General features: G+C 37.0%; 13 protein-coding genes and 1 long non-coding RNA gene across 28 annotated transcripts; 9 read left to right on the top strand and 5 right to left on the bottom strand.

Annotated features, from left to right (window-relative positions):
- Positions 1–2236: 2236 nt before the first annotated feature.
- Positions 2237–12068, top strand: LOC121799850 (signal peptidase complex catalytic subunit SEC11A-like). Of its 3 annotated transcripts, XR_006050376.1 has the most exons (9): positions 2237–2442; positions 3125–3237; positions 3714–3785; positions 4215–4250; positions 4788–4833; positions 5114–5201; positions 7595–7652; positions 7805–7956; positions 11454–11862. XR_006050376.1 is itself a non-coding variant. In XM_042199358.1 (8 exons), the coding sequence occupies exons 1-8, from the start codon at positions 2364–2366 to the stop codon at positions 7853–7855; spliced, it is 543 nt and encodes a 180-aa protein (XP_042055292.1). In that variant the 5' UTR covers positions 2237–2363; the 3' UTR covers positions 7856–8024. The 3 variants fall into 3 exon arrangements, 1 of the variants encoding a protein (XP_042055292.1); XM_042199358.1 differs by lacking the exon at positions 11454–11862 and having other exon boundaries at positions 7805–8024; XR_006050375.1 differs by lacking the exons at positions 2237–2442; positions 3125–3237; positions 3714–3785; ... (2 more) ...; positions 5114–5201; positions 7595–7652 and having other exon boundaries at positions 7851–11324; positions 11454–12068.
- LOC121801108 (receptor-like protein EIX1) lies at positions 9910–15472 on the top strand. Its single transcript, XM_042200567.1, has 2 exons — positions 9910–10401; positions 12404–15472. Exons 1-2 carry the CDS (start codon positions 9910–9912, stop codon positions 15470–15472), a joined length of 3561 nt encoding a protein of 1186 aa, XP_042056501.1.
- Positions 15473–16493: 1021 nt separating this feature from the next.
- On the bottom strand, positions 16494–19762 carry LOC121799849 (chaperone protein dnaJ 49-like). Of its 7 annotated transcripts, none has more exons than XR_006050370.1 (3): positions 17115–19762; positions 16842–16965; positions 16494–16737 (listed from the first exon to the last, which is right to left on the bottom strand). XR_006050370.1 is itself a non-coding variant. In XM_042199356.1 (2 exons), exon 1 carries the CDS (start codon positions 19585–19587, stop codon positions 18490–18492), a length of 1098 nt encoding a protein of 365 aa, XP_042055290.1. In that variant the 5' UTR covers positions 19588–19762; the 3' UTR covers positions 16494–16737; positions 18451–18489. The 7 variants fall into 7 exon arrangements, 2 of the variants coding, with proteins under 2 accessions (XP_042055290.1, XP_042055291.1); XR_006050373.1 differs by having other exon boundaries at positions 18451–19762; XR_006050374.1 differs by having other exon boundaries at positions 16842–16895; positions 18451–19762.
- A 6326-nt stretch (positions 19763–26088) lies between these two features.
- On the top strand, positions 26089–27460 carry LOC121801107 (exopolygalacturonase-like). Its single transcript, XM_042200566.1, has 3 exons — positions 26089–26238; positions 26346–26627; positions 26726–27460. The coding sequence occupies exons 1-3, from the start codon at positions 26089–26091 to the stop codon at positions 27458–27460; spliced, it is 1167 nt and encodes a 388-aa protein (XP_042056500.1).
- A 2192-nt stretch (positions 27461–29652) lies between these two features.
- Positions 29653–31721, top strand: LOC121801106 (probable LRR receptor-like serine/threonine-protein kinase At3g47570). Its single transcript, XM_042200565.1, has 2 exons — positions 29653–31282; positions 31381–31721. Exons 1-2 carry the CDS (start codon positions 29653–29655, stop codon positions 31719–31721), a joined length of 1971 nt encoding a protein of 656 aa, XP_042056499.1.
- A 2645-nt stretch (positions 31722–34366) lies between these two features.
- Positions 34367–36674, bottom strand: LOC121799847 (adenosylhomocysteinase-like). Its single transcript, XM_042199354.1, has 2 exons — positions 35905–36674; positions 34367–35413 (listed from the first exon to the last, which is right to left on the bottom strand). Exons 1-2 carry the CDS (start codon positions 36613–36615, stop codon positions 34667–34669), a joined length of 1458 nt encoding a protein of 485 aa, XP_042055288.1. The 5' UTR covers positions 36616–36674; the 3' UTR covers positions 34367–34666.
- An 8636-nt stretch (positions 36675–45310) lies between these two features.
- LOC121799846 (serine hydroxymethyltransferase 4-like) lies at positions 45311–48292 on the top strand. The gene is made up of 4 exons (XM_042199353.1): positions 45311–46054; positions 46694–47084; positions 47176–47277; positions 47767–48292. The coding sequence occupies exons 1-4, from the start codon at positions 45377–45379 to the stop codon at positions 48009–48011; spliced, it is 1416 nt and encodes a 471-aa protein (XP_042055287.1). The 5' UTR covers positions 45311–45376; the 3' UTR covers positions 48012–48292.
- A 361-nt stretch (positions 48293–48653) lies between these two features.
- Positions 48654–71788, bottom strand: LOC121799844 (DNA repair protein RAD50-like). 5 transcript variants are annotated; one of them, XM_042199347.1, is made up of 27 exons: positions 71508–71788; positions 70942–71028; positions 70702–70869; positions 67973–68148; positions 64393–64507; positions 62391–62619; positions 62099–62280; positions 61836–62006; positions 61002–61106; positions 60818–60925; positions 60525–60736; positions 60344–60436; positions 59471–59598; positions 58807–58921; positions 58577–58706; positions 58283–58492; positions 57355–57569; positions 56988–57189; positions 53732–53901; positions 53329–53653; positions 52891–53016; positions 52741–52793; positions 50646–50796; positions 49392–49454; positions 49168–49301; positions 48958–49086; positions 48654–48857 (listed from the first exon to the last, which is right to left on the bottom strand). In XM_042199347.1, exons 1-27 carry the CDS (start codon positions 71628–71630, stop codon positions 48818–48820), a joined length of 3960 nt encoding a protein of 1319 aa, XP_042055281.1. In that variant the 5' UTR covers positions 71631–71788; the 3' UTR covers positions 48654–48817. The 5 variants fall into 5 exon arrangements, with proteins under 5 accessions (XP_042055281.1, XP_042055282.1, XP_042055284.1 ...); XM_042199348.1 differs by having other exon boundaries at positions 62102–62280; XM_042199350.1 differs by lacking the exon at positions 71508–71788 and adding an exon at positions 71419–71443.
- Positions 71789–74035: 2247 nt separating this feature from the next.
- On the bottom strand, positions 74036–76132 carry LOC121798578. Its single transcript, XR_006050073.1, has 2 exons — positions 75535–76132; positions 74036–74473 (listed from the first exon to the last, which is right to left on the bottom strand). It is a non-coding gene; the product is annotated as an uncharacterized LOC121798578 (long non-coding RNA).
- A 2393-nt stretch (positions 76133–78525) lies between these two features.
- On the top strand, positions 78526–85986 carry LOC121798194 (Werner Syndrome-like exonuclease). Of its 2 annotated transcripts, none has more exons than XM_042197073.1 (7): positions 78526–78882; positions 78967–79308; positions 79524–79679; positions 81762–81892; positions 81996–82154; positions 85341–85451; positions 85604–85986. In XM_042197073.1, exons 2-7 carry the CDS (start codon positions 79029–79031, stop codon positions 85661–85663), a joined length of 897 nt encoding a protein of 298 aa, XP_042053007.1. In that variant the 5' UTR covers positions 78526–78882; positions 78967–79028; the 3' UTR covers positions 85664–85986. The 2 variants fall into 2 exon arrangements, with proteins under 2 accessions (XP_042053007.1, XP_042053006.1); XM_042197072.1 differs by having other exon boundaries at positions 78962–79308.
- A 10593-nt stretch (positions 85987–96579) lies between these two features.
- Positions 96580–98658, top strand: LOC121799841 (UDP-glucuronate 4-epimerase 6-like). Its single transcript, XM_042199344.1, has 2 exons — positions 96580–97231; positions 97477–98658. Exons 1-2 carry the CDS (start codon positions 96755–96757, stop codon positions 98368–98370), a joined length of 1371 nt encoding a protein of 456 aa, XP_042055278.1. The 5' UTR covers positions 96580–96754; the 3' UTR covers positions 98371–98658.
- A 5494-nt stretch (positions 98659–104152) lies between these two features.
- Positions 104153–106185, bottom strand: LOC121799842 (glycine-rich RNA-binding protein 4, mitochondrial-like). The gene is made up of 5 exons (XM_042199345.1): positions 106051–106185; positions 105758–105892; positions 105587–105655; positions 104783–104889; positions 104153–104475 (listed from the first exon to the last, which is right to left on the bottom strand). The coding sequence occupies exons 2-5, from the start codon at positions 105879–105881 to the stop codon at positions 104368–104370; spliced, it is 408 nt and encodes a 135-aa protein (XP_042055279.1). The 5' UTR covers positions 105882–105892; positions 106051–106185; the 3' UTR covers positions 104153–104367.
- Positions 106186–114554: 8369 nt separating this feature from the next.
- Positions 114555–116214, top strand: LOC121801105 (cytochrome P450 71A1-like). Its single transcript, XM_042200564.1, has 2 exons — positions 114555–115120; positions 115612–116214. The coding sequence occupies exons 1-2, from the start codon at positions 114593–114595 to the stop codon at positions 116212–116214; spliced, it is 1131 nt and encodes a 376-aa protein (XP_042056498.1). The 5' UTR covers positions 114555–114592.
- A 708-nt stretch (positions 116215–116922) lies between these two features.
- On the top strand, positions 116923–124115 carry LOC121799840 (DEAD-box ATP-dependent RNA helicase 42-like). Of its 2 annotated transcripts, XM_042199342.1 has the most exons (5): positions 116923–117196; positions 117569–117768; positions 118471–118577; positions 121784–122786; positions 123046–124115. In XM_042199342.1, the coding sequence occupies exons 2-5, from the start codon at positions 117720–117722 to the stop codon at positions 123606–123608; spliced, it is 1722 nt and encodes a 573-aa protein (XP_042055276.1). In that variant the 5' UTR covers positions 116923–117196; positions 117569–117719; the 3' UTR covers positions 123609–124115. The 2 variants fall into 2 exon arrangements, with proteins under 2 accessions (XP_042055276.1, XP_042055277.1); XM_042199343.1 differs by having other exon boundaries at positions 116926–117768; positions 117944–118577.
- Positions 124116–130525: the final 6410 nt, after the last annotated feature.

The following is a 130525-nucleotide window of genomic DNA, read 5'->3' as shown; positions in this document are numbered from 1 at the left end:
ATGAACCTTCGAGGCAATTTTTGGGTGCAGACGCTTGATTCGTTAACCCCAAATAATTTGAATATTAAGAATAAAATGATTAATAATATATTATAGCTAATTAAATCGTCAAAGTATTTCTATAATTATTCTCACATTTGACATTACATAGTACTAAATTTTACTTCAGTTTCAAACCGAGAGAGTAGATTTTTTAATAATATCTCTAATTTATTTATTTTCATTTTCCAGAAAGCATCCCAGATTAACCTTTAGGCCATGTTTGATTGGCGGGAAAGTAATGTTGGCAAGGAAAATGATTTCTGAGAATATGAATCCCACAAATATGATTCTCAATAACTTTACTTTCCTGTGTTTGGAAAATATCAAGATTTTTAATTTTATGTATTTGATTTAAACACCAAACTAAAAATATACTTATTTTATTTTATTTATAAAGAAGAAAAATAATAAAATTTTAATAAATTATTAATTACAAATGATAATAATTATATTTATTATTACGATGGATAGTTTAAATACAGATCATCCATAGCAATATATAATAATAAAATTATAATTATAGTTACATAGAGCATTATAATAATAATAATAATAATTATTATTATTATTATTATATCTACGAATATTATAATTAAATAAATTTTATAATTTAAAATTTCACTACGATTTTGATGATTAGTTATTAATTTATAAAATAGTAATTAGTATTAATTATTATAAATTTTATATTATATAATTATATTTTAATTATTTAATAAATTTATTTATATAATTATTATATAATTATTAATTATTATGATAATAAAAATTATACAGTATATGAATATTATAATAACATAGTTACAATTACGATAATTTTAATTATAGTTATTTATTATACTGAAATTAATATGATTTATAATATTAATTATTTTTTAAAATATTGTTAATAATAATAATACTATATAATATATTGCATTAAATATGTAAGAATCCAAAATTGGGAAAATGAATACCTAAGAAAAGTTAGGATTCATAATCCGGGAAAGTTGTACTAACTTTCCTTATTCTCGGGATTCTGATTACTTTCCCAATTTGACCCAAACAAACAGAAGAATTTAAAATTTAAGGAATTAGATTAATTTCCCAGACAGAATCCTGACAACCAAACATGGCCTTAAAGTAAATTTTCCAGAATTCCAGTGATCTTTATATTTTTATTTATACTAATACCCACAAATTATTTGATTAAAAGATAGTAATATTTGTTAGTATCTGTATTTATTGTTAAGGCAAATTCAGGGTTAATTCTTTTTTAGTTCTAGGGTGTTTTTACATTCCATGAGTGTACTGGGCTTTTTTTAAATTCCGTCTTTGGGAGAGACGCATGACTCACATACGTTGCCCGTTAATTAAACGCATGACCGTGATGCGTTTTAGTGTAAGACGCATGACCTTAATGCGTCTTTCAATTTTTTTTTATTTTAATTGAACGAAACACATAACACACATGCGTCTTCCTTAGAATCCTCCAAAAACATTGTCTTCGTCTTCGAAAGGGCTTCGCGTGAGTATCTTGCACGCCCCCATCGGAGTCCGGATGAGAGAGTTATGGCCATTATACGAAAGTCGCGCATTGAAGCGCGGATGTCTCCAAAAGACATGTCATTGTCATTGGTCGATGAATGCCCTTGGTGGGGTTGATCAAATGATGCGAAATTATTCGTAACAAGCATTAAATGAGAAATTATTCGTAACACAAAAAAGACATTCTCATTTAATGCTTGTTACGAATAATTTCGCATCATTTGATTAACACCACCAAGGACATTCATCGACCAATGACGAGGACATGTCTTTTGGAGTCATCTGCGCTTCAATGCGCGACTTTCGTATAATGGCCATAACTCTCTCATCCGGACTCCGATGGGGGCGTGCAAGATACTCACGCGAAGCCCTTTCGAAGACAAAGACAATGTTTTTGGAGGATTCCAGAGAAGACACATGTGTGTCATGCGTTTTACCCTAAGACGCATGTCCGTCATGCATCGTTCAATTAAAATAAAAAAAATTGAAAGAGGCATTAAGGTCATGCGGCTTACACTAAAACCCATCACGGTCATGCGTTTAATTATCGCGTGACGCATGTGAGTCATGTGTCTCTCCCAAAGCCGGAATTTTAAAAAAGCACAGTACACTTATGGAATGTAAAAATACCCTAGAACTAAAAAAAAGAATTAAACCGGCAAATTCATTTCCCCCTTTTGCTGTTACTCCCCTTTGACCTCCATTAGCAATTCTCAGTAAATTGAGCGTTTCGACTCCGAACCTAATACTGCTGTATTGCTAATTTTCTAACGCGCACACACAGAGCTGCGAAGATGGGGTGGATCGGAGAGCAGATCGATTCTATCAAATCCTTGAATTTCAGACAAGTTCTCACTCAAGCCGTCAGCCTTGGTTCGAGCAATAGACTTGCTTTTTTATTTAGTTTTTATGATTGCACAATTGTTTCGTGATTTTCTGAATGATGATAAGAGGTTTTCTTTCCCCTTCTCTCTTCCAATTTTTTGGTTGCTTTCGTTTGTGTGTTTGACTGTTTTTGAATATGTGAATTCATGTGCGACTGTCTGTCCTCTCGTTTTAGTTAACTTTCCCTTTAGATTCGGAGTATATTTCGCTGAGATTTCTGTGTTTTTTGGTTGATTATTCATCGTGCACTTCATTTAATTGAATATTCCTTGTATAAAGTGAATGAAAGCTGAATTATTGTATCAACTAAAGTTGTAGTGTTGACACCTTAAAGTTGGGGGATTTCTTCATTTAAAGTTTGCATTTTATGAAATAGATTTGTAGGGGTGATTATTTATTTATTGCCTCTTTTGTTCTCTGATTCTTCTCCTTGGTTACATGAAGCTTATGTGAGTGTGCTGTCTGTTCATATCGAAAACTAGCTCTGGCCTTGTAATATGGAGTCGAGTACCAACTCTGGACATTATGACATTTAATGATTCGCTCATCTGAAGATTGTTTGATGCATGTTGCTAGGATTTTTGTTAATTACGCCATTATTTTCATTCTCTCTTGTTTTTTAAAGGGCAATTTGTCTGATTTGGTTTTTCATTTTAACGAATTGGTCCAGGTATGATCGTCACATCAGCACTTATTATATGGAAAGGATTAATGTGTGTTACTGGCAGTGAATCACCGGTAGTTGTTGTGCTTTCTGGAAGTATGGAGCCTGGTTTTAAAAGGGTGAGCGCTTTGATTACATTACATCAGATGTTAATAACAACATTAATGATGAATCTGCCATGTTCTTACTTAGTATCGTGGCCATGGGATTTACTTCATGTGCAAAAGTATTATAGCTGGCTAATAAAGGGTGTTTAAAATTTTGTGTATCACTTAAGCCGATTCTTGGCCCTTTATCAACCCCGCCTTGCTGCCACATACCTTTTTCTTCAAAGGGAAGGAGGGACCTTTAGATGATAGAATATTAAGACATTAGAATACTCATAAATAGTAGTGCTGCAACCTTTCCTATTTCTGTTTCATGTATCCTAGTACACAAATTTTTCCATGGTTCGCATGAATCATATCTCGATAGATGTCTGGTTCACAGGGAGCTACTCAAACCTGGTATCTGTGTTGTATTATGTCTAGCCTATTAATATACTTTTCTACTTTCCATTTTCCTTAATTTTAACTCGTTCATTTACTTTTTTCAGGGGGACATATTGTTCTTGCATATGAGCAAGGACCCTATTCGTGCTGGAGAAATTGTTGTCTTTAATGTTGATGTATGTGGTATCGGTATCATATTATTTTAGTATTGTTGCAGTCCTTGCTTATCTTTGGTTCACAGAACTAAATTTTTTTTACCATAACCAGTGCTAAATAAAATCCAACCCCAAAGAGTTTACTTGTCCTCTGAGATATGTGATAATTCAAGATTTCAAATCTGTGGTCTTCTGTGCATTTGTATTGATTCATGGGGAATGCATTACATGATCATTGAGGTCTACAAAAACCCAATGAAGAAAAGACATTTGCAGATGTTAATTTTATTACTTAATAGTACATTTTTAGAATTTTGTGACATGCTCTTACTTCTAAAATGAGAGGCATATCTTGTCTCCAAATTTGGTGTCTGGGTTACAGGCTTTGCATGTAAATTAAATCATTGTAATTTTATCCCAAGCTCATTAACTTCCTTTACTTTCTGACAGGGGCGTGAAATTCCTATTGTCCACCGAGTTATAAAGGTATGATAGGTAATAGTTTTCATCTTAAGTACCCATTTACATAGTAGCTAAGGAACTATATCCCTGTAAGAAAAGAGTAGCTGTAAACGGTGAAAATCGTCAACTCATTGGGTAGCTGAAAACCTTTTCAGGTAGAGTGGGAGAATTAATAGGATGGAAAGTCAGTTTCATGCTACACCATGAATATATTTGAAAGGGAATGAGATTTTTGTGTTACATTACCTCGAACAGCATAGTAGGATTTGTTGTCTTCTGTAGATCTATAGAAATAATCATTGTGATTAAGCTTGGCGGATGCATGTACGTTTTACTGTCCCTATCTAGCTTAAAAACAGTTGCATCTCCGTGTCTAGCTTAAAAAAGAGTTGTATTGGGGAATATCATCCTACACCTTGCTGTAGTATAAGTAGTACATGTGGCAAAAGAACTAAGTCCATACGATGTATGTGCAGTTGTGCTTGCTTTATAAACAAAGCTTTATCTTTATGTGCTCTTGTTCCTTGATACTCTCATATTAACCATTAGTTGCTTATCTAGGTTCATGAACGTGAAGATACTGGAGAAGTTGATGTCCTTACGAAAGGTATGTTGTTTGAAATATTATTATTTGTCATAATAAAAATATTACTTTTGGTTACACCTAGATAAAATATATGCACTGAAAATGTAAGTACTGAAATTTATGAAATGTTAGTGTCTTGAAGTACATTTGATTTTTGAAACATCTGCTAGTTGTTTATGATTGGGATTACGCAGGCGTTATAAATAATTTTATGGCTCTATCTTCTTCTAGCAACAGACAGTCCAAAATTTCTCGAGAAAATGATGTTGGTACTCATGTTAGTCTGCACTTTGTTTACCAGGAGATAACAATTTCGGAGATGACAGACTTCTCTACGCTCAGGGTCAGCTCTGGTTGCAGAGGCACCATATTATGGGAAGAGCTGTTGGGTGAGTTCCTAGTTGAAATGAAATTCCAGAATTATTTATGTAACTTGTGAATTGTGATACGTTCTGGCATGGCTCACGTAATTTGAGTTATTATATGTCTGACTAAGGACAGCATTATTTACCTTGTTCTTCTCTGGAAGCCAAGGATTGAGAATCCAGTGTTGTTAGGGCCCCGGGTCGGTCCGGGGCGATGAGGCTGGACCCCGGGTCATGGGGCGCCGGGGCGAGGAACCCACGAATCGGGGCGCAAAATTATTTATTATTTATATATTAGTAATAATAATGATTAAATATAAGTCACTAATATATAAATATTGATACTTACATAACAGGAAGAAAAAATATTTAAAATTCAATCTGACATTGGGTAGAAAATAATTATCGAAGGAACTATAGTCTATTTACTTGTTTTGATATTTAATTAATGAATTTTATAATTAAGTTATTTTGGGAAAACATGAAAAGTTGGCAATAATAATAAATTAATAGTATAAAAAAGAGGAAAAGTAAAAAGTTGAAATGATTAAAGGCAAAAAGGGGCGGTGGGTGCTTAGGTTTTATCAAAAGGACTCCATATTAAAATACTAATAAAATAAAAACTAAAGGCCAATGTAGGTCCTTAACATATTGCGATTTTTTTATTTTAGTCCAAAACATTATCTTTTGAATTATTCGGTCCCTCACAAATAAAAACGGGTCACATTTGGTCCATTTTGGATGGTTCCGTAAAAATTTGACGAAAACCCTAAACCCAAACCTCCCTCACCACCTCCGCCACGGCATCCACCTTCCATCATCTCTCGGCCTCACCCACCGTCTCATCCCTCAGCCTCACCCCCTCCTTACATCATCTCCCTCACCACCTCCGCCACGGCGTCCACCTTTCTCGCCTCGCTCAACTCAGCAATCAATCCCCCGTAGACGTCTTCCGGTGTTGCCACAACCACGATTGGAGAGGAGGAGGTGGAACTGCGGCAGAGGGAGGCAGTCGTAGCGGAGGGTGCCTGGACGACGGCGAGGGCGAGGGGTAGGTGGTCGATGGAGTGGTCGAGGGTGAGGGAGAGGGAGAGGAGGCGAGACGACGAATTGACCGATTTTCGAACGAGTCAGAAATAGGTAATTGCAGGTGCCGCAATCGAGGGTGTATCCGATCGATTTCATCTCCGGCAAAATTAGCGACGACGACGCCTTCCAGAGTTGCCGTAACCACGATTTGAGAGGAGGTGGTGGAACTGCAGCGGGGGGAGGCAGCCGTAGCGGAGGGTGCCTGGACGACGGCGAGGGCGAGGGAGAGGTGGTCGATGGAGGGGTTGAGGGTGAGGGAGAGGAGGCGAGACGGCGACTTGACGGTGAGCAGCAGCGGCAGAACACCGGGAGTCGGAAGCCGGCATGTTTCCGTCAAATTTTTGAATTTCCGTCCAAATTTGGAATTTCTGTCAAATTTTTGACTGAACCGTCCAAAATGGACTAAATGTGACCCGTTTTTATTTGTAAGGGACCGAATAAGTTCAAAAGATAATGTTTTGAACCAGAATAAAAAAATCGCAATATGTTAAGGACCAAAATGGGCCTTTAGTCTAAAATAAAAAAAAAAGTTTCAGCTTCCTCCCTCTTTACACAAAAACGGATTCACGCCCCCTTCGTCGACCCAGGCGTGCCCTGATCGCGCCCCCACTGCGCCCCACGATCTCGCTCGGCTCACCCATGTTGGGGCGAAGCCGGACTCGACCCTGGCGACCCGCGCCCCGAGCGCGTTTTTAACAACACTGTGAGAATCTGAGAAAATTGTTGGTGAAACCCGATTTAAATCAATATAATCAATTCTGAGGTTCCATAGCTTAAAGTTCTATTATGCTTGCTGTTGGAGCCCTATTTGTCCTTCATTTTAGGTCCGCTAATTCCTTTAACTGGGTGCACGTTGAACTCTTGAGCTTTACAAAAGTATAAATTACTATTCTTAACTTTGTAGTTCTTTCTTTTTGTCCCTCAAGTTCGAGAATTCTAGAGCTTCTCTAGGACTCTGCAGCTAAGTTTCTAAATAAGTTTGTACATTTTGGAGTAACTTCTTAAATGCTCAATTATATTTTGCATTATTCTTAGTAGCATAAACCAGTCTTCGTTCGTGGTCATATTTTACTTCCTCGATATACTCATAAACATTATATTCATCTTCCCCTTCACAATCCCATGGAACACTAGCACTTTACATATATGATATTCAGTCAACACTACGTGTCATACTACTGTTATATTATTTGCTTTGACGCTCTTGAATTACTTGAGTTCTTGTTACTTTCTTAACTAAATTTGCACATTTTGGTCGATTACCAATAACACTGTATGTTCTGAGATCTGATGAGAGCCATCAACACTTTCAATACTGCTTTTTGCAGATTCTTGCCATATGTAGGCTGGGTTACGATAATCATGACTGAGAAGCCGATCATCAAGGTTAGCTTTTTATACAAACCTATAGAACAGCCTTGAGTTCTTGACATACCTAACGAACTCTTTCATGTTTATAGTTTATTTGTTTGGATATTATGTCAAGAGGCCGTTACGTTAGCTAAAGTCAAGTTTGTGTTTGATTTGACTCGGTGCAGTATATATTGATTGGCGCCTTGGGGTTGCTGGTCATTACTTCAAAAGAGTAGAGGGGCGAGGTCTGTGCCAACTTTGACATTGGAGAGATTATGGAAAGGGATAGGAATATTGAAGAGAAATATCAACATAGACTGATCTGTATCTCTTGACTGTAAGTTCAGCTCCAAAGGGAATTAAATTCTTATTAGCTTGATTTGAGCCTTTTAGGTGTTTCCTTGAGCTTTATGGTTTCTTGTTTATGCTGAGCTTTCAACTTGCATGTTTTCTGCTTTCTCGGCCTCGATTGCTTGTTTCATTTGGTAGATGGATATACGAGTTTATTCTAACATGGGTTGAAAATTGTTCATTTGAGACTCTCAGTTAACGAATAACAATTTTGAAATTGAATTAAATACCAAAACACTGATCATTGAAGTAAAAAAAGAAATAAAAAAGAAAATAGTGAAGGAGATCCGGTTGGCAGTCTTTGGACCCTTGAAAAGTAGGATTTTCATGTGTCGTAATTTCGTTGGCTACTAAGCAATGTCGTGAAAATGAAGGAACTCTTGAAGATGACAACCTAATTCGTACGGTCATTTTCTCTATTCACGTGGGAGATAATTTTTTTATAAAAAATAATTATAGTTTTAGAATCATAACATATTCTCATAAAAAAAATTTCCTTACATTTGTACTTTCTTGTCAAAATGGCCTAGTTATTTTTATGAGGGCTAACACTAACTGATTTAGATGAAGCTTTTTAAGAGAATCATATCTGTGGAGATAAAACTGGAAACCGAGTATAATTGAAAAAATAGTTAAAGAATTGTAAATGTATGAGAGTAAAAGATTGGTACTTAGGGAGCATTAAATAGTTATAATTATTTGAGAGACGACCTAGAATTTTCTGAAACGTGAGAAATGCTCTTCAAATCCCACTCCACTTTCATCAAGATCCAGTGAAATGAAATGATGATTACCTCAAAACACAGAGCTTTCTTCTTCTTCTTCTTCTTCTTCCTCAGCACCATCTTCAATTTCAATTCCTTCACATCAACCTATGGCAACACCACTTTCTGCCACAAAATCGAAAAACAAGCCCTCCTAACCTTGAAGCAATCCATAAGCTTAAACAACTTCACCCTCTCCTCATGGAACACCACCAACTCCAACTGCTGCACATGGAACGGCGTCGTTTGCAGCGTTCCAACCGGCCACGTCCACGGCCTCCATCTCAGTTCTCACTCCTTACACGGCAATATCAATCTGTCCACTCTCCTTCGTCTCAAGCACCTCACCTATCTTGATCTGAGCCACAACCAATTCCAAGGAGCAATCCCTCCATCCATTGCGAGGCTAAAGAATCTCGAGTATCTGAATCTCTCCAATGCTGGATTCCACGGAGTGATTCCTCGGTCGATAGGGAATCTCTCGAGCCTACGCACTTTGGTTCTAGAAGGTTCTGGCCAGAAAGTGCATGAGCTTGGATGGCTGTCTTGTTTAGTCCGTTTGAAGCATCTCAACATGAACTTCATCGACCTCAGAAACGAAACCAACTGGTTGGGAATCATCGACGCTCTTCCTCATTTGGCTGAGCTCCATCTTCGTGGCTGCAAGCTTCTCTCACCTCTCTCCACACTTGATCATGTTAATGCCACTTCTCTAACATTTCTTGATCTCTCTAGAAACGAGCTCGCCTCTTTCTCCACTGCAGGGTGGATTTTCAGAAAAGGTAGCCTGAGGTTTCTTGATATGAGTCAAAACTATATCGAAGGCCATGTTCCATATACAAGCAATACAACGAAACTGCAACACATTGATCTCTCTTGGAATAAACTCAGCTCAGTAATCCCGGATTGGATTTACTCACGTCAAGATTTGAAGTTTGTGTATTTGGGCAATAACTTCTTGAATGGTACGATCTCCAAAAGGGTAGCGAATCTAACATCTCTTGACACTTTCAGTTTAAGCTATAACCAAATCTCTGGGGAAATACCGAGTGAGATCACTAGCTTGTGCGCGATACGAATATTGGACTTGTCTGGTAACAATTCTCGAAGGGAATATATCTGATGTATTTGAAAATATATCCCATTGCTTCCTGGAAGCAGTCGTAACATTGCGCATGAGGGAAAATAAACTGTCTGGTCACTTGACGAACCAGTTTGGCAAGTTCAAGAAACTGGGGTTTCTTGATCTCACCATAAACTCAATATCTGGCGTGATCCCAGACAGTTTATGTAAATCGTCGTGCCTAAGGATATTATGGCTTGCATTCAACAAACTGAGTGGAGAATTGCCAATGAGTATAGGGCAGCTTTTTAACTTGGAAAGTCTTACTTTTGGGAGGAATAAGTTGGAAGGGGTTGTGAATGAGACTCACTTTGAAAAACTCACAAAATTGAAGTACTTGTTTGCATCTGGCAATAACTTGAGTTTGAAAGTGAGCCCTAATTGGATTCCACCTTTCCAACTTGTGGAGGAGATTGGCATTGGATCTTGGAATCTTGGGACAGCTGAGATACCTTCATGGATTAATGAATTGCATAAGAATGTTTCAGTTCTTGATTTGTCTGATACTGGGCTATCTGGTGAAGTTCCAACATGGGTTTGGGGTGTAAGTATACTCAACCTCTCCCACAACCAGTTTCATGGAGAAATACCTGACTTTAAACCATGGAAGCATCACCATGCTTTTCCATATCAACGACGTATGTATTTGAGTTCAAATCGATTTAGTGGCTCGTTGCCCCGGGTTTCATATGATATGCTCGAGTTGGATCTTTCCAACAATTCATTTTCAGGAAGTTTATCACACTTTCTATGTGATGCCACATTTGATACTTATGTGAAGATTCTCCATTTGGGAAACAATTTGATAAGTGGGGAAATCCCAAATTGTTGGATGAAATGGTCTTCTTTGTAGGTGCGGGTAGTGTGTTGTTGTCGAACAAATCTTGGAGACAAGGCTATTTTGCATGGGCGGAGAGAGTTTGGCACAAGATTTATGTTTATATAACCATTAATGCATCACAATCTATATTGTGTGTATTATAGTTTAATGTATGTTTAGTGCTATTTGTTTGTTTTACCTCAAAACGCCTCAATGCATCACAATGTGGCGTTTGATGGTTGTATCCCCGGTGGAACAGCTGCCGCTCAAGCCTGCAGTTATGCACTATGATCGTATGGTACTCTTCCTCAACCCGTATCAACTGCAACGCGCTCGTGGCTATTAGGCTGATGGTGCTGCTCGAATTTGTGTGAGTTGGCAAAATAGTTTGCCCCCTTCGCCGTAGTAAAGCTAACATCATGGTAGCATGTTCAGAGTGAGGGAGTATACCGGCTGTGATGAAGCCAAGATGTTCACCAACAACATCATTAAAGCATAATAAGTTCCAAGTATATTTGGTGTTCCAAGTATACTGTTAACGAATAATTATAGAGAGAGATGGCATGAACTCAAATAAGATATAAGCTGGTCTATTTTAAGAGTTAGATTACCATATGGTGAAGGGTATCAAATGGAAAAAGAACAAGGTAGTAATATCTCAGATTAGATTATTACATAATTTCATGCAATATTTCCATTTTTAGAGGACAATTATTCGCGTCTTGTATCTTACATGTCCATACATATTAATAAGCTGCCTCATTCCCTCTTTACAGTCTCTCTACAAAATAATAGAGATGGAGCATACACATGTATTGAAGCCTGACACAGGTTCCGAAAAGAACGCAACAATCTGTTGGTCGGGGTGAAGAAAGTAGTGTTTGGATTGTCGACTGCAACAACAGTTTGATTTGGGTCAAGCCCGCACGGATTTGTTCTTGGGCCACTCCCAAAAGGCCTCAAACTAATTGGAGTTGGACAAGAATTATATACGCCTTCCAACTTCCCTCGCAAATTTTGAAAAACATTTTGATTTTGGTTTAGTGTAAACAGGTTTTAGAATAAAGGGGTGAGGTCTGTGCCAACTTTGACATTGGAGAGATTATGGAAAGGGATAGGAATATTGAAGAGAAATATCAACAACATAGACTGATCTGTATCTCTTGACTGTGTAAGTTCAGCTCCAAAGAGAATTAAAATTCTTATTAGCTTGATTTTGAGGTATTTCCTTGAGCTTTATTTTATGGTTTCTTGTTTATGCTCAGCTTTCAATTTCTGCTTTCTCGGCCTCAATTGCTTGTTTCATTTGGTATGTGGATCGATACGACTTTATTCTAACCTGGGCTGAAAACTGTGCATCTAAATTGAATAGTAAAAATTTTGAAACTGAATTAAATCCCCAAAAATGAAAAAACTGATCGTTGAAGAAAAAAACAAAATAGAAAAGGAGATACGGTAGGCAGTCTTGACACGCCATGAAAAAGTCGGATTTATGTGGCGGAATTTCGTTGAGTCTGCTAGCAAAGTCGTGAAAAGGATTACTTCCTTTTGAAGATGATAACCTAATTTACTTGTAAGATTATTTTCTTCTCGCTACACGTGACAGATAATTTTTTTATAATTAGAATCACTAAGAATAAATTAGTTTGTCAAAATATGACTACTTTTTTCTTAATTTCGTGTTGTTGGCTACATAGATCATTTTCATGCTTATTTTCATATTCAGACATTACTTGATCATGCCACATTCGTCAAAATTCAGTCAAATGAAATGATGATTACCTCTAAACACACAGCTTTCTTCTTCCTCATCACCATCTTCTTCAATTCCAATTCCTTCACATCAACCTATGCCAACAACACCACTTTCTGCCACAAAATCGAAAAACAAGCCCTCCTAACCTTGAAGCAATCCTTAAACTTAAACAACTCCACCCTCTCCTCATGGAACACCACCAACTCCAACTGCTGCACATGGAACGGCGTCGTTTGCAGCGTTCCAACCGGCCATGTCCATCGCCTCCACCTCAGTTCTCACTCTTTACCCGGCAAGATCAATCTCTCCACTCTCCTCGACCTCAAGCACCTCACCTATCTTGATCTGAGCCACAACCAATTCCAAGGATCAATCCCTCCATCCATTGCGAGGCTTAAAAATCTCGAGTATCTGAATCTCTCCAACGCCGGATTCCACGGAGAGATTCCTCGTTCGATAGGGAATCTCTCGAGCCTACGAACTTTGGTTCTAGAAGGCTCTGGTCAGAGAGTGCATGGGCTTGGATGGCTGTCCGGTTTAGTCCTTTTGAAGCATCTGAACATGAACTTCGTCGACCTCGGAAAGGAAACCAACTGGTTGCAAATCATCAACGCTCTTCCTCGTTTGGCTGAGCTCCATCTTCGTGGCTGCAAGCTTCCCTCACCTCTCTCCACACTTGATCATGTTAATGTCACTACTTCTCTAACATTTCTTGATCTCTCTAGGAACGAGCTCGCCTCTTTCTCCGGGTGGATTTTCAGACAAGGTAACCTTAGGTTTCTCAATATGAGTCGAAACTATATCGAAGGCCATGTTCCATCTACAAGCAATACAACGAAACTGCAACACATTGATCTCTCTTGGAATAAACTCAGATCAGGAATCCCAGATTGGATTTACTCATGCCAAGATTTGAAGGTTGTGTATTTGGGCAACAACTTCTTGAATGGTACGATCTCCAAAAGGGTAGCGAATCTAACATCTCTTGACACTTTCAGTTTAAGCTATAACCAAATCTCTGGGGAAGTACCGAGTGAGATCACTAGTTTGTGCACCATACGAATATTGGACTTGTCTGGTAACAATCTCGAAGGGAATATATCTGATTTATTTGCAAATATGTCTCATTGCTTCTTGGAAGCAGTCGTAACATGGCGCATGAGGGAAAATAAACTGTCTGGTCACTTGACGGGCAAGTTTGGCGAGTTCAAGAAACTGACATTTCTTGATCTTACCAAGAACTCGATATCCGGAGTGATCCCACACAGTTTAGGTGAATCATCAAGCCTAAGGAGATTATGGCTTGGATTCAACAAACTGAATGGAGAATTGCCAATGAGTATAGGGCAGCTTTCTAACTTGGAAAGTCTTACTTTTGGGAGGAATATGTTGGAAGGGATTGTGAATGAGACTCACTTTGAAAAACTCACAAAATTGAAGTACTTGTTTGCATCTGGCAATAACTTGAGTTTGAAAGTTAGCCCTAATTGGATTCCACCTTTCCAACTTGTGGAGGAGCTTGGCATTGGATCTTGGAATCTTGGGACAGGTTCTGAGATACCCTCATGGATTCATGGATTGCATAAGAATGTTTCAGTTCTTGATTTGTCTGATATTGGGCTATCTGGTGAAGTTCCAACATGGGTTTGGGGTGTAAGTATACTCAACCTCTCCCACAACCAGTTTCATGGAGAAATACCTGACTTTAAACCATGGAAGCATCACCTTGCTTTTCCATATCATCGACGTATGTATTTGAGTTCAAATCGATTTAGTGACTCGTTGCCCCGGGTTTCATATGATATGCTCGAGTTGGATCTTTCCAACAATTCATTTTCAGGAAGTTTATCACACTTTCTATGTGATGCCACATATGATACTTATGTATTGAAGATTCTCCATTTGGGAAACAATTTGATAAGTGGGGAAATTCCAAATTGTTGGATGAAATGGTCTTCTTTGGAGTATATCAATCTAGGGAATAATTTGATGTTTGGAAGAATCCCGAGCTCTATAGATTTATTGGCTAATTTGGTATCCTTGAATCTAGATGGAAACAAATTTTCAGGACAGATACCTTTGTCAATACAAAACTGCACCAAGCTAGTGAAGTTTGATGTTGGTGGGAATGACCTTGTTGGGAAAATACCAACATGGATTGGGACAAGCTTGTCCAATTTGATGTTTCTTGTATTGAGATCCAACAGATTTAGTGGTGAAATTCCTTCAAGTATATGTCACCTGAACGCACTCCAAGTCTTGGATATCTCAAGTAATGATCTCTCTGGGGTGATACCTTCTTGTATGCATAATCTAACAGCAATGGCTACAAGTAGAAGTTTTGAAGAATATGATGGTGGAGGGATACAATATTCTCAAGTGTTTGATACATTTATGGAGAGTGTCTCAATAGATACAAAGGGATCAGTGCTTCAATATGATACCATTCTTGTATTGGTGACAAGCATTAACCTCTCTTATAACAATCTCTCCGGGGAGATCCCGGGAGGAGTGACGAGCTTGGTCGAGCTCAAATTCTTGAATCTGTCGAGGAATCACTTGACAGGGCCGATCCCCCGTGGAGTTGGAGATATGAAGCAATTGGAGTCTCTTGATCTCTCAAGAAACTCCTTGGTTGGTGAGATTCCAGTTAGCATCACAGTACTCTCCTTTATGAGCTACCTTGACTTGTCTTATAATTTGTTGGAGGGAAGGATTCCAGAAAGTACTCAAATTCTTGGCATGGATGCTTCTAGCTTTGTTGGGAACCGTCTGTGTGGGCCGCCGTTGCCACATAACTGCACCAATTCTCGTGACGAAGAGGAGGAGGATGAGGATGGTGATGAGGGTGAGATAGATTGGTTTTATGTGTTTGTGACGTCGGGATATTTTGTTGGATTTGTAGGTGCGGGTAGTGTATTGGTGTTGAACAAATCTTGGAGACAAGGCTATTTTGCGTGGGCGGAGAGAGCCTGGCACAAGATTTGTGTTTATTCCACCATTAAATGGGTGAGGCTCAAATTAGCATTGGGCGGATGATTAGGGAGTAGTAGTTCAAGTAAGTCAAATCTATATTATGTTATTGTTTAATATCTCTTATTTGTGTATATATATATATACGAGAAATGATATGCTACATACGAGCACTATACATGAGATCTCGTTTAATGCACATTTAACAAGAGTGGTGCTCATGTACTCTTATCAATACTTTATTCTGTACAAATGGCAATCCACACATACCTAAGTTAGAAAGCACTCAAAGTCAGGGACATAGAACCGGATCAACCGTTCCCTAAAAGTGACTTAACGCATCACAATGTTGCGTATGATGGCTGTATCCCCAGTGGAGCAATTGCTGCTCACTCCTGCAGTTCTGCACTAGGATTGTATGGTACTCTTTCTCAACCTGATGCTCAACTGCAATGCGCTCATGGCTATTAGTCGGATGGTGCTGCTTGAATTTATGAGAGTTAGCAAAATAGTTCACCCCCTTTGCCGTAGTAAACCTAACATCATGGTGGTGAGTTCTAGTGAGGGAGTAAACTGGTTCTGATGAAGCCAAGATGTTACCCAACATGATCATTACTGTAATAGAATGGAAGAGTGAGGTATGTCCCAACTTTGTCATTGGAGATGTCATAGAAAGAAATATGATTGTTAAGGAGAAATCAAAAACAATTGAAAGTTGATGTATATTTGGTGTTTCCTTGAGCTTCTTTATATATCTTGTTGTTTATGCAGTTTCTTGTCCTTTAACGGGTATTATTTGATTGTATATCAAATTTTAACCTCATGGTAGCTTTATAGTTCGAACTTAAAATGTTTACACTTATCTCCATTGTGACTCGAACTATTGAGTACTAAGGGAACGAGGAATTAAGTATCCATATTCGTAGTAATTTTATGTTCGGGAAAAATCATCACAGAGTCAAGATTTGAAAGATTTAAAACTCACTATTTTAAAAATTTTAACCCAACTAAGGGAATCACATAACGAGCACGCAAAGAAAGGAATCAGATTGCAAAACCATATTTATATGTAAAAGAATGCACAGGCTGAAAGCAGGAATATAATACTAACAGGTAGCAACTACACAAAAGTTGAATAGACATTTGGTATAATATAGTATGATTAAAATGTCGAATGACAAAAAAATATATGGTGTTGGAGTTGGACCATCCTCCTCTGTTATGTAGAATAAAGGCTTCATATGAATCTCTGTTTGCCACTGCAAACTTCTGATTCTCTGGTTCCACTAATTAATCACGAGTACACGCAAATCATACCGATTCTGGTTAATCTGCAACAACAACAACAACAAAAAAGAATGTGAAATCACATTTTGAAGATGAGCAAAAATGAATTTGGGACAAATTGATTAATGATTTAGGCTATAAGTTATACCATGTGATGGAATTATTCAGAAAGACAACACGAGCACACCATTTCAACTGCATGCTTCATTATATGCACACCATTCAGAATTGATTAATGATTTAGACGACATGAGACTCGAATAAGATATAAGCTGAGGTCAATATTTAAGATTAAGATTAGCCACATGATGAAATATATCCAAAACTAAAAAAGAACAAGGTAGTAAAATCTCAGAGTTAACAACAAATTCATTCAATATTTCCATTTTTAGAGGACAATTATTCATGTCTGGTATCTTACATGTCCATACATATCATTGAGTTGTCTCATTCCCTCTTTCCAATCTCTCTAATAGAGATGGAGCACACACACATTGAAGCCAGACACAAGCTCCCGAAAAGATCGCATCAATCTGTTGGTCGGGGTGAAGAAAGTAATTCCCTGTGCAGAGCAATCTGCCTCTGTTTTCCCCTATGGACAGGACTTTAGTTGACTAGGTACAGACACACTACTCAGATTACAGCACTCAACTAATTCCCTGGCATGTCTTAGCTTTGAGTAGATTTGTAAACTGCATCAGTAAATTAATTAGACAAAATTGTTTGGAAAAAAATATTAGGCAGGTTGCTTAAATTAAAATGGGCATATCTATCAACTAGTCTTGCATATGAATTCATCGAAACTATAATATTGCATTCAAACCCCAAAAAAGGAAAATAGAATATTGCATTCATGAGTATAAATCAGTCCAACAGAGATCACAAAAGAAACTCTATACCGCCATATCGTGATATGTTTAGAAAGAATTTAAAAAAAACGACAAACCAATAGAGTTATACAGCAACTACATTCAACTAACTGAAACAGTTATGCTGATCCTTAGACAACAGAACCTTTGAAACTGCTACTCATTTACTACACAAGTTCCTACTTCCTTAAATGTATTGATAAAATAAGGGCTCAATTTCACACCCAACGTCTACTTCTGGCTAAAGTGAGCATAGGATCATCCAGACCTGATGAGTTCATATTCACCATAATATTTGAGGTTATTCAATTGTTAGGAGAGCAGACATAAGCTCAAATCTGTAATTGAGGACGTTGAAAGTAGTAAGCATTTTCAAACAAACTACTACTTTGAGAAAGATATAATCTTATATATCAGACATAAATATTCAAAACAAATACTCAAGATAGCGCACTCGGGTACTTCCTACACTAGTATGTGTTACACATAAAACAATAACCAATAACTGACTACTATACTAAGCAATTAAATTTGACTAGTACATCTTCTCAAGCTTGACAAAACCATCAGCTTTATTCTCAAGGAAACTGAAATTTGCTCTCATTGTCAACATCCCTAGTCGTTTTAATGGTACATACAAGCAGTTTCCTATATGAATAAACATGCATCTATTCATCCCACTCCCAACGACAAAAGTCACTAATCAAGTTGGTCACTCCCAGACATATTGCAGCCTCACACATCTCAAGATTCCATCACCAGAAACCGTTATCAATAGAAACAAGAAAAAAAAACCATCGGCGACTAATTCAAATAGGATAACATATCCGACCATAGCAGCAAACAAAACATGAAAAGAATATCGGACCAAATCACAAATAAATAAACCTTTAATCATGTCACCATGGCGACATCCGCCTCAATGCTTCACTGAGCCAAAGCCTCAAAGCGCCTCAATGCATCACAATTTGGCGTCTCCCGCCTATATCCCCAATGAAGCTGCTGCCACTCAACCCTGCAGTTATGCACTAAGGAATTATGGTAATCGTCCTCAACACGTTGCTCAATTGCAACGCGTTCGTGACTATTAGCCGGATACTGCTGCTCGAATTTCCCAGAGTTGGCAAAATAGTTCACCCCCTTCGGTGTAGTGAACCTAACATCATGGTAGTTAGTCCGAGAGAGGGAGTAAGCTGGCTCCGAAGAGGGCATGAAGTTCACTAACAAGATGAGTATCACCGGCAGCAACTGCACCACAGTCCTCACCCAATTAGGGCTATGATCAACTCCAACTCCAGCTCCACCAGTTCTCACTCTCACACCTGGTCCGAACGCAAATCCCCCAAAATTCCCAGTCGTTGCAGGATGCATTCCCCCAAAGAAGAAATTCCTAAAAATCTCATCCGCATCAACGTCGGCTTCATAAAATCCGTTAAAACCACGCATTCCATGACCACCGCCTCCGCCTCTCCTCTCGTATACCGGCTCATCCGACCCCACGACGTCGTATTTCTTACGGCTCTCCTCATCGCTCAAGCACTGAAATGCCTTGGAAACCATCTTGAACGCCTCCTCCGCCCCTGGCGCTGTGTTCTTATCAGGATGGACCTTCAAAGAGAGCTTCCTATACGCCTTCCGAACATCCTCACCTGAGCAACTTTTCTCCACTCCTAAAATCTCGTAGTAATCCTTCTTCCTCTTAATATCTCTGACAATTGTCACCTGCTCCTCAGTATATGTCGCCGATGCGGTGGAAGAAGACGACGTCGATCGGGCGGCGGCCGGAGCCCTACGGCGGGGGCCAGTTTTCGATGGATCAGGAGGGCTTTCGTCGGTGGGTGACTTAGGGCTTTTGTCCTCCGGCGGTGAATCGCTGAGATTGGAGAGAAATTCGTCGATTTGGATAGACGGATCAAGCCTACGGGCTTTATTGAGGAATTTTAGGGCGCGATCTCTGTCGCCGGATTGAATTGAGTTCTTGGCGATGTTCAAACACTTCAATGCTTCATCTTTGTTGCCATCCATACTTTTCCTGCAATAAATTCTCTGCGGAGAGCAAAGGTGTATGCCGAGAATCGGAAGGCGAACTTACAGAAGAAATTGATTTGGATTGAATTGGGGGATTTGGGCGATGAACAAAGAGGGGTTTTGCTCTCTGCGAGATTCCGCAATTCAGATACCGATCAAAGTCAAGTGTATTTAGCAGGAAAAAATATTGTATACTAGTAATAAAATTATGTCCGTATTTTTTTGGTTAATTAGCGCGTATATTAAATTTTATTAATGAATACTATCACCTTAAATTCTATATTGTAAAAATAGCAAAATATTCAATTCTATTTTAATATATCAACTTTGAATTATGAGCATTCACAAATCACAATAACGGAGTCCTTCCATAGCCTCCAAAAAATTATTCCTGTCACATTATATGCCTTCCCAAAAGTATTTTACAGCCCTCCCAATAAATTCATTTAATCGTTGGTGCTTTTATATGAAATTAGAACAACTATAACGAAATCAATTGGAGAAAATAACATAGAAAAAAATACTCCTTCCGTCCCATTTAAAAATACACCCTCGGTGGACGACAGATCTGAATATGGATTTTGTCAGCGATTCCATGATGAGAAACACGACCAATCAAGTGGATAATCGAGTGAATGGGGGATTAATGTTGTTTTGTTGAGCGTTTTAGTTGCTTCGTCGTATCAATCGTAATTGTGGATGTGCGAATGTTGATCGTTGTTTTGTTGAACATTTTAGTTGCTTCTCCGTATCAATCGTAATCATAATTGTGGATCAGATATGTGAGTGTTGATTGTTGTTAAACTGTTATTTTTGTCCTCCCGCTTTCTCTCTCTAGTTATCACACTGCTGTGTGTGACTGTATTTAATTTGTGTCCATGAAATCTGTTGAATTCCATGTAAGAGAAAATGGTGAGAGGAGAGTAATGGGGTGTGAGTGGGAGGTGTTCCTACAAATTAAAAGAGCTACTCTCATAGTGTGTTGCATCAACATTGTAGTTGGTTTTCATGTGATTCGCTCTTGCTATGCGCTTGGTGGAGTCATAGTAGGAGAAGGGGGACTCCACATTTACTTTGGCTATATAAGTAACACTGTATTGTGGAGTATAAGTTATCCAGTTTTTTTCAATTCAGGACACACCCAAAACCTACACTATACGATTCATTTATATGTTTGCTATTGGGATTAGTTTGTTAAAAGAAAATTCTGTTGAGAGATGATAATATTAGTGCCATACATTTTATTTGGCCTCTTAACTAGGGCACGTTTGGTAGACTGTTGAGGGCTGTGTCATTCATCACTTGTATTTTATACTCCCTCTGTTTCTTAATAGATGACACACTTGGGAAATGACACGAGATTTTAGGAGATGTTGTTTTATGTGTTGAGTGAAGAGAGAAAATAGTATATTTATATTAATGTGAGAGGGAACTTTTTCTAAAAATGGAAATGTGATATTTTTTGTGGAACAATCTAAAAAGAAAAGTATGACATCTATTATGGGACGGAGAGAGTGATAATTTTTTTGGGACTTAGGTTATCCTGATTTGATTGCTTATTATTTGATTTTACTTTGTTATTGTCCATGTTATTGTTTTTACTGCATATACGTTTTTTTACAATATACATTAATGTCGTTATCTTTTAAGAAATGCGAAATACATATCTGAATATAACAAAGTAGTAACTTCCCACTTAAGATGACATATTTTCCTTTTTAGTTTTTTTTTTCACACACACACATACATCGGAGTTCGTGATACATTTGGCAAGCTAACTAGCCCTTCCCAACCCTCGTGGCTCGTGAACTAGCCTCCCTCCAGCCGGATTCGGTCTCGTGAACTAGCCTTGGTCAGGCTCGTAGACCAGCCACCCTCTGACGGGTTCGGCCCGTAGACCAGCGATGTCCCGGACGGGTCAAGGCTCATCAGCTTGCCAAGCCCCAAGGCAACAAGCCTTGTAAAAGCCCACAAGGGAAATTAATCCCAGGTTGCACCATCCAGGATTCGAACTCAAGACCTCCTGGATGGGCAGTATCCTTGCCTCCCTTCTCAACCAGTTGAGTTCTTTTAGTTTGTCCCAACTAAGATGACACATTTCTTTTTTTCGAAACTTTTTTTTTCCAATTAATACTCTCAACCACCTTTTCTCACTCTTATTAAAATATTCATCTTTGTTTCTCTCTCTATTTTAATACTTACAGACACTCTTTCTTTCTCCAATTAAACACATTAACCAATAACTCCTAAAATCCTGTGCCGGCCAAGAAATGTGTCATCTTAGCCGGGACGGATGGAGTAATAACTAAAAATATTTGAAAGCAACTACTCCCTCTGTCACACAATTAGAGTCTTGTTTTGTCATTTCGTTCAGTCCCACAATAAGAGTCTTATTTCACTTTTACTATAAAATGGTAAGTATGCCCCACATTCTACCAACTTATCCACTCACATTTTTGTTATAAAACTAATATATATAAGTGGAACACATATTCCAATAACATATTCAACCCACTTTTCTTCACATTTTTTAAAACTTGTGTCATAACTAAATAGGACTCCTATTCCGGGACGGAGGGAGTAAAATTTAATAAAACGTTGAGTTTGATAGTACATGAAATGCAAGGATATATTGACAATGAGCTCCACTCTCGGTAATGCTCCGCTCGATGTCGTCGTCGCCGAAGCTCCACTGGTCGCTCCTCTCGACGTTGTCGTCGAGGACGCTCTGCTTGATGCCGCTCCGCTCGACATCGTCGCTGCTGCGGAGGGGGAGGTCGCCGCTGCCGTCGTCCTTGCTGTGGCGTCGCCGGAGGCTCGGTGGGCGACAGATCTGGATATGGATTTCGTCAGCGGTTCCATGATGAGAAACATGACCAAGTGGTACAGACAAGTCGATAATTGAGTCAATGACGAGAAAAAGAAGAAATGTGAAACATCACCAGCAAAAAATCACAACATCAATAAGAAAAAACACTATAGTTGGTAAGGTGTGAATGAGGGGTTAATGTTGTTTTGTTGAACATTTTAGTTGCTTCATCATTATAGATGTCAAGTGGGCTGGCCCAGCCCGGTATGGGTCGGCCTAGGCCCGAGCCAGCAGTGAAATAGCAAGGGCCTGGGATGGGCTTAATAAATTAACCGAGCTCTAATTGGGCCATTTTAGACCCCGGATCGGCCCGGGCCCAGGACCATCTGAAGCCCCACCCAGCTCTTATTAAGTTAGTAATATAGTGTATTTCATGAAAATGATCTATGCTTGATTTTTTCATATCAATTCAAATTATCCGAATTGACCAAGCTTTATGAATTTATATTTTTGGATATAAAATTATGATGACATCATTTGTTTTTGGATATGAAATTATGAAGACATCATTTGTTTTTCATTCATCATAAAAAAAATGTAAATCTAGCCCGACCAAGCCCAGTCCGGGTCACTTGCTAACTAGGCTCGGGTTGGGCCCATTCATGTCAACCAAAACCCAAGCCCGGCCCATCCCATTTCAGACATGGGCCTGGGCTGGCCTGGGCCAAAATGTCACCGGTCCTCACCGGGTCCGGGCTGGGCTAGCCCGACCCAGTTGACACCTCTATTCGCCGTATCAATTGTAATTGTGGATGTGCGAATATTGATTGTTGTTTTGATGAATATTTTAGTTGCTTTTTCGTATCAATCATGATCGTAATTGTGGATCTGATGTGCGAGTGTTGATTGTTGTTAAATGGAAGAAGACGAAGATGATGAACCAGATATAGGGTTTAATGAACAAGAAGATCAATAGCCGGATATAGAGAGATTTTATTTTCCGATTACAGATTATCACTCTTCAAGTTCTAGAGAGCCCAATTTCACTTATGATTGGCAAAATTATCCGAATTAGCCAAGTTTTATGAATTTATATTTTTGGATATGCAATTATGAAGATATCATGTGTTTTTGGATATGAAATTATGAAGACATAATTTGTTTTTCATTCATCATAAAATATGTAAATCTAGCCCGGGCCACTTGCTAACTGGGCTCGGGCTGGGCCCATTCATGTCGCTCGACGACGATGAGCCCGATGCCAGGGATGGTGGAGAGGACGCGACGAGTGCGCCAGGCCGCATGTGCGAACTTGAAGATGGAAGTATTTTTTTAATTGTAGTAGTTTTTTATTATTGGATTATGTTTGAATTTTCTCCATTTTTTTCCAATTTATTAATTTTATATTTGTCATACTTTATTTGATAAAATGAATGAGATGAGAGGGCTAGGCTGGGCTGTTGTTGGGCTAGGGCATTAGTTAATCTCTTGGAAGTGCATGGTGATGTGAAAGGAGTAGTTTTAGATTGTACTATTACTAAGTTATTGTTGGGTTGTTTGTATTGCGTATGCTCTTATTTTATTTGGTGTTACCATTTTACTCATTTCATGACGTGTAATTAGGGGTGGCAAATCGTGCGTGTCGAGTCGTTATCGTGTCGACACGATAACGACACGAACACGAAAACAACAAACACGAACACGACCCGTTAAGTAAACCTCAAACACGAACACGAACACGACACGAAACCCTCAGACACGAACACGACACGAACACGACACGGACCCATTAACGACACGAACCAATTCGGGTCAACACGACACGATAACAACACGTACACGAGATGACACGATAACGACTCGATAACAACACGACCCGATAACGGTTAAATCTATTAAAAATGAAAATAATAAGAATTAATAATATTAAAATATTATTTGTTAACGGATAACACGAACACGACACGAACACGACACATACACGTATTGTTAACGGATAACACGAACCCGACACGAACACGACACGAAATTTTCGTGTCCTTAACGGGTCGACCCGATAAGGACACGAACCCAATAAGCTCTGACCCAAACCCATTATTTTTGTGCCGGTTCGTGTCGTGTTATCGTGTCGTGTCAAAAATTGTCAGCCCTACGTGTAATAGGAAATGCGGCACCAAATGTAATATGTGATTTTAAGGAGTGACCATGGTGCAATAAGATTGCATATTCGGTCAATGATAAAATTTATTAGCATCAATAGATTCCATACATAGAATAATTATATTTTTTATTTTTACTATTTTAATACTATTTCTATCATTTTTCAACTATTTTGATTTTGAGGATAATTTAATTAGACCATCCAATTTTTTTCTCTCCTACTATGATACTTATTTCCTTTTTATTTTCTATTGGAAGACATTCGTTTCCCTTTTCTATCATATACACCATTTTTCTATCACATGACATTTATTTGTTTCTCCCATGCATGTATGTATATATATTTAGGATTCTATCAACTATTGATCATTGGATCTCGACAGAAATCGCAAAATGAGTAAATTATGGATGTCAATACATTTCACAGCAGAAATTAGCAAGAAATTAGCAGTTAGCAAGAGTAAATTATGGATGCATATACATTTCACAAAAGAAATTAGCAGGATGAGTAAATTATGCATTAAAGAGTGCATATTGTTTAAAAAGTTTGTTGGAAATTGAATAGCATGCGACTTAATTTTATAAATGGTGAGAAATGTGTGTTAATTTTAAAAGGAAAGTTTGTGATGCTGTGGTCAATTTTAGTTCCCATCTCCCATTGTGTGTTATATAGGATTTCATTTTCATATTACATCTTATTTTTCAAATTTTGATAAACACTTCTCTCTCTCCTATTATTTGTCATTAATTTCCTGTATTAGAATACTAATTAGGATCATCAAAATCTTAATTAAGATGATTATATATCAATTGAAGTCGTTAAATGCAATCCTCATTAAATGCACCTCTTTCGGTTTCCATGCATACTAATGGCTACCACTATTCTCAATTTCACGTAATAAAGAGTTGTAAAAAAAACTTTTTGAATAATTAAATTATAATAAAAATTAATAAAAAAGAGAAAAAGGGGAAATATATATTAAAGCTACCGAGCAACAAAGTTAAATTGAATTATCGTGAATTATGTGAGAATGAAGAATCGAAATAATAATTTATAGATTATGATTTTGAAGAAATATTAGGATTCTCGTTAATTAGGAGTACTACTATATATGTGAATCTTGATAGATATGTACTATCTTTTTAGATAAAGAAGACTTTGATTTGATTTTCATTAACTGATATATGTATATATTTGCTTAAAATAATACTATTAGGATATGTATTAGTCAAAATATAAATTGTAATTATGTAAAAAATATATAGGAGAAATATAGCATAGAGATTAGAGACATAATGTCTCAAAATCATTACCCTAATAATCTGCTAAATATTTAAAACAAATTGAAAAAATATGGATGGTATGATATCTTTTTTTAATTGATAATATTCCCTAATCTTCCTAGACAAACCACTACTAATCAGCATTTCCATACATAAAAATGGAATTAAATACTTTAGAATATATAAATAGAAGAGGCAGAAATTTAAAGTTCATATCATCAGCAAAACCAAGCACCATTTCACCAATGGCTTCATCACACAGGTTGTTTCAAAGCATTAATGTTATTTTCTTTCTTCTATCCATTTGGAGCACTCCTCATGTCCATTGCCAAAGCAACATATTTTCAATTTCTGATTTTGGTGCCATTTCCGATGCCCAAACAGATAGCAAACAGGTACATATACCACTTATTTTCCTTTTTTTACATAAGTCCCACTTAAAATCGAACATTTTAACTTCAGCACGAGATTTTATACGTTGTCGTTTTGAATTTTGGTGCAGGCTATTTTAAATGCATGGAACCAATCTTGTGCAACTAATGGAGGCACAATTGTTGTTCCAAAAGGAAATTATCTACTAAGTGATGTTGAATTACTAGGGCCATGCATTGGCACCACCAAATTTGTACTAGATGGGACCCTAATTGCCCCCGAAGTTCCTACTCCCAACATCGAATACTGGATCATGTTCCGTGCGCTTGATAGCCTCTCCATATCCGGCACTGGCACCTTAGACGGAAACGGAGCCTCCTATTGGAAAACCAACAATCCCGACATCATAACGGTACATCCCTTACTCCTCTCTAATAATCCCATTAGACCATCGCCAAAAAGTAATTTTTTTTTATTACCAACCATTTACACCAAACTCAAATTTTACAGTCATTGGTGCTGGAGCACGTAAACGACTTGAGCATAAGCGGCATTCATTCGGTCAACAGCAAAAAGTTCCACGTCAGCATCCACAACTGCAACGGCGTAGCCATCACCAACATCCACGCCACCGCCCCGGCCGACAGCCCCAACACCGACGGCATCCACCTGCAAGCCTCCAGCACCATCACAATCTCCGGGTCAAGCTTCGCCACGGGAGACGACTGCATCTCCATAGGAGAAGGAGTGGCCAACGTGAACATCACCGAAGTCAACTGCGGGCCGGGCCACGGCATCAGCATAGGCTCCCTAGGGAAGTATCCTGATGAGAAGGAAGTGAGTTCAATTCGTGTCACCAATTGCAATTTCACAGACACGCAGAACGGGATGAGGATCAAGACGTTCGGCCCTTCGCCGCCAGGCCTTGTTTCGGATGTCAGTTTTGAGGGAATTAGAGTGAATAACGTGGACAATCCGATCATCATTGATCAGCATTACTGCCCTCACTCGGAATGCGATGGCGATTCGAGTGTTTCGATACAAGGTGTGAAGTTTATCGACGTTCGTGGGACGTCGAGTGCACCGACAGGGGTGAAGATTCTATGCAGCAGATTGCAGCCTTGCAAAGACATTGAGTTGATAGGGGTTAGCTTGACCTACGATGGGCAGCCAACTACAGCAATTTGCTCTTCAGTTCATCTCAACTTTCGTGGGACTAACCAAATTCCTTCAACTTGTTCATGAGATTATGTATAACCCCTCATTTACTTCTAGTCTCTAAGGAGTGGTAGTATTGTTTTTTTATTTCTACTATATGTGACATTTAATATTGGTGGATGAACCTATTTAACTAGAACATTTTATAAAACACTTTCTAAAAGGAGAAAAAAAATCAATCCCATCCATCCTACACAAATTAGGATGTATGGTTATTTTTTGAAAGTCAACTTCAAGCTAAGACTTAAGTAAATTATTTTTTTTAAATTATGGAATTGATGGTTACATACTATTTATATTCATAATATATTCCTTACTAATTGAAACAATAATTGATTGACTAATGGTGTGAAAAGATGTACACTTTTATATTGCGACTATAAAAAGATCAAACGACAAGATGGTATGTTTGATCAGTTAAGATTGAGTAGTTTATTGTTATTATTATAAAGATTGAATAGTTTTTTGTTATAAATATAAAGATTGAGTAGTTTATTGTTATTATTGTAACGTCTTTTGTCTTTGACCTTTCCTATTTTGATATGCAACGGTCAAAGTGACGTTTTTGTGCATTATTTGCAAACTAAATATAATCATATTGCTAGTGTAATTGAGTTTATTACTTTATATAGGTCTAAGAGATAGTGACTTTATTACTGGGCATTCACAAAAAGACAAAGTAAATAGTTTTACTTAATCATATTGATAGTACGTAGAACTGAATTTTTGACTTGAACTAAGATATACGCATTTTATCAATAGGCCATACTAATATGATAAATTGAACAGTTTTACTTAATCTTAATCATATGGATTTGGACAAAGAAATGCTCACTTTATCACTACGCCGTTCTAAAAAAGGACAAAATTAAATAATCCTTTCAATTTCATCAACAAAAACATTAGCCACAATTCTTTCCGTTCATCACAAAAAATTGTTATTTTCAATACTAATTTTACATCACAGTCATATTTATCATTTAATTTTCTGTCCCCATATTTAATCATCCAACCAATTATCTGTCAAAGCTCAAATAAATGAAGTGGCAAATTGAGATACAATACATTATCATAAATTCATAATCAAAGTCAACTTGCTGAAATAAATGCAGCATTATGGAGCTATTTCCAAAAGAAACAAAAAAAAAAAAAAAATTTACAACTATAAGTAGGCACACCTACATTGCATCTATCATCCAAAAACCAAATCCAACTATTTAGCATTCATGGCAACACCTTCACTCCCACGTTCAATTCCAATTCTAATCAGTATCTTCTATTCCATAATCCTCATTCAACATACATCATGCCTCAACAACCAAACCGATTTAGATTCTCTACTAGCAATCAAATCCGCAGTCACCAATGACCCACTTGGAGCTCTCGATTCTTGGAACGAAACGACGCCCTTTTGCCTTTGGAACGGCATCCAATGCAGCCACAAGCACCACGATAGAGTCGTTGGAATAAACTTGAAGTCTCAAGGCTTGGTCGGATCCCTCTCCCCTCACATAGGTAATCTCTCATTCCTTAGAACACTTCATCTCCATAACAACACATTTCATGGTCCCATCCCTCAACAAATTGGCCTCTTAACAAGGCTTCAATCCCTCATTCTTGAAAACAATTCCTTTGTAGGTGAAATACCTAAAAACTTATCTCAATGCTCGAATCTTTTTCATCTAAGTTTGGCAGATAATAAGCTCTCTGGAACCATACCGCCCGATCTAGGGTCGCTATCGAAGCTCAAAGCCCTAGTTTTATCTAGAAATAGTCTACAAGGGACAATCCCTCCATCTATAGGAAACCTAACATCATTGAAACAAATTTCTTTATTAAGTTGTAGGTTGAGAGGAGAAATCCCATCATCATTTTCACAACTTCAAAGACTCACATTTGTACAATTAAGTGACAACTCTTTTACCGGATATATTCCATCTCCTCTCTTTAACATCTCATCTATTAAATATTTCTACATTGCATCTAATGAACTTAGTGGAATATTGCCCAATAACTTAGGTGTCACACTTCCTAATTTAGAAGGCCTATATTTGTGGGGTAACAACTTTAGTGGTCCAATCCCAATCTCCATAGCAAATGCCTCACTTCTTGCACACATAGACCTCTCTTTGAACTATTTCGAAGGAAAACTCCCACGAGTTGGTGCCTTAACTCTTCTCCAATCCTTCATCTTTGAGTCCAATCTTCTTGTAGACGACATGAGCTTCATCTCCTCATTGATCAATTCGACTAAGTTGGAAGCCATCGGTGTGTCCTACAACAAGTTGAGCGGCTCCTTGCCCGACTCCATTGCCAATCTCTCTACTCGGCTTAGTTCCTTATTCATTAAAGAAAATAGAATTCAAGGGAGAATTCCTATAGGCATTGACAACCTCATTGACCTAACTAGCTTTGACTTTTCTTACAATGAATTCCATGGTCCGATTCCAACCACTTTTGCAAAGCTCTCATCTTTGATCGAATTTAATGGAGGTGGGAATAGATTGACAAATTCACTTCCAAATTCATTTGGGAACTTCACTTCTTTAAGCACTTTAGACTTGTCTGAAAATAGGTTTTGGGGTAACTTGCCTTCAAGCCTTGGAAATTGCACCAATTTGGGGAACTTGGATCTCTCATCCAACAATTTTAGTGGCTTAGTGCCTCAAGAAATCATGTCCCTTTCATCACTTTCTATAGTGCTCAATCTCTCTCACAACAACTTTGAGGGTTTGATCCCTTCTGAGGTTGGTCAATTGAGGAATCTTGGGACACTAGATTTCTCACACAATAGATTTTCCGGATTAATTCCGGAATCTTTAGGACAATGCACGAGCTTACAGAAACTTCATCTTGAGGAGAATCTACTACAAGGAGGGATTCCTGCAGGAATGAGTGCTTTAAAGGGTTTACAAGATTTGGATCTTTCAAGAAACAATCTTTCTGGGATGATCCCAGGTTTCTTGGGGAATCTTGATCTTGAAAGGTTGAATCTATCATTCAATAATCTGCAAGGAGAGGTCCCAACAATAGGTGTTTTCAAGAACAAATCTTTAATTTCTGTTGATGGGAACAAACTCTGTGGAGGGATTCCTGAGCTGAATCTTCCTCCTTGTTCACACATTAGAAAGAATTCAACTTTTCTTAAGATCTTGATCCCGACTGTGGTTGTTGGGGGCGTAGGCCTGGCGTTGTTGATCATATTCATTGCTTGGAAGCAAAGGAAATCGCGTAGGAATGTGACTTCTGCAACTTTTACTGGCATTGAGATCATGAGGCTTTCCTATAAGGATCTCATGAAAGCAACTGAAGGGTTTTCTGAGGCTAATATGGTTGGATTTGGGAGCTTCGGGTCGGTTTACAAAGGGATTCTTGAGGATGGGGAGACACAAGTTGCAGTGAAAGTGCTAAATCTGTCAGTTAGAGGAGCCTCGAAGAGCTTCTTTACAGAATGCAATTCTTTGAAGAATGTGAGGCATAGGAATGTGTTGAAGATATTAAGTGTGTGTGAGAGCATAGACTTCCAAGGGAATGAATTCAAAGCATTGGTTTATGAGTTTAAGGCCAATGGGAGTCTAGAGAAGTGGTTGCATCAAAGTGGGAATCTTGAGTTGATCCAAAGGCTTAATATTGTGATTGATGTTGCTCAAGCAATTGAGTATCTTCATATTGGTATGGGTTCATGTGTGGTTCATGGAGATTTGAAGCCTAGTAACATACTTTTGGATGAGGATATGGTTGCATATGTTGGTGATTTTGGATTGGCAAAAATTATTTCGGATTTGGTTTCAACGTCGCATGAAAGTAGCTCGGTTGCGATTGCGGGTACCATAGGTTATGTTGCTCCAGGTACGGTTATCTACTTATCTTACATTTTTATGAAACATAATATTTCTACTAAATATGTTGAATTTATGTATGTCTTAATGATTTATATTGGTTTTCAGAGTATGCAACCAACAACTTGATTTCCACTCAAGGAGATATATATAGTTATGGAATTCTAATCTTGGAGATGTTCACAAACAAAAGACCAAGAGATGAGGAGTTTAAGGATGATGCAAATCTTCATAGTTTAGTTAGTGATGTGTTGTCAAATCACACTACTATTGATATTGAGGAAATTATGAGTTGGAGCATTCATCAAATCAACCCTAAAGTGAAAGATTGTTTGATAAGGATATTTAGGATTGGGGTAGCTTGTTCTAAATTTGAGCAAAGAGATAGAATGTTGATTACCGATGTTGTCAACGAATTGTGTAAGATAAGAGATTTCTATCTCTCTTAATTTATTCATGTATAAATTATTTTGACTAAATTATTTACACGTGAAGTCTTTTGATCCCATTTTTGGTTTTCATTCTTTTGGTAAGAAATCACCTCGGCTTTATTTATTCATTTTTATTCTATGTATTGGCTTTTAATCTGCATAAAAGAGTCTTGCTTTTAAAATATAGTTTGACTATTTATATAAATACTCCATATTATATCGATAAAATACACCCGGGGTACAATAAATTAGCTTAGGGAGAGTTTTAGCTTAAACTTCAATTAATACATTGTTCAAGCTTTATAAATTGGTTAGTTGACAATTTAGCCTGTTAGTGATTTCTACACATCATAAAGTCAACTGTCAACTGAACTTTTTTTGTGTGAAATTTCGCCACTATAAATTTAGTGATATAACATAGTACCACATTTTATCAGTTTATAAAATTTTCAATTTTATTTTTAATAGGCAAGAAATATTCTTCTAAAAATATAAAGTATTGACATTTACATGCAAGGATATTTGTGGAGTTCGAATTTGTACTTGGAACGATTTATCAGGTTGATAAATGTAGTACTTAACTTATATTTTGGGTTCGAGCCTAGGATAATGGGCTAGATGTACGATCTATTTAAATTTACAGTTATATAGTAAAAAACTATTCAATCTTTCACAATTTTATTCAGAGATATCAATAAATACCATGAGTTCAAAAAAAATCTCAGTTTATGTCCTTAAAATTTTCAAGTTTTCTAAAGAGATTCAGTATTCCATCAAAGAAAAGAGTTACCTAAGAATACTGGTGAAAGATATAAAATATGATCCCACCAATATAAAATATGATCTATCTCACCGTAGTTGAATCGTATTCTTTTTACGGCAAAAAACAAGACACTTAATTTTTTTTTACTTTAATCTCTCTCTTGATTAAGTTATTTATACTGTTTTTTTGTTCTACTTTATTACTTCATCCGTCCATCATTTAAAGAACCATTTTGTCATTTTGGATTATCCATAATTTAAATTACTACAACCTTTTACTTTTTTTCACTTTTGACATGCTGACCCTGAGAAATTTCAGAATATGGGTCTCAATTCGCTGGCCTTTCGAAATTTGTGATTAAATTCGCTGATCTTTCAGAAAATGGGATCGAGGCGTGCGGATTTTTCGTAATAAGGGTTTTTTAGTTTTTCTCTTTTTTATACTTCTTTTCTTATTATTCCTCTCATAAAATATATTAATGGACCATCCTCTCCTCCCTATCTCTCACAAATTCATTTGATCGGCCAGAATAAGAAATTCTGAGGTAACAACTCAACCTACTTTTCCTAAATAAGTACTAATTTTTAAGCATATTTACCTTAATGAAACGAGTAATGTAAGAATGCGTAATTTGAGTTGATATAGTTTGTGATTGTTTGACGAAATATCTGATTGAATTTAACTGAATTTACATAATGTGAAAGATCAAAATTAAATAGTCGTTCTCATACTGCAACCACAGTAGTAAACTATACTATTACGAGAGGAAAATTATTCAATTATTGATTTTTCCAATTTCTTGCAACTTATTTTAGTATTTGGCTATTTGCATAAACTATTCACTCTGAAAATACAAAAAGAAAGTTAATGGTAGTGTAGTGGAATGAATCACTCTTTATGCAAAAAAATTGAGGAGAAACAGTTAAGGTAATGGTCTAATGGAGTTCACGGGAAGGAGATGAAGAAAGGGAAATAGAGAAGAAGGAGAAGATGGTCCTTTAATATATTTTATGAAATGAATAATAAGAAAAAGAAATATAAAAAAAGAGAAAAACTTAAAAAAACCCTTATTACGAAAAATTTGCGCGCCTCGATCCCATTTTCTAAAAGGTAAGGGAATTTAATCCCAAATTTCGAAAGACCAGCAAATTGAGACTCATATTCCGAAATTTTCTCGTTGACCCTATATTCCACTAACTTTTACACTTACAGTCCATTGTAAAACTTCTAACATTACACTTACTTTCTCTATTTACTTTTCTTCACAAATTCAAATAATTTTATAAAACATGTACCGAATCAAAATGTCATTTTATATGGTTGACGGAGAGAGTATTTCTTAATTTGTTTTACTTTATTATCTCTCTAACTTTTTTTCTCACTAACTAACTAAACACTCTTCCTTAATCTTTGTGTAAAAAAAACGTCTGTTGCATATATGCTCTTAGTTTGGTTATTTTTACTTTTTATTTTTGATAGATATATATTTTCATGTTATGTTCCTTGTTAATCAAGCCAATTTTTATTTTCAAAATTTAGTCATTTCATTTTTTCAGTAAAAAATAATACTATCTTCAATTTTATTCTCCTTTTATCTCTTTTACTTTATTTTTCCTATATTTATTACATTAAAAATCTATTTCTTTGGGAGTAATATAATATAATAATATATTTTTGGGTGTTTCAGAAAGAATTTTGGAGATGCAATTTCATTAGAAAGACACATGACTTTGACAATCTACCAGATAGTTTACAAAAAATGTAGGCAGAAATATCACAATGACAATGCGGGGCCAAAAGCCAAAGCCAAAGCCAAAGCCAAAGCCAATCGATAATACTACTCTCAGCTAAAACTGACAAATCGTTCAATTGTTTGCAAAGCTATACTAAATACACTTGATTTCCGGAAAATAATAGTAGTAAAATTCTTCTAACATATTAGAATGATATATCATTTCATCTCCATATATATTGATATAGATGCCAAATCTGCAGGGCAGCAGCTTCATCTTTTCTTGGAAAAAAAAACTCTCAAAAGAAAAACAGAAAAAATAATAATAATAATAATAATAATCAAACCACCAATGATGACGACAGTTCAACTTCCCAACTTATTTTCTCATCAAATCCAACTCTTAAATAGCTCGATCATGAAGCTGATCAAACCGTGCTGTTTTCCCCCAACTCTCATCATCCTCGCTCAGTACCTGTAGTGAGCCGGCTTGTATGGTCCCTCAACGGGCAGGCTGATGTAGTCAGCCTGGTCCTTGGACAGCTTCGTGAGCTTCGCACCGAGCTTCCCGAGGTGGAGGGCTGCGACCTTCTCATCGAGGTGCTTGGGCAACACGTACACCTTCTTCTCATACTTGCCGCTGCTCTTCTCGTTCCAGAGCTCAAGCTGGGCGATGACCTGGTTGGTGAACGAGCACGACATCACGAAGCTGGGGTGGCCAGTGGCGCAGCCCAAGTTCATTAGACGTCCCTCAGCCAAGACAATGATGCCGGTCTTGGTGTCAGGGAACACCCAGCGGTCAGTCTGGGGCTTGATGGTGATTCTCTTCACACCAGGGAAGGTCTCAAGGCCGTGCATGTCGATCTCATTGTCAAAGTGACCAATGTTGCAGACGATAGCATTGTTCTTCATCTTCCTCATGTGGTCGAGCATGATGATGTCCTTGTTTCCGGTGGTGGTGACAAAGATGTCAGCCTCAGAGACGACGTCCTCGAGGGTAAGGACCTGGAAGCCCTCCATGAGGGCCTGCAGGGCGCAGATGGGGTCGATCTCAGTCACGATCACACGGGCACCCCCCTGCTTCAAGGCAGCAGCACAGCCCTTTCCAACATCTCCATAACCACAGACAACGCCGACCTTTCCGGCAATCATAACGTCTGTGGCCCTCATCAGACCATCGGGCAATGAGTGACGGCATCCGTACAGGTTATCAAACTGTCCAGATCAATAAAATCATCAGTTAATTAGTTAAATATTATCCAAATGTTCCTTAGAAACTTGAAATGAATCATACTAAACCCTACTTATATGCTATTTGATCATAATTGGAGAAATGAATCATACTGGATCCTTATTCTATGCTAATGAATCCTAATTGGTGATATGGATCATACTAAACCCTAACATTTAGGCTTAAATTGACTATGCAGATCTATAGATCTGAAAATAGAGTAACACATTTTCCAATCTTCAATACTTGAAACAGAGCAATAATGGATCTACATTTTAAATTTAACGATTATAATTGAAATGAAGAGTGTAGACGCATTCAAACATAATGAATGAGATCGGCCTGAATTAGGTGACCTACATTAAATTAAATTATAGATCTATATAATTTAGCGTATATAGATCGTGGATCTAATGCGGCAGCAAACTCTAGATCTAGAAAAAGTAGATCTGCCATAAATTATGAGAAACCATACCTTGCTCTTGGTGACGGAGTCATTGACATTAATGGCGGGGAAGAGGAGAGCGCCGTTAGCTTGCATCTGATACAACCTCTTAACTCCGGTGGTAGTCTCCTCAGAAACTCCAACGATTCTATCCTTCATCTTAGTGTACTTCAAGGGATCGCCCTTCAAACCGTCTCTGATGATGGTGAGCACGATCTGGAACTCAGCATTGTCAGTGGAGGACGGATCTGGCACCTTCCCGGTCTTGGCGAACTCCTCCTCGGCTTTGACGCCCTCGTGGATGAGGAGCGTGGTGTCGCCGCCGTCATCGACAATGAGATCGGGTCCGCCGCCGGGACCCCAGTCGAGGGCGCGCTCGGTGCACCACCAGTACTCCTGGAGAGTCTCGCCCTTCCAGGCGAAGACGGCGGCGCTGTCGCGGGCGATGGCAGCGGCGGCGTGGTCCTGGGTGGAGAAGATGTTGCAGGAGCACCATCTGACCTCGGCGCCGAGGGCGGTGAGGGTCTCGATGAGAACGGCGGTCTGGATGGTCATGTGGAGAGATCCGGTGATTTTGGCGCCCTTGAATGGCTGGGAGGGGCCGAATTCGGTGCGGCAGGACATGAGGCCGGGCATCTCAACCTCGGCGAGCTCGATCTCGAGGCGCCCGAAGTCGGCCTGGGACATGTCCTTGACCTTGTACTCGCGGCCGGAGGAGGTCTTCTCGATGAGAAGCGCCATTGAGAGAAAGAGATTAGAGAAATTTCTGTTTCTTCTTAAGAAATGAAGAAGAAGCAGGAATTGCAGTACAGAAGTGAAGGAGTGTGGAGAGGATATAAATAGGTTTAAGAGTAAGAAATGGACGGTTGAGATTTTGAGGGTTTGGTGGATCTGAGATTTGGTTGGTGTGTTTTGGGGTGTGCTTTCTTTTTCTTTTTCTTTTTCTTTATTTACTTTTTTATAAAAAAATATAAGGGGATTGGTGAGATTCGTGAGAAGATCATTACTAAGAAGAATTTTTCATTTTATCTTAAATTTTGTAGTGACTTTTTTATCTTGTCTAGGTAAGAGCATCTACAACCGTGCTCTTGCCAACGGCACGGTTGTGGGCCCGACCCCACTTTTTCTGTCTGCTATCTGGCAATAGCACAATACCCACAGTTGTGCTCTTCCGCAAGGACGAGCACAATTAATTTAAAATTCAATTACACAAAAACATTTCCATAATACTAAAATTAATTAAAAAACCACAATAAATATTACAAATTACAAATAAAATAAAAAAGACATAATTAAAATCCTAAAAATTAAAAAATTACATAATTAAAATCATAAAAATTAAAAATTACATAATTAAAAAACTAAAAAATAAAAATTACATAATTAAACTTCTAAAAATTAAAAATTACATGATTATTGGCTAATATTACCCGAGGAAGACTACGCATCCGGCGGCACCAACCCCAATTGTTTTTTGAGACCCAATATCATGTCCTCGTCCGTTTGAAGTTGCGTGGGGGTCATAGTTGACCTATCGGCCATATTGAGTTGGGCCAAAAGGGCCCACAACGAGTTGTTCGGGGGTAGAGGTGGAACATAGGGTGCGGGTTCGGGGACGGGGGCAGATGGAGTCGCGGCGCGACGGCGTTCGGCCGCCGCCTTCTTCCTTCCTTGCGGTCGGCGTCGGGAACCGCTTGGTCCGGCGTCGGGGCTACCCAAGTTATCTTCGGCAAGTTGGCTAGCCACTTCTTCGCCGGCGTCGGATAGAGATGCCGACCGTGACCGTTTGGAGGAGCCGCTAGAGGAGGATGTTACGCCTCCCAGATACTTCGGGTGCGTCCTCGTTTCCTGCCAAACATTTAGGTACTTGAACGACTTACCGTTCATGGATTGGTAGGTGCTCAGTGCCACAGTGATGATATCGACCTCGCTCCGGCCTCTCGCGGCATTCCGCGACTCCTAGAGGAAATAGCCATTGAACTTGCCAATTTCGTCGTTGGCTCGGCCGATGCAGTTGCGCACCATACTCTCGTTGCGCTCGATCGTTCCCGGCGGCCTGTTTGCATTGTACCGCCAAGAGACGCGCCACTAAAAGTGATCGCCGGATTGGTTCGTGCCAACCACCACATCTTCGGAGATTTCCAAGTACGCCTTGAACAATCTATCCATCTCCGCCGGTGAGTACGGTGTGCGGACACCGGCGCGAGATGGAGGAGTCGGAGTTTGGGAAGGGACGGGAGACCTAGGCTCCGGTGTCCACCCCGTATCGCCCATCGGAGGCACCTTGCTCGTCGACCGGGTATGGCCGGTAGCCACCCGGAACGCCCGAATCTTGGGTGAGAGGAGGGGCCGAATAGTCCGTTTCCGGACTAGGAAACGGTTGTGAACCGAACCATTCGGGGTTCCAACCGTGGGAGCCCGTAGGGTTATCATCTTGACCGGACATAGTGATGTTGTAGGGTATGAGAGAATGAAGATGAAAATGGATATGAGAGATTGAAGATGAAAATGGATATGAGAGAATGAAGATGAGAATTGTGTAGTTTGATGTGAATTTTTGGGAGTGAAATTGAGGGTATTTATAGATGAAAGTGTGTATTTTTAGGGTAAAAAATGAAAAAAAAAAATTAAAAAGTGAAAAAAAACGGATATATTTTTTTTGGGAAGTGAATTTTTTTTATCGGTTTTTTTAATTAAAAACTGATTTTTTAATTAAAAAAAATAAACACAACGGCTATGCCGTTGACGAATCCCAGCGCGCCACGTCAGCTGCTCGCTGGCACGGCGCTGCTCGATGCATCGAGCAGCGCCGTGTCAGCGGCGCGAGCGCAGCGGCGGGTAGTGTCCGTGCCAGCGGCGGACGGCCGTGGCGACGGACGCCACCGTTGTGGATGCTCTAATGTGTGATAATCAGGTTAATTAGGTCATCTGCAACGCTGTCTCTTATTCGTCTCTTAACCGTCCTTTAAATTACTATTCATGGGCTCCACTGTACTTTTTTACTCAATCTCTTAACTAAGGGACGAAACCTGCAACCCTCCATCTCTTATCCGTCAATTAACCGTCTCTTAAATTACTATTCATTCAATTTCATTTTTTATTTTTATTTCCAACCAAATTCAATTAATAAAAACACACTTCATTAAATAAAATAAAATTACAACATAAAATAAAATTACAACTTAAAATTCAAAAAAAAATTTACATAATTTAAAATCCTAAAAAAATAAAAATTACATAATTTAAAATACAATTTTATAGAAAATAAAAAAACTACTCCGTCGGCGAATCATCCCCCGAAGGCGGTGGAAGTGTATTGAAGCCACCTGGTGGCGGAATACCAAGTTGTCTTGCCATAAACTCAATTCCGGCAAAATAGGCTTGGTATTGGGGAAGCGTCATGCGGGAAGTGTCCGCCATTGTGGCGGTCATGTACATGGACATTAGAGAGTTCGAGGATGCCCCCGAGCCCGAGCCTGCCTGGCTTGATTCGGCTCGGCCCCTCCTCCCTCTAGCCGCCTTCGCCGCATTTCTCCCTTGCGGCCGACGGCGCCCATGGGGAGGACCCCCGGCATCGTCTGCCGTGCCCTCAACCTCCTGCGAGGCAAACTCTTGTGCGGCGCTGCCTGAACCGCCCTCACTAGACGAGTATTGGCCACTCGTCGTGTGCTTCGTGCGCTTCGAGGTCGAGCCCGAGCTGGACCGAACACCGCCGGCCTACCTTTCCTCGTCTTTGACGACCTCCCAAACATCGACATGTTTGAATTGTTTGCCAGTGTCGTCGAAGTAGACTCGCAAAGCCGACCTCAGAATGTCGGCTCCCGTGGCTCCACTTTGGTAATGAGCCGCTTCACTCTTGTAGATGGCGCAGACTTTTTTGACCTCTTTGTCGACTCAGTCAAAGTGAGCGCGGAGCATCTTAAATGTGCGGCGGCGGGACCCCTTCGGCTTAATCTCGTGGTAGGCCTCGGTGACCTTTTCCCAGAAGCACTTCCGGGATTATTGATTCCCGACGATGGGATCGTACGAGACGTTGATCCAGGTGTTGTACACCGCCAGCGTTTCTTTGGGGCTGTATGGATGCCGGCCTAGATCCTCCTCCTCCTCGTCCGCCTTCGCATCCGCCCTAGAGCTTCCACCGCCTCGGCATTCTTCCGGAGTGGGTTCAACGGAATAATCCTCCTGAATCTGGGATAATCCCTGCGAATACCTCGGGGCGGAGGGACGAGCATATGCATCCACATCAAAATGGGGTGGTTGGTACCCCCGGCGTCGACGAACCCTGGGTGCCCGGCGTCGACGAACTGGAACCACCACCCAGTACATTCTACATGCCCTCCCAGTCGCCGAACGCGTTGATGTCAAACCCGCCGGAGCTGCCATCGCCAGAGTTTCCGTCGCCGGATATTTTGTGATGAGAGGTTAGATGAGAATTGGAGAGGAAATTGAGATGATTTGGGAAGAATGGATATGTATTTGTGTGTGAAATGAGGATGAATTAGGAGTATTTATAGAGTAAAAAAGAAAAAAAAAAAACTGTAATATTAACGGTAATATTACCGTTTTTTGTTTTTTTAATTTTTTTAATTCGAATTTTTTTAAAAATGATTATTGCGTCAGCGTGACGATGCCCACTCGCGGGCCGGCGAGTGGGAGTCACGCATGGCGCCGGAGCGCCCCACGTCGCGCTGGAGCGTGGCGAGACGTCTCGCCATCCGTCTCGGCGGGCTGGGGATGAGACGGGGCGCTGCAACGCGTCACGCCGCCGTCTCGTCCTGGCGTGACGGATTACGGGCCACCCGCGTGATGCGTTGCGGGTGGCCTTACGCTATATTTCGATTAATCAGGTTAATACACAATTAGGAAAATTTTGTTTTTGGCGTGAAAAAATATAAATGAATAAAGATGACTTGGTCCATCACAGGATGATATGGGCATTGTTAAAAGATCAAAATGGGTAAATTATTAATTTTGTTGCACCGTTTGAATGTTTTAATCAAAAATATTTCACACTACAACCGTACAAACATGTCTCACTCAATTATTTGTGGGTTAAAAATGGTATCTTAGACATTTTACGGCTAGAACTTAAATAACGATAGGATATAATTATATATAGAGTGAGATAATGTTCAACAGATATGATAAAAGGATGACATTTTTTACGATTATGATACGATGTGATATTTTTTGATAAAATGTTGGAAATGATGGTACATAATCAATAGTTTCCCCAATACTTACATTCCTCCCAAGTTAAAAGTTGAGAGCTTATAGCATCGATAACAAAATATGAGGATTAGTTGTTCAGACCTTGCAATAACGGTTAAAATTTTTAATATCTTGTCTCACGTCAGCTTGGTGATGATCCTAACTAATTTATAAAAGTATGGATAACACTCCTTCTTATAAGGCCTTTTAAAGGGGTGAGTGACCCATTTCTAATATGGTATCAAAGCGGACCCAAGTCGATGATGAATTTTATCTCTTTACCTCTTCTCTTGCCTAGCTCATCTGTAAAAGTATGAATGGCCTGAGTGGCTCATTCTAATAACAACTATCTCACAAACTAGCCATCGGATTTGCAAATACACTAGTTTTGTAGCTGCGTATACATTTTATTTATCTTGGTGATCAATGATAGTCGCAAATCGCAAGTCACAACACTAACTTGGAAGGCAAGTATTACTCTATTTGTGCACGATAAAATATCTTTTTTTATTAAAAATATGTGCCTATTGTTAATTGTTTTATTCAGTTTTAGTATTTTTATAAGTGTGGCGTAGAATCTTCCAATAAATTTCTTTCATACTTAATTATAAATAAAATTAATATATATTTCTTTCATTCTTAATCGTGAATTCCTTTCGTTCTTTGTTAATTGAGTCATTTTTTGTATTTAATAAAAAAGCAATTTATTTTTATTTTTTCTTTTACTTTATTCTATGTTTTATTCTCCGTCTACTTAACACAATAAACATGTTCGTGCCGAAAATAAGTGATTCTATTAAGAAGAAGGACGGACTAGTACTTTTGTCCACCAAAGTTAAAACCAAAAACTAGATAGTGGAGTACTACATTAGACAATGATACTATTTCAGATATTACAATTCAAAAACTACATAAAAACATGGTTGTTCTAAATCAATGGGATGATGTATATATTAATCTCAGTTCATGGTACAGAAATATAGTAGAATTAATAAATGTCGGTAATGGCATAGATAGCACTACAAGCTGCTGCTATATCAAATCAAATGTGAGATCCAGATCTAGTTTTTGCTCAACAGATCCAATCCAACTGTCAATGGCCACATTTCATTTATACTACCATTCTACTATAAAAACAAAAGCCACATACATGTACTACTTTTATATAGCTGTCGGTGAATGACTCAGATATTTTAATTGCCTGAGTATCAAATGCATAAACATAACTGTGAGCTTGAGAAAAAAAAAGACTTATTCGGGGGGTCTTCGTTCATAGACTAAAACATCAAACCTTAATAAGGCAACTATTTTCAGTAATCATATAATTAATATACACATATATTTACGTGTGGATATTAAAATGCTAAGTTGGAACGTAGTGCTTTGGTGGGGGGGCATATACGCATAGTCGTAGTGCTAGATCGCCTACTTGTTTGAAGTTGGTGCGTGAAACATTGACAATTTGCTTGATTTCATTTAATTGAATTAGTTGTGGTTGAATGTTTCTTCAAATAAGTTGGTAATAACTTCTTAACGTGCAGTATTCAAATCAAGGATATTTTGGAAATTAATCCAATGAGGGAGATGAGTGGAGTATAATTTTAAAATTTTTGGTGTTTGGTAATGTAAAAGCTCTACTCACCAACTTTCCTCTCATAAAATACTATACTTATTGTAAGGCCATCCGCATCCGTGTCTCAATACCACCTCTTAACCGTTTCATCTCTTCATTATTCATGGGCCCCACTGCACTTTTTAACTCATCTCTTAACTAAGAGACAGCATCTGCATACATCCATCTCTTAACCATCTCATCCTTTAACTATTCATTTAGTTTCATTTTTATTTTTATTTCCAACAAATTCAATTAATAAAAACACACTTCATTAAATAAAAGAAAATTACAATTTAAAATCCTAAAAAATAACAAATAAAACACATAATTAAAATCCTAAGAAAATAAAAAAATCCTAAAAAATAAAAAAAATATGTCTTTTTATTATTATTCAGATTTTTTTAAAAAAATAATTAAAAAAAACCTTAAAATCGACGCCCCCTCTCACAGCCGGCGAGTGGGCGTCACGCCCCAACCGTGTCTCGCCACGTGGCTGACGCGCGTGGTGAGACAGCCTGCATCCCACCCCTTCCCCACGAGCTACGCGACGAGACGGAGATCCTGCAGCGGCGTCTCGCTGCGGGCAGCGAGACGCCGCTGCGGATGCTCTAAAGAGTTGCTTTTGACAACTACTAATTTAATAATACATACTATTGGGAAAATTGACCATATAACCTAAAATAGCTTAGTAGTATTACTTTCTTCAATTGAAAATAGTTTTGATGGTAGAGACATTGAATTTAATGCAAAATTGATAAATTAAAAGAGAGATATAAAGCAAAAATGGTTAAAATATTGTTAGTAGAAATAAAACACATCTTGTTTATTAAAGAGAGAAATTTATTATTAATTGATAGAAATTAATTTTAATGAATGAATTAAAATGAAGAATATAAATATTTTTTATGAACTTAAGTAGTACTACTACTTAATTTACTCGCACTGTCAAGTGTCAACAATATAAGTCGTTAAAGTAGTTCTTCAAAAGAAATTTTGTAATAAATTTAACTTATTCTATAATAATTATTTTATTATTGTTAAAATTATTAAAGTATTATATCAATTAAAATTTTTAAATAATACCTATTCTTTTAAATTAATCCAACATTCATTTTATTTGGAGCTATTTTTCAAAAATAATTTAATATTGACTCCTACTCTACGTCAGAATTGATTTATCCAACAACCATTGGCTTACGCTTACAGTTTAACCACGTGGCTATTCATCCCACCAATATCTCTCTCACCCAACAATAACCGACAATATGGTTTACCAATAATCAACCATGGCCGATGTTGATTGAGAATAATAATATTTGGAAAATTGCATACTCCATAATGAAAAAAATATATAGTAATCACTTTAAACTACTAATTACACTTTACACGTCATTTGAAATATACATTCCGAATTCTATGTTTTATACTCCATTTATTTCATGCAAATAGACTGAATTTTTTTCTTTGTCCATTCTATAGAAATTGTTCTATCTTTATTTATACAAACTTTTCCTCCTCTTTTATTTTATTATTCATGAATTTCACCATACATTATACTATTTTAATTACTTCATTCTCCTTTACTTTATTAATTAAGGATAAAATTCGTATCATCTCAAAATAACTTATTTTTATGGGCAAAGAGAGTACAATAATATACACGTCAGAAAACATTAGTTATTAATTTCGTTAAAAATAATAGTAATGTTCAAGATTGAAAAACGGAGACATCCATTGATGTAATTAGCTCGTGTTGGTGTTTAAATTCAAGTCACCATTTGATTGAACATAATTTCATGATCAAATACTGAATTTTGAAAATATATTTGTTTATTTTGTAATAGTTCAATATTTAATTAAAAATCACAAAGTAGGTGTTTTTTAAAGTCCATAGATCCCCGTCCTTCTTATTAATATTTAATAAGAATCAATACTTATATTGACGATCGGTTCATATTGCTAAAATGTTTTTTTTTCAATAAAGAGGAAATGGCAAAACTAAATCGGGAAATGGTTACATTCTTACTCCAAGTTCAAATAGCCCCTAACCTAGTTTTAGGTATATATATTACGGAGTACTAGCTTACATGCCTAATTTTATTAATTACATATTTTTAATGTATGGATTTTCAATTTTATTGTGATATGTGATCAAAAACCCAACCATGCATAACTCATAGCTTAAACCGACTCATTCAATTCATAAATACCAAATAGTATGATTTGAATTAATTACACAAATGAAACTAACTACAAATTAATAATTAAATTTAACATGATATTTATGGCTTTTATTTTTAAAATAATAGTACTATATACATTACAATCACACTACATTACATTTCAAATAATCTCATAAACTATTGTAATAGTTGAGAAAATGTGATAAATTTATAATCGGGTCGCATTAAAATTTTATACGCTAATTACAAATTATGGTATAGATTAATTACAATATTTTAAAAAACATTTTTACGAATGAAAGGAACATGCTTCAAATTTAATGAATAAAAGATTTTTATTCGTTGTACTGTACCAACTACCAAAGGGCATTACAGTCAAATAAACTGCCACCATATCCTCCATATAAAGAAACCTCAACCTCTGAACTTCTCCACTCTCACACTCTCACAAACTCTCTCTCTCTTTCCCAATTCCATTTCTACCGCCGCCAAAATGGATCCAGTCTCGAAGTGGGGCAACACCCCTCTTTCCGTGGTCGACCCCGACATCCACGACCTCATCGAGAAGGAGAAGCGCCGCCAATGCCGCGGCATCGAGCTCATCGCCTCCGAAAACTTCACCTCCTTCGCCGTCATCGAAGCCCTAGGCAGCGCCCTCACCAACAAATACTCCGAGGGCATGCCCGGCAACCGCTACTACGGCGGCAACGAATTCATCGACCAGATCGAGAACCTCACCCAATCCCGCGCCCTAATCGCCTACCGCCTCGATCCTGCCAAGTGGGGCGTCAATGTCCAGCCCTACAGCGGCTCCCCTGCCAATTTCGCCGCCTACACCGCCGTCCTCAACCCCCACGACCGCATCATGGGCCTCGATCTCCCCTCCGGCGGCCACCTCACCCACGGCTACTACACCTCCGGCGGGAAGAAGATCAGCGCCACCTCGATCTACTTCGAGAGCTTGCCTTACAAGGTGGATCCGAAGACGGGGTACATTGATTACGATCGCCTCGAGGAGAAGGCGCTGGATTTCAGGCCGAGGATGATCATCTGCGGTGGGAGCGCGTATCCTAGGGATTGGGATTATAAGAGGTTTAGGGCAATTGCTGATAAGGTTGGGGCTCTGTTGCTGTGCGATATGGCGCATATTAGTGGACTCGTTGCTGCTCAGGTACTACTCGTTTTATACTCCCTTTTGGATTAATTCGATTTTATTACTCATTTGTTTTGTCGTTTTGCTCTAAGCTGGTGGATTATATTAGTATTATTTTCTTTGGATGGTTGATCTGTTTGTTTTTCACATTGTAGTTTGAGCGTCTCTTTCGGATCTAGAAATTAGAATGTATGCTTATTGATTTTTATTTTTTAATTCACGGCTTTGGAATACATTAATTAAAGTATTTACTTCCAGTGCAGATGAAATCACACATAATGTATGAAATGATTGATTAATTAATTAGGTGTTAAATGGGTTGGAATTGGTTTCGGTTGATTTTTATTTATTTTTCAAGTGGTGATCAACTGCAGTATGTGCATTTTACTTGTTGTGTTCATTAAACTAGAGTATTCTTATGAAGCTGTTTTTCTTTCCAGATTAGATCTGTTTAATGATTTATCTACATTGTGGTGGTTTTCAAATCTTGAATCTCTTTACTGTTGTTACTTAACAGAAGAAAATGTTTTGAAATCCTCATCCTGTAGCTCTCTTATCTCTATATGTAATTATATTTCTGAATGAATTCGCAATGCTGTAAATGTAGCAACTTGGTGCTTCAATCTGGTAATTATAACTTTGGTAATTTTTTTGTAGGAAGCGGCTGATCCCTTCGAGTACTGCGACATAGTAACTACTACCACGCACAAGAGCTTGAGGGGTCCCAGAGCTGGTATGATCTTCTACAGAAAGGGTCCCAAGCCAGCCAAAAAGGGCCAGCCAGAAGATGCTGTATATGACTTCGAGGACAAGATCAACTTTGCAGTGTTTCCCTCTCTTCAGGGAGGACCACACAATCATCAGATTGGTGCTCTTGCTGTGGCCTTGAAACAGGCGGCGACCCCTGCCTTCAAGGCATATGCTAAGCAAGTTAAGGCCAATGCAGTCGCTGTAGGCAACTATCTCATGAGCAAGGGATACAATCTTGTAACTGGTGGAACTGAGAACCACTTGGTCCTATGGGATCTTCGCCCTCTTGGATTGACAGGTAACAGCTATGGTTTTCGTTTTTCTTAAAATGATATTCAATTATTCATAATTTACATTTGTGCACCACTCATCTGCTGGGGTTTCATCAGGTAACAAGGTTGAAAAGCTCTGCGACCTGTGCAACATTACTGTTAACAAGAATGCTGTGTTTGGTGACAGCAGTGCACTTTCCCCTGGAGGGGTTCGCATAGGTGAGCATCGTTATGTCTTCTTGTTGCTAGTGGTTAATCACTGTTTAATTTTAAGCATGTATGAAATTTCAGCATTGTCGCCTTAATCAGAGTGTAAGTAATTCCAAGAACTCGAGTGAGCCTTCTGTGCAATGTTGGAAATTGGACACAAAATTCTTTTTTTTTTTCCAAGTTTCTAACTATCATTTCTACTCAAGCTGTGTTGAATTTTACAGTACTACTTATTTGAAGATGTGATGTGTTACTATTTGATTTTAGAATAACTTTGTTTTTTTGTTTTTGTGAAGCAAGGTAGAGTAATTGGGTTATGGTATGAGTAACTTTGTGTGATGTGTGTTCAATCCATAAAAGTATGTGGTGGTTTAGCCTATATTGGTTTTTTTATCTATCTTAGCTATATTTCAAAATAAACATTACTACGCAGTATGAGTTACTAGATTGACAAACCACCGAGCCTGAGATATTGAAGTGTTGAATGTTGCATTTCAGGTACTCCCGCCATGACCTCTAGAGGTTTGGTTGAGAAAGACTTTGAGCAGATTGCTGAATTCCTGCATAGGGCTGTGACCATCACATTGAATATCCAGAAGGAGCATGGCAAGCTACTGAAGGACTTTAACAAGGGGCTTGTCAACAACAAAGAGATCGAAGAACTCAAGGCTGATGTTGAGAAATTCTCATCCTCATTTGACATGCCAGGGTTCAAGCTGTCTGAGATGAAGTACAAGGACTAAGTCAAAGAACTGATCGCCATAGTCTTCATCATCATCATCATCATCATATCTTCTTATTATCAGTTTCCACAATTGTTTTATAATTAAAATTTTGGCTCGATTCACCTGATAATGATATGCAGTTGGGGGGTAAGGAATAAGTTATGTATCAACTAAGTGTTTCGGTTTTCTACTGCTCTATGCTTTATTGAATTTTCTTGTGTTTGTTGAAAGTTGTAGCTGGTGATGGATGATTTGAATACTAGCAGTAATTTGTTTATAATTATACTAGGTTTTGATTACCGCAAGTTATTGCAAAAATATTAATCTGCATTTTTGCTGCAGTTTGGATTTCTTTATCATTGCATTAGAAAAAGTATCATTAGAAACTTTTCGATCATTCCTTCCGATTTCTAGTCCAACTTCGATCTATTTTTTCGTATATTTATAGGAAAAATGTTTTAATAGTATAGCATACACTATACACTGTACATATATCTGGGATAATCCTGAGAACTCAAAAGTAAACACTTCTGTTTATTTTTTTATTTGTTCTTTGTTTCTGATACAATTCCAATTTAATTACATCTACATCCAAGAAATTGCCAATGATTATTTTATGCCATAATTACAAGATAAGATAATTTGATTGAGAGTACGAAACACAACACAATCTCTTTGGTCTTATTTCAAACAGTTTAAATAAAAAACACAGCATCTAAACATCATAACACTTAAAAAAACACGTCACTATGAGGAAGGTTTCCTAGAAAGCTATACTAAGCAAATTACAGTACAAGTAGAATATAAATTTACTCTGAACTCAATTAATCAAATATTTCTTGGGACTCGATTATACTGTGTTGGCTGCAAAGGAAGAAAACATGGAGACATTAATTAATATGCGCTCAAATTACAAAGCAAAGAAGGTTTAAAGCAAGCAAGAAAAGGCGAGAGATAGGCTTACTAGTCATCCTTAGAGATGCGATAGTACTTTTCAGCATGCTGCCTTTGGCCGATAAGTTGAGCAAACCTCTCATCGTGAGTAATGACGATAAGCTGGAAATTCTCTTGGCCTCTTCTATCCTCCATTATTCTGATTAGATTACAGGAAAACGATGATGCAAATGAGAAATGATTTTGCTGATGATCCTGGTACAATGCAAGTCGCACTTACCTAAGTAAAGCTGCAGCGAGACTCTCAGAGTTTGGACCGTCCAAGTTTGTGGTTGGTTCATCCAGTGCAAGTATTCCGCAATTAAGGCAAAATGTTTCCGCTAATGCCAATCTTATGATAAGTGAAGCAAGTACCTGAGGAGGATGGAATACATTGACCCAGAAAAGGCGTGAGTGAGATGAAATAACTCAAGGTTTGTTCTAGACATGCCAATTACCGTTTACCTTTTGACCGGCACTACATCTTCCTCTCATTTCTAGTTGTGCATCACCAGTTTGCATTAACACCTGCAATTTGACAAGAGTAATAGTTTGTATAGGTACATTCAGAAGAGTTGAGAAAAGGCTCAAATACTTCCATCTCAAGTCCATGAACATATGAAATATTTAAGGTTGGCCACTACTGCCAACATACCATATAGCATAAAAGTAAAACTGAGACACCTTATTCACAAGTATTAAACACCTCACCAGAAACACCTACTTGGATATCTTAAGCGATAGCAACTAGATGTTTGCACAAAACTCAAAACAGTCAACAATTTATCCAGTGAAAAAAAAATTATAGGAAAATTGTGAAAAATAAAACTAACATTCTCTCCTAAAATGTTCTTATCGTTCGGCTACTTCAACTACGTTTCCATTCAACAGCTTCCAATTTATTTGATTATCGTTGTGATTTTCCCTTTTAGGTCTAACATAATCTATGTGACCCATAAGATGTAGCAATGTGATTCCCTAACTCTTAACTGTTCCATCCCAATGTGATTAGGCAACAGAAAATTTTCAACTCGCTCCTGAATAATCAAGTACCACAAGAATTTTCATTTTCTCAGGTAGGCATGAGATTTACGAGACAAGAACTACATCAATTAAGTTGCTTCATAAAATATGTATATCTTTGTTTAGCAATGTGGCTGGATACAAATTTCTCTGACATGGAACAAGATAAATCGCAAATATGCTTCAATAACTTTAAGAGAGGGCCATTTCTTATAATTAAAGGTGGAACATAAGCCTATAACTATCTTCGTGTCTATAGGACCAAGTTTTTCGAATCACAAAATTAGCTACTGAATTTTACTCACGTTTGAGTCAATATTGGGTGTTACAGCTAAATTAAGTTATGAATTTGACATACCAACAAGTTCCAAAATCTAGAGCTGCAATTCAAAGACTACCTTGGCTCAGTTTGGCTTTTTTTAAGCCAAAAAGCTGGGGGTCATGAAAGTCACACGGAGATCCCTAATTACGCAGTATATTACGTTATAGGGCTTAAACTGCTACCGATCCTCCCCCCCCCCTACCAAAAAAATAAAAAATCTCTAGGGACACAATTGTAATCTAATTTGAAAAACAAATCCAGGTAGTGAGGTAGAGAATTTATACCAATATCCCACCAGCTTCATTGACATGTTTTCAAAGTGAAAGGTCCTGTTTAACTTATTTAAGATGAAAAAAAGAAAACAACAAATTTACCCTGTAGCTGTAGGACCGAGTACCAGCACCATCAGAATCTGAATGAATACTAATATAATCAATATCCTGGCCTCTGTAAGTCTGCTGCCATAATTCCCGAATAATCTTATTTATCTCTTCCATTTTCATTGAGTGGAAGCGCATGAGGGCTCTAAAATGTAAGAATCCAAGAAATAATAGTCATTATCATTGTTAGACAGGAATAACATGAAACAGTATAAAATGAAAACAATGATGAGTTTGATTGATGACACACTGGAAAAGTTACCCTGTAGCAAACACCAACTGTTTAGGACTAGACAAACAGACAAAGGTGCTGTGCTACTACATTCAATTCTAAGAGTCTATTTTTCCAAAGTCTCGCGTAAATTCACCCTTTCTAAATAGTAAACACTTCCTTTGTCCCTAGTTAATTGTTTCGTATTCCTTGTAAGGACGTCATGAGTTAAATGACTCAATTTCCTATTTTGGTAAAAATCAACTCTTATTCTCTCTTAATTCATTCATTCTCCTACTTTATTCTCTCTTCTCTCTCCTACATTATTATCTTCTCGTTTAACTTATCAAACACCTTTCTCTTAATTCTTGTGCCAAATGAAACGCCTCACTTAAGTCAACACAGGGAGTACTAAATTAACACTCCCTCCATCCCATTATAAGTGAGGTGTATTCCTTTTTAGGCAGTCCCACTATAAGTAACACATTTCCTTTTATGGTAAAAAAGCAACACTATCTCTCTCTTACTTTATCCTCTCTACTTTCTTCTCACTCCTACTTTATTCTCTCTTTATTTAACCACTAAACACCACTACCTAAAAATCTGTGCCCAAAAGAAATATGTCACATGTAATGGGACGGAGGGAGTACTGAGTACTATTATTATAGTAGTTGACTATTATAATATCAATATATTATTCATCACCTAATAATATATCACCCCACTTACTATTAAAACGACTAAATTATCTCAACAAACTAATACTCCATCCCAATAAATATGAAACATTGGGTTTCCGGCACGGGATTTTATGCAGTGTTGTTTTGTGAGTTAATGAAGAGAGCAAAGTAAGGAGGAAAAAGTAGAGATGGTGTTGTTTCCATTTTAGAAACATATCACTTTTTAATGATACATCCCAAAAAGGAAAACGTTTCATTTTTAATGGGAGAGGGAGTATATAATTAATGCATATTTAAGTATTTAAGTGTTAAAATAAAAACAAAGATTTATTGTAGCATATTAAGCATGTTCTGCTGGACCTCAACAAAGTAGGATAAGACAGCTTGAAAGCTCGACCTACTATCATCTAATTCGTATTTGTTGCCCACATGCTTGTATAGTGGCACTAAAGCATACACAAAGTGTAACAGTGAAGGCACTCCTAGTTCAGGCAGTTCAGCTTGATTATTTAAAACAGCCTTGGAGTGAAAAAGGTATATAGCAAGGATATTGTTCGCCAAATGGGGATAATTAATTTGCCAACCAGTAAACCAGTCAAATTTGAACCAAGAAACAAAGTATATCTGCAACTAACAACTTTCTCCCTCTCAATATGAATAAACAGAAACATTAGTGGCTCAGAAACAAAGGAAGTGCAGCAGGTGGAAGAGGTGTTAACTCAATATGATGTGGTACCCAAGACAATTAAGAGCTTCCACATACTTCAAATAACACGACTGGATTAATTCAACTACAATGACAGAATAACTGTAACAAATTGGTCCAGTACAGTTCATTATTCATTCACCCATTAGAACCTGATCAATATTTACATATTAATGACTTTTTTCTTGTTACATTACAGTTCAATTCCGAGCTCTGAGTATGAAAATACAAAAAATTAAAGTAGTTCAGGTTATAAACCTTTAAACTTATATTGAAATAAGGTACTAGCAAAAAGTGCATAACTGACATCTTTTTATGTGAACGTAATCCCATTATTTTGATCAATAGTAGTAATACAATGATGACACTAATGTGATGCAAGTGAGTATTTCTTTGTATTTAAAAAAATTATGAATTTCTTATATGCACTTAGGTACAATTTTCTTAAGCTGATGCGTGTAAATGGAAATCACAAGATATTAAAGAGCTCACTTGTCAAGGGCTTTATAGTATCTGTCCAGATCCTTATTTGCCATATCAGTTGTCTGACAAGGAAAAATTGACAATTATTACCATCAAGAACATTCTTCATGAGAGATCAGGTAAACAGGGAAATAGATGCAACTTAGAGTTATGAATCACCTTCAGTTGAATTAGTTGATCAAAGTAGCGTTTATCAATGTCTCTGTATTGTGCCTGCTTGAGATCAGCTTTACTCTGATCAATGTTACTCTTGTATACAGAAAAGGTTCCGCGATGACTATTTAACTGCAACCAAATTTCCGACTTAGCAAATGAAACGGTTACCATAACTCAGACCATAGAAAGAGCAGAACAGCAAGTTTACTAATTCAGACACATTTAGGAAAATGACATTGCACAACCAAAAAAACAAGTGAAAGTTCTCTAACAGAACTAGAATGAACCGCTAATCATGTTATACTTTTATATCGACACATTAGCCCTCTGTGTATACACCAACCATACTTCGATTGTTTTCCACAAATCTTGGTTAGCACTTAGCAGTTGGAACAAAAAACTCACGTAGCAATCTTCTACACAAGAAAGTGGAAACCAAACCTCTTTCAGAAGACTATCTCGTTCTTGTGAATTCTTTAGAAGCAGAGATTCAAACTTTGAAACACCACCGATCTTCAATACACTGTCTTCAAGTGATTCAATCTCTCGAGTTAGCTCATCCAGCTGGGCTTTTGCTTCTCTGTAATCTAAATTCTGCTGTATATTGCGTCTTAATTCTGCCTGACTACGAATCAAGTCTTTGCTCTTTTCAAATTCCTCCTCAATCTCATTCATTCTGATTTGACATTTTGTAATATTGGATCTTGCTACTGTTTGCTTTGCTTGTAGTGCTTTCAATTCCTCACCTTTATTCAAGCTCTCATTCCTTAAAAACAACAGTAGTTACAGGATATTTCAATGTCATAGTAATACCAATAACAGATCTTATGCTAAGAAAACATACTTTTTTATTGTAGAAACCATTTCAAGCAGTGAATTAACTTCCAGTTGGGTTTCTGTATGGTTCTTAGCCTGTAAGTCATATTCACAATTTAGATCGGCCTCCAACTTCTTGTGTTCATCCCGTAGTTTTTCTTTCTCCCTTGCCAAGGGAGCAAGATCTTCTTCCAAATGCTGAAATTCATGAGTCAAAGTATGAGACAATAAATGACAAATGGAAAATGCAATCAGTCTCCCATCAAAGTTAGGCCAGATAAAAGAATGCAAATCAAGCACCATTGTATATTTTAATTTAGCCAAACTTGGTTCAGTCTCCCATCAAATCTAGGTCGGATAAAACATAGAAGATTTCCTACTAGCCAAGAAATAACAGTTACTAGCCAACTGAGTAAAATTATGGACAGTTTGTAATACCTGGTCAAAATTGAAAATTGTGCCAAGCATGTATATTATACATATTCATAACCGAACCTACCTTATCACCCAGATCTAAGTGTTCGCTACATTACTTTTCAGTTTAACCTCCATCCCCGCCATGACATCATCACTGCTGGTATATCCACCTTATTCTCCGACTCACTTAGAACGGCTTTTGCTAATTTTAGTGGCACACTCCTCACTAAATAATGTACTCCTGTTAGGTAATTATGAAGAACCTTATGAAAAATCTCCCATCTTTCCTCAGATTCATGTCTTACAGGCTTTATTGGCAAAAATAAAACCCAATAAAAATTATGAAGTATTTTCATAGGAGGTAAAAAATTCCAATTTTTTAAATCATACATTTTCACAGTGAATCCATAAATGATACACAGAGAACTCATGGTTTGTAGTTCCTATTTTAAAAGGGACTGTAGCCAAACTCTTTCCTATATCTGTAAATATAGGGAAGGGTTCAAATTTAAAAAAAAATTCTTAGTCTAACAACTAAGAGCTATTTTCAGCAAGTCGACGATGAAAATCTATAGTGGGTGCAGAATTTTTTAGTTCTAAATTTCTAATCCTGGAGGGGCCAAATTTTTACTATTATTTTCCGGTGGAGTTAGTTTCCAAAACGAATGCAGCACGTGCAATGCAAGTGTATCGTGTAAGTGTTCTCACAATAAAAACACATTGGTCTACCAACAGCTGCACCCATACACACTACGCCTGTTCCAGCGAAGCGCCTGCCAGCCCCATGTTCTCTCCCGCTGCTGGCTTGCGACTCCACAGATACCAGTGAGCAGGTTTGGTGCTGCCAACACTCCCAAGTTTGCGGAACTACCAGCTGCCAAATTGAACTCGGTAATTCAATTACTCCCTGATCCTTGTTCACAACCAGCCCTTAATCTAGCACATAGACAGCATCTGCCATGGTTTGTCCATCTTCCATTGTAAATTATAAATAAGATCAATCTTCACTATTCTAGCCCACAGGGCACCACTATTCAAATTCAGCTTAATCTCCCGAGTTCCCTTCTTAAATATCTCAACACAACTGTTCATCTCTATCTGAAATTTTTCCAAGATTTGACCATGATATGAACCAGCTGGTCAGACCAAATTATTAAAGCCTAAAGGAAACCAAAAAGAGCCCATACTCAATTGCTAAAAGTACTCAAAGAAAGATCAATATTTCTCTCCCAGGCAGTGATGCACCGTTCTTTCTATTAGAAAAAAATCATTCTGGAAGGAACCTCTTATATCCACGTAAGCCCATAGTGCCAATACTAATAAATTCAAGCAACTTCAAAGCTAACTAGAAGAAGGAAAGAGCAACTAAACTAAATCTATGTACTACAACTAGTACACTTGACTCTATCAGTAACAGTGTTGAGGCATAGAAGCTTTGGGCAAGAAAAACTTGAAATTTGTGGCAGTGGTGATGGTACAACTGGAAGTTAAAGGAGGCTGTGATGGTGATGACCTAGTGGACATTGAGATCGGGGAGAGGTGAGTTAGACGCTCGCATGTTAAACTAAGACTGTGACTGCTCTAACTTTGATTGTATTATAAATTAGTTCATGTGATTGGCCAAATTATGGCTAGTTCCACAATTGTAAGTGGAACCTTTTATATTTCAAGCACAAACAAAAATTCAAATTTTGCATCAACTAATGACTAAGGGCATAAATTAAAAGAGAGAGAGAGAGAGACAGAGGCGCAAGAAGTATAATGAAAGAAAGATAGCTATAAGTCTAATAACATGTTTAAGAGAGAATACATGTTTAGTTGCATCCAAACTTGAAAACCAAAAGGATGTTGCTAATGATTACAAATAAATCTTATCTAACCACATGAGTTGTTAATAATCATGCAGATTCAGTATATTAAACAACAACTGCTCTCTCAAAATATGAGTTCCAGTGCTTGAGCTATCACACTATTTCACACATATAGTCATTTGTTGTTTCCAACTCTAATACTCTGAAGTGCCAGATGTAAAAAGGAGCCACCTTAATTATTCAGAAGAAGAAATATATGAATCTTCAGAATCAGTAGCTTCATAACAAGAAATCAGAGAACTCTGAAAGATTCGGCTGAACCATACATGCATGAGTGTGTGTACACATGCAACCAAGCAATTGAGCATATTATTAGGAACATGACCCACTAGCTCAGTGGGTACCAATTACCAACATATATATAGCTCTGTCTGGCTTCTGATATGTGCTATTTCAGGTTACAAAGCCTGGTTTCTGTGATGCTTTGATGTAGTTAAAGCTCATATCCGCAGCAGTAAAATAAATGGTGCTTACTAATTAAAGCATGGTACAATACAAATGTACCCGCATGGGACAATTTACTGAATATTGAATATGCCCCCAAAACATTAAACTAATAACCAGATCCTTTACAGAATTTATAATATAATACTCCCTCCGCTCCCCTAAAAGAAACTCTTTCCTTTTTGGTCCATCCCCTAAAAATAGAAACTTTCTAATAGAGAAAAGTTCTTTCTCTCTAATGAGGTGGGACCCATTTTCTACTAACACACTTTTCTTTCTATCTCTCTCTTACTTTACCAATTCTGCATTAAAACCCATGCTATTTCGAAAGTTTCTATTTTTAGGGGATGGAGGGAGTAATTGATTTTAACTACATGTGCAACAGCCTTTATTTTTCCGAGCAATATTTGGAAACTGAACCTTATTTTCCATAAAATCTAAATCTACTATGAGATATTTTAAACCTTCTGAGTTTCGACAAATTTGAACTTATGGAAGAGATTTTAATCAGCCTAATATTTATATGCCAGTTCGTTTAGAAAAACTTATTACCTTCAAATCAAGATCAACTTGACTTTTATCTTCAAGCAGACGATCTAACTCATCCTCTACTCTTTTAATGTTTGATAATATGTTAGCAACATTAATCTTCTCTTCCCTTACAATGCTCCACCGTGATTGTAGTGATGATATTTCTTTTTCCATGTTCATCTGCTCAGTTCTTAACTTCTCTGTATCATCAATCAAGGTATTCCTGATGGTCAACAGAAGAGCACAATCAGCACATAATGCAGGAAACCTCTACTTCTACAGGATGTGAGGACTTGATTTATTCAAATTCATACGACAATTGCAAGCTCATCGATTAAGATGCAAAAAATAGATAACTCTATAGAAATGAGATAAAGGTATTACCAACCTCTCTTTTTCCAAACTTTTCAGCTCTGATATGATCTCTTCTAGGGATTTGGCATCTTGACCTTGAGCTTGAATATCAAGTTTGCTTTCCAATTCATTTACCTGTTTCTGTAAAGCTTGCATTTCCTGGAACAGCCTGTCAACAGTTCCTACAGGTTGTATCAATGCATCTACAGAATCCTTTTCAGCCTTTATTTGAGCCAGTACACCCAGCACCTGTAGGGCAGAAAGTTTGTTATGCTAATGCAGAAGACAGTATCAATTTTTGGAGAAGAGAACAAAAAAACATAAGCAACTCATGAGAATGCCTTATAAGGTAAGAGATGGGTGATCATAGAGCTGAAAACAACTACAACAGAAGAATTATATAGTACACAATGCATAAGCACAAAAAGATTGCCAATACAACAAGTTTATGGTGCAGAAAGAATATGAACAAAAGTTTGTACATGATCTTTTCACTTACTCTAGTACATCAGCTCTAAACTGAATGAGGTAGATAGGCTTAACTAGGAAAGCAAAGAGGGACATCTGAGTAACAGAAGGTTTTAATTATCTTTTTACAGTTCCTTTTGTTTTAAGAGTCATCGAGTGTAAACGTGTTATCCACTCTGAAATTTCATTGAAGTAGGTTAACCATAAAATTATCAACTTCCAAAGAGATGCTAATGCAATGGTTTTCAGTTTACCAATGCTTTATCCTAAGGAAAATTTCAGTTTCTGGTAAGACACGATACAATAGGCGGGATGCATCACTGCGCACAAGTATAGAGTGTAACACATGTAACTTCCCCGATGACCATCTAGCCCATATTTACAGAAGCTAAAGAGCAAAGAATTTTCAAAGATCTACATAAAATTAAAAGAAAAGCAAGAAATAGCAAAAAAAAGTCCTGTTAAAGCTAAAATATACTGCAGTCGATGATTACATCATCAAGAGCCTGATGCTTTAGATCAAGATCCTCATTTAAGTCATGTAGGTTCTTTTCAGCAAGCGGAATTAACTCCTTGCCAGTTTTGACATATTCATCATAGACCACCCGGAGTTTGTCTAACTGCTGTAAGTGAAAATCAGCATTTGACGACTGCACTTCCAATAATTTCCGCCGTTCGGAAATATCCAGTGCTTTCACTCTTTGCTGTAATGAAGAACAAAGAGTTATAGACATCTCTTTTAACTAAGATAGGTTGGAAACATCAAATGGTTAAACAAATATAGGCACCTTTTTAATAAATGCATCTTCCTCATTGGATGAAAAAGGTCTCTCACAGCAAGGGCAGTAGTGATGAGCACTAGCAATCTTTTCGAATGGATCAAACATTCTCCCCATGCCATCAGCAATATTGTAGTCTCTGCCAGTATATAACACAGCAAAGTTACCATATACACCAAAACCACCATTGATACATGCAACAGTCTGGTAAATGAAGAAAACAAATTATAAGCGCAAACCTGCTCAGTCCATCTCTCCTTTCCTTGGCAGTCTCTAACATTTTAAGATATGAATCGATACCACCAGCCTGCGGATCCAAGGACTGAAGTTTGGATTCAACAAATCTCCGTCTTGCTGCATCAGGTTTAGGAAATCAATAAATCAGTTATTATCAAGTAACACACATGACTTTCTTGCAGAGAATAAGGCCTGGGAATGGACAGACATTTCCACTTCAAAGGAACTCCAAGAAAAGAATAACACGGTAGCTTAAAAAACAAAGGCTTAAGCCAATAGCTGGCTGCTTATACATGAGATTTGAGAAAGGAGTAAATTCATACAAAACCAACTTTTATGATTTCAGCATGACATTAAAAATATCATCATACTGTAGCAAAAACAACACTTTAGAAATATAGCATTCATCCAGGTAGTTTGGTTTATGTTATCATAACTTTTCCAAACAGAGGTTCTGGCTGCAAATTCAGGGTTCATTTTGCGCATATCATCTGCAACGACACAGTTGATAAATATCATCAAGTTCTACATAGGAATGGAAGATTTCAAATACAAACTGATGTTTTGGTAAAATTTTGTGCAATTGAAAGCTTCTGGAATAAAGCTAAACAGCTTGATGAGAAAAAGACCCTTTAAAGTTATTTTACGCTTTTCTAGAAAGCTTACATTCCAGATTATGGTGGAAATTTGACAAGTTACTGTTGAGTTCTTGTATTTTCAACTTCAGCATAGTCACCTCGTTTCTAGCTTCATCAACCTTTTTCTCTAAATCGTCATACTCTTTTTGAAGAGAACTGTACAAGAGAATGACATCAAGCAGATATAGACTGAGATTAGACATAATGATTGTATAAGCAATTCAAAGAGTGAATTACATAGCAAGTCTAAAACATTTCTGGAAATAAATATCAACCCCGATGTTTAATCAATAAAGTTGTTCAGAACTGCGGTTGGAGTTAAGTGGGGATCATGTTATTGTGCTAGAAGCTTTTTGAATCAATTTATTAAAGCAGCAGCAACACACATTTAATTAAGATAAATTAAAATATGTAGTGTACACAGGTACTTTTTATTACTCATTATTAACTCCATATTGATTTGAGACACTGTCCAGATACAAACATCAATGTGTAATTGAGTAATATTACGGAATAAGACGGGAGAAAAGTTGTCATTTTTTCAAAAAAAAAACACAATAAACATTCAGAATGTTTTGAATGTGGTAGTTATAACTTATAAGAAATCTAAGATTGGAAAACTGCAAGCTTCACTAGTATCTCAAATATAGGTTTCAACAAATAACAGAAACAGAGGATGACTAATGTACGAATTCGGTTGCAATCAAAAACTAATGTCTGAGAGCATCCATAACTATTCATCCATAACTAAGAAAGTTGATCTTCATGGACTAATTGTATACTAATATATTTCTCATGCATAACTATTCATCCCAGTTGGAAAACTAATGTCTGAGAGCATCCAAAAGCAAGCCTAAGTAGTCCTCCTAACCAGGAAAAGAGAAATGAAAAGAACAACAACCTCTGGACCTCCACAATCTCATTTTTCAAATCCTTGTCAGGTGGAATCCTTCCCTTCAGCACCCCTGTAACTCTGTCCTTGCACTCATTCATTCTAGATAGCCATAGTATACAGAAGATCAATAAGCTAAAAGTAAAAAAAGCTGGACTGAATTGAGCGAAAACATTAAGAGAACACTCACGTCCTTCTATGTTTCTTTCTAACGTTTTCCAAATCTGCTTTCTTAACAGATAGTACAACTCTGTCATGGGAATCAGATTCCAAGGTATTCCTTTGGTGGTCAAGAGCTTCAATTTCCTGCTCCAACTTGAACCTTTCAAGTTTCATTTTTTTAAAACGCTCAGCAAAATCTTTTGCAGCCAGTTGATTACTTTTCCTTTCCACCTCAATTTGCTGCATGTGAGAAGCAATATTAGTGTTGCACCAAAAGATAAAAGCAAAGCACATTTGTGAATATTTAAGTAGTAAAATTACCATGTTCCTTTCTCTCTCGTCAATCACAGACATATCAACAGCAGCAATCCGACCCTCAAATGAATCACGCACATTCTCCTTCTCTTGAATACTATTCAAAATATTATTCTGTGACAGAAACATATAGCATTACATAGAATAAAATATCAAAGGCAAAGGACAGAAAACAAAATCAAAGACGAACCTTCCTTTCTACTTTAGCCTCCTTCTGAGCCTCAATTCGTTTCCAACGATCATTTGCATGCATGTACTTATCAAACAGTACATCAAGCGCTACTTTGTTTGATTTCTGATAAGAATTACAATCATAGACATCGTCCCGTTATCATCAATGATGAAATTAGAAGCAAAAAGAGAACCTTCAATAATAATCACCTCCCAGAACTAAATATGATATCACTAACTAGACACAAGTAACACTGCTAAGGCACTTATAAATCTTTAACATATTAAATAAGTGTAAAGTATGACAACTGTGTCAAATTACTTTCCCAAATACATAAATGTTTTTTCTTAATATGGACAGGAGGGGTATATTTGAATGATAGAGGAAGCTTTTTGATGGGGTTCTTAAATGCAAAATAGCTCTCTTGTGTTTATCAGCTTAACCATTTAGACCTCTTAGATGAATGATCATTCAGACAGAACCAAAGCAAATAAAAGATATTGCAAATTCATCTATTAGTTGGCTCCTAGATCCAGGTAATTTAATTGTAAGAAAAAAATTATGTCATTCTATACTTCGATTATTCAAAAGTTTAACCCGAAGATGGCACTCAATACCATATCAAACATATTGCATGAGAACTGATGGTGAATAAACCATTTGTATCCATTTGAAATACTGTAATCTAATTCATTTATAGGGAAATGAACTAAATGTTGCCTGCTTAGGCTACAGCCAAGATGTTGCATTTTCATCATCACTATACTCACATGATACTACCAGGTGAAATTGTGTGTAACAGGCAAGCATATAGTGCATAAAAACCAAGCAGAATGAGCAAAAGAAATAGACCTTCTTATCCTGTAAGTCTTTGTGCAGGTCCTTCAACATTGACTGGATTCGATCAGTAAGGCTGGAACAAACATCATCACTTAATGGGCCACTTGGTAGTGAACCTAAATTGTGCTTCCTGATTAGGCTTCGAATGGTGGAGTCTCTTTTATCCTTCTGGGACAATTGAGCCTGACGACAAAATAGAGAGAGTAGATTATCACATAGTGAAAATTTAATGATGGGCAATGTATATCACATTGCAGAAAGAGATACAAAAATACTACTTCTATGAGTGCTTGAAGCTTGGCAATCTCCTTGATATTTTTTGCAATGTCATCCTCAAGATGTCGACTTGTCTCCTTATTATCCATCTTTTCCCTCAATAACTTATTAACTTTGGTTTCCAACACTGCAATCCTTTCGTCGAATTTGGATTTCCATTCATTTAGTTCTTCATCAGTGTCTAAGGAAAAATAGATGTGAAGATGAAAAAACAAAATCACCAACAAAGATTCCACGGAAAAGAGGAAGCAGAAAAATAAACAAACAAGATCATGCAATCATATCAAAGACCTTCATTTTCCTCATCAAGGTCACTATAACGCTTGTGAACATCCTCAAACTTGGATTTTCTTTCCCCTGACTTTGTAGCTATCTGACCTTGTAACTCACGCAGGTCCTTCAACAGCAATTCAGTTTTATTAATCTCCCTGTCGATATTCTGTATTTTGGGGTCAAGCTCCTCGATTTGAGAATTTAATGTTGCTGTCTTCGCTTCATATTGTGCAATGCTCTCCCGTAGCTGGCTAAGACAACACCAGCTAATTAGCTTCATCAGGATATAAAATGCAAGAAGATTAAGAGTATGAATAAAGGTTATTGATAGGGCTTTCATTTCATGAATCGCAAGTGGCAACTCCAGCTTAAGAGCTCAATCACCCATCTTAACTTAATGCTCCCAAACCAATAGCACTGGGCAGTTCAATTATGGAATCAATAATACAATACTTTGCGATCAAAAGTACACTTTTAGGATTCATCTACAGAAACATTGGCCTAGGATGGACCCTTTTCCCTTTATATCATTTCTAAGAGCCAAAATACATTTTATAGAAGTCAGAAACATAGCATCCCTACAGATGGACTATTATTCCATATATGTGCCAAAAGTCACCAGCCTTTTCTCTTTTGGCACAACAATAACATGTCTAGTGTGCCTTAATTGAGGGCTTGCATCAGTTCCCAATTCCCATGTTATTGCATTATGGTACGTGAATAAACCATGACATTTTAATACTGAGTTCAAATTTTCTACATATAGTTGTGTCTAAATGTATCCAGAGTCTGAGTTTCGTTTAAAGCAATTAAAGGCAAATTATAAAATGTCTATTTAGATTAATTCACAATCAACCCCAACCAAGCAGTCACACAGTTAAAGTATTCAAGTTCTTGTCCAAAAATGCTGCTACCAAAGAAGTCTGCTTCTCTAATAATGTATTACATGACCAGCTTCAAATCCAACAAAGTCTGGTTACTCGGACGGTTCACAGTGGTCTTGAAATTCATTAAATGAAAACTTGCTCATTTGGGAATTAATTTACCATTTTACACCTAGAAATATGTTAACATGCAATTATTGTCAATGCAACATGGTTGATGAAAAAAAGGCCATTTGTTTCAAGTAACTAAGAAGATTTATGTGTTTTAGGCGATTAAGAAAATGAGCTTGCTGATTTCTTTTTGTTCCACGGAATGAATATAAATCGTCCTAAGCTAAAAAAAGCACTTGACCATGCAAACCATAATGAATGCAAAAGACAGCATACATCCATGTTAGTAATAATTTAAAGAAAGAACAAGAAAATAGTCTGAAAGCAGGTTAGCAGATTTTCTTACAACTTACATCCTCTTATATAAATGCACATAAACATAGGTTTAATTGTGCATGAATAAAAAGAGAAGGAGACAGCTAGAGGTCAAGGCTTTCAGAGACTGTGTCATTCTTAAACGTAAAATAAAGAATCAATGAAGATTATAGAACGGAGTGTCATTCCTAAACGCAAAATGAAGAATCAATGAAGATTATAGAACGGACATTCTGCATAGAGATTAAACGATTGGATTTTACTATCAGGCATTCTATCCAATAGATACATTGGAAAAAGTTGGGTAATACTAATCTGTATGCAGAACCATGTAAAAGAATCACTGTATGCATCTCTTTTCTACAAAGAGAACTTATTCCCCAGTTGAATTTCAGTTACAGACTAATTAATCTTCAAGTTCATTTTTTATTAGTAAAAAGTGAACATTGACTATTTAAGCCCATCTCTGGAACAACAATGATGATTTGTCATTTGAGCATGCATCATCAAGTATTTTCTTGATGGGATCAAGCCTATTTCCTTCAAAGTTATAGTTAAACATGGAATGGACTAGGCGGAAGAAAGAAAACAAGTAAATGATGCCGTTGCGAGTTTCAGCTGGAATAGATATAAAGTTGTAGCATCTTACATAATGAAGTCAAGATTACAATATTCAATATAGCAACCAATAACCAAAAAAAGATAAGAACCTTAAAAGCAGCATCTTTCAGTGTTTGTAAATGATCCAATTTCAGCTTATATGTCTTTATTTCCTGTGCTTGGTCCTTGTGAAGCTTTTTGATAACCTCCAATGCCTTCGTGTACCTTAAAAGATAATGAAAATGGATCAAATGCTTTCAGTAAAAACTGCAGGAATATATAACCAAAAATGGCCATTGGTAGATAAATATGAAACCTATACTTGCAATACAAAGGGGGCAACAAAGAGGTCTTGCAAAGGAGTACAAGTCAAGAAAACATATCATGAGGGTATTGGATATTAGAATGAATGACAATTAAGCATTTGTTTCTATTTAAATCAGAAACTGATTATGCAAATGTCCAAGTCAAATGTTACTGTAGATATTGGACACGGATGCTTCTCAAGCATTCCTCTTTCCCAAAACTGGTGTCTCATCATGTAGGTATCAGTCTGTAGACCTATATATCTACAGTAACATTTCTTTTATGAAACAGGAAAATCATAGTATTAATCATACAAAAATAGAGGGTTAAAAAGTGACAAGGAACATAAATAACTAGCTAAAGAACTACTTCTGCATAATGATGGTAAAAGAAAATTAGAAAATATTAAAACTGCTTCGAAATCCTTGTGGTTTCACACCCTATTATCTTTGCTAATTTAAACATCTTCACAAACTCATCAAGGGATGCCTCCAACTTTCCAAAAATTCTTTTATGCCTCTTTAACAATAGGATTACAAAAAGTACAGACTATTTTCACACAGAACAAATCAGCGATAGATTGTGAAAAGACATGTAGAAGACCTATTCCACACATTGCAAGATAAGGACATTAAAAAACGTGCGCTCAGCATCCTTGAGTACAAGCCTACATATGATAGACCGGTCTTATGGTCTTCTGTTAGGGGTGTTATCAAACCGAGCCGAGTATTTCCACACTCAAGTTTGATTCGTTTACTATCACCCTGAGGTTCAAGCTTAATTTACGGCATACTTTAACATTGCATACGTCAATATTCACGAGCTTAACCAAGCCCAAGTGAGCTTTCCAGATATACTGATTATTTTAAAAAAATTTGTTTGATTCACATCAACATAATATATTCATTATTTTCAAATAACAAATAGAGTTAGTAAGAGACTAAATACAATTATTATTACTAAGTAGTAAATGTAGTATAGAAATATGAGTTGTATCTAGTTAATAATTTTATATTTTCAAGATATATCACTTGGTAGCTTGCTGACAATTTAACAACCCAATTATTGTCAAGCTCAATCTTCGTTGTTTTAGCTAACAAGTTTTACTAAATGCTTTAAAATAAATTTTTATTGTGCCCTCAAAACATTAATAGCAAACGAGTAGTTTAGTTCATTTACACCCCTAGACATTAGGACATTCTAAGATCACCTAAATATCACGTATTGCTAGCTTAGCTAAAAATAAAACCAAGAAAAAAAAATGAAGTTGTTTACATACAAGATTATTTTAAATAAGTTTGGAAAATGGGGAGGGAATATAATGATCCAAATGGAAGAAACACCAAAAGATAGATTTACTAGATAACACCCCAGTCTGGGACCTCGAGTTGATTCAAATAAATACGAGTAGACTCTAGAAATGAACTTCCATTAACTTCTGAAAGTGGCTCTAGTAGCATGCCATGCACCCCAATTCTTATAAACCATATTTATTATCAAGAACTTCAACCTCATATCATCCTACTGGTTTGGAAATGCCACCAACCTTCATACTGAAGAAGGCTTATTTTAAGAAATGCATCATATCAATGCTCCATCCCCCAACAATCTATTGGAACAATCTACGATTTGCCCTATTCTGCTGTTCTGCAGCTGTAGCACAGTTTCTGACATTATTCTGAATTCCTTCTATGATGTCGAATAGAGATTCTAAATCCAGTTTTGGGACTTTGCCCCAACTGCTCTGCCGACTTTGATGGCTTTGTTCAGTACTGCCTGCCTCTGCCACCAGTCTTGTTATGTTGCCGCGGCTACTAATGCCTCTGCCGACTTTGCTTGGTTTCTACTACAACTTCTGATTAGGTTTTTGGTTTCTTCGAATCGTCTATAATGTCGAATTTTGATTCTAAACCTAATTCAGAGACCACTAACATATTGAATGTTTCCAGCTAGTGTTACTGCTGTTGCCACTTCTACTACTTCTGCAGCCACTTCTACTTCTGCTGCCCCCCCACTACTACTGCTACTAATATTGCTACTCTGGTGCTGCTACTGATAATAACTGCCTACTGTTGTAGATATCTTCACTAAACTGTTACGAGAAACCATTTCTTAGAACTTTGTATCAAGCTAGGCATGGTCGATATATATGCTCCAGCTTGAGGGGGAGTGTTGTAGAATAAGATCCCACATCAGTTATGTATCCTATTCAGGCTTAGTCTCTTGTAAATTTGTACTCCCTCATAGCTTAGTCATTTTCCATTTCGAGAAATTCCTTTATAGTTGACTCATTTCCATATATGGTAATAATTAACTCACTTTTTCTTTCCTAATTCATTCTCTCTTACTTTATTTTCTATACTTTATTCACTTTTCTACTTTATTTTCTCTCTTATTTCATCTACTTTATTATCTACCCACTTAACACACTAAAATTTATTTTTAAACACCATGCCCGAAAGAAGTGCCTTAGCTATGAAGGAATGGAGGAGTAATATATATATAGGAGCTTTGTAAAGTGATTATAATGACTTATGACCTACAACTTTTCTCTAGTATGTCTCTATACTTCTTCACATGTATTATTCTACAAAACCAATACGCTACAAAATTTTGCTTCAGCCAATTCTGTAATCAGAGGGATGATTGGAACAAGGATATCAAGCTTCTTAATAGAACTATTGACTAGAACATAAATTTGACTCCGTACCACGGAAGGGTTTATTTGCACGTTTAAATTATTGTACAAATGTATAGTTCCACCCACACCTTTTAAAATTTAGACTAAAGTCAAAACAATGGTTCCGTACATATACTCAAAAAAACTTTTTTGTCCTACACATTATGTGTAATAGCTTTTGGTCCTACACAATTGTTTGGTTAATATTCAATGGTTCCGTCAAAAATTAACGATCAACCATGTTTTAAAGTCTAAAATTGGTCTCGTATATTTGCAAAACATATTAATTGAACACTAGTAAAGAAATATCAATTTAATCATAAATTGGCTTTTCTACTATATGCAACCATGCCACCAATGTGCAAAATGTTTTACACCTCGGATCATAAATAAAGCTACGGTATTTCAAAATATTCATCATTTCAATTTTTGTTCAAATAATTTTTCATGGATGAAACACTAAGTTCAACATATTATCAGTCAATTTTAGTATTTTTTCAAAATTAGGATCAATGAAGGGGAAAATAACCAGTCTTTCAAGACACCTTCAATTTAAATTAGCAATTTAGCATTATTTGAATAGTTTCTCTTCTTTTCATTTGTGCCCACGATATCCTTATTAGTAGTTATGCATCAGAGTAACAGCAGAATCACCTATATTTATGAAGTGCTTCACTTCATAGTTCATATGTAAGAAGACGTACCGAGTTGCTGAAAATATGTCATCAAACTTCTTCTTCAGTGTTGATGGATCTTGCAATGGCCAGTTTGCCTCATCCTGGTGTACAAATATAACATTCTCAAGAACAGCCTTGGACACACCCATAAGAGCTGGAATCTCTCTGTCCATATCAGCACATCGGTAGCTTAGGCAAACTTTCTGTCACTTGGAAACATTTATATTTATGAGAATGATATCTTCTATATTGTTAGCTAGCAAAGATTTTGTGATAAACAATCGTCATCACTCATCAAACTAAACATGATAAAGAAAATAAGTGCATGTTCAGGAGCACTTTGGTTATAGTTAATCATGTAATCAAATTGTAACATTTCAATATAAATCAACAAGACAAGATATGGTATATACTCATTATGAAAATTAAAAATATAAATTCCATTGCTCACCATTAGAAACTCATTAAAGACAAACCTACAAGCATGCTTCTTGTTATTTTTTCAGGTGTAAATGCTTGCCATATATATAAGGTAACAATATGTTTTTCTGCAACACTTTTAGGCATAGAGATAGTTCTTCACATGATTGTTCCGAGACAGCCCTAAATAAGGAAAGGAAAGGCGAAGAGGAAAACACTAGCCAACCATAACAATCTTCACACCCTCAATGGCTAAGCATATTTTTGCATTCATATGTAGGTGGTGGACTACCTAATGCCAAGAGCAGTTCGGCATTGGAAATAATACCCCATGATACAGAAGCAAATCTTTAAACTCACAAAGATAACCAGAACATGAGAGACTCACTGCTCCAGGTATGCACACAGAATCGGCACATGCACAGATAGTGTTGTGCAAGGAGGAACACTTCACTTTAGCAACATGCAGAGCAAGTTGCATTAGTACATTTACATCCAGAAATGTTACAAGCACGAATCCAATCTTGCATGTTATCGGTTGGACAAGCAATGCCTTGTGAATTGTGGTAAGATCATTTATTCTAAAATTATACTTAGCTCTTGTATCATTGTATGGAAATGAGGTAGGCAGTCTTGTATCAATATCTCAATTCTTAAGTAGGTAAAATTCTCTCGACCTCCTGTTTGCCGACTGCTGATGATAAAAGAATTGTATTCATGACAGTTGGTCTGAATCTATTAAAATTAAAATTAGGTGGTGACTTTCTTTTATTTTTGTTGTCAAATAGCGGTTATGGCAGCTGGTGGTGGCAATGGTGATGCAAGTTTTTGAGAATTCCAGCACCGCTACGCCATGGCATCTCCCTTTTCTGTTGTGGCATTTTATGGCCACCATGGCCATGGTGGTTATGGTGGTCATGTGGTTATGGCAGGTTTTTAGTAATTATTTAAAATGGGTCAAATCCCTTTGACTAATTCCAACCCAAGTAAAGCAGGATTTAGTTTCTCTCCCCCTCGTTCATACCAGCACCAGGCGGCTGCTTCCCCACCCATGCACCCACCCAACCCACCGATGATGCGACCTCCAGCAACACAAACTCCAGATAAGAATCAGCAGTATCAGTTTTCTGTATTTTTTTTTCCTTTTTTTGCAGTTCATTTGGACGGTGTTTGCTGATATAATACCCTTACAAGTATAAAAGTGAATTTTAAGCAAAATACATTTTGACGGAGGGAGGAATGGATTATAGAAATTGAAATGACTGCAGAGAGATAATCCATTAATACGTTATGTCAACCACATTCTTCAAACTTAACTAGCCTATGTGGTTAAATGAGTAATCAAAGATACAAAAATTATTTTTTTTCGTAAATGAACTATGACGGACGGTTAAATGAGTAATCATAGATACGCAATTATTTTAACCAGTGAATAAACTAGAGGTTCCCACAGTTCCGGAACCGCCGGTTACGGTTTTGGAAATTGCCGAACCGGAACCAAACCGCGAGGGTGTTTCGCGGTTACGGTTCCAAAACCGCCGGTTTCGGTTTCTGTTCCGCACCGGCAGTTTTTTACGGTTTTTCAAGGTTCCAAACCACCGGTTTTTTGCAGTTCCGGCTTGGTTTCACAATTTTCCGGCGGTTTTTCGCGGTTCCGGCACGGTTTCGGTTCGAAAATTTTTGAACCTAAACCGAACCACTGTTCAAAAATCGACGATTTTGGTTCGGATAAATTCTCACAGGTTTCGGTTCGGAACCATAACCGGCGGTTACGGTTACGGTTTTAACCGCCGGTTCGGTAAACCTTGGGCAGGTCTAGAATAAACTATGATGCTGCAGATCCCTTAAAATTCTCATGGAAGAAACCCATTCTTGCAAGTTACATTGAATAGTCAAGACACCGAACTCTACTACAGGCCTTTCTTGTCAAAGGACATGCAGTATTGTCTCCATGGTCCCCTCAAATTAAAATTCATACAATAAGATCTCCAGAAGATAGGGGTCACAGTTATCTAAGCCGAGAGGCATGCACGTGAAAGGAACACATCAACAGAGTGAGAGCCAGCAAGTTAAGCCCAGTAGTTAAAGAAAACTCTCTCTACCCTGGAGTCCTAGACTAAGAATCCACTGAAAAATAACATCCAAAGCTACTGATGTAGTGATGTTGACACATATCCCCTACGATTCAGAAAATCTTGTCTGCACATGTGTCATATCTAAACAAGTTGAATTAGTTATGCATGAAACTAAATAAAGGCACTGAAAAGTAAAATATTACCATAGGCAAGGCAATGCCTATGAAATTTCTATAAATTTTATAAACCAAGTGATTTTACCTCTCCAGTCTGAGGATTTATCGTCTGAAGCACAGACTCAATTGCCTTGTACTCCATCTTGGTGGCTTTCTGGGTGAGCTGAAATGACCTTATGCAGACCACATCCTTCCTTGCTGCCGTCTTAAACCTTAGCTTTATCTGGCCCTTCGTCTCTGTCTCCCCTGCCACCTAAAAGTATAGTTCCAGGAATACTTATTCCATTATCTAAATAGGTGAACATGTATGGAGGCGTTAGAGCACCTTTGGGTCATGAACGAAGCTGTGACCTGACCGGGCATTTGGAGGTAGTTCACCCGTACAGGCAACTTTCAGGCACTCAATTATAGTCTACATAAAAAACAAGTTTGTTTCAGTATTTACAGAATAAAATATTCCAGAGTAACATTCTTTGAAGACACCATGTGAAAAGATCTTATATTTGTAACAATACTAACAATTTAAAATTTAAGGACTGAGTAATCCTTTTTCACTGAATAGAATACAGTAAATTGTGCATTCTAAAGCAAAACAGATAATATTGACACTTCACTCTACACAGTTGCCAGATTTTGCAATAACCACGAAATTGCAAATGGGGAATAAGATGATAATCAGAAGTTCAAAATCAGCAGAAATAAGCAACTAATTAGTTCTAGAGTCGAATATGCATGATCAAATTAATCTCACAGACTGCTAAATTGCCCCAATTATGAATACGAAAAGGGGATTACCACATACTTAGCATAATGTACAACTTAAAAATGTGGAGATGATGAAAGGTACAAATTCCAATGCAAAGTGTATAGGTATGGGGCATGAGTTTGTACTGTTTTTCCAGCACCATTGGGACCGACAATGAGAGTGAGGGGCCTGAAGAAGGTGATAACGTTTTTGTTTTCAGGGTCGAAGCTCCGGATGCCCTTTATCAACATTTTGTCAACGGTACTCATCTTTTCCGGCTGCTTTCTCTACAGCGCCCAGTGGCATAGAGAAGGAGAATTATCGCAATCGGTTCTTCATCGGAAAGGAGAGAGGTGTGATTATCGTAGGGTTTAGGAGAGAATTTGACTGGGAAATTAAAAGGGCGGGGAGAAGTGCGTTTGCCACGTTCACCAATAAATTCCAAATTACCTCTTGTTACAATTCGAATTTGGTTTTTATTTTTTAAGAGCATCTCGCGGACGTCCGACCGGAGTGTCCGGTGTACGAAGGGACGTCCGCCATTAAACGTGAGAGGGGTGAATGCGGACGTCCACGGCCTTCCGGCAACGTCAGCGCGGGACGTCTGTCATTGCGGTGCCACGAGGGACGTCTCGCGCGGACGCCCCGATTTTTATTTTTTTCCGTGTCGAAATTTTAATTCCGTAAATTGTTTAATTTGGGGAATTTGTGAATTTTTATTATTGTGGATGTCCGTCGGGATGTCCGACATTGTGCAGTGGAATGTCCTTATGACGCGGCAGTGCAGTGGGACGTTCTTATGACGTGGTAGAAGGTGTTTTTAGGAAGTCCGTCGGGACATCTACACCATTGAGGGTGCTCTAATGCATTTCCAAATAAAATCTCTAGGCAAGGGTTTGCTACGAATTAAGCACCTTGCCCTTTCTCAAACGACTAGTAGTATGAACTAATTAGCTTTAAAAAATCCGGATAAGTGCACAAAAAATTGTCAGTCTCTCTTCTTCCGGTGTGCAACGGCAGGCGCGCCACCTTCCTCCATCCTCCGCCCTCATCTGCTCTCGTCTGAGTGCCCCTCCAGGCTCGTTGACATGCTGATGTCTACTCGACTAATAATTTTTGCAACTCGAGTATTTTCAATAACACAAGAATCATTATTGTTTTGAGCTAATGTAATACTACTAAAATATATATGTGTGTTTACTTTTGTTATATTTAGTTATGACATTGTCTATGTATATTTTGTTTGATATATAAAATTGCAATATGCTTGTAAACGTAGGTGATTCGCAGGCTTCGGACAAGAGTCCTCTGGTCACTTCAATAGAGGGAGTCATCCACAATGATGGCGATGTTTGATGAGGGTATTACCCCTATTGAGTGATCGGCATTCGAAGATTGTGAGATAATTTTATCGTCACGGAAAAACCCATCGAGTAGAGGGAGGCAGTTTGTTATGATTTTTTGCAATAGAAAAGGATAATTAAAAGATAATTTTTTTTATTCTTGGATTTAAAAAGAATAGCTATGTTTTTTATTTGTAATCCTAGGAACCAGATTGATTCGACTCTCTTATGCGATATGAGAAATAATCAACAAAGAAAACCGAGAAATGAGCTTATAGATTTGCTTGACTCTGTCAATTATGGAAATCAAAATAAAAACTTACCATGCAAGAAAATAAATATCCTAACTTACCATTCAAGAAAATAAATACCCTGACTTACCATGCAAGAAAAAACTCAGTTGATCGAGCCCAAAGAAGGAGGATTAAAGATGACAAGAAGAATGAGAACATTGGCAATAATGAAAATAAGTTGAATAGAATCAAAATATCACATAAACTCGAGTGAGAGCGGGGGGAAATACCGAAATACCGGTCTTATCGTACCGAAAAAATACCGAAAATACCGAATTTTTAGTATATCATAATTTTCGGTACGGTATGATACCCTACCGAAAGATTTCAGTAAGGTAACAGTATGAATTTTCATATACCACAACATACCGAAATTTGGTATATACCGTAAAATATGAATATAATTATATATAAAATATAATTTTATATATTTTTTAATTATAAAATCTATTGTGAAATAAAAATATAATTATGAATAAAATATATTTAATATATGTTTTAAATTATAAAATATAAATAACATTCTAAAAACTCAAATTATCTATTTTTATTGATGTTGAAAGTAAGGTATACCGCAAAAGTATGGTATACCGAAAATGAGGTACGGTATGGGTATGGAAATTCATCATACCGAAAATTAGGTATACCGAAGTTCGGTGTACTGAAAATATTGGTAAGGTAAAGGTATGATATTTTCACATACCGATTTTACGGTAAGGTATACGGTACGGTGGTTTCGGTAAAATATACCGTACCTGCCCACCCCCAAGTGAGATGGTATCTCAACAATACATGAACTCAAAAGAAGCGGAAGCGTTATGAGCGAATGACATCATGTATGAAAGACAAGATGCACCCAAACAAACATCTATCAACATACACTCGCCATCTCCGCTCAAACCAGTCAATCGACTCGACAATAAAACCTGCAGCAAAGGCAGTAATTGAGTTTCTGATCTGCCAATTTCAATTCAGAATATTTTGCCTTGGAACAAATTGCGTGCTTTCTGCAGACAAGGGAAGATAAATCTGAGGGTGTAATGTAAGACGATAGGTGCATCGTATTTTTCATAAATTTCATCCACTGTAGAAGAGATGCAAACCATACTCCGGACCTGTAAATCAACAATGACTTTACATAAATTTCTGCAGACACATCACTTCTAATTTCTAAATGGAGCAGTTGTGTCCAAGTATACAAACTTTCACATAATTATGATTTTGCACATAATTTCTAAATTATTAAGCGGCTTCCAAGTATCAACCATATGATACTCAAGATGAAGTCTAACAATCCGTACTAGTTTATATCAAGATCTGAAGTTTTATGAAACAACCAATTCTAACGCGACTAGGAACTTTTTTCAGCTTCCTTCTCCTGATGCCGCCAAGGATTCAGAGCGTCTCTCATGGCTTGAGCTTCAGGCGAACTCTCCCAAGCCCTCTTCTCTGACTCCAAAACTGCTACTTTATCGTCTGCTTAATTTAGGAAAAAACATACAAGAATATGCTAAAAATCAGTAGCAGAAGAGGTTCTACTCACTATAACCAGCAAAGAAAAATGAATTGAATAGACTACAAGCATATTGCAACACTGACTCTGTGAAATAGTGCTCTCACATAAGGTATCAGAATACGAAGTTGACTAAGTGGACACACTACAACTACAATTCTACAAACATGTACAGCTAAAATAACTCAATGGATTTGCATCGGTCAATTAAAAACTCAAACATTATGCTGCGCTGTTCTAAATCTAATAACAAAATTAACTAGCAATTCTTTAATTCATAGCGCTCTGCCAAAAGGGATAGCCATTTCAAAATTTAAGTAACTCACTACCCTAAGGGCTTGTTTTCTATGCACGAAAAGGGTGCGATAGATACTTATGATATGCTAGTGTCTTGTTTGCTTAACTACGATAATTTCACTCTCCTACCATTGTTCATATATGTTCTCATAATGTAACACATCTAAGCAAACATAACAATATTGAAACCTTATATGGTAGAAGACATCATATTCAAATTCAAACATCAAGCTTTATCCCCAACAAAGAAACCCTAAGTGAATTGACAAAACCTTAGATTTAGCATACTCACTAAACTCCCAAACCCAAACGGGCACTAAATTTCAATATCATTTAATCCAGTCTTCAAACTTAAGCACAATACTTCAATAGTGCATCATTGCAGCAATTTCATGTTCAAGATTAAACTCTGGAAGCATAATCAAAGCATGGACATCTTCTTTTTTCACATTCTTTTACAATTAGCCTAATTTCAGAGGTATCCGAACCACCAACAATAGACCAGGGAAAGAAAATCAATAATTCCAACATCTCCCTGACCAAATATACAAAATTAAAACTCATAGCACTCAATTCAGGAATGGCTTCTCACTGATTAACGGTTGATAAACACAAAAAAAAAACAAATCAAACTAAACAAATACATAGATTCACGAACCCTTAATGTGTGTGTTGGTGGGGGTGGGAAAATTAAAGACATTGGAAGGGAGAAGGAGGGATCTCACACAGAAACCAGTTTTGATCATGAAAAGCTCCATTGAACCTCCAACCATCGCTGACCCAACTGCTATCTTCAAGTACCAATCCCAGAACTTCATCGGTGACAAATTTTGAGGGAAGGAGGGAGTAATTGTGTGAATTAACTTTGTAGGAGAGGGAAGGTGTTACAATGTAGCGGCAGAAATCTGATCTGTGCTGGAATTGGAAATTCTGTCGCTTGGAGCTGTTGGGTCGTATGGGCTCAAAAGATTTTAGCTAGATGTAATATAGAGTCAATAACATTAGGCCTAAAGATGATTTACTTGAATTTTTTGTACTCCCTATTTCACATTTAATAATCACTTAATGTAAATTGAAGCTCCTAATCAACCGTAGAAGCATTAGCAGGAGGGAATGAGGGGCTTTAGCCCTCCCCAACAATTTTTTTTAGTATTTTTCTACTTCAATTTTTTTTAATATTATTAAAAACAGTTTTTAGCCCTTCCCAAATAAATATAATTGAAGAATAAATCACTGGAGCTGAATGATATGGAGGGGCTGAATAAATTCTGAGAATAGAAAACTTGCAGAAGATTTGAAAGGAAAAAATGGCTGCCGTATTTAGGAAGAAGAAGAAGATTTGTTTGTATAAAAAATCATTTTTAAAATGTGATATAGAGTATTTTAATGCTATCAGATAAGCAGTTTTGAGCTCCCAAGTAGCATATTTTGTACATAGAAATAAGATTAAAGGTTCTTTTTAGTCTTGAATATATGTAGATTTTATGATTTTTATCCAAAATATTATCTTTTAAATTATTCGATCCCTTAAAAATAAAAACGGGTCACATTTAGTCTGAATTGAACGGAAATGGTTAAATTTAACGGTTAACGAATATTAATTAAATTTTGACCGGATTAAGTTAAGAATTAAGTTAAAAATTACACTGCCGGAGCCGATCCTCTCCCCTCCACCGCCGGAGCCGATCCCCTCTCCGCCGCCACCATACAGTGTCAACCACCAGCTCAATCTCCCTCCTCTTCCCTTCCACCGCGAAGCACGTCCGTAGCGTGTCGCAGATCGACACCGTCAAATGCACCCATCCCTGCGCCGCCTCGATTTTCCTGAAACTGACCTCGGCCCTTCGGAGATGGTGGCGAAGGAGAGGGGACCGACTCCGAAAGTGTAATTTTTAACTTAATTCTTAACTTAATCCAGTCAAAATTTAATTAATATTCATCGACCGTTAAATTTAACCATTTCCATCCAATTCGGACTAAATGTGACCCGTTTTTATTTTTGAGGGACCGAATAATTCAAAAGATAATGTTTTGAACCAAAATCATAAAATCTCCATATATTTAGGACCAAAAAGAACCTTTAATCTATAAATAATGACATTTCCATTTTAAGAAATGTGGAGTATCAATTAAAGTTAGATATCTTCAAAAATGTACTATCACTTAGAGTATAAAAAAAACATTCACCCGTCCTACAAGAATATGCACTATTTCCCTTTTTGTCTGTTCCACAATAATATGCATTTTCTAATTTTAGACATTTTTTTCTTTCTAATGAGGTGTAACTCATTCTCCACTAACAATACGTTACTTACTTTTTCTCTCAATCTCTCTCTTACTTTACCAATTTTACATAAAAGCTCATATCAAACTCAAATTATATATATTCTTTTGGGATGAAATAAGTACTATAGTAAAGCCCCGGCCATTAATAATTTCTGCGTCCACAGTAGAAGTCTAACACTCCGTCAATTGAGCATTAGAAACAAAGAATTTTTTTTGGCTAAACGTTCGATGCCGAGAACAACTAAAAAAAATAGAAAAATTTGGGGCATTATGCAAAAAAATAAATACTCCAACTTACAATGCAAAAATATAAATACCCTAGCTTACGAAAAACATAATCTCGGAAATGATCGAGGGGTTGAGTTTGACATCGAGGCCGCGAGCTTTCCATGCTGGGTTCACTTGTCGACGCGTCGTCATCCTCCAACGCGGGCTCTTCGTCGTCTTCATTCACGCTATCCTCGGCTATAAAGCCTAATGTATTGGAGAAAATATTTTGCACATAAAATGCATTTGTAAAAGTACTATTAACATCGATGCATCGGCATCGAGCAGTGCCTTGCCAGCGGCGGGAGCGCAGCGGCGGATACCGTCTCCGTGCCGCTGGCACGGACGGTGGGTTGCTCACCGCTGTGAGTGCTCACATAAGGAGAAATTTTATAGTATAAGCAAAACACCAGTTGAAAAAAAGGGAAATTAGATTTTGTTATAACTTATACTGATAAAGTAATTGGAATGTATAAATATTGTACAAACTCTAAATTATTTGGCACCGTGTTGACATTATGTTGACATCAAAATTTTGAAATTTTACACTGTATTGACATTGTGCTGAAGTTGTGTTGACACTGTGTTGAAAACATTGGAATTTGTACAATATATGAGTTTGCATTTTATCACCACCCTTATATAATTAAAATTTGGATATTCCCTATCTCAAAAAATAAAATTATTTTTGGAACTGACTTTAATATTTTGATTTAGCTCGATTCTTTCTTTATATTCTGGATATTATTGCTTGCCTCTATATTCGGTAGTAACAAACTAATTATCTTTTTATTTGTTAAAAATTTATATATTTGTATAATTATAAAAATATTAGGAATATTACAATACAAAATATGGCCACATTCTGATCAATATTAAATATTTAAAAATGAAATACTATTAAATTAAGAAGTTTCTTATTTTCTTAATTATCTAAAATAACATTTTCTATAGTACTACAATATCTTTTTATTAAAATAATTATTTTTATTTTTTCTATTTTATTTTATTTCACTGTATAACGTTAGGTTGATTGTCATTTAATATATACAATGAAGCGATGAACATAATTAAAATTTCATAATTCAATAATTTTATTTTTAAGTATTACTATAAGATAAATATAATTTGACATTGTTTCAAAGAGAGATAATTATCCCAAAATATCAATAAATCAGTTTACCGGCGATAGAAAACTTCCCGCCGCCGCTCTTGTCTCAATTTGAAATTATTCTTCTCGGTTTATCGGCGGCAAAATCGCCGATTAAACCCATTATTCCGATATTCAATTCTCACAGCTGAAACTCGACCTCCTTCCTTCCTCGCAACTTCTCTCTCATTTTCTGAATTTATCCCACGGCTTTCGAATCGCCGGTTAACGATTTTTTAATCTCCTCTGAAACTGCATTTTAGGGTTTTATCGGAATTTAAACGACAAGTTATAACTGAAGTGGTTTGCGAAGCAAAACACACAGAAAATGTCAATGCATGGAAGCCTTCGACAATTGAGAAGCCTCCTCTTGTGAGTCCAAAAACTGTTCCTAAATTTATATGCTCGGTCATATTTGGATAATTTTTTCACTATAAATGATTTTGTGTAGTGTAGATAGCAAATACGAATGCAAAGTGCCCGCGCAATTTGCGAAGATTTTCGAAAAGGGGAAGGGGATGGAAATGCCTAATTCAGATTCCGATTGGGATTATCCCCTCACCGATGAAGATCTCCGCGCAATCGACACCGTAATTTCCTCCGTTAAGCGCCACCGGCTCGATGATGATGCCTCCGCCCGCTCTCCGCCCAAGCTACGGCGGCGGTTGCCCAGCTCTCTCTTTGCTTCTCAGCAGCAGCAGCAGCAACAACGGGGTTTGAACATTCCAAATTCCTCCTTTTCTTCTTGCTCTAGCCGCTGTTATGGTAGAACTAGATCCCCGGTTTCACATTTTCAAGGTACTTGCAGTTATACTATGTTTAGCAAATTTATAATTACTTTAATCTCGTATCCTGTTTTATATTGAAGTTCCTACATACATAAAGTCAATTTAGCTGGCATTTCTGCTGGTGTGTGAGACCTGTTATTCCTTTATTTTCCTGTGTAAAAGCAATTATTTATCAGCCCTTTTTTACCTTCAGAAATGATAACCTTGCGCTTTATTTTTGCTCAGAGATAAAATTTGGAGGTCGTATTGTGTATAGCAGAACAAAGAAAGAGGTAGAAAGATCTGCACAGGAGCTTCTAGATTTTGTAGAAGCTAAGAAAAAGGATGGTGGTCAGTGCTACCTTGGTCTGGATCTCGAGTGGAGACCCTCATTCAGAAGAGGTATATCCTACGTAGTAACTACGTGAATTAGACTGAATTGATATGCTATAATTATTCCAATTTTTTTCATAATTATGTGAGGCCAAAGGTGCCAATTTGAATCTGAAAATGAATTCAAGCACATGAGCAACTTGATGCTATCATCATAAGCGATAAGATACAACAAGGTGATACCTAGAAACCTTCTCATCGGAATTGACTATAATTATATTCCATGGAGCACTTGTAGTGGGTTGTGTTAGGGACTTAAGGCTATCAACATTAGGCTACTATAATAAGGGGGGATTAGTCAATGGGCCTGTCTGTCCTGGCTTATCCGAGTAGCCAAAAGAAGTAATTAGTGGCTTCTCGTGAGACCGGGGTATGCATGTATGTCCTTGCTGGTTGCTATATGTCATATGGCGAATGATGAAAATAAATTTTGTAATTTGTGAATATGTGACTGACTTAGTCAAAATGACTTCAAATAACATGAATGTGAAACAAAATGCTTCTTGTGTTGAAGGTTTCAAGACTCAAGAGTGATCCATAATTTTTTTATTGATCTTTATACCTTCAAAATGAATTTGGAGATGGCTCAAGAAGGGTCTCTACTCTCTAGCTGAACCCCACCTTGCTTAATTTGCCTCAATCAACCCAATATGTTTATCCTTTTTCAATTTAAGTACTCCATCCGTTCCGCGGTAGTTGAGTCATTTCCTTTTCTGCACTCGTTTTAGAAAAATGATAATAAATAGTTAAAGTGGGGAAAGAGTAAAACAAGAGAGAGAATAGTTTAGATAAGACTCTTCTCTACATTATTCTCTCTCTTACTTTACTCATTCTTCACTTTAACTACTCCGTCCGTTCCACAGTAATAGAGGCATTTCATTTTGAGCACACGTTTTGAAAAAATGATAATAAATGGTTAAAGTAGAGAAAGAGTAAAGTAAGATAGAGAATAGTGTAGAGAAGAGTATTATCTACCCTATTCTCTATTTTACTTTACTATTTCTCTACTTTACTATTTATTATCATTTTTCTAAAACGAGTGCTCAACGCCTCTATTACTGTGGAACGGAGGGAGTAATACTCTTGCACAATGCCCAAGACAAATGAGTTTCCCTTTATGGAGACTGGAGATATATATACCTGTAATATCAGAGATTGTAATATCAGAGATTAGTCCCACATCAGAAATCCATGGTCTTAAGGCTCCTTTCAATCATTAATTCTAATTTAATAAGCGCTTAATGTTTCATTGTTGGAATCCTATTTTGCACTTCCTACTTTCTGAATTAAAAAATAGCAAGGAGACATACACCAATCGATAAATTTTAAACAATGTACAGGGAAACTAGATGTGGCTGGTGGAGTATCTCAGATGTGTATGATAAGTTAGGATACTTTCCACACCATAAGCTTTGATATCAATGGGACTCAAAATTAAAAATTTCATGTCTTCTATTTTTTCCACAATTGTTTAATTATCACTGATTCTCTTTATTTCTTTTCAATTAAATTGCTACTCCAAAAAATATAAAATAAAAAGTATAGAAGTTCTTTAGATAATGAAATGAAGTGAACATTGACCATTTCTTGTATATGCATGATTTTTTGGTTTTGGCATACCACTTATGTATTTATTCTATTTATTTGTACTGCATAGAAGTGATTAATTTCAATTTTTGTCTGAAAGTTTTGAGTGAACCAAAATATTGTGTATTACTTACTAGCATGCTCTGTCTGCCAATTTTGTCATTGCTTATGTACATTATGCCCATTTACATCCACAAATACATGGCTAGATGCTGAATCTTATCTTAGATTCTGTAGCCACATTAACTTGTTTAGGTTTGGAAACAATCATATTCACGGGAGTAAGCTGGGTTATTAGGAACCAGTATCACAAGAGTAAGCCTCAGGGGTACATTTGAGAAGGGACAAAATTTTGAAGATGTCAGTGCGTTTGTGCTTCTTTAGGAATGGGAACTTTATTTCAAATAAATCGTTTCAATTGGATATGTTGGGTGTGTTTTTTTCAACTAGGAAGTGTGAACACAAATTTTCTAGTTCATAAAATTAAATTGCCATTTTTTGCAGGTGTTTCACCTGGGAAGGTTGCAGTTATGCAGATATGTGGCGATAATAGCTGTTGCCATGTGTTGCACTTAATTCATTCTGGAATTCCTAAAAATTTGCAAAGCCTTCTTGAAGATGACACTTCCTTAAAGGTGCTGATTTGCATATTCAAGTATCAAAAACATTATTTGAAATTTTGGTTACATCTTTTATATTCTTATTAGAGCCTATCATTTCTGCTTCATATGTGCATAGGTGGGTGCTGGCATTGCAAATGATGCAAGAAAGCTTTGGAAAGATTACGATGTATCAATCAACACTTTCCAAGATCTTTCTGATAGAGCCAATCAAAAGCTTGGAGACCGTAAGAAGTGGGGTTTATCATCTTTAACTGAAATGCTGTTATGCAAAAAGGTACTTGAACAATAACTGTGGAAACTTTTCATTTTGGGGAAATTTTGAAAACTTTCAATCTGAGATTATTGTTTTAGTTGTATGTACTACAAGGGTGCAGTCAAGTTGTAGTGTAAAATTAAAGTAAAATAATTAATATAATTGTCTGGGATATATTTAATACACAAATTATTTGTAATTCTTTTTAAATAAATAAACTGTTTGTTAGATTATTTTGGTTGCTGCATAAGAAAAAATATGCCATTTGCTGCATTTTAATTGAAAAAAATTGCTAATGATTTTGTCGGTTAGTCACTTACCACCCATTTGAGAACTTCCAAAGTGGTCGGCTGCTGATGTGTAAATGCATGAAATGATCCTATAATCACACATCCTTGTTTGGCCCTTAGAGCGTCCGTTTAGGCCAAAGCGGAGGTAGCAAGGGCTACATAACACATAACCTCTTGCTGACTTTTTGCATCATTGTTTAAAGGATAGTTGTCATGTAAATCATAAGTTTGCGTTCACTTGTAGTCAATCCCATAACCTTTTGGACCGGAAATTAAAATCGTAACTTTTTAATGTTTAACACTTGTCCCACAGCAATTTTTTGGGTGTCTACGTGTGTCAGTTTAGATGATGTGCCGCTTACGTGTATTTGCTTACATTATGTCGCTGACTATGTGGCACAAATGTGTACAAAACAATGTTGTTTTGGTTTCTGAAATTTTAAGATATTAAAAAGTTCTCCAAACCATGGCTTTGCCCATCTCTCTCTCTCTCTCTCTCTCGGAGGGCATAGCTTGACCTTCATGACGGCCATCACTTCACCCCCCAACTTCCGACGTCATCATGCTGCCTTCAACCACCAACATTCCAACCACATCCCTATACCCTAAAAGGAATATAAAAAGTTCTTATTTTCATATAAAAATCGCAGTTTTGAGGATCACCAACTGATTTTGTTTTGTTCACTGGACGACTAATGTATTGTCCGTTAGGAAATTCCGGCTGACACATCACCCACGGTTTTCACCCAAGATTGAATGGGTGAGACAATTCTGCAATATTGAAAAGTTATGATTTTAATTTTTGGTTTCAAAAGTTACGAGATTGACCAGAGTCAACACAAAGCTATGATATAAATAGCAACTCTCCCTTATTTAAAATAGATAAGCTACATGGTCATATAAACATTATCATGTTTAGAGCATCCGCAACGCGTGCCGTTGCGGTGCCTTATTTCGTTCCGGAGGAACGGAACCGCGGCGGCACGCGTTGCAGCCGCCCGTGTCGTCGCCATTCCGTGCAGGTGCCGTGCCGGGTGCCGTTCCCGCGAGACGCGGCACGACACGTTCCGCCACGCGCCGAGGCGACGTGGTGGCCTCCCATTCGACGCGTGACGCCCACTCGCTGCCCCGTGAGTGGGCGTCGTCACGGTGACGCAATAATTCGATTTTTTTTTTAAAAAAATCGAATTTAATAAAAAAAATATTTTTATTTATAAAAATTGTTTTTTATATTTAAAAACAATTTTTACAAATAAATGAATACTAGAAATTCGTATTAGCCCATATATATTTGATGGGCTTGCGAATTTATGAAACCCATTCTTGGTTGTCTCTCTTTTATAGAGACATCCTTGAATGTTTTATGTTCCACTTTCGATGTGGGAAAAACTCATTCTTGGTTGTCTCTCTTTTATAGAGACATCCTTGAATGTTTCATGTTCCACTTTCGATGTGGGACAAACTCATTCTTGGTTATCTCTATTTTATAGAGACATCCTTGAATGTTTTTTGTTTCACTTTCGATGTGGGAAAAACTCATTCTTGGTTGTCTCTCTTTTATAGAGACATCCTTGAATGTTTCATGTTCCACTTTCGATGTGGGACAAACTCATTCTTGGTTATCTCTATTTTATAGAGACATCCTTGAATGTTTTTTGTTTCACTTTCGATGTGGGACAAACTCATCTTGGTTGTCTCTATTTTATAGAGACATCCTTGAATATTTTATGTTCCACTTTCGATGTGGGACAAACTCATTCTTGATTATCTCTATTTTATAGAGACATCCTTGAATGTTTTATGTTCCACTTTCGATGTGGGAAAAACTCTTTCTTGGTTGTCTCTCTTTTATAGAGACATCCTTGAATGTTTCATGTTCCACTTTCGATGTGGGACAAACTCATTCTTGGTTATCTCTATTTTATAGAGACAACCTTGAATGTTTTATGTTCCACTTTCGATGTGGGACAAACTCATTCTTGGTTGTCTCTATTTTATAGAGACATCCTTGAATGTTTTATGTTCCACTTTCGATGTGGGACAAACTTATTCTTGGTTGTCTCTATAAAATTGTATTTTAAATTATGTCAATTTTTATTTTTTTAGGATTTTAATTATGTCTTTTTCTATTTTTTTGAATTTTAAGTTGTAATGTTATTTTAATTTTATTAAAGTGTGTTTGTTTTAATTGAATTGAGTTGGAAATAAAAATAAAAAATGAAATTGAATGAATAGTAATTTAAGGAACGGTTAAGGAACGGTTAAGGAACGGAGGGTTGCAGGTTCTGTTCCTTAGTTAAGGAATGGAGTAAAAAAGTACAGTGGGGCCCGCAAATAGTAGTTTAAGGAACGGTTTAGGAACGGTATAGGAACAGCGTTGTGGATGGCCTTAAGATTTCTGAACCCCCGACCATGACCTATGAATGACTAGGGTAAGTTCTGTAGGCAAGAACTAGGTATAGAACCCCCCTGATCTTAATCAAGCATCTTAGAAATCAGTATTTGTAAATAATTTTAAGTTTACCTGTGCAAGTGTGGTGCATTCTGTTGCGACTACAGCTGGCATCCTGATTCTGCCACAAATTAAAATGTGCATATAGCTTAGATGCCAATACTGTCATGTCTTGTATGTAGAGCTTGTGCATTTCTAATTAGCTCATGCTTTCACAAATTTTAGCACATGCAGTTCCTTACATATGAATTACTGATTTTAGAGTCATACTGCTTGTATTTTACTTGGATTCTCAGCCTGCTACAAACTATTACGCGGTGTTTGAAGAAAGTTCACCTGCTATGAATTATATACGGTGGTAATAAACAATGATTGCATGCATCGTTCACTTGAAAGCGCTGATTTGTTATCTTTAGAGTAAATTCAACTTCGACCTACTCTAACTAGTGTAATTGATTCTTGTAGCTCCCCAAGCCAAATATACTCAGGCTAGGCAATTGGGAAGTTAATGTTCTATCAAACGAACAATTAAAATATGCTGCCGTTGATGCATACGTCTCTTTTTACCTTAATCAGGTATACTGATATCCTCAATTGTGTACATTGAGCTTTCTTCCCCTTTGTCAGCTTTCCTGTGGCTGTCTTATCATATGTATGAGATTATCTTTTGTACTTTTTATATATTTCTTGAGCTTTTGTCTAGAATTAAGTCTTCCTCCCTGCTCCAGGTTTTGAATGATTATCCAGATCCTGTGATCAATGAAGCAAAGCAAATGGATGCCACATAAATGACACCGTTTTGTCATATATTTATTGCCCTTATATCATCTTCAGCTATATGTGCTACACAACTTGCGTCCACAGTCCGTAAAATATGCACCCCTGCTTCTTGCTGAGGCTCGTTGCTATCCTGGGAATAAGTATGGCTCCACATCCTGCTGGTTCAGTGGAATCCCTGTTTTAGGTTTGGGATAATAGACAATGGTTCTTAATCTTATAAAGAACCAGGCTTCCCGATTTTTAGACTAATTTATGTGATTCTTTCAACATTATTGGGCACCTATTTTAATTTTAGCCTACTTGAGTGGAACTTTCGCTCTATGGTGGAAAATGTTCTGAGATCAGTGCATTACTTGTTGGTGATTTGAGTACTTACTGTATTTGCATTATAGCTGTATATGGCGGCCAGGTTTACATTGCTGATGCAAAGTAAATCGATAGTGAAACAGCGATGAAGCACGGAAGAGTAGCGTTCTTCCGTGTTTCATATATTATGAGTCATGAATCATGAATATACTTTTTGCTGCATGGGACATACTAAGAAATATGAACATATAGTGGATGCTCATGTTCATTATTGATAATACAATGTCCTTACTAGCTAGGCACAAGTTAATGTGTTGGGACAATTGTAATAATTAAACCACTTACATTCTATTGATAATTATAATATATTCCAATGAGATCATTAAAAACTCATACAATTGAAGTTATGTGCGCAAACTTGTTGTAGTTGTGTCTAAGTCATAAAGTCAATTTCCTGCAAGACGAGAAAGGTATACGGATGAAAGTAGGGAATGTGACACACTAGCATCTGGTTCGACTATTGGGCGAAGGATGGGTGCCTTGTACGATTATTCTCGACGTTGTTCTTGTTGCCTATTCACAAAACAACAAACTTGTTGAGAACGTGGGAGTGTAGGACAAATGATTTTGGAGATGGTCGTTGTGTTTGGGAACAAAACACTTCAGCTGCAAGGTTTCGTTTCTGGTATTCTTATTGCTAGAGATGAAATATATCCTTTTGCCTTCCTAAACAACCAAATGAATGTCTTCTTTCTTTGCTTGGTAGTCCATTTAGAGGCTTTGACCAGAATATATATGGATCTCCATGTTCTATATATTTCGTGATTTTTCAGAAGCTTTTTCTACCTTAATATTTGGGCGAATCTGGGTTCTACTAGTATAGTATTTTATAAAAAAATGGATTTTCAAATATATTTCTGTACTGTTACCTAAGTTGGTGGGAGTATACAGCATTAAATTGATATTAAGTATGTATGCCCCTTGAGAAGCACTTAATAATTCAACAATCCATGATTGAATACAATCTTCGATTGCAAGGAATAATCATCTCAAACAAAACAAACTTCATCTAGGTGTTCTGGTATAATTTCACATCTTATAGTAGTACAAATAGGAAAAAATGGCATTTATTAATCAGAAATATGGTAGACATTAAATGAGGGTTCGTTCCCAACTTCATCGATTTGATACATTGTTTGGATGGAAGGGCATGTGTCTATTGGATAATATTGGGAGTGGGGTGCCTCAATTTGAAAGATGATAACCAATTTAACGAACATAATGCCATGTGAGTGGACCCAATTTAAATAAAATGAAAGTCTTTTTCAATCAATGATCTATATGTCTATATTCATTTTTGAGATAAATGGTGTATGTATTTAGGGTGGCCATGCCATGTGGGGGTATGGGATGCCATTCGCAAATGGACACAATTCGATTGGTGGAATTTTATGGGTAAAATTACTAAGATATATTAATATTTGATTTTAAAGTATAATCAGGTAAATAAACCAAATCAAAATATTTCTGATTTTGAGCTAATTGAAAGACTTGAATCAACACTTCTTTGGCCAATTGAAATAGAAAAAAATTGTTGAGTTGCTTTTAGAGGCAGACATTAGAAAGTTATAGCAACTAATAAACTCGTGTCGATTTCATCCTATCAAATCCATAATTATCAATATAAATTTTATGATGTATCTTTGAAGCTATGATAAAAGGCATCATGATTAAATAGTTTATTATAGGATGGAAATCATATATTACTACTATAAGATCTAATTAGCACAGCTTATAATTAATGATACGTACGTATATGACGTGTCAGTCTTATCGTGTCTGTGAATCATTGCAAAGTATGATTAAAGATTAGTGGAGTACTATAATTTTATTTAGATAGCCTATGAATTATAAGCTGTGTGAACTAATTACTAAGAACTATATACATAGAGATTGGATAAATTTTTATTTTAAAATAAAATATATTATAGTCCTAAAGTTATGTTAATTTACAGTGAATTTATTACTTTTATTAACGAATTTGTGTCCACGAATTTGGATCTAACATAGAGTGGAAATTTTATTGTTTTGAATTCATCAATTTTCACAAGACGAAATTTATCATGTTTCACGAATAATTCATCATGTGTTCAAACTTTTGTAGTTCCTATACTTTTGTAATCAATCACGAAAGAGACTCCAACTAATATAAAGGACAGTAGTGTGCATAAGTCCTCCAAAAGTCTAAATAAAATACCCTACGACCTTAATAATATTAGCTTTTAATTCTGTCACGCACAATGGAGGTCCATAAAAATATTTAATCTTATTAAAATAAAAAATGTATAAAGAAATTTGTTTGTTGGACAAGTTTTATGAAATAGAGGTTCATTCTTTTCAATCCTACAATATTCCAGTCCAAGTGATCACAAATAATGCAAAAAAAAACACCTTTTCCATTGATCCATTATCTGTTCGCATTTCAAGATTTTGGAGTAGTATTCAATAATTCCTTTGGAAGGTCTAAAATATAGTTTAGTTTCTTATTTCTAAATGTATGTTAGCATAATTTTTTTTACTATAATAATCATATATAATAATTGTGGATTTATGTTATAAATAAAAATATGATTAAAAGAAGTAAATTACGAAAACTGAGATCATGGTCTACGTTTTTAAGTCATGATGATGATAAAGTTTCTCAAAGTAATCTGTCGGTTTGTTATTAAATTTATTTAAATTCCTGTATTTATTCTAAGTGTAATCCCTCAAATCATATTTAGATGACTAAATTACCCCTACGAGTTTGTAGAAATTACATAACTGGATATGAAAAAGACCTTGATCTGCCGACATTTTTGCCTACCGTGTGTTTCCGACATACAATTGTCAATTTTTCATAATCGAATATATTAATGTAGATTTCTTACTTTACGTTGTCAAAATTTCAAAATCGAGTATACTTTCAACTTCTAGCTTTATTACACTAGTGTGTAATATTAGATCATTCACAATAAACCAATTCATTGTCATTATTTTTTTCATTTAACAATTTTATTGGTATACTTGTACTATTTCAAATTGATTAGTTCGATCGAATTCTGACTCATTGTTGATAGCATATTCTCCATTAAGATTAAGAATATAAGTATATAACTAATTATATTTTGTTAGTATAGTTATTTGAAAAAACTAAAAGATTCAAAAAATAGACCAGCAAGAATTCTTTTTATAAATGATCACCACTAGACTACCAATAATTCTCCACGTAAAAATCTCATTGCATTATTAAGCGTTTTTTTGGGTGTAGATGTATCCCGTTGTTCCAACGTGAATACACCAGCTGTATAAATTTATACAATAATCTAAACTAATAACAAAAAACAAGATCTCCAACAAATAGTATCACAAAAAACTAATTGATTCATGAGTAGTGAATCTAGAGGTGGACAATTAGTTTGTTGATAATTCGTCACACTTATTAAATTATTTCCAAGTGATTAGTCTTTTCATGGGTTAGACTTAAGTAGGGACTTTGTTTATGACTTAAGCAGTTTGTATTAAATACTAGTATTAAAAAACTCTTCTTTTTTTTTTTTGTCTTTTTTTACTTCATATATTTCTTCGAGTCATCGGAATTTCACTCTTGTACGTGTTTGCTTTCAATATTAGTTATATCACCAAAGATATTTATCTACTGAGTTTCAAGTTGATGTTGCATAACAACCCAAACAATGGGGCTTCAAAGAAATTTTGATTTTGATATATAAGAATTTTCGAAATCTAAAATCTAAATTAAACTCGTGAAAATTATACACACTCTGGTACATCCATCATAACTAATCATAGTTATGTCTAATAAATTTATAAACTGAAAGTTTGCGATGAAACACTTAAAATAAGATCTAATTTGCAAGAAAATCCAAAATTTCGGATTTGAATTGCAATTATTCTTACAGGGGTCACCTGTAATTTAATGATAACTATTATTAATTTCAACTAAATCATTTATGGTGATTTCAAAACTAAATTACACAATCAAATCGAGGGACAGCTTTTGGTTCCTACTAACATTTCTAATTATAAAGCAAGTTGCACCTATCAATTCCAAATTAGTCTTTAATGAATTTACTATAAACACCCACAATAAATTTATTGAACTTTTCTTTTTCCTGTTTTTTGTTAAGAAACCACTGCAGAAATATGTGTACATCAAAGCAATTACTTCAATTCATTTTTGTACGTCTCATGTATTTTTGTGGAAATAATTAATTTTCCTCAGCTATAAAAGTAATATCAAAGTACACCTTGAGCTTCTAGTTATGTATGGTTCTTGAAAAAGAAAATGAATAGTTTTACCTTTTAATATGTAAAGTTGTGTATGTCTGTAATTAAAGTATTTCGTAGCTTAGGTGTAGACATAAACATGTCTACTACTATGTTCTTTAATAAGTAAAGTAGAGTTTCTTGGCCAAGGTTGTAAATCATAAAATTATTGATATTTCATAAATAACAGTGCGAAAGCATTATCATGATAATTTGCATAGATCATAGTGGTTGGCAAAGGCTGGGAATCATAAAATTATTGATGTTTTGTGTAAATTATAATTAGTGCTTGGCCTAGGTTGTTAAATCATAAAATTATTGATATTTTGAACATATATAAGGAAAATTGGCTTCTAAAAATCTCGGACATCAAATTTTAAAATTGATTGTTTGCCGACGCCATTGGATTTTATAAATATCACAACTATATTATATTTGCAGATACCATATTATGAAAAGAAGAGCAAAATATAAAATGTAGAAAGTGACGTATAGAAAGCAATTTCTAGGTACATGATATTCCTTATTCCCTGATCATACAACCTATTCCCTCCGCCCTACATTAAGAGTCACTCTGACTTTTCTGACTTTTCTGCACTTATTTTATAAAAATAATATAATAAAAGAAGAGAGAAAAGAGAATAATATAGAGAACTATTTCTCTACTTTAACTATTTATTACCGTTTTTATAAAATGGGTGTAGAAAAGTCAAAGTGACTCCTATTGTGGGACGAAGGGAGTAATTCCCGAAACTCATTTTAAAATTATACTTAATAAACACTTCTCAATTTTGTGTCTTCATTTAAAAAAATATCATAAACTTATACTCGTTGTTATGTTTATACTTCAATTTTACAAAAATATTAACTGATTGATGTTCCACTTTTGACATAATCCGATGACGAAACAATGAGTTAGATTAACCTATACTACATTCTCAGATGAATTGTAGTTTAATTGATATGTTTTTTCTTAAATTAATCCTGATTTATATCCCCAACTATCAATATTAAAAAAAATGTTTCCAACAAATAATGGAGCGTATATAAATCATACTTTTCCCAAATTTACGAGGTTTTTGTTAGAAAAACATGAATATTGGGAACACATTATAAATCAAGTGAACTCATGAGTCGTGACTCATTGTTATGTTATTAGATTATTTAAAACGGGATGCAAATCAATTTTTTCCTAAAATTGAAGGTTTTATAAAAGAATCGATGAAAGTGTTAGCTTGAGACATTTTGTGAATTATGATAAACCCTTAATAGTTCAATTTCAATCATCAATAGTGGAAATTTGTCCCCTGAGATTTAATTTGTGGTGTACTTGCTAGTATGTTTTTTGGGGGATATATATGCATAACTCAAAGTGGTTAGAAAATCATGTGGTGTGTGGCATGAAACCAATAAATAAACGTTACAATGAATTAATGTTGGCATACACATCTTTTTATTTTATTTTTAATGTTGGCATACACATCTGGCCGACAATAATATGGCCAAACACTATACAAATTTCCAACCAAAAACCTTCAAAAACAAGTACACTAAGAAAGGCGAGTTAAATTCAATCATAAGAATAGGCACTCATTTAATTCGCAATGGAATGAATAGAAAAAGTACTACTAATATATGAAATCACATAGTTGAGCACGCTGAAAAACTTAATCTTCCATCAAGAAATTTAATTGACAATACTAATGAGAAAATGTTAATTTAGAGCTAATAATGTTGTCTCCAATTTTCAGTTATTTTTTTTTCAAAAAATGTTCATAGATTACGCTTTTTTTTCCTTTAAGAACCATCAATTTTGCAGAAAAAAATATTTAATTTACATCCCACTTAACATAATTTGGAGTTAGCTTATTAGATACTACTATATGGATTAGGAGAATTTTTTTGAAATTATAATATTTTGTGTCCCCAGACATAAATAAAATTTTGAAAATTAGAGAGTTTTGAATTGTAAACATAATTAAGTTGGAAGACTTTTAAAAAACGCTTAAAGTTGTGATGGACACGAATATATATGAGAGAAATTATATTGACATGTCTAATTGTGACGGGGAAGACTTATTATAATTAATAAGTATATTTTTTTTCTTGTACTTGTTTTAATTTGACTTTGAAGCGATTAAAATTTAGAAAACACAGAGAGAGACGGAATAAACAGGGCTGTCAACGTCTAAAGAGAAATTCAAAATGGTTTAACGTAGGAAATTAATGTGAGTTATGTTGTTTAATTTGAGGGAGCGTCTTTTGATTTAAAATTGCAAATAGCTTCTTGTTCTTGAATTTAGATGGAACTTTTGATATGAGTTGATGAATTTGCTGTTGGAATCGTGCTTGGTCAAATGATTTTGACTAATAATAAATATTACAAGACATTTAATTTTGTGAAATTAAATGCAATAACGTCGATCTACGTTCCAAGTAGATGACCGTAGTATATTCATTTTCTCAAATCCGATTCCCGGTGTGTGAGAAATAATATATTAAAGTTGGTCACAATAAAGCTAGAAATGAGCTATGTGAAAAGACTAAGGGATTAATTAAATAAGTGTTAATTATCCCACATCTGGGATAATAGACTTCTTTGATGAAGTATTTAATCAGATGAATTATTATGTGTAATAATTATCGTGGAATAAGACGGGTGACAGAGCCCACACGCGCGCGCCGCCGCCGCGAGCCGCGCACCGCGCACCGTGACCTGTGCCCCGGGTGCCTTGTGCCTTGGCAATTGGTCTTTGGGTGGTCTTTGGAGCTGGTCGTTGAGAGTGGTTCGAGCCTCGCTTGTTCTTTTTAGACCACCCCAAACTCCACGCTATCCCCGACGGGTCTGGTCCACGTCAAAAGGTCCCCGCTGGACCCCGACGCATGACGGGAGACAAAAGGTCCCCGCTGGACCCCAACTCACAACGGGAGTCAAAAGGTCCTTGCTGGACCCCGACGCATAACGGGAGACAAAAGGTTCCCGATGGACCCCGACGGTCCATGGTGTATCCCGTCGTGTAGCATGTCCAGGTGCGTCGTGTCTCTTCAGCTCCCACTGGCTAGTGCACCAGTCAATAACCCCCGGCGGTTACGGTCAAGCCATCATGACACACATAATGGCTGTTGACTCCATCAATGCCCTGCAGGTGGACTTGGCCTATAAATAGTCATGCATCCATTGCATTCTAGACATAGAATACACAAGCATTCCTGCATACACGCTCTCTCCCTCTCCGCATATCTTCCCGTCGAAGCTCTGCCCCCGCCTTACTCCCGTTCGCCGGAGCTCTGTTGCTAGCGGTGCTGCTACTTCATAGACGAAGCCGTTTTATCTTTGGGGACGACACGCCAAACCGAGAGCACTACCGGAGCGTATCTCGTCTTGCGGAAAGAGGACTCCTCGACTCGGCTTACCGCTTTCCACAGATATTTTCCCGTGTAATTGTTTCAGTTTTTCCGTGTAATTTTTCTTTGTTTATTTTCATTGTAATTTTCGCCCGACAAGACTTGTATCTCATTTCGACAACATTTGCTAGAATTCTATCCCAATGTATGAAGGTTACCTTATTTTTGTCTACAATTATAACCGTAAAATATGTGGATTTGAATGAATATTACTACCTGTATCATTGTGTGATTATGTTTTGGTTCTATATGAATCATAAAGCATCAAATATTATTTAAATGAAAGTATAATTGATTTTATAAAAGAAAATAGTGATGGAAGAAAAAATGAAAAAATTAAAGAGTAGAAAGGTCCAAAATGTCCAAAACTTTAAATATTCACACTAGTGGTGCCTAGAGTTACTTTAATCTTATTGTACCAAAAATAATATAAAACTTTTTCAGGGACTATTGATGTATTTTTTGACAAGATTATGGACTATTAGTGTAGTTCACTTTAAATTTTAAGAGTAGAGTGAGTGCATCCCGATTCAAAATATGTAGCCAAATCAATAAATTGATACAGCATATGAACATGGTTCACATAATTTTCTAGAATGTGAAAAAGCAACTTTATAATAATTTAGTACTCCTACTATATAAACCACTTTAATTTATGGTCCAAATAATATGATTCTTTAGGAAAAATCATGATTTTCAAATACAATATGGTATTTGACAACCTAAAGTTTTATTCATTGCTTCCCGGAAATGTAATGCCTAAATGCAATACTAGTGTCTTATCTCAATATTTTCTTGACACTTCAAAATTAAATTTTTTCTCTGATTCCCACTAAACAAAAAGTTAAAAAAAAAACATATTAAAGCACTCTGACCAATATGAACTGCCTGGTTCTCAAAGATATTAAAATTTTAAAATGAACTAATAATATTACAATAGACAAAACCAACTTTCAGTCTGATCTCAATGAAGATCTACATTAAATTCTGCTACGCGGTTCTATATTGGTCAAATAATATATCTTCATTCTTTATTCCTTAAAATAATACCAGTATGTATTTGGCGCTTCAAACTATGTCGGTGATTTAAATAAAATTCGATACAAAAAATGAAAATGATATTCCTATGAAATTAGGAATATTTCAGTGTTTTGGTTTTGCAAAATAAATAAACAAAGATTTCGATTTTTGATAACCAGGCCATGTGACCCCAGTTAACTCCTGAATGAATTTGGCATTTCTAATAAATTAGTATTAGGGATTAATTACTATACACATGATATGCACTACCTCCAACATCTAGGAATTAGTTGATATATTTCACCATAATTATGGAATTTCCTAATAAAATGGATCAACCTAACATGTAATCTAGGCATCGAATTCAAGTACATTTATTGCATCGAATTATTTTGTTTCATTTTATATAGTAGTAGTATATTTTTTTCTATCTACTTGATCCTATACGAGGTTCCGAGTTTTTGTGATCTAAGTTCTTTAATAATCTCATATATATCAAATTTCAAAATTAGAGCTTTCCAAAATCAAAAGCCCTACTCGATGTTTTTTTGAATGTAGATACATAAAAACCTTTAACTTATTATAATTAATAAATACGTACTTAAGAGTCAAACTAAAAATGGACCCTTCGTGAGTGTGGAAACTTCCTCCACATTTGGATATTTAATTACACAACTGCATCATGGCCTACTTCTATGCATATTGATTATTAAAGATATGGAATAAGCTAGAGTTCATACTTCTTTTTTTAGATGTAAAAACAATTTTAAGATATGTATAAGTGTGAAATGGTTCAAATTATAATCCCCAATTATTGTGAGAACGTAGAGTAGTATCAGTATTTCGAACGCAAAGATGTGAATATATTGTCACCTTACGAAACGGGGTGTATCATCTAATTTCAAATTTAATAAATAGCAAAAATTCATTTTTAGCATATATAGTTCATTAATTTCACGGAAAATGTAGTGTAGAACAAACTCTTAAGCTTATAAGATCAAGCAAACTAACTCTAATAAAATGTTGGAATTGATTCATATATTATGATCAAACCACCAATATAAAAAACCACGAAAATTAAACCCCACGATATGTACACGGTTTGACTCGCATAAATAAAAAAGAAAACATGCACGGAAAATCCAAAGTGAAATTGGCCCAAAATCTTTGAAAAAAATCGTACATTTTCGTAGAAAACAAATGTAACAAACCCATCAGACCCAACTCCAAGTACTAGTATTTTCGTCACATGATTTATTGATATTAAAATGAGCACCGCAATTTTGATAGCTGGCATAAAGTCTTAGTGACATTAAATGCCAAGGGCCATTTTCATAATATATATTGAGATAAGGGGCCATTTCCAGCATTCCCCCCTCCCCCCCCCCCCCCCCCCCCTATCTTCAAATACCTAAAAAGAAAGTGGCATCCAACTAAACTCTACTCTACTTATATATTTCACTTTAGAATTTAGATAACCTAAACTACAGTATACTCTCTTACTAATGGGTAACACAATAGTTGAGGAGATGCCATAATTTGAAGAGATTGTTCATATTTGACAATAACAAATTGATTTTTTGTCCACATCTCTTCTTAATTGAACTACCATGTTTTCTTTTGGTGAAAGTATCCCCCAAATTGTTCATTGTTTAGTAGGAGTAGTACTATAAATCAAAACAAAAAATAATACTCCAACATTTCATTGCAAAATAGTATATATGTATACAGGTGAATTAACTAGTACCCACCCTACTCCTTAGAGGAAAATTGAGGTTGTCATAAATGTTGGAGAAAAATAAAATATCTAAATCGCATTTAAAAAAACATACATAAACCATTTAAACATCATTATAAAATTTGCACTCCCTTCACACCCACCCCTATACTACACTGCTACACACCACCCAATCTAATCTTCTTTATAATCCAAGCCTCCAAACACTTCCCTCCTCAGGGTTCACATAAAAACGAATCCACTCCCACCCCTCAAAAATCCAACAAACAAAACATATTCATATCAACAAAACAAACAAGCAGCAATGCAGTACGGAAGCAGCGGCGGCGGCGGCGGCGACACGAGCAAGACAACGAAGCTAGAGCGGTACAACAGCTACATACGGCGCGTGAACAGCACGAAGCTCCTCCAAGCATCGTCAAAGCTCCTCTTCCGGGTGACTCTACTGGTGGCTCTCCTCCTCATCTTCTTCTTCACCCTCAACTACCCTCCCCTCTCCCCCTCCTCTAACCACGCCGCCCTCCACACCTCCAACAGCCTCCTCTCCTCCGCCTTCTACGGCGCCGGCGCCGCCTGGGAGAAGCAGGTCCGCCGCTCCTCCACCCCCCGCCGCCCCAACGGCTTCTCCGTCCTCGTCACCGGCGCCGCCGGCTTCGTCGGCTCCCACTGCTCCCTCGCCTTGAAGAAGCGCGGCGACGGCGTTCTCGGCCTCGACAACTTCAACTCTTACTACGATCCCTCACTTAAACGTGCCCGCCAACAACTCCTCCAATCCCACCAGGTCAATTTCCAATTATTATACTAATTCTATTTTGCATTTTTATAATATACTATCATCCATATCTAATTGAAGTTTACTAATTTAATTCTTCATCTTGAGGAGTATATAAATAAGTAGTATAATTTATTTAGTAGAGTATTCAATTTTATGTACACTATTTTAATTCCAATTTGATGAAATTGAGACTATTCATTTTGCAATCTTATATAAAAAGTCAGCAAGTTTGAATTTGTTGATATAATCAGGTGTTTATTGTGGAGGGCGACATCAATGACGCCGAGCTTCTCCACAAGCTCTTCGACATCGTCCCGTTCACCCACATCCTCCACCTCGCCGCCCAAGCCGGGGTCCGCTACGCCATGCAAAATCCTCTCTCCTACGTGGCCTCCAATGTCGCCGGATTCGTCTCCCTACTCGAGGTGGCCAAATCCGCCGACCCCCAACCGGCCGTAGTCTGGGCTTCCTCCAGCTCGGTCTACGGCCTCAACACCCAAGTCCCCTTTTCTGAGTCGGACCGGACCGACCGGCCGGCTAGCCTCTACGCGGCCACTAAAAAAGCCGGAGAGGCAATCGCCCACACATACAACCACATCTACGGTCTATCCATCACCGGCCTCCGGTTCTTCACGGTCTACGGACCGTGGGGCCGGCCCGACATGGCGTACTTTTTCTTCACCAAAGATATCCTCCACGGCAAGGACATAAACGTGTATGTCACGCACGAAGGGGACAAGGAGGTCGCGCGTGACTTCACGTACATCGACGACATCGTCCGCGGCTGCGTGGGGGCGCTCGACACGGCAGAGAAGAGCACCGGCAGCGGCGGGAAGAAGCGGGCGGCGGCGCAGCTGAGGGTGTACAATTTGGGGAACACGGCGCCGGTGACGGTGGGGAAATTGGTTGGGATTTTGGAAAGCTACTTAGGCGTCAGGGCTAAGAAGCGCGTGATCAAAATGCCGCGAAACGGCGACGTTCCGTTCACGCATGCTAACGTGAGCCAGGCGTTTAGGGATTTCGGGTACAAGCCGACGACGGATCTCGCCGCCGGTTTAAGGAAATTCGTGAAGTGGTACGTTGGGTATTACGGGATCGAGTCGAGGGTAAAAAAGGAAAATCACGAGCAGTCAGCGGATGATTAAGGAACGTGTTGGTGGGGGCCAGTTCTTTTTTAAATTATACAGTATTTTTATAAAGGCAAATTGTTGTTTGGTTATTGCAATTTATAGTAATAGGAAAATAGATTTTAGATCTGTAAATTTGGGGTTGCAATAAAGGATCCTATGAAATTAGGGTGAAAAGAAAAAAAGGGGTTGGAATCTGTACACTGAAAAAAGAAGTGGTGTAGAACAACCGGCATCAATTGTATTATTATCAACTGTATAATTTTGTTGGAATAGTAAGGAGGGCATCCAGATTCTTCTTTTAAATTATTGTTTTTTGTAGTGCATGTTTGTGTGATTTGGTTTTATTTAATCATGGTGCTGAAAATTGATGAAGATTTTGGATTTTTTGTTTAGTTGCTTGCATATATTATGAAGAAGAAGAAGAAGAAGATGGGGTTGCATGATTGTTGTCTGCAAACAGTTGTTAGCAATTGATGAATGAGGTGGGGCTAGTCTTAATTTGGACGTTTTATAGTGGGTTTAATTTTTTAAGTGCTAATAATATTTTTTGTGATGTTTCTCTTTCAAGATCCAGCTGTTTTAGATGACTACGCACCACTCCATTTCTTTGACTATTTAATAATTTTATATTTATATATATTGATATTGATTCAATGTCGGTATAATAAGCTTAGAATTTAGATGATGCTATAAGATCGAGAGTTCATATTTATTACTTAGTTAGTTGTTGAGTCTAATTAAGTTCGATGATGATTCAATATCTCTTTTTGATTAATTTTATGTTTTATTTTAGCTTTATCTTTTTCAAGTGGGGGGGGAACTTTCTTTTGCCTATAAATAGGTATTTGCTTTGTAGATTTTGAACATGTCTATTTATTACATTTAATTTAATAGGGAGTACTGTACATTATTAGTGCCAAGCTCTCTTTTACTTGGTTGGCATAATATATATAGTCGATTCACTACTAAAAAGTTTTTTGGGTTATAGGCTAATTAAGTAGGATCACTTCACAACTAAGTAGCTTCTTCATAAGTAGTGTATGAATTATTTAATAAAGTCGTAAAATTAGTACGGAGTACATTTTACAAATTTTTTTTATCTCAATAGGTGCTACGTTTTTATCTTTATTATATTAAAATTAATGTTTTATTAAACCACTTTCTATAGTATCCCTACTTCAAAATACTAATGATTTTAATAAATATAGTACTACTCGTTATTAACAATATTAATACTCCGTATTCAACAATTTTGGCTACCCCGCAGGCCGTATCCTACTAGAGTGAGTATTATCCTAAAAATATCATAAAAATACTCTACTAATTAACCGCATTTCAACTTTAGTTAATTATAAAATTAGCTTTTTAAATAGATGAAAAAAGTGTAGTAGAATAATGAAATAGTGGGCATCGATCTTCTAATCTAGAAGCTATAGAAACACCCAAAAAGGAGCAGTTCAAAAATCATGGAATGCTTCGTCTATTAGTAGAAGCAGCTGTGGTCAGTCTTGAGGAAAAAAGCTGACATAATTTATAACAAGTTTATAATTGTGTCTTTACTATTTCAAGAAATGGACCTCATAGACATAGTTTTGAGTTACATCCCTTCTGATTTGTTGCCCCACCAAAGCTGCAAATACAATCAATAATATACTTACCAATCAATTGTCACAAATTTGTTTTCATCCGGTGGAAGCATCTCTATGCATGTGTAGGAAGATCAATCAAAAAAAGAGTTTATAATTAATCAAACTCTGAATTCACGTGGTTTGAGGTTCCATAAGATTAAGATGCATAAATATTTATAACTTTAATACTACGATATAATCTTAGTTGATGCATAAATAGCGAAATTTGTTTAATTTTGAGTCGTTAAAACTACAAGTTAATATTAATTAAATGTAATGGAACCCACGCCATTGAAAAATATATGTAATTGAGTTTGAATTTAATATGTTTACATATGTGATGTTATTTGATTGACCACTGATTAACATTTAATTATAAAATTGTCACAAATATCAATTCGCAATCAATTGCAAATTGAACTTCTATGTAATAAGAGCATCCACAATAGCGCCTAGCGCACCGCTTAGCCGAGCGCCGGCGCTAGGCGATCTATTGCAACCGCCTAGCACTCGGCGGTTCCGTGGCGCTAGGCGGTGCGCTAGGTGATCCGGACGCTGCGATCTATTGCAATCGCCTAGCGGTTTCCGGATTAAAAAACCGCCTAGCGCTCGGCGGTTCCGTGGCGCTAGGCGGTGCGCTGGGCGATCCGCTCGGCGCTATTGCAGCGTCCGGATCGCCTAGCGCACCGCCTAGCGCGATTTTTTTTTCCGAAACACTATATATACGCGCCTTGCACGTCATTTTCATTCGCACCACTTGTTTTAACGAGTACTCTCTCTATCTAAATTTCTGTACAAGATCAACAACGGTAAATGGATCTCAACAACGAGCCTACTTCAGGGAGTAGCGGGTCTCAAGCTCAAACTCCCCCGGTCCCCGTGGGAAGTGGATGGAGTCAGATGCCACCATACTACAACATGTACCATTGGCAGCAGATGATGTCCGGGATGCCAACCGGGGGGAGTCCGCCGGGGGGTTTCAGGCGATGCCGGGGTGGGCACCTAGTGCCCAGATGATGCCGGGGTGGGCACCCGGGATGCAGATGATGCCCGGGGGGTACAGGCGACGCATGGGACTCCGGGGGGGGGGATACCGGCGACAGGGGGATCCTCGGCGACACAGGGGACGTCTATCGCCCCAGTTTCGATTTTTCGACTGGTTCGTCACACATATCGACCCCAACGGAGGCGCAGCCGTTGCCCCAATTTGACACTTTCTCCTTCGATGAATTGGGGTTAGATCTTCTCGGTGTTCCGGATGCTCCCGTTCAAACGGGGGGCGCAGGGCGGGGTCGTGGCGCCCCAAAGAAGAAAAACAAGCGGAAGAGGGTCGGCGAGTCCTCGCAGCCGGGTGAGGACGACAGCTCGGTACGGAGGAGGTGGACGGACGCGGAGAACGTCGCGCTGGCCAAGGCGTGGGTGAGTGTTTGCGACGATCCTCTCGTTTCGAACAACCAGAGGATTGTCAACTTGTGGGGCAAGATAGCAGCAGCCTACCAGAGGTTTTGCCCGGAGGGGAGGCGATGCACCGGGGAGGATTGCCGGAAGGGGTGGGACCGAATCAGGGTTGCGGTCTCCCGATTTTCGGGCTTGTACACCAACGCCCTCCGCATGATGAGCAGTGGCCAAACGAAGGAAGACTGCAGGAGGATAGCGGAGAAAGCCTCCCCCCTGAAGGGGGTGTATAAGGACTTCACCTACTGGAACTGCTATCTTGTGCTGAACGACTCCGAGAAGTTCCGAGTAGGTGTCGACGCTGGCTGGCCGAAGAAGCAACGACTGAACTATACCGGTGATTTCAGCGGCAGCAGCGGTGGTTCCCACGACCTCCCCGAGAAGGCCCAGGAGGTCCCGACCCCTCGTTCGTTCACTCGTCGAACTCGCCCGGTTGGGCACAGGCGGGCTCAACGGGAGGCGAGGGGGGTCGCCGGGGGTTCCTAGGAGGTCCAGTCGGCATCCCCCCTTGGCCAATCCACAGCGGATCTCAAATTCTTCGCGCGTCAACAAACGCACGCTCAGATGGTCAAGACGATGGCCGAATGGCGGGCGGCGGTGGACCCCGTGGAGAAGAGTTTGCTTCAAACATTGCTCCTGAGCATGCAGGAGGATTTAGAGGCGGCACGGAGGGAGACCGGCGGCGACGGCGATGGTGGCGACAGCGACGGAGGCGGCGACGACGGAGACGAGGAGTGAATTGACACTCCTTTTTATTATTGTATTTTTTTTAAATTAATGTATTTTTTTAAAATATTGTACTTTTTTAAATTTTAATATTATTATTAAACTTTTCCCGTATATGTCTCGTAAATTAAATTTCGTATATTGTGTGATTGTTAATTATTTCATTTTGTATATATTTGTTAATAGAAAGTGGATATTATGTGGCTAGGCTATGGCTGGGCTATTGCTGGGCTATTTGCTTGTTTTGATGATGTGGCAGGAGGATTTTTAGTGCTGATGATGTGGCAGTGGCTAGGCTATGGCTGGGCTATTGCTGGGCTATTCCTATTGTGGATGGCCTAATAGTATGAATGTGCGTTAGCATTTAAATAGGTTAACGTAGCAAAGAGATGCACTACAAATTTACAAAATAATCATAATTTATTTCATTATTAAGAAAGCATTCGACAAAAAAATATTGCTCGAAAAAAGGAAAAAGAGAAAACATATCTTTTGTTCTCAACTTCTTATGCAACTAGATTGGCTGTTTCTGTTTTACCTTAAAAATGAAATTATCTACTAGTATAAGTTTGAAATCCGACACTCTTATTAAATATTTTGTGGTGTTTGTAACCTACCTACCCACATTCTTCTCCGACCAAGAAAAATTCATGTCGCCACTGCCACGGCGGGGTGTAGTGTAGGGGTGGTTTGTACCTATGATGTTCTAGAGCTGAAAAACAAAATTGGCTCTGCCAAGTCTAAATTCTCGGCCAACTTCATACGTATAGAGTTAGTTGATTCATAATTTGGCATCATACAAACAAATTCAAATAACATTAGAGATCATCTTCAATTTTTCAATGATAGTCGGTAATTTTTTTTACTCAAACTATTAAGCGAAAAATGAAGATATGTAGATTCCATATACGTAACGTTTATCGTAGGGCTGGCAAATCGTGCGGATTGGGTCGTTATCGGGTCAACCTGATAATGACCCAACCCAATAAGGCCTAACCTGAACCCAACCTGTTAAGGAAACTGTAAATCCGAACACGAACCCGACCTGCTACCTTCAAATCCGAACACGACCCGCACCCGACACGAACCCGTTATCGACACGATATAATATGGGTTGACACGACACGATAACAACCCGAACCTGATATTACACGATTAAAACCTAATATTACACGATTAAACCTTAATTTTTAACCTAATTTACACAATTAAAATTCGTTTTATACTATTTAAACCTAATTTATAAGAAATTAAAACATTAAAGTAATATATATTTTTTAAAATAATAATAAAAATAATAATATTATTTCTTAATGGGTTACCCGTATTCGACCCGCATCCGACCCGAACCCAACCCGAAATTATCGGGTTCTTAATGGGTCAACCCGATAAGGACACGGATCCAATAAGACTTGACCCCAACCCAATAATTTCGTGCGGATTCGTGTCGGATTATCGTGTCGTGTCGAAAATTGCCAGCCCTAGTTTATCGAATTAAGATTTTAAAAACTCATTAATTGGTCCTGACTATAATTTAAGAAAAAATTATAAATAAAATACTATTCACCTGCTATGATTTAGATAGACTATTTTAGGGTGGGTTTAGGCTTAGTGTTTGATAGCCAAGATCTTTAAAAAAACTAGACAAATAGAGAAAAAATCTGGGCAATTCATTTAAAAATACTTAGCAAAATACTAAATTGTTGGTTAAAATGGCTGAATGAGGGGAAAGTGAGAGGATTATGGCAATTGGAACCCCACCAAATGAAATACGAATATCATTTAATTTATCCAACTCAGAACATCATTTGAAAGTTTACTACTAAGTCCAATAGTTTTAAAATATACTACAAGCAAAAAGCCATCAGCCATACTACTCTTCAATATCCAGATCAAATATTTTTGTGAACAAATTACGGTACTTGGTAGTATTAATTTCGATTGAATGAACATTCAGTTATAACAAAATTGAAAGAGAAACATGGAAATTAAAGAGAAATAGAATAGAAAATTGCACACTATAATACTAATACTCAAAGTTCCCAAATAATCATACATATATGATCACATGGATGAATATTCAGATTCTATACTACAATGAAAAAAGTTGCTAAGCAAAGTTTGCAGGCACAATGCAACGACCAGAATCCTTTTTGAACTTTTCATCCCTATAAAGATGATAGAACAAGCTCAGAATTATAAATTAGAATTGATCATTTGATCCGCGATCACCACCATAATTACCACCGAAACCAGTGCGAGGAGCCCTTTCCTGTGCATAACTGACACGGATGTTCCTGCCGTTCAACTCCTACATCATAGGAAGTGGCAACATCAGAAAAAGGAGAAGAGTCTTAACAGCATGAGAGTTTTTTTTAACTAGAAATATATCATGCTTGGATCAGAATACTTGGTCATATGTAAATAGGATTAGCCATGTCAAAATCTATTCGCCAGAAAATTTTGGGCATGTGTAACTTGCACCAAATTAAAAAGGTGGGGTCAAAATTTTGATGTTTAGAACTCTTGTTGGGTTTAAATCTAATACTGTATTATAAATGAGTGTTTAGGATTTAGGCCTAGGGGGAAAATAAACATTCTAAACAACCTAAACTCACCTGTCCATCCATGGCTGAGAGTGCTGAAGTTGCAGATTCATCACATGAGAAATTCACAAAGCCAAATCCACGCGACCTCCCAGTTTCTCTGTCAGTAATAACTCTTGCTGGAAAAAAGAAGATAAAAAATGTGATGATGCAATCATAACAAAAAGTGAAGAGAAGGAAAAGAAAATCCAGAGCCAAGCCGCACCTCAAAAACCAAAGAAAAGTACTCCCTAACAACAATGATATAGTAAGAATACATGAACCAGACCATAAAACCATTGTCATTGCCAATTACTTCAGTGAAACCACCTCAATTCACACAACTCATAACTCAAAGCAATGATTTCATGCAATTATAACTTCACAAAACAAAGGATCCAAATCCCAATTTTTGAAAAGTTCTCACACAAACACTAAGGAAAGCAGATGCTATTTAATTATTTTGTTGGATAAACGAATTTATTAGAGAGATCAAAATAATGATGCAATAAATACTTTGCAAATTGATAACAAAAAAATACTATATCTGCCCAATTCAAGATTCCTAAAGTATCACAATAATCAGAACCTAAAGGATTCTGGCATGACAAATATCTTAAACATTGAAATATCACCAAACAAACAAGCCTTCAAATCAAGAAAAAATTAATCTTTTGAACCCAAAGTTAATGCCGGAACACATGATTTCTATGTCATACATGAACCTTTCTCATCTTCACCCAAAATACATCATATATACACACACATTCAGAGACAACACATGTTTTCAACTCTGGCAACTAAAAAATGACACTGGATCTATTATGCTTCTCTTACCCTCTGTAACATCACCAAAGCTGGTGAAAGCATCTTTCAGAGACCGGTCATCAGTTCCATATGAGAGACCTATATCAGAACATAAAGCATATACCACAAATGAACAAACGAATTAACATCAACAGCCCAATTATTATAAAAGGTAAGATAATTGCTTTAAGAAAATGAAACCTCCAATAAAAAGCTTCGAGGACACGCAACGGATAGCATTAAGCATGGAAGATTGAGCGCTCATTGCGCTGCTCGCAGAAATGCTTTGCTTCAATGTGGCTCCGAATTTGTTGAAGCACGCCATTTTACAAGAATCTGCAAAAAGGAATAAATGAACAAATTCGCCTAATCTGAGCTAAAATCAGCTACAATCACTCTCTAACTCTCTAGATTATGGACAGCATAAGCAATAAAATCACTCACACTCATGAGTCTCACAGTATCTACAAAATGGAAGGAGGGGGAAGAATTACCTGGTTAGGGTTTTAGACAGAGAGGGGCAGAAATGGCGAGTCGGCGCTAGGGTTTAAGGTGGATTCGTAAGCAAGCAAACTGCGAGGCGATATATATACACAGATATTTTTGCGAAAATGGAAAATATTTATTCGACTTTAAAAAAAATATTTATTTGAATTTTTCCAGTGGTTAGCCGGTAGACATTGTCCATTTAATTAATTTAAAATCATATTATTTCTCTAATTGGAGATATTATTTTCTCTATTTTACGCTAATTATTTTTTTCTATTAACTTATCAAATAATATTACATAACATATTGTGAGTTAAAAATTTGGGATGGAAATATACTATTAATTTTTTATAAAATATTGTAGATGTATCCTAAAAAGAAGAATAGCGATCTTTAATTTTTGACATTGTAGATGTTTCAAGCTATTTAATCCTTATTTTCCGATCGTTTGCTTATAATTTTACATAGTTTCTGATAACTCCTTCGTCGGTATTCTTCGCCATCATTCGTCGCATCTCATTTATTCAAATTCATGAGATCAAATTATCATACAACCTCTCATCATCTTCATCATCAATAATTTTCACTTTTGCATTGATTTTCCAAACTACCATATTTTCATTCTTTATTCATAATTTTTAAGTTAGGTCTTTGATATATCTCATAACAATTGTCACTGTTGGCAATTGAAACTAAAAATATAACATATAACTGTCCCACATCGGTGTCAAGATAAAACTGAAACTAGTATATAAGTCTCATGAGCCCCTCCTCCTATCACCAATTGGTTTTAGGATGGAACCCACGGATTTCTATCGTGGTATCAGAGCGGGTCGCCGACTGTGGGTCATATTTAACTGACCCAACAGTATATCTGGGCTGAAACCGAAAAAAATGACTGACCCAAACAGTATAACTGGGCTGAAAATTTGGGCCAAGTGGTCCCAACCGATCGAAAAAAATTGGACCGATTGTCCAATCGATTAGAAAAAAGTCCAACCCCTCCAATGTTCACCTTGAAGGGTTTGAGGGAGGGTGTTGGCAATTGAAACTAAAAATATAACATATAACTGTCCCACATCGGTGTCAAGATAAAACTGAAACTAGTATATAAGTCTCATGGGCCCCTCCTCCTATCACCAATTGGTTTTAGGATGGAACCCACGGATTTCTATCATGCTCTTCAGAGCAGTGTTAGAACTAGGGCTCAGATTGTTACTTCATCATTGCCCATACCAATCCCAGCCAAATCACCAAAAACAAGTGAGCAAACAGATTCATACCTTACCAAAGACATGGCAGACGACGACAAAAAACCAACAACAGAGACAGAGTCATCGAGCAGCAAAATACGAGCAAGTAAGAACGTGACAGTAGCGTTCAAACTTAACGGGGCAAATTACCCGTTATGGTCGCGATTGATGAAAGTCGCGATTGGAAGCAGGGGAGGCTACTCCCATATAACTGGTAAGCCAACTCCACCACTGCCAGGGAGCAAGGAGTACGACGATTGGGAGGAGACAGATTTGATCGTGTTCTCATGGATCGTGGATAATATCGAGAACGATATTATTGCCGACTTCGCCCATCACCAATCAGCTAAGGCGATTTGGGACAGTCTAGCCACAACCTACGAAAGCGAGGCCGACCTCTACCTCGTTTATGACCTGGAAGATCAAGCAAACACAATCAAACAGGGATCAATGGATCTGGAAACCTATTACCGCAAAATCCATGGGATGTGGATCAATATCAATCGGTGTCAAAAGCAACCGGTCGATTGCTGTGAGAAAGGCGTGAACCAGTTCAGGGTTTACACCAACACAAAGAGGCTGCTCAGATTTCTCGCGGGGCTCAACGACGAACATGAGGGAGTCCGGCGGGACATCCTCAAAGAGGTATCACCACCTCCGCTGGAAACCGCCTATGGGTGGGTTAAAAAGGAGGCGGCTCGACGAAGGATGGGGCCACCAGAATCCCCAAACCAGATCACCCATAACCACAGAGGAGGAGAAGCGCAGGGAATCGGACATGGACTGGCTGCTCAAGGACAGCGACCAGGTGGTCACCGGAACGGAAACCCAAGGCAACCCGCCACCGCTCACCGCCCGGGGAACAAACCGGTGGACAAATCAAAGCTGTGGTGTTCCCACTGCGGAATGCAAAAGCACACTCGCGAAACGTGCTTCCAATTGCACGGATACCCCGAATGGTGGGAAGAGAGGCAAACGGCGAAAGCCAAAATGGTGGTCGGGATGTCAGCCGGAGAGGAGACGGCGGCTAAATCGACTGGAAATCGCGATTCAGTCGGACGGGGGAAACAGAGGGACGAACCAGAGGCTCCCAGCAGAGGCGGGAGCGGTTGAGGGGTAATTGGAGCCGGCAATTTCGCCGGCAAAGCACGGAGCAGACAGGGGGACGGCGGAGCTTCTCTCGGAGGTAATGGGTTAGGGTTTATCGGCCCTAACCCTAATTGCACTGAAATGTTACCCCAAATTATGTAACCCCCCCCAAACTTTAGTAAATTACACCCAGTACCCCGTTTTTTGCATAGAGACCCCCCGACATTTATTAAATTTCGAAAAGAACCCCACTAATATGATATGTTACAGCATGACCCCCAGATTATAGATTTTTGCGAAAACCCCCCTGATTATTTTGAAACAGTGCATACTAGTCCTATCCCATTAAAAAATCAGTTTGAGCCTTTGGACCATATTTCCGCTGCATTTACAGTAAAACGGGATACAGGGGGTGAGGAAAAGGGTTGGATATTCGATTGTGGGGCAACCGACACCATGACACCAAATAAGAGTGATTTTGTTAATTTTAGTGATATCACTAAAACCTACATACAGACTGCTAGTGGTGAATTAATTACAGTAGCTGGGGCGGGAACCATTGAAATATCCCCGACCTTGAGATTATCAAATTGTCTCTATGTTCCTACTCTATCTCAAATATTGATGTCTATAAGCCATGTCACTAAAGAATTGAACTGCACGTTACTGATGCATCCCGACTTCTGTATTTTGCAGGATATTCGGACGAGGAAGGTACTTGGGCGTGGCACTGAGAGCCAAGGACTCTACTACGTGGATGAGATAGCTCAACAAGGCAGTGCGATGCTGGCTCACGGGTCCAAGAAAAGGGAGATTTGGCTTTGGCACCAACGACTGGGACACCCTTCCCCTGGTTATTTTAGTTTACTTTTCCCTAAACTTTCTATTCCAAAAGACTTTTCGTGTGAAACTTGTGTTTTGGCCAAGAGCCACAGACAATCATTTAAACCATCGAATACTCGTATGAATTCTATTTTTTCCCTTATTCATGCTGATGTGTGGGGTCCTGCACCTGTTATTGGGGGAAATGAGTGGCGATATTTTGTGATTTTCGTAGATGATTGCACTAGGATGACGTGGATATATTTTCTAAAACACAAATCTGAGGTAGTCGATAAATTCATCCTGTTTTTTAACCTTATCCAAACACAGTTCCAAACCATCATAAAAACTCTTCGATCTGATAATGGGAGGGAATTTGTGAACCAAAGAATGACAGAATTCCTCACTGAAAAAGGCCTTGTCCACCAAACCACCTGTCCCTATACTCCAGAACAAAACGGCGTAGCAGAAAGAAAAAACCGAACCATTCTCGAGATAACCCGAGCCTTGATGTTTGAATCCAAAGTACCCACCCACTTCTGGCCTGAAGCAGTTGCAACCTCTATCTACCTCATGAATCGACTTCCACAAAAATCCTACACAAAAAAACCCCCCTTGATATTCTCTCCAAACTCACCAAAATACCTCCACACCTTAACCTCCAACCAAAAGTTTTTGGATGCACTGTTTACGTCCACATTCCAAAACATGAGAGAACAAAGCTATCACCTTGTGCTACCAAATGTGTGTTTGTGGGGTACGAGGTAAACCAAAAGGGATATAGGTGTTATGACCCGACTACAAAACGCATAGTCACCACAATGAATTGTAACTTCTTGGAAACAGAGTTTTACTACCAAACCCAACTTAGCAGTCAGGGGGAGAGTGAGTCATACAACACAGTAGACTACCTAAGTTGGTTTGTGCCTGATTCAAATCACTCCAACGAGGATCCAACAGAACCAGTTAGCACTGTCACCGAGCAGGTCTCGACCACTGTAGAAGATTCTCAACCGCGTTCCAATATCTCGCCTCGACGGATATCCGAGGAATCTGAGGTAATTTCCGATCCACCTCAAGAAAATAGTACTACTGATCCTGTTGTGACAGAAACTGTTGAGGAAAACACTACTCTAGACGAGGATACAGGTCGATATATCCTTCCACCGCGAAGCAACCGTGGAATTCCGCCAAAGAGGTTTTCACCCGAAAAGACGGGAAGAAGGAGTCAGTACGCGGTAGCTAACTTTGTGAAAGGGAACTTGGCCAAGATGGTCAGGGCATTTGAAGCAGCACTCTATGAGGAAGAGGAGATTCCCTATACAGCCGAGGAAGCATGGAAAGTTAAACACTGGAGAGATGCCATGCTCGTCGAGATGGATGCTCTACTAAAGAACAAGACTTGGCAGATTAGCGAACTACCAAAAGGGGCTACTACAGTGGGATGCAGATGGGTGTTTAAAATTAAAAGAAGACCTGATGGATCCATTGACCGATATAAAGCAAGGCTCGTGGCGAAAGGGTATACACAAACCTATGGCATTGACTATGCTGAGACTTTCTCACCAGTTGCGAAGATCAATACCGTGAGGGTGTTGTTCTCGATAGCTGCTAATCGGGACTGGCCTTTACACCAGTTTGACGTGACGAATGCCTTCCTACATGGAGAATTGACTAAGCCAGTTTACATGGTTCCTCCACCAGGATTTACCGGAGACTTCCGAAGTGGGGAAGTTTGCAAACTCAAGAAGACACTGTATGGCCTCAAACAATCTCCGAGAGCATGGTTCGGAAGATTTACTGAAGTAACGAAGAAGTATGAGTACTGTCAAAGCAACTCAGATCACACCTTGTTCCTTAAGAAGAAGAATGGTAAGATTACATGCCTCATTATTTATGTTGATGACATGATTATCACTGTTGACGATGCAGAAGAAATAGAGCAACTGAGGAAGAATCTATCCAAGGAGTTCGAAATGAAGGATTTTGGTCATCTAAAGTATTTCTTGGGAATAGAAGTACTTAGATCAAAGCAAGGGATCTTTATCAACCAAAGGAAGTATGTGCTGGATATCTGGGCCGAAACTGAAAAAATGACTGACCCAGCAGTATATCTGGGCCGAAACGAAAAAAATGACTGACCCAGCAGTATATCTGGACTTAAAAATTTGGGCCAAGTGGTCCAACCGATCGAAAAAAAATTGGACCGATTGTCCAATCGATTAGAAAAAAAGTCCAACCCCTCCAAGGTTCACCTTGAAGGGTTTGAGGGAGGGTGTTGGCAATTGAAACTAAAAATATAACATATAACTGTCCCACATCGGTGTCAAGATAAAACTGAAACTAGTATATAAGTCTCATGGGCCCCTCCTCCTATCACCAATTGGTTTTAGGATGGAACCCACGGATTTCTATCAGTCAGCAAAGTGAATAGTACTACTATAAAACACCAAATGAATCACCAATTGACTCGCAAATGATCAAGGACAATATCTAGCAAATAGATTATGAAACACCAAATGAATCAATCACCAATTGACACATATATAAAAACATTGCAATAATATCTCGAGGACAACAACATAAATTGCAATGTTTGTTTCGAGCAATCACGCAACACACTTGATCGACAGAAAATACATGTTATAGAACTGATGCCACACTCTCGGCTTGATTGATCATGGCCACATTCACGGTGGGGAAGCAAGGTTCACACCATTGAATTAAAGTTGTCGCATAATATGAAGTTAATTAAATTTATTAATGTGTGTGTTAATTAATCCTATATTAAAAAAGAACATCCATTAATCTTGTACTCCCTACGTCCCTAATAGTTTGCTCCCATTTGACTCGGCACGTGTTTTAAGAAATGTAATAGAAAGTGGATTGAAAAAATTAGCTGCATGTGGATCCTATTTTTATAAATTAATTTTAAAAAAAAGTGAATGAGAATGAGTTAGTGGAATGTTGGATCCACTACAAAAAATGATAAAAGTGAAAGGTAACAAATTTTTACGGAGGGAGTGAGTATTTAAGAGGGTAAACTATCACGTAAAAATTATGTGCACAGGTGATGGGTTGTAAAGACGACAAGCGCGCACCGTCGCTGCTTATCACCAAAGTCGGGCATGCAAGCCGCGAGCTGGTGCCTTGGTCTTAGATCTTGAATCTTGACAATTGTTCTTTGGGTTGTTCTTTTGGCCTGATCGTTGGGCTTGTGGCTTGGTATTATTCGAGTCTAACTTATTTTTTGGATTGCGAAAACGAACCCAATTATAACTAAATTGCTAAAATTTGCATTGGATGCGTTGCCCAACATAACATGAAAAATATGCATGTCCTGACATTTGTAATAGTCAACAGTCATACATCCACATAGGCCCATCCAGGTACGTCCCTCGAATGACCAACAACGTGGACATATGCAAATACATTGTGTCCAGATTCATGCTCTACCATCTTTGAAAGACATGTAATGTGTGTATCCTCAACCGTTATACGCGTGTTGTGATTGCAGACTTGACTTTGTACTAATTTCACAGGATCCTCAATGCAGTAGACTACGTCTATAAATTGAGTAGTCATTCAATGTATTTCCACACTAATTCACGTTATTCACAACTAGGGACGTCAATCGGATCAGTCCAGCGGGTTTCATGCTAATCCTCCTTAGGTAGCAGGTTAATTGGGTGCGGGCTAATCGGGTTATGATTTTATCGAGTTGAAAATTTAGTAGGCTAAATTTAGAGGGTTATTCGTCAACCCATGAGTTGTGGTTGCATTGACATCCCTATTCACAACATAGTACACACTCACTCTATTTGCATTCGTATTATCGAAGTTATGCTTTCGCCTCCTCCAGTTCATCGAAGCTTGTTTAGTCTACGTGTTGCAATGAACAGAAAAAGTCGTTTCATATTTGGAAACGATATGACTGATCCGAGAGCACTACCATATCCATGGATTTTGTGATAGAAATAAATACCGAGACAAAAACCAATTATTTGAGGATAGATGGAAAAATGAAATTTGTTACTGTGGATTCGAATCCGCATTAACGAGTCTTCGGCCAATTCACAGACACAAACAAATGAAATTTTATTATTAAGATGTGCTACACTGCTACTTGATGGCTTTGATATGTTATGGCCACAGTATAACAACTTTCTAAAAATAACTTAGAATAGGCCAAACTAGTTAGATCAATGGTGTAAGAATAAAATTGGCGGTGAAGGTATCCGTTTCCTAAATTTAGCATATTATTAGGATCAAAGTTTTGTCGGTAATATTTACATGCTAAACAGAAAATAATATAGTATTAAAAACGATTCGTTTAATATTGATCCATTTCTTCTTAAAAACTATTCGTTTTTCATTTCAACAATAGTACTCCTTCCCTCCCACTCAAGATGACCCACTTTTCCATTTTGTTTGTTCCAACCACGATGACCTATTATTAAAAACAGAAACATCTTTCTCTCTACTTTATTGTCTCTTTTACTTTACTCTTTCCACTTTACACACAAAATAAAGTTGCATAAATTCTCGTGTCACCTTATCTTCCTTAGGACGGAGAGAGTATTAATTAGTATTAAGATATATTACCAAGTGCGGTTTCCGTGCAACATGTCTAAAAATTTTAAGTTACGTAACTAGGAGGATTGCGAAATAGATACATGTCACCATGTGATTAAGGAGTAGTATAATTAGGTTTTAAATCACTCTTTTTTTTTTCTATAAAAGAATAAATGAGGTTTGATCTCTAAACTTCTCTTTTTTTGTTTTTAGAGGCTTTCTTTGATTTTGCTTGTAAGTGACAAGAATCTTCTGATTCTTTTATCCCATCTAATGAATATGGCCATGAGTTAAATTAATGAATTCAAAACTATTAGATTTTATATATAGAAACTTATAAAATACTTATAAATATAATATAGTACGTGCGATGATCTAATTTTTATACTCCCTCATGATCATTATATGCACCTTATCAAGAGAAACACAAACAAACATTCCATCACCATGTCACTATTTCTATGGATATCTCTTCCCTTAATCTTGCTATACCTTCTCCACAAAACCACCAAACCACCAAAAACCCTCCCACAGGGCACCCCACGCCTCCCGTTGATCTGAAACCTCCACCAGTTCCTCTTTGCCGGAGACCTACCCACATATCTATGGAAACTCTCCAAGAAGCACGGCCCCATTGTTCACCTAAAGCTCGGCTCCATCTCCGCCGTCATCGTCTCTTCACCAAAACTAGCCAAACAAGTGCTGAAAACCCTAGACTCATCGTTCTGCAGCAGGCCCACGTGTCTAGGGCAGCAGAGGCTCTCTTACAACAACATGGACATGGGGTTCTCTCCCTAAGGGGAGGGAGATGAGGAAGATGACATCGATCCATCTCCTCAGCGCGGGCAAGATCCAATCCTTTCGTCCCATTCGGGAGGAGGAAGTCTCTCTTATGATCGCCAAGATCGGGAAGATTTGCGATGATGAGAGGGAAGGTGGTGGTGTTGTCGATTTGAGTGAGATGACTCTCTCTTTAGGAAGCAGTTTGATATGTAGAATTGCTTTTGGAAGAGGGCATGAAGATGAAGAGTCGAAAAAAGAAAGAAGGTTTGGTGAGATTCTGAGGGAGGCTCAAGGTGTGTTGGCGTCTCTATGTGTATCGGATTTCTTTCCTTCGTTGAGTTGGGTGGATAGATTGAATGGATATAGAGATTGGATCGACGCAACTTATGAGAAGTTGGACGTGTTCTACCAAGAGATCATCGAAGATCATCTTGATCCAAAGAGGAAGAATGAGAGTGAGAACGAGAACGAAGAGGATATTGTTGATATATTGATCAGGCTTAAAGAGGATAAATCTCTATCTGTTGATATCAACATCAAAGCTTTGCTAGTGGTATTATATTGATATCAATAGAATTCAATTTCGTATTTTATTTCATGTTTGTTGCTATATGCAGGTACATATAGTAAGGGTGGGTAAGGCCAAAATTTGTTGTCTATTATAGTACTCCATCTATTATGATATATTTATACATTCTTACTCAATTCCATCCCTAACTTTAAAATATAGATTATATATAGATGATAGATCCTATGAGAATAGAAGTATTGTTGATGCATTGTATTCTTACTCAATATAATCTCTATCATTATCAGTCCTATGATTGATGCGTTTCCTTGTTAGATAGATGCAACACTTGGTTATAGGAGTATTACTTTAGAAGTGAAAATTTCATATTTATTCATGTCTTAGCTAATGAATTTTATTTGCTTATGGTATAGTTTCTTACACTTATAAAATCCAAGTTTCACTATATTAGATTGTTGCAATAGTTGGTGTGTTGTTTGATAGTATTTAGTATCTCAATAATTCCTTATTTGTAGAATATATTCACCGGGGCAACCGCGGCCACAGTTTGGGTGATGACGGCGTTGATGAAGGCACCCCAAATCATGAACAAACTACAACAAGAAATCCGAAACCTTGCCGGCAAAAAAGGCCATGTAGACGAAGACGATCTCCCTCAACTTCCATACCTAAAAGCAGTCGTTAACGAGGCATTCCGATTGTATCCTCCGATCCCACTGCTCACGCGACAAGCAATGCAAAGATGCACTCTACAAGGCTATCAAATCGAGCCCAAGACAGTGGTTTATGTCAACGCGTGGGCAGTTGCAAGAGCTCCCGAGTACTGGGAAGATCCAGAAAAGTTCGTGCCCGAGAGGTTCTTGAATATCGACACTGATGTTGCGACAGGACAAGATTTCGGGTTCCTTCCGTTCGGGGCGGGGCGAAGGATGTGCCCTGCGTCGTTAATGGGACTTGTGAATGTGGAGCTTGCAGTTGCTAATTTGGTTTATTGTTTTGATTGGGAAATGCCAAAAGGGATGAAGGTGGAAGATATTGATGTGGAATCTCTTCCTGGGATTACAGTGCATAAGAAGATACCACTTCTTCTAGTACCTAAAAGAAGTGGCCTTGCTTAATTATATTAGTATATTACTATATCATTTGATTTGCTAGTTGATGTGTAGGAAAAGTTTTTAATTAGGGTTGATTTGCTTTGTGATTGAGTTGTTTAATCACTACAAAAAATCATTAAGGCTTTGATTCGTTTTTGGTTTTTCGGTGAGTTGTGCAAACAAATTTCCTGCTAATATGGAAAAAAACATGCATGCCAAAGTCACTTTTTCAATTGTTGGGAAATTGCTAATGCAATGGTGTAGTGTAAAACATGTCCAGAAAAAGAAACTTTAGATTTGGTAAATTTTATACCCTTTGCTTTCAACTAAAACTACTATATCTATTGAGTTTGAGAATTAGAGGATTGAGATTTGTATCCTATTGTAAAGATACAGAGGAAAACTACCTCTATAAAATATTTTTGTCTGTCTGTTTTCATTAGTTTTTAACTACTTTTGGTATTAAGCCACATATTTCAGTAAAAAGTATGTAAAAATAGGATTCACATCCTTAAAATTTGAGTTGAGCCGAATCAAATAATTTGTAAAATTCTCAGAAAATAGGAAAAATGTGGTACTTATAATACGGAAAAGGAGTAGTAAATAAATATGACAATTTGTATGTATGCTTTGTTAAAACCAATGAGTTTTTCCTTCAACGGATAGACTACGACTGCGTTGGTGGGTCTCCTCTCATATAATTTCTCTCTCTAAAATCAGTACTATAAGCAATGAGTAGGCTTTTTGTATTTGTTTTCCTTTTCCTGATTTTTTCTCATTTCGCGTTGTATTCCCCAACACCAAAATAAACCTCTGTCCCTCCCATCTTTTCCTTCCACGCACAGCACACACATTCTCAGCCAGCATCGCTGTTTCCCCATATTTATTCATCCAGGGAAGAGGCAATTTATTGCTCCTTTGATTCATTCATACTGTTTTTTCCGTTAATTTTTCTTTAATAAAACTGGGATCTTGTCCCTATCAACAAATGCTCGTTGCGAGCGAGGTAATAGTATGGATTAAAGTTGAATTAGATGTGATACTTTTGATTTAAACTTGAGAGGTTTTCGATTGAACTGAGTCCTGTTGAAAATTGATTTTATAATTTTACTTCTGGTTCTGGACATTTAAAGGTTTTTTAAAATTGGATGGAGCATTAGAATAATTTCGTGATCCGATTCTTCATTCCAAAGCGAATTCAATCTTTTCTCGCCGCTTTGCTGGAAAGTGCTGAATTTTGGCCCCTTTTTATTCCTTTTCCGCGATGGAACCGAAAATTCACTTTGATTAGTTGAATTGGAATTTTCCTTTTTGCACTTTCGGATTTAGGGTTCTCGGCACTTGCGTGATTGGTTTTGTTTTGTTGGATATTATCTAGGGTTTTCGAATCTGATCTTGGTAAGGAGGCGGATTTGCAGTTGGAATTGTGGTTTTGATCAGCAAATTGGGAACTTTCGGGGATTCAGTTACAAATCCTGAGGTCTTGGGGCACTTGTGAGGCGACATCAACTTAGTCGGTTTCAAAGCTGATGGGAGTTGGCTTTGATCGTAAGGAGCGTAAGAATCCCCGTTTTGAGTGTAAGCATTGTAACTGTGCCAAAGTTTTTTTTCCAAAGAATATGGAAGAGGACTGTTCTTACAAAATATAACTAATAACACACTGGAAAAATCAGAATTTTTGGCGATCTTATGAATTAGTGGTTTTCTTTTATCGAACTAGGGAATGATTTTGGGATTAAATTTTTATGATAAGGTCGAGGAGGCCAAGGTGATGATCATCAAGTGTCATTCGCCTAGTAGACCTGTCCTAAGATCCTCAATCAGGAAGCAATAGTCGTTTCACGAGATGCCCTTTGGATTAACATAGTGTAGTTGCAGAAGCTTTTACTGCAAGAGCTATAGATATCAGCACTTGGTATATCTTGATCAGTTGCCAACTGTACTCAGTTAATACCTAGCCTGCTATTGGAGTTGAGTTTGGAGTTTTTTGTGTTGTACAAAATTTCTTGTGTTTGTATATTGAAGAATTTATTCAGTTGAAGTTGGAGTCCGTCTGTTCGGTTTCTTGGACTTGGTCACTCGGGTGTAAAGCTTGAGCTAGCAAGAGGGTGATTAGGGTATAAGGATCAGTACAAGCAGAAATAGATGGTAGAGTACTGAAGCTGGAAGTCAATGTGGGGTCATGGTGCATGGACGGAGATTTAATCACTGGTCTGTTCCCGCTTTGGAACTCTGCTATTCTAGAAAAGTAATCCAAGAACATTGTTTTCTTGATTGTAGTTATTTCATTTCGACGGGTAAAGTGTGCAATGTCTCGCTGCTTTCCATTTCCACCACCGGGATATGAAAGAAAGCACATCCCCGATGACTTGGACTTATTAAAAGAGGTTTGTTATTTCACCTCTCCCCTCCCCCAATCTGTTTAGTTTTGGAATACTTTTAATCCATGATACTTCACTAGCAGTTATACTGAAGTTGTAGCAGAAGTGAATGTGCATTGATCCATTTCTACTTTGATTAGTGATAAGCAGGCACCATTATACATTGTTTGGATGTAGCAGAAATGAATCATACTACTCTGTTTCTACTTTGATTAGTTTATGTAGGCAGATTGTGCCTGTGGACCTGTATTGCTAGTTTCTTGAGTTGTGATTTGCAAGTTTTAAGTTGCACCTGAAACTTATTGATAAACTATTCAGTAAAGCAGTGCCACTTAAATGTGATATACTAAATTGAACTTTATAGATCTTATACAAGAAGAATTTGTGTGGTGTGAGTTAGTGATGAACTGTCTCTTGTTGGTATGAATTCCTACTCTGCAAGTAATTTTCCCTAATAAAGATGCAAATTATCTGTATGGTCTCAATAAAGACGCCCAACATAGTTGGCAGTTTTATCATCTGTTTCTTTTGAAAAAAATATAACTTGTAGAACTGTTCTAGTTTTGAATAAAACCAAGTTGACATTAAGCTTGGGAGTTGAGAAGGATGTTGGTGACTAAGTAATATTGCGAACAAAAACATTCCTGCAAGTTAAATTATGCATGTAAGAACATTTGACATTAATTGGATTCTTTGCAATGTTTCATTAAATAGTTCGGCATTTCCTTGTGTGCTTTTAACTAACCCAGCTAGCTGGGTTATATATCAGATAAACAAGTTTCTTCAGTTTTCTGATTCTTGATCTGTTATTCAGAATATCTCTGTACTTCCCAATGTGCTTTTTCTGATTCTAAGTTCTGAGGGATCGTGAATTAGTGTTATAATTTTGGTGAATGTGGGTAGTGTCATTATGTTGTTATAGGAAAATGCTAGTCCAGGACAGTGACCTCTCTTAAAAAGTGAGAACCTTTCACCTCTAAGTAGTATGACAGTGTTCTAGATCGTCAGATTACACTGAAGAAAAAAATCATTGTGCAATAATCTATATTTTATTTTGATACTATGAGAAATACCTTTCACTTTAAAGAACCTCGCTAGAGTTCTGATAGACTGTAGAGTGAACAGATAGGGAAAACACGTGCACATGAATAGGATTCATCGGCACAAATTAACTGTTAACTGAATGATGACATAAAACTTTTCTCAGGCTATGCCTGTCCAGTAGGAATTGCCTACTTCACCAAAAAGGAACCATCTGGCCAATGCTCGCCCAGCAGAAATATTCTGCTACTAAACTCAAGTATTTCAGATCATAGCTTGCTTACTTATCTCAAATTAAGCATATGTATGCTCTTTAACTCTCAGCCCATGCTAGATTCTAATAATCCAATGGCGAAATAGACTTAAAATAAACTAACAGTTAAATAGTAATGATAAGCAAAAATAGAATTAATTCCCACAGCTCCAAGATGTATGCGCCTTTAATAACACAAAATTAAAGCTATGATGTGTCAACTTTATCTGGATTTCGTAATTATCACAACATTGCACCCCCAAACTATTTTTGCTGTGATATGTTAATAGAAATGAATGTGGAGGACTGTTAAAGGGAGAAGTGCGTATTAAAATGGAGTAACAATATACTGAAACATGTTCTGAACACAGTGGTTTTTCGAGATTGACAACCATTAGATTTTCATCTCCAACGCCGAGTTAGTGAACCTGAACGTATGCGTACTTATTGAAGTAGTTGTAACTGTAGTATTGTGGTTTGTCTTTCATGCTATGGTGGGTTAAATTTGCTACGGAACTGAGGCAAGTTACTGCATACCTATCTTTTTAATATACAAATAAATGATTAATGTAAAAGTTATTTCACTTATATACCTTTGTTTATTGTTGAACCTTAGTATAAATATATTTGAACTATAAACATGCAAGTAACTCTGCTATTGCAACTCATTTCAATTGTTCATATGTCATAGAGATATCAAAGGGGGATATATTATTTTGTAAATAAAATTTGGTAGAATTAATTGAATCTTTTTTGAGTGCTAAATTTTCGGAGCTAAACCGCTCTCCATGGTTATTTATAGACTTCTTTTGGTTTGAAGGCTGTATTGCTAAAGAGTATAAGGTACAAAACTAAATGAAGCCAACTTAACATTTGCTTGAGTCGTTCTTTAAAGTTTAGAGCATTTTCTTAAACTAGCTGAATGCTATGTGCGACGCATGTATAAGTTATGTGTGTGTGATGTATCATGTATGTATGTCAACTAGTTAGAAGTTTATGAGACATCAAAAAATGTTTACATAGCATGATATGTAAGGTACAAAATGTTCCACAGGAATGACTAGAAATATATTCTTCTCAAGACTCCAGTGTATTCACCATTTAGATAGTCCGATCTTCCTTCTCTATGTTCTCATAGTATGAACCCTTAATTAACTGACGATTCCTAAACGCAACATGGAATATGCTTTGTGTTTCATGTGGCATGGAATATGCTCTGTGTTTCCATCAGTGAGATTGTCTTCATGGATATACAGTTTTGCTCCAAAAAGTTACTTTTAAAACACAAGCTTTTGTTTTCTTTTCTATGTGATTGATTTTCTATGTTTTTTATGACAGTGCTAGTTTGGAAATTTGTCATTTTGTTGTAAACTTGCAATTGGCGTGAAAGAAAATCTAGGGTTTAGTTGGCTGATGAAAGATTGTCTGAGGTTCTATTCCAGCTTGTTGTTTGCTCAAGTGTATGGCTTTTGGTAGTTACAAATGAATGAAGTTAGTTAAAAGCAAATTGTCTTCTTGTGATCTTAATACAAAGAGGACGTGATCTTTATTTGGCCATTTATATGAACAGAAGCTTCCACCTTGTTGTTTGCTCATGTGTATTGACTTTTGCTGGTTACAAATTAGTGAAGCTAGAAAAAAGCAAATTGTCTTCTTGTGATCTTAATGAAAAGAAGACATGGTCTTTATTTGGTCCCTTTTCTGTTCATTTTAAGAGAAATTGTATGTTTTTTAACATGTACTAAACGAATAATTGATTAGCACTACTTGATAGAGTCTCTGTCACTAATTCATATCATCATCTAGTAATGGCAGGTGTACGTTAGACACGTGATTGTGTCATTGTTATTAGCTGTCAAGACTAATTACCGTTTGCATCGTCCTGGTTGGAGTATGTTAATGATTATTATGTTTTCAGGCGAAGCGCAAAGAAAAAAAGCACAAAAAGGAGAAAAAGGATAAGGAAAGAAAGAAAGCTAAAGAGAGAGATGGAAGTGATGAGAAAAAACATAGGGACAAGAAAGACCGAAAAGAAAAACATAAGGAAAAGAAGAAAAAGAAGGAAAAGCAAAGAGACAAAAAGAAGGATAAGGAGGGTTGTGGCAAAGACAAGGACAAAAGCAGCATATCCGAAGAGTCTACAGTTGCAGGGAAACTTGAGGATAGAAGTGGAGGGAAGCTTCAGCCAAAAGTACACAACAAAGATAGAAGTGGTTTTGGGAATGAAGCAAGAGGTTCTAGTCCGTTTCAGGGTCAAAATGGTGGGAAGCCTTCACAAAGCTTTTTGTCTTCCCAGTTCAATGCGGAATCAAAATTCATTCAGGAACTGGACAGGAGGATCAGGGATGATCAAAGGAGTGGTGGGAGCCAGTTACCTGAGAGAGTTGCTGTTCTGGACAATAAAGATCAAGAGGTGGTATTAAGAGGTGCCATCAGAAACTCTTCAGGACTGCTGGTAGCGGAAAAGGGTGATAATAAAAATAAGAGAACTGAGAAACAAAATGACGCTCAAGGGGTGAAAAATGATTTTGGTGGAAGTAAAATGATGCAGAGCCCTATGCCAAATCCCAAAGCTAAAGTTGAAGGGGTTCTGAAAACAGTGGAAGAACAGAATGGGAGGAGGTGGGAAGACAGGGAGAAATTTAAGGAAACAGGTGTTGTTAAGCAGAAAGATAGGATTAAGGAAAGCCCCTTGAAGGAAAATGACAAGGACAAAGAGAAGAAAAAAGAAGAGAATGCAAAGATTAGAAAAGGGGTTAAGAATAGCAGTCAGAACCTGATTAAAAATGATGGGAGTAATGATCCCGGCAGCATTACTGGTAAACATAGCGTGGACCTGTTGAAGGAAACCTACAGTAATGCTGGTAATGAAGGAAATTTCAGGAAAAGAAAAGATGAAAATACAAATGGTTTCCTCCATGGTGAGTTCTCTTGTTCCATTGTAACTGCTGGACAAATACTTCTATATTTCCTCCCAAAAAAGAAAGTGCATGCACTTCGGTTATTGTAAAGATAGCTTTGTAATAATCTTTGTTTGGGCCTGCTTGGTTCCACTTTCTTATAAATGCTTTTCACTAGATCTCTTGAAACATCAGCGTGACTTTCTATGAAGTAGATATGGTGTTTGTATATGTTCAAGTTAAGCTTTTCTGCTGGCTGACAGATGTTGCTTGCTTACAGAGAGTGATATCAGGCCAAATAAAATTCAAAGACTTGCTCCTCACCAGTTGACAGAAAACGGAAGGAAACTCGATCCTTTCCAGACTCCCATGAAACCTTCTCATAATAATCACATTATCCCTAATAATGCTAGAGTGGATAATCTCGAGAGGTTGATGAATGGCTTCACCGGAGCCCATAAACCGTCGCCAGAGAAGCCAAAATCTTCTGCAGTAGTAGCTATGATCAGCAACCAGATTGCTGAAGCTTCAAAGGTACCTGGTCATGATCCCCCTTCTGTGAACAAGGCCCTGAAGGTGCCGAAGATTGATGACCTAATAGCTGAAGCATCAAGAAGGCCTCCCCATCCTGATGCCAAGTACCTGGCCGAGGTACTAACAGTACCCAAGGTGGAGGACTGGTGTGAACCTGACCACCAGGACTGGCTGTTCACCGAGAAAGGTCATGCTGGTATGCGTAAGGTGGAACAAGTCAGTGACAAGGACGACCAGCACGTTTGGTCAGAAGCTGTACATATTGAGTCAGCAGATATTTATGCTCTGCCTTACGTGATCCCTTACTGATTTCTGGTCCAGTTGCTACCTTCTGCTGTCTTATGGCCTGAATGCTGATCACCAACGAGAGCTGGCTTATCTAGTTGGCCGTTTTGCTGTTGCACAGGCCTAAATCTTGCATGTGTCTATACTGATGACCATGAGCTGGCAGTGTGGTGTCTCTGTTAAAGATCGGGTGCAGCTTGGAGGTTAGGGCGGTTGTGAGACTGCCTAACCTAGTCCCTGATCTACCCGTGACACGACCTTGGGATTGATTCGAGGTGCAACTCCAGCGTGCACGAGAGTTGTCACAGAGAGCTCTGCTAATGTATCCCTGGGTTTATTGAGTGTAGCTCTAGAGTCGCATCATAACAATTTTGGGTTGTAACATAGAACTCTAAATTTACATCAAAATGTAAGATAGGGGGAAGGAGAGGGATGGGGTTGGGTTAGTTCCATTCATTTGATTATAACTGAGATGTAATTGTTGTTCATAGTCCCACTCGGCTTCTATATAATATGACTGGTGCTTTTACAGATTTTTTTAATAAGTTATAAACTTATAAAGGGATTTTCTGGCAAATTCATTATAAACGAGTTTAGGGGTTTGTGTGTTTTTATTTTCTAAATGGGAAATTTTGTGGGATCGTTTCATTGTGAAATATTTTCCCTATGTTCCCTAAAAATAGAGATTTTATGAATAATCAAGGTGAGGTTTAATATTTAAATTGATAAAATGAGAGAAAGAGACGGAAAAAAATAGTTGAAATATTATTAACGGATAATAAAATCTACATCATTAACAGTGCAATACTATATTGTAAAAAAAGTTTAAAATTTTAAGTGGACTAATTTAATGAAATTGGTCTATAATATTACAAACTTTGCATTTTGTTTGATATTTTCCCAAACTCACTCAAATAAGATATATTCATCAAAATCTTATTTTACGTAGTCAACTGTGATATGTTTTATAATATTTTAAATTACTTTTTAAGTTCATAACATGTAGGATAAAAAGTCATGTTGAAAACTACGTTGATTTAATTGTGTAAGTATGATAAAAATGTCTCGTACTTTAGTCAAATATAGTAATTGACATGTTGTGTGAAATACCAAACAATGTGCAAAGTTTGTGATATTATATACCAATATCAAAGTTCATGGGAAATACCAAATTTTAGGCAAAGTTTATGGTTTTAGGGACCAATTTCTCAAATGTTTTTACCTCCTCTTTTACTTTATCTTTTATGGGTGCGCTATACTATTTCAATTACTTTTACCAATCAGGCATTAAACCAAACCATACGGTTAAAATATAATTTGGTAATTTTTGTATATGATCAAATCAAATTTTATTATCAAAGTTGATCTAAATCAAACTGTATTAATAGGGCTTCCCAATGTTCGAACAAAATGACCAGACCCAAACCATGGAGACAAAAGATACAAAGCTATAAGTGATTATTTTTTTTAATAATAAATGATAGTAATATAGTACTATTATACTATACAATTAATTATAATCGAACAGAAGGAGTATTTGGTTGGGTTATCGAGAGGGGCCTAGAACTATAGCAATTACTTATTACTAAATGTTATTAATTGCAGCTGAATTGTCCTCTTCGTTGATTAATAGAATAACATTAGTTTTTGGATAACTTAACCTGTCTACAATTGTGACATCTCACGTCCAAGAAAATAAACTCTTCAGTTGGATGTTCTTTTCACTATTTAATGGATTATTAAGTAGGCTGGTGTCACACCAATTAAAGAAATGGTTATTGTAAACCATCAAAAAGTGAATGTGGTTGGCTTGCTAGGAATATTATGACGGAGAAAATAAACAAATTAATCAAAATATTAAAAAATATTGAATGATTGGCTGGTGATTATCGATAAATACAGCCTTAGAATGTGATGTGTATTTATTCATTTTAAATGATATTATATTTTTCACATTCTTTACACTTAATATATAAGATATAAAAGGTGGTAGAAAAATTATCATACCTTCTCTTGTGCATAAAATTATATATTTTCCAAGCAAAATATATAGTTGTTGCCTGAAATTTTATAGGACTTGCTCGAATTATTTATTACGTACAGAAAATATATGGAGGTTATATATTCCTTATACTTATAGCAAATGCACCCCTACTATCTAATTTTGGGAACGATTTTTTATTTTTTAGATCATGAATATTACAATGAATTCGTCATTATCAGTTTGTTGTGTTTTTATGATCTATATTAAATTTTATTTGTATATTTTCGGTTTTTAAATATTCTACTAGTAATGTGATGAATGTGATTTTATTGAAATCAAATACAAAAGGAACTGGGACTCTAGATCTGTATTTGTACCTTTGTTTGAATTTTAATTTTGCAATTAATTTTTTAATCATATAGATACTCATACACTCTCTATTTCATAGTTGTAGAGTCATTTTTTCATTTTAGACATTTCATAGTCATAAAGTCATTTTTTTCATTAAGATGTTCAATAGTAGTGAGTCATTTACTTTCTAAGTAAAAGTAGTACTAACACATTTTCTCTCTCTATCTCTTATTACTTTATTCTCTCTACTTCTTCGTCTCTCCTACTTTATTATTTTTTTATTTAATACATTATACATTTTTTTCTTAATCTCCGTGTTGGAAAGAATGCCTAAACTACTATGCGACGGAGGGAGTATTTTTTATTACTTCCTCCATTCCACAATAAGAGTCACATTTTTTTATTTCAGCCAGTCCCACAATAAGAATTACATTTTTTATTTCAGTCCGTCCCATAATAAGAGTCACATTTCACTTTTACCATAAATGGTAGTAGCTCTCACATTTTATTAACTCACTTCACTCGCATTTTATTATAAAACAATATAAAAAAGTGGGTACTAGCTATTTCAATTCACTAACTATTTGATTCGGTCTGGACTAAAAATTCACTAACTATTTGATTTGATTTGGTAGGAATTCTAATCTTGTACATCTTTTTTTTTTTTCAAAATACACGAAGTTTTTATACATTTAAGCATTAATTTTATAAATTATGAGCGAAATCATACTTGGAAATAGATGGATTTAAAATAAATTAACCTTTAATGAAGAAATTATTTAACTTTGTGAAAAAAAGTAAAGAGAGAAAGTGAGTGGAATGTGAGACCCATTTAAAGTATTAATTTTTTATTAAATTATGAGTGTAAAAAATTGGTGGAATGTGGGGTTCGCATACTAAAAGTGGAATAAAGTAAATAGTTCTATAAATCATAGACAAATTAAAATGGAAAGGGTTGTTTGAATGGTGGACGGAGAGAGTATAAAGAATTTTAAAATTGATCGCTTTACCTAATAAATTGGTGGGAAATTATTATTGTGTTACAGCGCGGACGTTCGTACGGTAGAGTTATTTTATACTCATATGCCAGTTCATTCGTTGTTATGTGACAGCATTGCACTAAATATACGTATTAAATACTGTATTCAGAATAAAATTATTTACATTACGAAAGAAATGAAATTTCACTCCTAATAAGATTCACAACCTTAATGGAGTATAATACTAATATTGCATTCATCCAATGAATAGATGCATCGACCATATATTTTCTGGATCGAATAACTAAAAATGGCTCTCCAATATTCGAACAATATTTGTGAATTCTCATTTAAAGTGTGTAATTTAATCTCAGTGGACTATCAGCTCCTAAAGTAAATTAATGCAATTATATTTCTAATTATAAAAATTAATATATTAAACTTAAACATTTAAGAAATGATCAGTAAATTCAATGAAATAACACACGAGTTGAATATTAGTGCCAGGATGAAATGAATTAATAATTGACAGTATTGAAAAAGAAAAATTCTAATAAATAATAATATGCTACTAGGATTGTGATAAAATGCAAACTATTTCAATCTTGAATCCGGAACTTTTTCAATTTTATATACTAAAATTATCAACACAAAAATATAAGTATATCTATATAATATTGTTGATATACTTATGTCTTTGTGTTACAATTTTAGTACTTTAGTGCTGAAAGTTCTGAGTGTTCTGGATGGGAAATTACTTCCCTCGCTTGATAGTAGTGGAGTCATATTATCATTTTTGTACGTTTCATAGTAGTTGATGCATTTTCGGTTTTAGTAAAGTCAACAAATTTCTTCTCACCTACTTACTATAGTACTCCCTTCGTTCCATTGTAATGGAGGCGTTTCTTTTCGGCACGGAGATTAAGAAAATTATGTTAGGTGAGTTAAGTAAAGAGAGAATAAAGTGGAAAACGAAAAATGTAGAGAGATGAAGAGAGAATAAAGTAAGATAGAGTAAAGTAGATGTGGAGAAATATGTTGACTTTTACTAAAAAATGAAATGACTCTATTACTATGGAACGTACCAAAATGACAAAATGACTATTTTATTATGGAATGGAGGGAGTAGTACTTTATTCTCTCTCCATCTCTTTACTTTTTCCATTTCCTACTTTATCCTTCCTTTACTTATTCACTTAACCTAATTTTTCTTAAATCGCGTGCCGAAAAGAAATGTCTCCACTGACGCATAACAGATGAAGTAGTTTTTTTCTATAACGCGACTCTATGCTACTCAATCCTCTGAGTCATTTCCTTTTCTATATTTATTTTTAAAAAATAATTATAAATACTTACAAAATATTCAAATAGTTACTCCCTTCCTTCGTTTTGACATATATTTAAATATTACAGAATATTCGATTCTCTTCAAATAGTAATATTTTAAATGAAATGCAAAACTAGTTACCATCATAGCTGTGACATATAGATATGTGCATGTAGCCAGGTAGGTGGATCTCATTCATAATAAAAAAAATACTAAAAGAAATGAAAATATTAAAATATTTAGACAAAAGTAGACATTAATTGGTGGTAGGACTTGGAGGTACTATATTTTACCAAAATATCACGCTTTGATAAAATTAATTGATGCGTAGCACAATATATTTGAAACAATTTGAATACATAATGGAATAAATGCCAAGAACGCATGACACTCGTCAAATTTGAGTAAAAAAATTGTCATATCAACGGTCACTCTCATTAAATTGTGGCTGTAAATGTGTGTATAAATTATGCAAACCACCCACCGCTCACCTATACTCTTAAATGATCATCTAATGTACGCACACATGACATGATATAAGATTAATTACAACAATAAATTGGATTTTGAACTTTCGTTGAGGGCATCCATAATAATGGGCGCCCTATAGTCCGCCCTATATAGCACTCTATGCTTCGCCACATCAGTATTTCATCCTCCTATCCTTCCACCTGCAGTGACATGTCCTATAGCCCGCCCTATAGTCCGCCCTAAGCATTTTATTTATTTGAATATTTAAAACACTACAAAAATTGGGAAAAAAAACTCCATTTCATTAAAATTCAAACATTACACTACGAAATAAAAAAACTACAAATTCTCAACGGCGATTACAGTCTCAAACTTCTTTAATTTCGGCCATTTCGCGCTCCATTTCGGCCAAGCATTCCGCCGCAGCCTCATGAACGCAATTGAATAAGGCCCGAGTAATGCCTTCCGAGGTACTCTAGCCATCGTCGGGTCATTTTTTTTAGTGAGAAAGATTGAGAGTGAAATACTGGTGTGTGGGGAAAGTGAGAGATGAGAGAGAATTATTGGTGTGGGAAATGGAAGAGAAATGGGGGTTTAAATGGATAAAAATTTCAAAAAAAATTTTAAAAAAAGGAAAACGCGTTGCATCGTCTGCGGAATCGTCTGCGTGACCCGCAGTGGGGCGGACGATACCGCGGATGATGCGTGTTCCGACGCCATCGTCCGCGGACGATGCATCGGGCATCGTCCGCATGGCTACAATGGCGGACGATAGCCCGCCTGATGCATCCACTGTGGATGCTATTGAAATGTTAGTTTATTAGAATGAACATCTCTTTTATACGCTCTTAAATTGGGGATGAGAGGATTAATTAAAGAGTTCTTTCTATTTTTGTTCTAGTCCACTAATGTAATTCCATTTTAATGAAGGAGATTAGATGTATTCTAAATGGGGGAGTGACGCATAAGAGATATGCGTCGTTATTAATGAAACACATAACCCTTATGCGTCTTTCGCTAATGACGCACAAGGGTTATGCGTCTTACCCTAATGACGCATAACCCTTATGCGTCTTTCAGTCAGCTTTTAACACACAGCGGGCAGAAGGAGTGAACAGAATACAATTTCATTTCCTCTCTCGGGTTTTCGGCGATTTCCGGCGATTTCCAGCGTTAACTCCATAAGATCTGGTAATTTGTTCATCAATTTAGCTACATTCATCATTATTCATGTTTATTTTGCTTTCATTTGTTAGTTTTACCCAATTTATAAAATTAGGGCTTGTAGGAAAAATGTCCATAATTGTTGTTGTTTTAAATGTTTTTGATGCAGAAATCATGCAAGTATTTGTGAGTTTGTATTGGGGTGGTAGAGTAGTTCAACTACCACATATGAGTATTGGTTATGAACCACCTCGTGCGAGGAGCTCCATCATATTAAATTCATGTGTTTCATATTCTGAATTGGTAGCAATGATCTGTGATGCGATGAGAATAGATATGAACCAACACACAATTGAATTATTATGGAGACAATGTATAGTCTTTGCTTCCGGTATGAGTTATACATGTTCTGTGATTTGCAATGATGAAAGTGTGATGTTTATGTTCAACAATGCTCAAAATTCAAGTGGGTGTATTGAATTATTTGTTGAGTATTCACCTGTGAGGAGTTCAGAAATCCCACCAGTTGTTGATTATGGCATTGGATCATCTGCGAGGGTTGAACAAATGAGCTTTGATTGTGGTATTGGATCATCTGCGAGGGTGGAGCATATGAGCTTTGATCGTAGTATGAATGAGCAGAGAGATGTTGTAGATGTTGATG

Source organism: Salvia splendens, chromosome 4, assembly GCF_004379255.2.
Source record: "Salvia splendens isolate huo1 chromosome 4, SspV2, whole genome shotgun sequence".
In the NCBI taxonomy this organism is placed as follows: domain Eukaryota; kingdom Viridiplantae; phylum Streptophyta; class Magnoliopsida; order Lamiales; family Lamiaceae; genus Salvia; species Salvia splendens.
Note: the sequence above shows the minus strand (reverse complement) of the source record. Positions and strands in the feature narration are given on the sequence as shown.

What these genes read in the sequence shown, in the direction of transcription:
- LOC121799850 (XM_042199358.1), top strand. Translation starts at nt 2,364, where the DNA reads ATGGGGTGGATCGGAGAGCAGATCGATTCTATCAAATCCTTGAATTTC. An exon ending in TGGAGCCTGGTTTTAAAAGG is followed by an intron (nt 3,238 to 3,713) that starts GTGAGCGCTTTG and finishes TACTTTTTTCAG; the next exon opens with GGGGACATATTGTTCTTGCA. An exon ending in AGTTGATGTCCTTACGAAAG is followed by an intron (nt 4,834 to 5,113) that starts GTATGTTGTTTG and finishes TTTGTTTACCAG; the next exon opens with GAGATAACAATTTCGGAGAT.
- LOC121801107 (XM_042200566.1), top strand. Translation starts at nt 26,089, where the DNA reads ATGGCTTCATCACACAGGTTGTTTCAAAGCATTAATGTTATTTTCTTT. An exon ending in CCCAAACAGATAGCAAACAG is followed by an intron (nt 26,239 to 26,345) that starts GTACATATACCA and finishes ATTTTGGTGCAG; the next exon opens with GCTATTTTAAATGCATGGAA. An exon ending in ACAATCCCGACATCATAACG is followed by an intron (nt 26,628 to 26,725) that starts GTACATCCCTTA and finishes CAAATTTTACAG; the next exon opens with TCATTGGTGCTGGAGCACGT.
- LOC121799847 (XM_042199354.1), bottom strand. Translation starts at nt 36,615, where the DNA reads ATGGCGCTTCTCATCGAGAAGACCTCCTCCGGCCGCGAGTACAAGGTC. An exon ending in ACTCCGTCACCAAGAGCAAG is followed by an intron (nt 35,414 to 35,904) that starts GTATGGTTTCTC and finishes TGATCTGGACAG; the next exon opens with TTTGATAACCTGTACGGATG.
- LOC121799844 (XM_042199347.1), bottom strand. Translation starts at nt 71,630, where the DNA reads ATGAGTACCGTTGACAAAATGTTGATAAAGGGCATCCGGAGCTTCGAC. An exon ending in GAGATTGTGGAGGTCCAGAG is followed by an intron (nt 59,599 to 60,343) that starts GTTGTTGTTCTT and finishes TCTCTTGTACAG; the next exon opens with TTCTCTTCAAAAAGAGTATG. An exon ending in AAAAGTTTGGAAAAAGAGAG is followed by an intron (nt 57,190 to 57,354) that starts GTTGGTAATACC and finishes GTTGACCATCAG; the next exon opens with GAATACCTTGATTGATGATA.
- LOC121801106 (XM_042200565.1), top strand. Translation starts at nt 29,653, where the DNA reads ATGAGCTTCATCTCCTCATTGATCAATTCGACTAAGTTGGAAGCCATC. An exon ending in CATAGGTTATGTTGCTCCAG is followed by an intron (nt 31,283 to 31,380) that starts GTACGGTTATCT and finishes ATTGGTTTTCAG; the next exon opens with AGTATGCAACCAACAACTTG.
- LOC121799846 (XM_042199353.1), top strand. Translation starts at nt 45,377, where the DNA reads ATGGATCCAGTCTCGAAGTGGGGCAACACCCCTCTTTCCGTGGTCGAC. An exon ending in GTGGACTCGTTGCTGCTCAG is followed by an intron (nt 46,055 to 46,693) that starts GTACTACTCGTT and finishes ATTTTTTTGTAG; the next exon opens with GAAGCGGCTGATCCCTTCGA. An exon ending in TCGCCCTCTTGGATTGACAG is followed by an intron (nt 47,085 to 47,175) that starts GTAACAGCTATG and finishes GGGTTTCATCAG; the next exon opens with GTAACAAGGTTGAAAAGCTC.
- LOC121799842 (XM_042199345.1), bottom strand. Translation starts at nt 105,881, where the DNA reads ATGGCGTGCTTCAACAAATTCGGAGCCACATTGAAGCAAAGCATTTCT. An exon ending in CTCGAAGCTTTTTATTGGAG is followed by an intron (nt 105,656 to 105,757) that starts GTTTCATTTTCT and finishes GTTCTGATATAG; the next exon opens with GTCTCTCATATGGAACTGAT. An exon ending in TCTCAGCCATGGATGGACAG is followed by an intron (nt 104,476 to 104,782) that starts GTGAGTTTAGGT and finishes CCTATGATGTAG; the next exon opens with GAGTTGAACGGCAGGAACAT.
- LOC121801105 (XM_042200564.1), top strand. Translation starts at nt 114,593, where the DNA reads ATGAGGAAGATGACATCGATCCATCTCCTCAGCGCGGGCAAGATCCAA. An exon ending in ACATCAAAGCTTTGCTAGTG is followed by an intron (nt 115,121 to 115,611) that starts GTATTATATTGA and finishes CCTTATTTGTAG; the next exon opens with AATATATTCACCGGGGCAAC.
- LOC121799841 (XM_042199344.1), top strand. Translation starts at nt 96,755, where the DNA reads ATGCAGTACGGAAGCAGCGGCGGCGGCGGCGGCGACACGAGCAAGACA. An exon ending in AACTCCTCCAATCCCACCAG is followed by an intron (nt 97,232 to 97,476) that starts GTCAATTTCCAA and finishes TGATATAATCAG; the next exon opens with GTGTTTATTGTGGAGGGCGA.
- LOC121799849 (XM_042199356.1), bottom strand. Translation starts at nt 19,587, where the DNA reads ATGGATGGCAACAAAGATGAAGCATTGAAGTGTTTGAACATCGCCAAG.
- LOC121799840 (XM_042199342.1), top strand. Translation starts at nt 117,720, where the DNA reads ATGGGAGTTGGCTTTGATCGTAAGGAGCGTAAGAATCCCCGTTTTGAG. An exon ending in TAAGAATCCCCGTTTTGAGT is followed by an intron (nt 117,769 to 118,470) that starts GTAAGCATTGTA and finishes TCTTGATTGTAG; the next exon opens with TTATTTCATTTCGACGGGTA. An exon ending in ACTTGGACTTATTAAAAGAG is followed by an intron (nt 118,578 to 121,783) that starts GTTTGTTATTTC and finishes TTATGTTTTCAG; the next exon opens with GCGAAGCGCAAAGAAAAAAA.
- LOC121798194 (XM_042197072.1), top strand. Translation starts at nt 78,839, where the DNA reads ATGTCAATGCATGGAAGCCTTCGACAATTGAGAAGCCTCCTCTT. An exon ending in AAATGCTGTTATGCAAAAAG is followed by an intron (nt 82,155 to 85,340) that starts GTACTTGAACAA and finishes TGATTCTTGTAG; the next exon opens with CTCCCCAAGCCAAATATACT. An exon ending in TCTCTTTTTACCTTAATCAG is followed by an intron (nt 85,452 to 85,603) that starts GTATACTGATAT and finishes TCCCTGCTCCAG; the next exon opens with GTTTTGAATGATTATCCAGA.
- LOC121801108 (XM_042200567.1), top strand. Translation starts at nt 9,910, where the DNA reads ATGAGGGAAAATAAACTGTCTGGTCACTTGACGAACCAGTTTGGCAAG. An exon ending in TTCCAACATGGGTTTGGGGT is followed by an intron (nt 10,402 to 12,403) that starts GTAAGTATACTC and finishes TTTCATATTCAG; the next exon opens with ACATTACTTGATCATGCCAC.